The sequence below is a fragment of the Danio aesculapii genome, chromosome 7 (assembly GCF_903798145.1).
Source record: "Danio aesculapii chromosome 7, fDanAes4.1, whole genome shotgun sequence".
NCBI lineage: Eukaryota > Metazoa > Chordata > Actinopteri > Cypriniformes > Danionidae > Danio > Danio aesculapii.
In genome coordinates, this window is record NC_079441.1 from 56,562,170 (window position 1) to 56,697,643 (window position 135,474).

General features: G+C 37.5%; 3 protein-coding genes and 1 long non-coding RNA gene across 5 annotated transcripts; 3 read left to right on the forward strand and 1 right to left on the reverse strand.

The window, feature by feature from the left end:
• The first annotated feature begins 19,688 nt into the window (after positions 1-19,688).
• On the forward strand, positions 19,689-28,011 carry rpl34 (ribosomal protein L34). 2 transcript variants are annotated; one of them, XM_056462240.1, is made up of 5 exons: positions 19,689-19,717; positions 20,048-20,118; positions 20,210-20,309; positions 22,456-22,559; positions 27,881-28,011. In XM_056462240.1, exons 2-5 carry the CDS (start codon positions 20,054-20,056, stop codon positions 27,963-27,965), a joined length of 354 nt encoding a protein of 117 aa, XP_056318215.1. In that variant the 5' UTR covers positions 19,689-19,717; positions 20,048-20,053; the 3' UTR covers positions 27,966-28,011. The 2 variants fall into 2 exon arrangements, with proteins under 2 accessions (XP_056318215.1, XP_056318214.1); XM_056462239.1 differs by lacking the exon at positions 19,689-19,717 and having other exon boundaries at positions 20,010-20,118.
• Positions 28,012-39,467: 11,456 nt separating this feature from the next.
• Positions 39,468-40,269, reverse strand: LOC130232567 (uncharacterized). Its single transcript, XR_008838126.1, has 3 exons — positions 40,212-40,269; positions 39,935-40,111; positions 39,468-39,518 (listed from the first exon to the last, which is right to left on the reverse strand). It is a non-coding gene; the product is annotated as an uncharacterized LOC130232567 (long non-coding RNA).
• A 1,396-nt stretch (positions 40,270-41,665) lies between these two features.
• On the forward strand, positions 41,666-109,755 carry trmt44 (tRNA methyltransferase 44 homolog). The gene is made up of 11 exons (XM_056462241.1): positions 41,666-42,077; positions 42,156-42,261; positions 63,177-63,396; positions 63,829-63,897; positions 64,031-64,138; positions 64,825-64,896; positions 82,658-82,764; positions 97,437-97,620; positions 99,504-99,855; positions 103,247-103,363; positions 107,518-109,755. Exons 1-11 carry the CDS (start codon positions 41,756-41,758, stop codon positions 107,736-107,738), a joined length of 1,878 nt encoding a protein of 625 aa, XP_056318216.1. The 5' UTR covers positions 41,666-41,755; the 3' UTR covers positions 107,739-109,755.
• Positions 109,756-112,559: 2,804 nt separating this feature from the next.
• On the forward strand, positions 112,560-116,441 carry gpr78b (G protein-coupled receptor 78b). The gene is made up of 3 exons (XM_056462963.1): positions 112,560-113,471; positions 113,566-113,679; positions 115,700-116,441. The coding sequence occupies exons 1-3, from the start codon at positions 112,804-112,806 to the stop codon at positions 115,935-115,937; spliced, it is 1,020 nt and encodes a 339-aa protein (XP_056318938.1). The 5' UTR covers positions 112,560-112,803; the 3' UTR covers positions 115,938-116,441.
• The last annotated feature ends 19,033 nt before the right edge of the window (positions 116,442-135,474 follow it).

Below are 135,474 nucleotides of genomic sequence, written 5' to 3' on the forward strand. Positions count from 1 at the left end.
CTTTACACAGTCAGCTGCCTTTTGGACTTATTTCTTACAATTATCAGATGATATGGGATGCTGTGTGCATTTAATTGTGCTCACAAACCGTTCACGTGGCCTCCGTTTCCCATGTGAGTAAAGTTATATACTTGTATACCATCTCTATAAATGTATTTGTTTTATTTAAGATCATTTATCATTAATATTTTTCTTTAGACCCGTAAAGCACTCCCGAATGTGACAGATTGATTAGCTGTAGGCTCTAGAACAGTCATCTAAAACGTTGTCATACAGTGTTGTGCTGGATTTTATCAATAGTCTTGCATTTACTAACACACACACACATTTGAAGTGTTTGGAAGTAATTCGCGTTTACCTCCTGTAGAAAAACGTCATAAGAGCAATGTTTAGTGGCTCAATTTATTACAACAGTGTTTTTGAAAGTCTAATCACTTTATTGATATAGTGTACTGCCAAGCACATGTGGTCAGAACACAAACGAGTCGCAGGTAATAAAGTATCAAGCGTTTCTCCCAAAGTAAAGTCTGTCTGCCAGGTCTAAGCAAAGTGCCAGCAGGTGTCTGTAGCTCCGCCCACTCTCCGCCTCTTTGCCCTTGTTTGGTATCCCACCGTGGGTGCGATGACGCGCAAACAAAATGGCGACGGTTGGCCGCGCCTACTAGTGGCTTCTTTTGCGCTCTTCAGAAACCTATGGGTGACGTCACGGATGCTACGTCCATATATTTTACAGTCTATGGGATCCACGTGCAGGTTTATTCAAAGTCAGGGAAGCAATGGTCAACAGGTGCAAACAGATGTATAAAGGCAGTCCAGAATCGTAGTCAAACACAGGCGAGAGGTCGGTAGACAGGCGGCAGACAAGGAGAAACGGAAACCAGGCAAAGATCAAAAACACGGAGGAACAAGACTAAGGAAAACGCGTTGTAATGTCACTTTACAGATAACAAGACTCGGCAAAGGAAGTGAGTGTGTGCTGTTTAAATAGTGTGTGTAATCAGTCTTTGACAATCCTCAGCTGGTGCAAATGTAATCAGTCAAAATGAGGAAGCATGTGTGTTTGTGAACGGAGTGCATGTATGAAAATGTAGTCCATGAATGGCGGATTTGTAGTCCATAGGTTATTGTGAAGGTGAGTGCTTACCAGCGACCTCTGGTGGTTAGAGATCGCTGGTAATCATGACAGAGCCCCCCTTCTAAGGAGTGGCTTCCAGACACTCCTAATACTGATCAGGCGGGAGGTGGAGCAGAGGCAGAGCAGGGGGAGGGATGGAGGGCCAGGACCATGCAGCGGAGGCGTACCTGAAGCATGGGGCTGAGGAGGGCCTGGGGCGTGGAGCTGCGGAGGGCCTGGGGCGTGGAGCTGTGGAGAGCCTGGAGCCTTACTTTCAGCAGACTTCGGCGGGTCAGATGAACCTGGTGGATCACATGGCTTTGGCAGCTCTGTGAAGTCCTGCGGCCTTGGCAGCCATTCGTGGAACTCAGACTGCGGTTCTGGCCATTCGGAAAGCTCAGGCGGCAGCCATTCAGAAAGCTCAGGCGGCGTCGGCAGCCATTCAGGAAACTCAGGCGTCAGCGGCCATTCAGGGAGCTCAGGCGGCGGCGGCAGCCATTCAGGAAGCTCAGGCGGCGGCAGCAGCAGCTCTGGCGGCTGTGGCTCTGGCAGCTCTGGCAGTACTGGCGGCATTGGCTCTGGCAGTGGTTCTAGCAGCTCTGGCAGTACTGGAGGCAGTGGCTCTGGCAACTCTGGTGCCGGCAGTGGCTCTGGCAGCGGCTCTGGCAGCTCTGGCGGTGACTGAGGATCTGGCAGCTCTGGAGGATTTGGCAGCTCTGCCAGATTTGGCATCTCTGGCAGTGACTGAGGATCTGGCAGCTCTGGAGGATTTGGCAGCTCTGGCAGTGACTGAGGATCTAGCAGCTATGGAGGATTTGGCAGCTCTGGCAGTGACTGAGGATCTGGCAGCTCTGGAGGATTTGGCAGCTCTGGCAGTGACTGAGGATCTGGCAGCTTTGGAGGATCTGGCAACTCTGGAAATGACTGAGGATCTGGCAGCTCTGGAGGATCTGGCAGCTCTGGCAGTACTGGCGGCAGTGGCTCTGGCAGCGGTTCTGGCAGCTCTGGCGGCAGTGGCTCAGGCAGTGGCACTGGCAGTAGTGGCTCTGGCGATGGTCTTTCAGGAACTTGAACTGGAACCATGGCAGGAACAGACTCGGAACAGGAAGCCATCTTGTGAGCTGGAGAACTGGAAGCGGCCATCTTGTGAGCTGGAGGACTGGAGGCGGCCATCTTGTGAGCTGGAGGACTGGAGGCGGCCATCTTGTGAGCTGGAGGACTGGAGGCGGCCATCTTGTGAGCTAGAGGACTGGAGGTGGCCATCTTGTGAGCTAGAGGACTGGAAGCAGCCATCTTGTGAGCTGGAGGATGTACCGTAGACTGCAGATACGGTGATGCCAGCATTAATGTTTCAGTGGAGTGTACAGCAAGCCCTGTTGTCATCCGTTCATGCTGTACACTGCCCCTCCCCAAAAAACATTTAGGAGTTTCCTCCACTTCGCCTATGGTGATGGGGGACCCACTCATTTGTAGTGCCAGGTCAATATAGTTCTTTATAGTGCAGTAAGGATCATTTAGTGACATCATAGAGTATAGTGGCTCAGATAACCCACCATGAAAAAATATCATGAGACATACCTCGTTCAATGTAGTTTAATGAGCCAGATTAATAAAGTCTTCCACATATTCTTCGATTGACCGGGCTCCCTGACGCAGGCACATGATTTTAATCCCCGCTGGATCCATGTTTGGCCGAGTCTTCTGTAACACGGGGAGTGACAGAGACAACTGAGGTTTAGGATCCACGTGCAGGTTTATTCAAAGTCAGGGAAGCAATGGTCAACACAGGTGCAAACAGATGTATAAAGGCAGTCCAGAATCGTAGTCAAACACAGGCGAGAGGTCGGTAGACAGGCGGCAGACAAGGAGAAAGGGAAACCAGGCAAAGATCAAAAACACGGAGGAACAAGACTAAGGAAACCGCGTTGTAATGTCACTTTACAGAAAACAAGACTCGGCAAAGGAAGTGAGTGTGTGTGCTGTTTAAATAGTGTGTGTAATCAGTCTTTGACAATCCTCAGCTGGTGCAAGTGTAATCAGTCAAAATGAGGAAGCATGTGTGTTTGTGAACGGAGTGCATGTATGAAAATGTAGTCCATGAATGGCGGATTTGTAGTCCATAGGTTATTGTGAAGGTGAGTGCTTACCAGCGACCTCTGGTGGTTAGAGATCTCTGGTAATCATGACAATCACAGAGAGGTTGACGTTTGACCTGGAAAACGATGATTATTGGATAAATGTCAAAGTGGATTTAGGTAGGGAAGGTCTACAATTGATTCAGTGATTAGACTAGAAACAGAAATTAGGAAGGCTCAAGTTAATAAAGAGAATGTAATAGCGGTATTTTTTTATATAGAAAAAGCCTATGATTTGATGTGGAAGGAGGGGTTATTGATTAAACTAAATGAGATGGGAATTGGAGGGAAGTTATTTAACTGGGTAAAAGATTTCCTTTCTAGAAGGAAGATTCATGTAAGAGTAGGGACAGATATGTCAAATAAATTTGAAGCAGAAAATGGCATGCCTCAAGGGAGTGTGATAAGTCCACTACTGTTTATTATAACAATCAATGATGTGTTTGCAAAAGTTCCAGAAGATATGGGTAGGTCACTATTTGCGGATGATGGGGCATTGTGGAAAAGAGGAAAGAATATGGAACATATAATTAAGAAGTTACAGGAAGCAACTAATAAAGTGGTAGAGTGGGGATATGATTGAGGGTTTAAATTTTCCATTGAAAAAACTCAGTTGGTTTTCTTCACCAGGAGAAGACTTGCAGAGGAGCTTAAGATACAGATGTCCGGAAAAGATGTAGAGAGGGTTGGACATTTTAAATTTCTAGGAATTAAATTAGACTCACGTTTAACATTTGTAGATCACATTCAAAAAATGGAGGAAAAATGCAAAAAGGTAATTAATGTAATGAGATGTTTGAGAACAGTATTACAAGAGTGTTGGGAAAATGGGAAAAGTCAAAGGGAGAATTTTGGTCGGTGTGGAAACATGGTGGCAAAAGAATTAAGAGTGTTTAATTTGAGAATAAGTTCTACATTCATATATCCAAAAATTGCTCCATGGATGCTAGAATGGCCAGAGGTAGACTGGTTTGTGTTATAGGAAAAGAATGAGGCAAGGGATAGCATCAATCTGGAAAGAATATTTAACCAAAGGGTTGAAGAAAAATACAAAGAGTACAAACAGATTTTTACAGATGGAGCAAAGAACCCAGAAACTGGAGTGTCTGGATTGGGGGTAGTTATACCAGAAAAAAATATAGGAATACATAGAAGGACATCTGATTATGTGGGAGTGTACACAGTAGAGATGCTAGCTATGCTAGTAGCATTAAGATGGGTAGAAATGACAGGGCAGGACAAAATCTTGGTTTGTTCAGACTCTGCATCAGCTCTTGCAAGTCTAAGGTCATTTTCTTCAAATAGACAAAATATTTTGTTTGGAGTACTCCGGTGTATAACAAAAATAACAAATCAGGGAAAGGATGTGAAGTTTATATGGGGTCCGGGCCATGAAGGGATAAAGGGAAATGAAATGGATTGCAGATTAGCAAAAAAGGCGTTAACAAAAGAAAATGTAGAAATGCAAATAAGGGTTAGTAAAGCAGAAGTGAAAAGTCTAATATGGGTAAGAATAAATCAAAAGTGGCAAGAGAAGTGGGATAGAGACACTATCTAAAAGAAAACTATCTAAAAGAAAAGAAAATTAAGATCTTCGAGGATCTTTCATAGCAAGATAAGGATGCAAGATCTCTCCTGTGGCCGATGGTAGAGAAAGCGAGACAAGAGGGGAAGAGAGCTGGCTTTCACTGTCCTTTTGCTGTGATTGAGGGTAAAAGACTGACCGCTAAAGATAGCAGCTAACATTTAAAGCATGGTCAACAGGCAACCTTTTCTGTTAGCAATTAGCCTCAAATGTAAAGAGTGAATCTGAATTTATTATTATTATTATTCTAATTATTATTTCTTTTCTATTTTTTGTTTATTAAGAAGTGTTAAGCTTATTGCACACTTGTCATTCAACTGAATCTAAACTATTAGATGACTATAATTGTTTTTTATTTATTTTTTATTATTATTGTTTTATTTTTTTATTCATTTTTTATGTTTTGTTAATATTTTTATTATTATTTATAATAATATTTGGCTCTTTTAAGACTTCTAAGTGGAAATTTAACCACAATAACATTATTAGTTATTCACTGAACTTGTAGATTAGTTTTTTTTACTTTTAGATTATTCCCGGGTGGGTATTTGTCGTTCATTGCCTGTCTTTGATATAAGTAATATTAAAAAGCAGATTTTCTTTTCTTCACAGGTTCTTTTTTTGTTTTATTTAGTTTTTCTTGTTGTTGTTCGTGTTTAATGTCATTGTCATAATATCCTTTAACGCCAGGGGCCTCAGGGATAGTGTCAAAAGGAAAGCACTCATTTTGTTCGCTAAAAAACAAAATTCAGATTTTTGTTTGATTCAAGAATGTTATTCTACTAATGATGATTACAGATGGTGGAAATCTCAGTGGGGTAATGATATTTGGTGTTCACATGGCACAGAACACTCGGCTGGTGTAAGCATCTTCAGAAATAAATACGGAGGGGAGATATTAGGGTCAGATTCAGATAGCTTGGGTCACCTTCTCGTATTAGTGATTTCACTTAACCAACAAACTGTAATTCTTGGGAATATATATGGAAACAATACTTCAACAGATAATAAAATTCTTTTTGATAAATTAGATGAAAAGCTTACATATTGGTTAAACAAATTCCCTAAGGCATTAATCATTTTAGGTGGAGATTTTAATGTATCTATTAACAATATATTAGACAGATATCCTCCAAAAAGCGCAACTTGTTCAAGTCCAACACTATTAGACCTACGAGACAAATTTGATTTGGTAGATATTTGGTGAGAGAGATTTCCTAATAATGTGGTGTATACCTGGTCCAACAAAAGTGGCTCAAGTCAATCCTGAATTGATTTTTTGCTAATCTCAAAGGAAATGGCTAATTTTGATCTACATACTAGCATTCAATGTACACCTTTGACTGATCACAAAACTATCTTACTCAATAAACCATTAAGGGCAGATTACAAAACAGTTCATAAGAGAGCTTCTTTGTGGAAATTAAACAGCTTGTTATTAGAATCAGATGATGTAAAGGATAAAATTAAAGAGTTAATTGCTAAATATTGGAAAACAGCCACAACTCAAAATTCATTTTGTTCAAATTGGGAGCTTCTTAAGTTTTAAATTGGTGTTTATTTAAGAAAAGTTGGAGCCGATTTAGCTAAAAAAAGAAAGATTCTTGAAGACAGCCTGATCAGTAGTTTATCTAAAACTTGTAATTTTGATGGCATGTCGTTAGAAAAAAAATCTGAAATGGTAGCTTTACAAACTAAGTTAGATGATTTATACTTATCAAAGGCTAGGGGTGCTTAGGAAAAAATGTCTTGAAGAGGGAGAACTTAATTCTGCATATTTTTTCAAACTGGAAAAGTGAAATTATTCCCTTTCAACAATTGAACAACTATGTATTAACGGAAATATTGTTAAAGATGCTAAGGAAATAGCTGAATTTAGTGCTAGCTTTTATAAAAATCTTTATAAGTCAAGATGCTCAGAGGATCCTCTTCATTTATGGATTCAATTAATTATATAAAGCTTATATCTGACTCTGACAGATTTTTTTGTGATGGCAATATAACATTGGAAGAAATACAAAGTGCAATTAAGAGTTTGAAAAATAATAAAGCTCCTGGGTGTGATGGATTTACAACAGAGCTGTATAAATTATTTGCTGATGATTTTACTCCATTTTTAACTAATGTTTTTAAAGAAAGTATTGAAAAAGAAACTTTACCTCCAACGTTGACACAAGGTGTCATCACGCTAATTCCTAAACCTAAGAAAGACCTTAATAATCTGGACAATTGGCGACCCATCACACTCCTTAACAATGATTATAAGATTTTTGCCACAATATTTGCCAAAAGAATTAAAGATTGTTTAGATAGTTTTAGATTTATTGGATTATAATGAATTGGTGGAACATAATAATTTTATTCTTTTCCTAGATTTTTATAAAGCTTTTGATTCAATTGAACACAGTTTTATTTTTAAATCAGCAGAAAAATGTGGTTTTGCAATTTTTTTTTTTTTGTAAGGCAATAAGATCACTTTATTACAATTGTAGTAGGACAATTAAATTAAAATATGGCACTTCTCCCAGATTTTATTTATCACGAGGTAAAAGACAAGGGTGTCCATTGTCTCCTTATTTATTTTTATTAGTTTCCCAAATATTCGCTTCCTTTATTTCTAATAGTGGTCTTAATGGTATTTGTATAGCTGACAAACAAATACTCATCAGTCAATTGGCTGATGATACCACGCTTTTTCTGTAAGATATTAATCAAATTGCTGTAGCCCTTAAATATATCCAGATATTCTCTAAAGCATCAGGCCTATCCTTGAACCTTTCAAAATGCGAGTTAATGTCCATCAAAGAATGTAATCTATCTGAAATCTGTAATATTAAAGTCAGAAATCATATATCCTATTTAGGTATTATAATAACAAAAAAAATAATTAAAAAGAGGCTCTTTAAATTTTAATCCAATAATTAAAACAATGAAGAAAAAACTTAATATGTGGCTCCAATGTGATTTGTCTTTAAAGGGTAGAATTTTACTAGCTAAAGCTAAAGGTTTATCAAGGTTAACATACGCTGCTCTCTCTTTAAATGTTGATTCAACCACTCTTAAAAAAATTTATACTATGCTCCTTAACTTTGTTTGGAAGAATAAAACTCATTTTATTAGGAAATCTGTACTCATGAATACTGTAGAGAAAGGAGGCTTAAACTTTCTTGATTTCACAACTTTAAACAATACCTTTAAAATAAATTGTCTCAATAACCCATTGTCTATATGGAATCTGATCCCTAATGTAATCTTTTCCAAATTAGGTGGATTAAAATTTTTATTAATCTGTAATTATAATATTATGAAAATCCCCATAAAATTGTCCCATTTTCATAGGCAAATGTTATTAGCTTGGTCCCTCATATTTAAACACAATTTTACACCTCATTCATATATAATTTGGAATAATAAGAACATCTTGTATAAAAACAAATCTCTTTTCTTCAATAACTGGTTTAAATATGATATCATTCATGTGTCTCAACTTTTCAATGATAGTGGTTTACTTTGTAACTACTTGGAATTTTTAGTTAAGCACGGAATTCCTGTGAGCCCAAAAGACTTTGCTATTGTTGCTGATGCTATTCCACAAGGTGTTTCTATGCTTTTTAAAGAACTTTCATTTCCAATTACTTGTCATTCATTGGACCTTTGGAAAACATTTATTGGTAGAAACTGCCTTTCTTTATCTACATCAAAATGCAATAAGAAGGGGGAAGAAATGGCGTCGTAGAGTGAGCACACGTTTTGAGGGAGCTCCTGTGGCATTAGCTCAAATATTCGATAAATATATACTTTCACTCAGTGAAATCAGTCTGCCTGGCTAGAAAGAGACTGTGTCATGTCTTTAGATCAATATTTTTTAAAAGGATCTGACAAAATGCCCAAAACGAAGAAAACGCCAAAAGGTTCTACCACTAGCGGCGTCGAGCAGCAAGCTGATGACGCGGGTGCGAGCCGTGATGAGGAAAGTTCCAGCTCCAACTTTTTTGAAGCCTTGGACAAACTAACTGAAAATATTACGAAGGTAATAGATGAAAAGGTGGATACAGTCCTAGCCGCGATTAGCGTACAAACAGTTCAGTTTCAAGCCTTGACTGAACGAGTGGGCCAGGCGGAGGAAAGGATCGCCGGTGTGGAAAACTCAACGGAATCTCTGCAGACTACGGTTGCTGATCTTCAGAAAAAAGTGAGCGAAATGTCAGCGCATATAGATGATCTGGAGAATCGCGGGCGCAGGTGTAATTTGCGCTTAATCGGGCTACCGGAGGGAACGGAGGGCAGTGATTCTGTTCATTTCTTTGAAAAATGGCTCCCCGATTACTTGAAGATCGCCACAAAAGCCGGTCGGATCAAGCTTGATCGTGCTCATCGGTCTTTGGCACCGGTACCAGGTCCTGCTCAACGACCCAGACCTGTCATCATAAAGTTCCATAACTTTGCAGACAAGCAGCGAGTGCTGAATGCAGCACGTAAATGTGGCACGGATCCGGAGAGGAGCGCAGACGCAGGTCAGAGGATTTCATTTTTCAACGATTATTCTGCAACGGTGATAAAGAAGCGCAAAGCTTTCGACGATGTCAAAAAACGGTTGCAAAAGTTAAAGATTGAATATGCCCTGCTGTACCCGGCAACACTGAGGTTGAACATCAACGGGACTGTGAAGCGCTTCACCTCACCTGATGATGTAACTTCGTTCATCGACAATAAGGGCTGGCGCGAAAAGTGGTCAGATAGCTGAGGGACATGGTCACAATAACTCACTGAGTGGAGTTTTATAATGTTGCTGAGAGCATGGTGAGGTTTGTGTTTACCCTATGTTTAAGGATAAGGGTGGTGTTTTGAGAGGTAGGCAATTGCTTACAAAATAAGAGAATAGTTCTTCCTGCATGTTTAGCAGGATTGTTCCCTTGTATATTGTTATATGTTTTGTTTTGTGTCATGTTGTTTTGTTTTTTTATTTATTTATTTATTTTTGTTTAAAGCTCAGATTACTGAAGGGTTTATTTGTTGTGTATTATGTTTGTCTGTATTTTATCTGCATTGATTGTTTGTGCATTATATAATGTCTAGAAAGCTTAGGGTTTGTACTTGGAATATTTGTGGTATACATAATCCTATAAAACGAAGAAAGATACTGGCTTTTTTGAAAAAAGGAAAAATTGAAATTGCCCTATTACAAGAGACCCATTTGAGTGACACAGAACATTTAAAATTACAACAGGGTGGGTTTGGGCAAATATACTTTTCATCTTTTACATCTAGAAGTAGAGGTGTTGCTATTCTTATTAAACATAATTTACCACTCAAAGTTACAAATTGTATTAAAGACAGAGATGGTCGCTATGTTATTATTGAAGGCTTATTTCAAAATAAAACAATTCTTATACTAAATATGTATTATCCACCAGCTCACCCATCTGACTTTGTTACTAGAGTATATTTGGACTTGATTTCCAGATCAGCAGACCTAACAATTGTAGGGGGAGATTTTAATTGTGTATTGAACCCCATTGTAGATAGACACCCACATAGCTCTGCATCCCTAACTACTCAGGCAAAATCTCTTCATAACATCTGTAAAGATCTTGGCTTTATAGATGTTTGGAGAACTCTTCACCCTGATGATAAAGAATATACATTTTTTTCTACCTCTTATAATTGTCAGTCAAGATTGGATTACTTTTTCATGCCAAAAACAGATCTGCACTTAGTATTATCTTGTAACATAGAAAGTATTTTATTGTCAGATCATGCTAGTGTCACTATGGAGCTTCAATTTAGTAATACAATGGATTATTCTATACGATGGAGACTTAGCATTACAACCCTTAGAGATTCAGCATTTTCTGTTTATTTTTCAACTGAATTTAAATATTTTCTTTCTATTAATTCTTCATCAACAGATAACCAATCCTTATTATGGGAAACCTGTAAAGCTTACGCAAGAGGTTTAATAATTTCATATACTTCTACTAAAAAGTGTCAAAGAATGGCAAATCAAAGGGATTTGGAGGCTCAGTTATTGGTTAAGGAAAGGATGTATAATAGGTCTCCTTCAGAAGATTTACTAAAAGAATTACAAGCAATTAGATCAGCTTTGGATTGTCTTCTTACCGGGGAGGCAGAGAAGAAAATAAGATATTCAAAACAAAGATTTTATGAGCATGGGGACAAGCCTGGGAAATTTCTAGCATACATTGCTAAACAACGTGTAGCTTCCCAATATATTACCACTATTGTTGATTCAGAAGATAATAGTTTCCATGATAATATAAATATAAATAAATTATTTAGGAATTTTTATATTAATTTATACTCTTCTGAGAAAACAAGTGACCACCTTAAACAAATGTTAAACTTCTTTTCTGGGATTAATCTTCCAAACATTTCAGGTGCTCAAAAAGAATCTCTTAATAGTCCAATTTCTAGAATAGAGGTTATCAATGCCATTAATGCTCTGAAGAATGGGAAATCACCAGGCCCAGATGGTTTTTGTGGAGAGTTTTTTAAGGAATTTCAAGAGTTGCTAGTTGACCCACTGCTTAATATGCTTAATTATTCGTTTACAGTTAAAGAGTTACCAAAGTCACTTGGAGAAGCCTATATTTCGCTTATATTAAAGAAAGGAAAAAATCCAGAAATATGTTCTTCTTATAGACCAATTGCACTACTGAATGTAGATCGAAAGTTGCTATCTAAAATTTTAGCAAATCGCCTTGAAAAAAATCTGCCTTCAATAATTGGACTTGATCAAACAGGATTTATACAGAATAGGAATTCATCTGACAATATTAGACGTCTTTTAAATATTATTTACACCTTTAAAGCAAAATCCATAGAGGCAATGGTGCTGTCTTTGGATGCAGAGAAGGCGTATTGATCGTATTGAATGGTTCTATCTTTTTTTTGTCTTGGAGAAATTTGACCTAGGTGAAAATTTTGTGCAGTGGATCAAAGTTCTGTATACAAACCCATGCTTTGCAGTATTGACGAATGGCCTCAGATCTGATTACTTTCCTATGCATAGGGGCACCAGGCAGGGTTGCCCCCTGTCTCTGCTTTTATTTGCGATGGCTATAGAGCCTCTAGCTGAGACAATCAGAACAGAAACATCAATTTCAGGTTTGCAGATAGGAGATAAACATCATAAGATTGCATTATATGCAGATGATGTATTACTTTTTTTATCTAGACCTGAGAAGTCAGTTCCCATTCTTATTGAGTTAATTAATCAGTTCGGTACCTTCTCTGGTTATAAAATAAATTTAACTAAATCTGAAGCTATGCCATTAGGTACTCTTACTTCCAAACCTAATATTGTGCCCTGTTTTCCTTTTAAGTGGTCACCTCTTGGTTTTATTTATTTAGGAATTTCTATAGCAACATCTTTAAAGCAGATGTACAAGTCTAATTTTGTTCCGTTGTTTGATAAAATACAGCAGGATTTAGAACGTTGGAATTCCTTGCCAGTGTCTTGGTTAGGTCGAATAGCACTAGTAAAAATGATTGTGTTACCCAAATTACTATATCCTATTCGTATGGTTCCTATATTGTTTTCTAATAGAGCATTGAAGGGTCTAAATAGCTGGCTGACTTCCTTTATATGGAGTAAACGCAAACCTAGGTTAAAAATGTCTGTACTTTATCTGCCAAGTTCTGTGGGAGGGTTGGACTTCCCAAACATTAAAATGTATCAGCTGAGTTCACACTTGAGATACATTGCAGAATGGGTTAGGAATGATTCTTCCTCTACTTGGTTAGATATTGAATCCACTTTTTCAAGATTTCCTTTAAAAGCTCTTCTTTTTGTTAAGAGCTTTCAAAAAATAAAGGAGATATATGAAAACCCAATTATAGTCAATACCCTGAAAGCTTGGAGATCGGTTTGCAGGCTTGAAGGAAGATCTAAATTGACTTCTTTCTTTACCCCAATTCTAGATAATCCCGATTTCACCCCAGGAATTCTAGATGATGGTTTTAAACGCTGGTGTAATTCGGGAATTGTAGGGCTTGGGGACATGTTCTCAGACAACAAACTAATGTCGTTCACAGAATTAGCTCAGAAATACCAGTTAGTCAAAAACAATTTTTTTCGTTTTCTTCAATTGAGACATTATATCACTAACAGCACAACACTTGTTAACAATTGTGAGATATCTTCTATTGAGAGGTTATTATTTTTATCATCTGTAAAGATTTCTGTGGGTCGATTTTATGCGTCTGTATGCTCAATCCCATCCCCTGACATACAGAGAATTAAAACAAAATGGGAGAAGGAGTTGGTTACTAATATTGATGAGGAAACATGGGATAATATTTGGTCTAATGCTAAGAAAATATCTGTTTGTACACGTACAAAGGAAATACAATATAAAATAATACACAGACTTCATATCTCCCCTAACCGCAGACATCTATTTAACCCTTCTAATTCACCTGTGTGTTTAAAATGTAAAATTGATGTAGGTACTTTAACGCATTGTATGTGGTCATGTAACAAGCTACAAAGATTCTGGTCCTTGGTGCTGGGGGAAATGGAAAAGATCTTTAACATGCCATTGGATTTAGACCCAGTTTCGTTGATTTTGGGTATACCTAACGGACGCATTCTTACATCAGCTAATAAGAAATTGTATAATATACTGACTTTTGCTGCCAGAAAAAATATTTTACTTAATTGGATTAGTGATAAATCTCCATCACTTAAAGGTTGGCACAAGATAATTTTTGAGTTGATTCCTCTGGAACATCTTACCCATGTTTTACACAAAAAAACAGAAAATTTTTTCAAAGTTTGGACTCCATACTTGGACTATTTGGAACCTAGTCTTTGCCCTATCATGCTGAAAGGAATATTGTAACTATTGTTTTCTGAAAAACATACAATGTTACTATTATCCCTTTTTTCTGATCTGTTTAATGCAGGGTAGTATTGTTTTATAGGTAATCTGAGCCCTTTTTTTTTTTTTCCTTTTACATTGTTCTGTGTTGTTAATATTTTTGTTGTTGTTGTGTGAGTATCTTTTGAAGAAGTGTTGTTATGTCTGTATTATAGTGAAAATCCAATAAATATAATTATTAAAAAAAAAAAATGCAATAAGAAAATAAGAGCCCTGTTTCAGGAAGATTGTGTTACTGTGCCTTATGTAATGTCATATTGGAATGGTTTTGTGAATAATATTTCCTGAAAGAATGTTTGGTCATTACCCCACAAATTTTTTTTATAACAAACAAAATAAGAGAGGTTACCTTTAAACTGATTCATAGATGTTATCCAGACAAGTGTAATCTTAAAAAACTTAAGAATGATATTAACACCAACTGTTCCTTTTGCTTAGTGAATCCTGAAACTTCTGTTCATTTATTTTGGAATTGCCCTCATTCAATGACATTTTGGTGTGATGTTCTTGATTTTATAAAAGTTTATGTGAAGGCAGATTTTGGATTTACATATAAGAATGTTATCTTTGGTTTCCATGAATGTGAAAAGGAATATAATACTTATTTCATGAACCTTGTTTTTTTGTTGGCCAAATTTCATATTCATAAGAGCAAGTTTTGTAAGTGTAAACCTTTTTTCCTAAATTTAAAATTGAAATGAAAATGTATTTTGAGTGTATTGAGTGATCAACCAACTTAAAAGCAATACGAACAAGGACTTTGATGAAGGACTTAGCATTTATTCTGGACTAAATTAATAAAAACCCCTTGATTGTTGTTGTTGTTGTTGTTTTTGATTAATGACATTTATTGTTTAATTGTTTTTCAAAAAAAAGAAAAAAGAAGAGGGACGAAGAGAGGCAGCGGAAGTTACGTCACGGATTGAGACAACAACAAGTTGGAGTTCGCAGTATCTATATAATTTCTTAAAAATAATAACTTTAAGTGAATAAACAGTCATCGATTGATCTGATCTGTGCTTGTTGTGCAATCATGGATGATGACTCTAAGGCTATAGATAAGCTAATCGGAACAGTTAGCTTGGCAAGATGTCTGGGACAAGGAAGAGTGCTAATAATAGTTAAGGACATTGCAAAAAGAAATAAATTGCTTGGGATTAGAGATGAACGGAGAAAAAGTAAGTTCTGGAGAAATAAGAGTAGCCAAAAATGAGCAGGGGGTAATTGCAGGTGTTCCAACACATATTTCCAACGAAGAGATTGAGGAAAATATAATAGGAGGTAAAGTAATCAATGTGAGAAGATTGCTTAAAAACTGTAAATGGAGATAGGCAAGAAAGCATGAGCATTTTGCTGACATTTGAAGGTAAAATGCCTGAAAAGGTGAAAAAGGGATACATCAGTTACACAGTTAGAGAATACATGTTACAAGGGTCAGCTAATTGGTCATGTAGCAGCAGTATGTAGAGGAAAAATGAGATGTGTGAAGTGTGGGGAAGATCATGAATATGACAAATGTACAAATGATCTAAAATGTTGCAATTGTGGGGGTCCAAACAGTGCGGCATATGGAGGATGTGAATTTCAGATAAAAGCAAAAGAGGTACAGAAATTCAAGATGGAACACAAAGTTTCATATGCAGAAGCAGTCAAGAGCTGCCAGAAAAGGGAGATAAGAATAGAGGAAGTAATGACAAATGAAAAACAACTGGAAAGGAATACTGAGACTGGGAACAGAAGGGAAAATAATTGTAATCACAAATGTATAAAGGAAAATGACTTAATAATGACGAAAGAGAACTTTCTGGTATTCATTGTCAAAGTGATTAATGTAATAGCTGTAATGACAAGCAGGTCAGCTAAAATTAAAACAATTCTAGATGCTGCAGCAGAGTTTTTGGAATTACTGGAATTTCTGCCCATATGATTCATGAAATTCTCACTCGATCAACAATAAATGATGCTTCTCAGGTTTCTGATTAGCTTAATGGTTTTAAGTATTCTACAATGGAATGCAAGAAGTTTGATTGCGAATGGGCAAGAGTTTAAAAAAAAATGTTTTAGAGTTAGAATATAAACCAAATGTAATATGTGTGCAGGAAACATGGCTTAAACCAAATATTCAGTTTGTTTTACAAAGTTATAAATTGATACGGAAACACAGGGAAGGGAGTCAAGGAGGAGGGGTAGCTACATTTATAAGTGATGAAATGACGTACAGAGTCCTGGGAGAGGTGGAAGGAATAGAGTGTGTGATGGTTGAGGTTTTTTATTGTGAAAATTCACTGGTAATATATAACTTTTATAATCCATGTAAAAACATTTCAATCAATTCACTTGAAAAGGTTGAAAGATGAAAGAAAGAACTTTGGTGTGGGGATTTTAATGCTCACAATTGGTTATGGGGGAGTAAAAAAATAGATGATAATGGGGAAATAATAGAACAATTTATGGAAGAAAGATCTTTAGTTTGCCTGAACACTGGAGAAGGCACTAGGTATAATATAATTGACAATACAGTATCATGTTTAGACCTAACATTTATTTCAAATGAAATAGCTAATATCTGTGAATGGAAAGTATTAAGTGAGAGCACAATTGAAAGTGATCATTTTCCAATAATATGTCAGTTAAAAGTAAGGAATTTTAATTGTCAATATCTACAGAATTGCTGGAAATATGAGAAAGCAGATTGGGTCACATTTGGGAAATACTGTGAAGAAAATTTAGTAAAGGTAAAAGAGGAACATATCATGATGGACAGAAGAGTGTAGCAAGGCAATTAAAGAAAGGAATAAGGCATTCAAACAGCTTAGGAAAAACATGAACTTTGATAATATGCTGATTTACAAGAGAGCAAGAGCTAACGTAAGGAGACTGATTAAAACTGCTAAGAGGGAGGGATGGAGAAAATTTTGCTCAACGATGGGGAAAGATACCACCATAGATCAAGTATGGAGAATGCTACAAAATATGAGTGGAAATGGTAAAAAGAGAAAACAAATACCAGTGTTGATTGAGAAGGATGTAACTGCTATATCAGAAATTGAAAAGGCTAATATGCTAGGAAATGTTCTACAAAGATTATATAGTATAGAATTGGGGGACAAGTATGAAGAAAGTAGTAGGGAGTTTATTGAAATGAATCCAAATATTATGCATAATAAAATAAATGAAATAGTTGTTTGGATGAAGATTTTACAGCTTCAGAGTTGAAAAGAGCACTGGGGAAATGTGCCAATACTGCCCCAGGTGGAGACGGGGTAAGCTATATAATGATTAAACATCTATCAGAAAAAGTTATTTTATTGATTCTTAAACTATACAACAGAATATGGAAAGAAGGAGTTATCTTAAAAATGTGGAAACAAGCAATTGTAATTCCTATTCAAAAACTAATGAAAGATCCTACAAAACCGGAAAATTACAGCCCGATAGCATTGACATCAAATTTAGGTAAATTAATGGAAAAAATGATAATTAATAGAATTAATTATGATTTGGAGAAAAAGGAAAAATATAGCAAATATCAGTGTGGTTTTAGAAGAGGACGATTAACTATAGATGCATTAAGTAAAGTCACTAATGAAATAGAAAAGGCATTTAACATGAAATAGTTTATGGTAGTCGTGTACTTTGATATTGAAAAAGCATATGATAAAGTTTGGCTAAAAGGATTGTTAGCTAAAGTTGATAAAATGAACATAGAAAGAAAATTATATAACTCGATAAAACAATTTCTGAATGATAGAACATTTATGGTTCAAGTGGGAAATACTCATTCTTCATCTTTTAATGCAGAAACGGTATTCCTCAAGGCAGTACTATTAGTCCATTGCTTTTTAACATAATGATTAATGATATTTTCAAAGACTTAGGACCTGGGATAGGAAGTGCTCTTTACGCTGACGATGGAGCTATATGGAAGCGAGGAAGAAACCTAAAGCAAGTACTTAAAAATATACAAGCTGCGATAGATAAGGTAGAAAGGTGGGAGTAATTTTTGGAGAGTCAAAATATCAATCAGTAAGTCGTGTTATGTGATCTTTAGTAGGAAAAATTAGATATCAGCTGACATTAAATTATCAATATATGGGAAATCATTAGAAGAGGTTAAAGAATTTAAATATCTAGGGATTTGGTTGGATAGCAGGTACACATGGAAAAAGCATGTTGAGGAAGTGGAAAAGAAGTGTAGGAAAACTTTAAATGCAATGAGGGCAATAGCGGGCAAAGATTGGGGAGCAGAGAGATCATTAATGCTCACAGTGTATCAGGCTTTTGATTATGGGTGTATGATATATGCGGCAGCATCAAAGACTATTTTAAAAAGACTTGATAGAATTCAATATAGAGCACTTCGAATGTGTATAGGAGCTGTAAAATCAACACCGGTTAATGCTTTAATTGTTGAAACAAATGCATTACCATTATATCTGCGTAGGGAGAAATTGGCGCTGGCGTTTTGGACATCTATTAAAAGCTATGCTGGAGAGAACACTGTAAAAGAAACTTTAATGGATTGTTGGGAGTATACAAGTAATAGAGGAAGAGGATTTGGATGGAATATACATAATAAAGCAAAAAAACACCAAGTATTTGATATAGTGGGTAATAAAAGCCTAGTATGGAGTGAAGTCCCCCTATGGATAATACCTGAAGTTGAAATCAATCTTGAGGTCTTGGATAAAAGAAATGAATGGAAGGAATCAGGAACACTTAAACAAAATGTATATAAGCATATAGTTGGACAATTTTATGGGAGTAGTACACAAATGTATACTGATGGATCTAAAGACCCAGATAAGGGTGTGACAGGAATAGGAGTGTGTGTTCCTGATTTGGAAGTATTTATAAAAAAAGAACAACATCGGAACTGTCAATATATTCTGTTGAAATGGTTGCTATCATTGTGGGACTTATGTGGGTAGAGGAAGTGACACCAGACAGAGTTGTGATTTGCTTAGATTCTGCTTCAGTATTAAAATCATTAGCCAGTCATCCGTCATCTAGAGAAGATTTAATGAATGAAGTATTTACATTAATATGGAGAATCCAAAGGAAAGGAATTGTAGTTGGGTTTTGTTGGATTCCAGCACATACAGGGGTGGTGGGAAATGAAAGTGAATTAGCCAAAAATGCGACTAAAAGAAATAGATATTAATGTTCCATTAAGTAAAGGAGAAATTAAAAGTATTATTAAGAAAAATGTGACAATACATTGGCAAGGAGTATGCAATACAGATTTGAAGGGAATAAATCTATATAAAATCAAAAGAATGTAGACACTAAAGTTATTCATGGAAGGAATAGGAAGGAAGAGGGGATAATTACCAGACTGAGACTGGGGCATACCGGACTAAATGATTCATTGTTTTTAATTGTTATACATGAGAATGGATTATGTGAATCTTGTGATGTTAAAGAAACAATCGAGCATGTAATATATGAATGTTTAAAATATAGAGAAGAAAGAAAGGAACTAATTGAATATCTTAAGGAGAAAGGAAAGGAAGATAAAGATATAGGATACCTATTGGGGTATGAGTTTAATTATGATCGTATAGGATACAGGACTCTAATAATTTTTTATATAATGCAGGATTAGATAAAAGGATATAATAAAATAATATATAACTAATAATAATATAACTAAAATATAAGTCATGTAAGTAAATAAAATAAGTGCTCTGTTACAAGTCTACAGATTAAGGAGTTCAGTGTGCAGGGGGGAGGAGCTGAACACGCAGCGTCAACCGGCGCCTGGACTCTGAGGTCTGTGGGATTGGGGCAGAAAAACCACAGAATCTGGTTGCAGAACTACCACAGTAGGTGGCGATATGCACAAAGAATGCAATTCGTCAAAAAAAAAAACTTAGAAGAAGAAGAAGAAGAAGAAGAATTACTTCCGTTGCAGTCAGATCTTGAACCTTCACCCCGTCTTTCGTACTTCCTTTTCCGTGTGGTGTGTTAAAAGGTATGGCGTATAGCGTTTTGCGCTTAAAACTAGACTCTGTCTATCTGTCGTCATCTGTTGGTGTTAAAGAATAAATGTATGATTAACAGAGTTATGTAAAAAGTTTACAGTCGACCAGAAGATACCGTAGTAATATTAAGTAATTATGTAGCCTAAAACGTAAGTTTGGGGCCGTTTTGAGTTGACGCGGTGGCGCTGAAGTTAAAGGAACGCAGCAGGCTCTGGTTGTACTAGTATTAGTTTAGCAACGCGCGAACGTGTAAAACAATTAATCAAGTAAAGTTAAACGCTGCTAAGCATGAACATGAGTTCTAAGTTGTTTTTTTACAGGTCAAGATGGTGCAGCGCCTGACATATCGCCGTAGACTTTCCTACAACACTGCGTCAAATAAGACCAGACTGTGAGTGCGATTTGATGTACAAGATTTTCATGTAATGTTCCCTAATGATCAAATCTCAAGAATTGCACTTAACGGCTGCTTTCGGTCGTAGGTCCCGTACTCCGGGTAACCGCATTGTGTACCTGTACACGAAGAAGACTGGCAAGTCACCCAAATCAGCTTGCGGAATTTGCCCCGGCAGACTGCGTGGAGTAAGTGATTCATATAATTTAACAGTATTTCAGCACTGCACCGTCTTGCACGATCTCTACAATATATATTTGCGTATGTGTGTGTAAAACGCATGCTAGTGCTGAATTCTCCGTCTGAGCTCATCATTAGTTCTGACTGATTATTAGAGCCCACTTAGTTACTCCACCTTAACCATGTATTGTTTTAGATGGGTAGGGTTTACAATAAATGTATTGCAATATAATTTTTCAATGATATTTTGATGCAAATTAGTTTGACAATCAATGCATTCCTAAATAGCCCTATACATTTCTTTGCCAAATAGACTGAAATTAGAAAAAAGGTGGTCTCCATTTTTACTAGATGCAGTTATAAGAATTGAATTGATGATCACAAAATTGCTAGCTCGGTGTCCTGGGGCATTCCTTTTTCCAGTCGGGCTACAAAAGTCTATCCATCTGCCCAATGTGCAATCTAAGTGGGAGGAAAAATATATTTAAATAGCTTTAAATTCACTCACTAATTGGGTAACTATGTGCTGTGCAGCTGAAATGTCATAAGAAATCCACTTTTTTACTTGAGAAAAGCCACAAAAGGCAATTACCTCCCTAATAGTGAAGTGTTTCAATGCATGGCACTAAAGTGCACACACGCTAGCCAATCACTCAGACATCACACTGACATGAAGGTTCAGATAAAGAAATAGCCTGAGCTATTATATATACTTTTAATATACTTTATATTTAAAATATCTTTAACAGCAGCCTAATCTCATTCTAATCCGTTCAGTTAGCAATCACATGCCACATTTAATTTTATCAGGACCAAATAATAACTTAAAGTATCTATGCTTTTTCTAAAACATGAGATTTACTTAGGGATGATTAAAAATTATTTATATCTTGTTAATTAATTAATTTATATCTTGCCTCAGAACTGTAGCTTGCAGTTTAATAGGATTTTTAATAGGTCTTTTGGTTAGTAAATAAGCAGTTTCACATCATGTTCACATCATGAGGCATAAGCTGTGCGAAATTTAAAATAGCATATCTTTATGCAATTACTTAATATTAAGATTAACATGCATTAGTAGGTCAGACTGCAAATAACTGTTCGTTTTTAAATTATGTAAGTGCGCGTCTGTGGAAAGTGCATGATTGTGAAAGATATAATACACTTAATGACTGTCAAAGCTAATAATTTGTCTACCTTTTACTATTATTCAACAACTGCAAATTTGATAAACAACTGTCAGGCAGCTTTTTTTTTTTTTTTAAGTTACAAATGAATAAAGGGGCAGCTACCCAAAAAATGAGAATGCGCCCAATATTTACTCATTTAAACTTTTTTTTTTTTTTTAAATCTGTTGCACGGAAAAAAATATTTTGAAGCATTTTATGCTTTTTTTTTTTTTAAACCTTGTGACCAAATATGAGAATCAGAAACAGGTTTGAATAGTGAAGGGTGAGTAAAGAATGACACGTTTTGGGTGAACTATCTATTTGTATTTTGTGATGCAGCTTGGAATTAAAATCATTCAGATTTTACGGGTAGTTGCAAGTTATATTAAATAGCCAAAAATAACCATGAGGGAACATTTTAAATATTAGTTTATTACTATAAATTTTTTTCTTGAAAGACTACCCTGTAACATTCTGGAACTTTTTTTTCATAGTTTTTAAAAAATATTAATTAAATGTTTTTTTTTTTGGTAAATGAACATATAGCCTATAACAAATGTATTTTCTATTTAAAGGGCTACGAGGTATTTTGGAATTTGAGCTATGCAACTTGAGTTCTCTTTTTTTTTTTTTTTTTTTTTTTTTTTTTTTTTGAAGCAAATAATTTGTGTATCTTCAATACCATGAAATTAAAGTTACTAATTTTTATTTTCTCAACCCCCAGTAAATAAATAAATAGAATATTATATCTCTGTGTAATGACATTAAGAGCACAAAGTTGTATATGACAGTGAGTCAGTAAGTGAATCAAGATTTGATGTGTTAAACCCAATACCTATTTGTCCTCTTGGAATCCTCATATCTAGTAGTTATATCAAATTGTATTGCCAGATTTTACTTGTGTATTTTACTGGTGTAAAGCTTTAATACAAAGTCTAATTAGTTTGTTTACATCTGATTGAAATTTGCTTTTATTGCTTAATAGATTCGTGCTGTGAGACCCCAGGTTCTTATGAGGCTTTCAAAAACCAAGAAGCATGTCAGCCGAGCCTATGGTGGTTCCATGTGTGCCAAATGTGTACGAGACAGGTAACTTATGTACACCATTGCATTATTTGTAAATAGTAAATTGAATGGTAAAAAGAATGGATTAGCTTTTTAGATCAACTGGTTCCCAAACTATGCTTTTTACAAATGCTTTTATTTATTTATTTATATATATATATATATATATATATATATATATATATATATATATATATATATATATATATATATATATATATATATATATATATAAAGAGAGAGAGAGAACTGTAGTAAACTATGGCAATTACTATTCATGATAGTTATTAATGATACTACATTTTGTAGTGTATTTCATTAAAGAAGAGTTGTAAATATATATACAATATAATGCTTATTGCAAAGTATTTCCCTTTACAATAAATTACTATAGTATTTTAAATGTGTAACACCTGGTCTTATTGGATTTTTTGTTTTAGCTGTTATATACTATAATGTGTTTTAGTACAGCATATTATTTACAGTAAATAACTGAACTATTCTGCCTCAAATGTTTCATAGACCGTTTTATTGATCACGAAGATATGATTTAAGTTGCTTTGATTTAAAAATGAAAATTGCAAAAATATCTTAGATGTAGCTATGCATGCTACCTTTGCCAAGTAGCTTTTAGCTTAGCTTGCTACATTTCCAAGAGGGTAGCTTTTAGTGTAGTTAAGCTATATATTAAGTAGAGAAGCTATAGCTTTGCTCACTACATTTTTCAAGTAGCTTGCCCAACACTGCCACCACAGCCAAGAAACATCTTACTGTGGCTCAACGCCAACTCTGCAGGCAGATGTGATGTGGGTCCTTGAAACGATCTCTGAGCACCACTCTTACACATTGAATGAGAACATTTACAGAGGTTTTCAAAACCATGTTTCTTGACTCAGGTTGCAGTTACATTCTTGTGCAGAAAGCAACAAAACTGCATATTACTAAATTTGGATTGGCTCCTTTTATAAAGGAATGACTGACCAGGTCAATAAGCCCAACAGGTTTGTGGTCATGTTTGACCTTCAGTTGGTCGTTCATATTCGCTACTGGGTGGACGACCACACTGTTGCACATGTATTCAATATAACTAAAAATTGAATTAAAATGTTTTATTTAATTCAAGTAGCCCACTTAAGTAGCACACCATAATTATTTCCTAGGGTTCAAACTTTATACAGATTTGACATTTTTCCCCTCATGCTTCTGTTAGAAAGAATGGGTATGAAGTTGGCATTGAATTTCATTTGAAATGGTATTAAAAAGGTCTTTAAAAGCCTTGAATTTCATTTGGAGGATCCTGGGGGTACCCTGATATTACATGAAGACAAATGACATGTTTGGGTGAATTATACCTTATAAATGCATTATGTGACTTTCAACACCATTCAGAGGAGTCCATGTTGGTAAGCAACGAATGTAAAACAATGTGAAGACTTGTGCGGCCACCTTTGCTTCTCTCCTGAACTTGAAAATATGATTGGCAGAATCGTAGTAATGCTGGATTAAGATCGTCTTGGGGGTTGAATCGAGGTCGCTATCTTTTTTCGATTAATCATGCAGCTCTAGTCCAGACCACAAAAAACCCACAGCAAAGAGCAGGTGGCCTCCCCCCGCTTAAAGCGCTAATCCATGGGGAAAGCAGTCATTCGTGGCAGTGGCTGCAAAGTCTAGATCCACTTCCCCGCCACCAAAAAAGGGGGAATCCTAGGACACTATGCTTTTAGAGGAGAGATGGGCAGCACCTAAGATTTTCTGCCATGTGTTCTCCACAGTCTGCTGCGTCTGTTTTCTTACCCGCTAAAAAGGATGTGAAATTTGGGCTGAGAAAGTGTTGTGTTAAGGCCAGTTCATCTTCCCCTCAACACAATGTTCACTGGATTGTCGATGGCAATTCCACAAGTTGCGGTCTGCTGAGTTCAAGCACACGTTCACAAGTGCGTTGTCACAAAGCACTTCATTTCCTGTTTATAGCTAATAAAAAAAATCCTCTGTCGCATCCAGGCAATAAGTCCTCTTGAATTGGTTCTGTTGGCATCACTATATTCCATTCTTCAATCAGTTATGAGTTCTTCTGCTTCTATAGCTCTGGCTTGTACTTTTTGAAAATGGTTTCCATTTCTGATTCATTTCCTCAATTCGTTCAACTCGTGCATATCTTCCAGCAACAGAAAATTGAAATTCATCCATATACTTCAAGATTTGCTCTGAATGCTCAAGTTTCCTCTCAAATAGTGCAAAAACTTGACTTGGCAATTCCCTTATTAGCCTTTGCCGCATTTGCTTAATGTATCTTTTAGGGGATTTAGAATCAGCTGATTGAGAGGTTCTTTCACACAGCAATAAGCTTCAACACGACACCAGAAGACTGTCCTCTTTTGGCTCGTTTCCACTGACCGGTACGGTACGGTTTGGTTCGGTTTGGTACGGGTCACCTTTATCAGGCTTGCGTTTCCACTAACAAGGGTACCCTTTTGGTGGGCGTGGTGTATGACAGACAGTTTCAGTCGACGTCATTCTCGCTCGAGGAAATGTCTACAATAAAGCTGTACAGGTCACTTACATATCATATGAAAAGCACTTCTCACAAAACAGATGCTTCATACACATAAATGCTTGTGTATAAATGTTTATTAGTAATTTTTCAATGAACATGAGTTGATTATAACTGCAGATCAATGATAGTGCGAAACAGCCTACTGTAACGTCTGTAATTATATTAAATAACTAAATAAATGATCATGTATAGACGCATACAGCCCCTTGCAGTCTCCGAAATGTTACCAACTACAGAAGAAATACACACAGCAGACATTTTCGTCCGTATTTAGGTTCAAAACAATACAAATTATAGCCTAGTCAGTGAAAACCTCTCATCTGTGTCTGTAATCTTCCGCAGCACACGTAGCCTCTGTTAGACAGTAATTCCGTCAGTCTGAGTTCATAATAGTCCAAAATGTGAAGATAATAAGTTAGTTATACATGGCATTTTGTTCATGTTTGCTGAAGAAATGATGTGCTCCTTTTTTTCCGGCTTCTCCTTTGTTTCTTCGCGCTTCACTCTCGCATTTGTCAGTGTCTGACAGGATCGGGTTTTAAAAGCACATCAATAATCAAGCGCAGGTAATTATCATCAGCTCAAGAAGTTTGTTATTTCAGATATAATGTTAGAGACGCGCGCGAACGCTAGCAAGAAAGCGAAACCGCTCGCGCCTCAGACTGCCTCGTAAAAAAACTACGGGGCACAGGGTAAATCTGCTCTTCTTCTTGGATTTGTGGCTGTCCATCAAGAAGACGACAAGGTTTGTTTGAGCCCAGATCGACCATGGCTCGTTATATGTATTTATAATTCCGCTAAAATCTCTCGCTGTGTTTTTCAAACATGGCGGGTTTTATGTTTTCATTCTGGCTTGTTGCGTAAGCGACTGACGTATCTCTGTAAACCAATAGCGTTCAGCTGCGCGTCTAGCTCCGCCTTTTGGTACCCTTTCTCGTCTTTGGTACCCTTTCGAAAGGGTGCTGAAAAAGTGGTACGGTACGGTTCGGTACGCTTTTTGACAGTGGAAACGGCTATAAAAGCGTACCAAACCGAACCGTACCGTACCACTCAGTGGATACGGGCCATTTGTGTGACAGGCTTATTAACCGATTGAGTAAGCACAGCTTTATCCCCCTCACCACCCCCCAAACCAGTTGTGAGTCATGCCCTTAAACAAGAGCACGGTTGAGAGAGGTTATAGCATCTCCCAGTAAGGGGTGCATGATTAATCGAAAAAAGATCTCGATTCGACCCTACACACGATCTTAATTCAGCTTTTTCTACGATTCAGCCAATTATATTTTCAAGGTCAGGAGAGAAGCTTAAAGGTGCTCGAACAAGTGTTCACAGCAACATTTGACACCTTCAAATGTCGTTAAAAGTGTCACACTGTATTTATAAGTTATAATTTACCCAGAAATGTCATTTCTGTCTTCATGTATTGATGTATTCGTGGCCGCAAAATCACACGTGAGCTGACCGCGAGACTGTTTGTTTACTGCCGAGAACGCGTGCACGCAGCATGCCAATAACGGCAACTTTAGTGAACAGAACCTGCATAGGCTGTGAATAAGTAGTTAAGTTGTAAATAAAGTTCAGTTTGTTGCACAGAGCGATCGTTTGAGAGCCGCGCTGAAAGAATGATTTACGTGTGTGTGACTGCAGCCATGAGCTGCACTAGGAAGTGAAAATGAAACTGGCCGCACATCTAAATGATTATAATGCGTTTTACGGTTATAATTATGACAAGCATTTGATATGTTTTTTTCTTTCATAGGGAACACCGAGTGTTGTGCATGAAAATAAATGTTTTACAGTGTCAGTATAGCTACTCTAGCTTATATAATGAAAGAAGAAATCTGATAATGACAAATGTCTGATTTTACCAGTGAAAACAGAGTCTAATAATGCTGTCAATGACGGATGACAAGCACATCTTTAACGTAATAATTCAACTTTTATAATTATGAATAGTTGTATTCTGATGTCATCATTTTACTGTGAATTAACAAACAGAACATATTGAAAGTCTGTTCAAGTCCACCATAATGACTATACAAAATTGAGCATTTTAAGCAACAGTAGACCTACACATAGGCCTAATATTATTATTGTTGTTTTACCATATCGTCACCTTAGAATTATAAGGTTCTATCTGACATTTTTGTCAAAATTGAGTTATTGACATTTGTATTAAATGACAACTTATTGTTTACTTTTTAAGACTTAAAAAAACAAACAAACAAAAAAAAAACAAATGTTGCACACATACTGTTTGCTATATGGATTGCAAAAACTTTAAAAGCTCAATATCTCAAAATCATTCAGAACGCAGATGGAACCTTATAATTCCACGTGATGGTATGATCCATGTAACAATATAAATAGCCTACTCATATTAACCTTTATTTTACATCTAAAGAATCGTGATCTTCATTTTAAGTAAAAAAATAAATAAATCATGATTCACATTTTAACCAGAATCGTGCAGCCCTACTCCCAGTCAGGGATTAGATTTTATTTGCAGATGACTGAGATTTGAGACTATAATAAATTTGTTTTAGATTAGATTTGATGCAGATACATTAAAAAGGTGGACCGCTACGATATCTTTTAAACTTTTGTTAGTGTCTAATGTAGCTGCGTGAATATGAACAACATCTCTGAATGTAATACGCTCTAAGTTCAATGCAAAGGGAGACTGCATACATTCCTAAATCCTTTGCTAGGTTTAGAATGGTAAAATATTGTTAGTTTGAAATGCTTTTGTATGAGTGCTTGACCCAAATCTATGTGCATTACTTTACAGGATCAAGCGGGCTTTCCTCATTGAAGAGCAGAAGATCGTTGTCAAAGTCTTGAAGGCACAAGCACAGACCCAGAAGTCAAAGTAGTAGTACAGAAGTCATTTTGTATTAAATAAAAGATTTGGAAACCTTTGGTATTGTTTGTTTATATTTGCTCTTGTTTTCCATCATGGTCCATGCTGAATTGTACAGAATTTACCATAGTGTTGTTCTGGACAGTAATGTCACCATGTATTCATCAGACAAAGTAGTGAAAGACAATTATTAAAAATATAATGCCATTGCTATAGGCCTCTTATTTTAATGCCATCCCAATGTTAATACATAGTTATTACATTCTGTTGGTCCACCTTTAGCAACTATAACTATTCCAATGGGAAGGCTTTCTGAGATTTAGGATTGTACATTTGGGATTGTAGCCTTGCAGTTGCGTGTTCCATCAAAGGGTGCAAATTAGAATTCTGTGTAATACTGGAGTATTGCATAAAATATTTGTGAATAAATAAAAGTTTCTATTAGTCATAGGGAACAAAATTGTCACTTACTGATAAAATGATCTCTTATAAAGGAAAAAAATGGAATTTGATGCGGTAGGGGTAAGCCAATATGTTCAGGGGCTCACAGGTACAGCTCAGAAGAATGCTGTAAGCTTTTACCTTTAGTAACCCTTGGATAAGCAAAGCGAGGCATTTTCGTTTATTCATTGTTTTATCTGAATGTTAAATGTTTTGTTAAGGTTTAAGTTTTTGTTTAGTTTCTTTGTAGTTTTACTATGGTGCAAATGTTCAAAGAAGTATGTGGCATCAGAGTTTGATGCTTAAAGAGCTGTGACAACGAAGACTTTGGCTACGAAGTTGTTTATTGCATGCAAGTATACAATTCAAACGCACCCGTCAAAAACTGCCTCCTTTATTGAAGCTGAAGGGGCGCTACACTGCAGTAAAACTCGCTGCTACATTCGATTATTCCATTGTGAAAACGAAAAATTGTATTTCGTGATTCTGTTTCTGTAGGCACAAAAAAACGAGCTCATCTGTTTTCCTGTATTTAACTAAAGATGGAGAATTAAAACGAACATAAACGGAGTAATGAGTCCAAAGTAAACGGAATTTATTTTTTGAAAATTTGACCCTTTTCACAATGGCGTTGCTTCACTTTACCCTTTTAGCAATGAGCTTATAATCATGATTATGGTGATTAAGCTCTTTGATGTCGGCAATGCAGTGTATTTTTAGTTCCGGTTTACCTTTGAATAAATGGGATACTTTGCAAAATTTCCATATGAAAATATCAACATTGCACGTTGTTATTTAAGACCATTACAGTATTGGGCATGTGTCCAAATGTTCATATTTCAATACTGAGCTACTTTTTTAGTTTAAAAATAAATTATTAAGAATAGGAGTAAGCTATTTATCAAGGAAGTATGCAATCTTTTCACTTATCAAGTTAATTCCCTCAGTAATAGATTTATTTTTACTTTGATGTTGTTATGAAAATACATTTATATTGTCTGTTATATGTCAATTCTAGCATGAGAAAAATTATCAAATCTTGTCATAAAACCTGGTAAGTATGTCGCCTATAAATGCAATCAGTTTCATCATTTATTATTTACTGATCCATTAAAGAGCCCATATTATGGGTTTTTGAAATTGACCTTCCATGTAGTGTGTAACATAGCTCTAAGTGAAGTGAAATATCCAGCTAAGGCTTAAATCTGAAAGTGTACAGTGTTTAAAACTATTGATTCATCTATAAAAGAGTCGACTCAGTGCTTCAAACGAGTCGTCTTGATAACGAGTCATTAGGTGTTTCGTGATGACGCGGCTACGAAACACAAGTAGTTGCGCGAGCAAACCCGGGACATTTGAAACCTGCGGCCCCGCCCACTAACAGAGAAAAAAAGCCCCCCCACACACACACAGACGCACACAAACACCGGTCGAATGAAGTCACGCTGTGCAGATGGATATCATTGACAGTCTAATTAAAGATGAAACCTCAGCAATATAGCCCAGCCTTGAGCAGTTCGAGTGCTTCTGGAAATTACATGCTTAAAAAGAAGACTTCATCGGTTTGTAAAAGGAAGGATCAGTAAAGACTGTCAGAATATGGATCAGTGGATCATGAATCAGTTTCTTCCCCCATTTCACAAGTGTAAGTACGTGCGATTAAAACTGTTGCCGTCGGCGCAATAGCCTAGTGGGTTAGCGCCAGAGGCGTCGCTAGACCCAATTCACTGGGGCACGTGCCCCAGTAAAAATCTCCAGTGCCCCAGTAAATGCATTGGGATATGATTTACTTCATATGCAAGTGTATTTATTAAGAGTGGTAATTCCGAAATAAAGACGTTATTCTCTATGTGCAACCGAACCAACGCTGGTGAAAGCAATGTAATCAAAAAGCAAACTGACGCATCTCCGCGCGTGTGCGCACAGAACACGCGCACCTCTCGCACACCCGCCTCTCGCACGCGCAGCTCTTCTTCTGAGAGTCTCGGTAGTAAACATGCGCGCCAAAAAAGCAGGCTACCTGCTTGTTACGCGCCGCTCATGTGTTGTAAAACCGGCATAACAGCCTTTTTTGTTTTGCAAGTGGACAAAATTAAAGTTTAAACAATATGACAGTGATCTTACTAAGCGTGCCTCCTGATAGATTTTTTTGTATGAAGCAAAAAGGAGGGATGAGGAGTCAGGGAGATAAGACTTAACAAACCCAATTCTCTGCCATGTGTCAAGTCTACAACAAATAATCCTATTAAACATCTTTCTTTTGTATTTTGTATTTTGTTGAATTGTCTATAGAATTTAATTCAAAATGAAATTAATATTCATGCAAAAGTAATTTCTTAAATGATCTTAGCATCACTCCAGTTGTCTTACCATTGTTTTCCAGTTACATTTAAGATTATTTTGAAGAATTATATATATATATATATATATATATATATATATATATATATATATATATATATATATATATATATATATATATACTACATATACTATATATACTATATATAAATAAATACACTATATATAAATACACTATATATATATATATATATATATATATATATAATTTATTTATTTTTTGAGGGGGGGGGGGCGATGAGGGAAGGGGGTACGTGACCCAGTAGAGCTTTATGTCTAGCAACGCCCCTGGTTAGCGCGTCGACATATGGTGCAGTAGCACGTCAGGGCGTCCTGAGTTCGAATCCCGGCTCAAGGACATTTCCCTATCCTACCCCCCCTCTCTCTTTCTCCAACTTCGCTTCCTGTCTAAATACTGTCCTATCTAATAAAGGCAAAAAGGCCAAAAAAAAAAAATCTTTAAAACTGTTGCCTTTACTCTAGCTTGCACATTATGTATTTAGTTGTGTTTTGTTACTTGTAACCACGTGTACTGTATCATGTTAACTCTTTATATTCTCATATCGCGTGTAAAGCCACGTTGAAAACGCGATGCGTGCCGCTTTGTTTACGGATCACCAGCTGTTCCTACACACATGCAACGGTCAAGATTCAAAATAGTTCAGCTGATTCAAAGGAGCTATCTAAATTGCACCCAGCAAGCTGAACTGGCGCTTTAGTCTAGGCGAACGGTGAGTGTGTGTGTGTGTGTTGCGCAGGGCCGGTTCAGCAAGCTGAACTGCCGCTCTAGGTTAAGGACGATCACGCCGCCCTCAACCCGAAAGTGAAAACGAAAGTGACCCGTTAGCAACGTGAGGACCGGGGGGTGTCGCAGATATAACCGAGGACGCGGGTGGTGAGGGAGGTGTCGCAGACGTCTCCCTCTCTATTGGTGTTGTGTTATGGCGAGTCCATATTGTGTCTTCTAAGGAGGAGGAGGAGGTGTTTGTGTGTGTCTGTGTGAAAAGAGCAGGTGAAGGGCTCCTCACCAGTTCTTGGAGTTTTTGCTCAATAAAATAGTTAGTCGTCTGTTTTTTTAAGTCTATCGTCTGTTTTAACATTCACCCACTGGCAGCCAAAATCCACACCTTACACCAAATAGCGTGTATGCACTGTGACTACTTTTATATTGTTGATTAGCTGCTGGGCATTTCACTCTGTCTAGCACTGAAGGCTGTCAGTTTCGACCAATCACAACAGGCTGTCATCGGTCCAATCAGCGCAGATTAGCTTCGCGCTGAGGACGGGTTTGGGTACAAATGAATCGCTGAACGAATCATATGGGAGTCGCTGGGATAATTAGGTAAAAATAAATGCAGATTATAAGACCATGAAAGTGTTTTTTGACCTTGCATGCATATTAGACTGTTGTTGGAGACCATTAAAACCTAAATATGACCCTATTTCATGTATAATATGGGCTCTTTAAAGTTTTGTTTCTCCATTTGAATGAATTAGGACGATGTCCTGCCGCCACCTACTGGGTATACTTGTCAGCATTTGCCAAACAGTTTTCGGATGTTTACATGGGTGCTGAACATGTTTTTTTTTTTTTCATGTTTATTTTTTTTAAATATTTTTTTGTCTTGAAAAATAAGTAATAAATAAACCTGGGTGTTTTACTGTGATTGTTTACAGTGGACAGCTGGTTCATGAACACATTTATATTCACATTCTGCTCAGTGGACTTTTTTATATATAGGTATTTTATTAATGAACATAAAACATATCTATTTAATATTCAAATGAACTATGTTGTATTTGACTCTTAATAATCAAACTAAATCATAAAAATGCACAATTGCAAAAATAACACCAAGACTGCATTTGAATCAAGTATTATTAGATTAGGAAATTATTTGTAACATTTATTTATTTTCTTTTCAGCTTCGTCCCTTTATTAATCAGGGGTCGCCACAGCGGAATGAAACGCCAACTTATCCAGCACATGTTTTACGCAGCTGATGCCCTTCCAGCCTGCAACCCAACACTAGGAAACACCCATACACACTATTTTCACACACATAAACTACGGCCAATTTAGCTTAGGCTATTAAATTCTCCAATATTCCAAATATTCTTTGGACTGTGGGGGAAACCGGAGGTATGGCGGCAAATCAATGCCAATATTAATCGAGCGCAGCGGTGATGTTTATGCGCGAGGAGAAGTGAACCGCGAGCAGATTACAGGCCTACACGCGAGGAAACTACAGCTCGTCATCATCTGTGCGCACGACGTACGAAACCTCTAAGCGGGGCGGGACTTGGTTTACTCGTTATCTCTAACGCTATTGGTTACTCCACCTTTCTGGAAGTTAGCCGGGATTGGACACAGGTTATGATGATCCACAGTTGATCTGTATGGTGTGGAAAGCTAGTTTCCCCATTAAATAAAAATATATAGGATATATATCTTATCATAATGTCACAACGTGAAATTAATAGACTTGCTCAGTAATAATAGATGACGACTTACTTTCAAGATATGAGATAATGAGATATTTCTTGTAATAATTAATAATGACTATTCTGACTGTTATGACTAGGTCATATAATGACATATTAAAATAATGAGATATATTCTTGTAACAAACTTTATTACAGTAAAACTGGGGAGAGAAAGAGAGTTATGCCATGTGTTAAAAGATCTCTCCATTAAACAGAAATTGGGGAAAAATAAATAATCCGGACTTTAATTGTGTGTGTGTGTGTGTGTGTGTGTGTGTGTGTGCGTGTGTGTGCGTGTGTGTGTGTGTGTGTTCCCCTAAGGAAATCCTAGAACCACCATTTTCTACTGATCTATATTATAAACAATGTTAATAATTATAATAATATACAAAGCTGCACTTCACATATAATATGCATTATATGGAAACATCTAAAAAGCAAATAAACTCGACTGAAGACAATATTTCCTTGAAAGATCATCCCTAAGTGTCATAATGAGCACTGCCGTTGTGGTTAATCAGCATAGAAGTAAAATTCCACAAACCAGAAGTGCTATACGGGACAAATCAAATGGGTCCACAAAGTCATTTTTACAAGAGTGATAGTCATTATTTTAGAAGATTACTCATTATTATTTGACAGTTTCTCGAGATTAAATCCTCATGAAGCATCTCAGAAAGTTTCTTATGATTATGACTTGCAAATTATATATATTTTTATATTTAATGGCGTGATCTTTTAACCTGCGTCTTCGGAAAGGTAGAGTAACCAGTAGCGTTAGAGATAACTATATAGGAGATAACAAGTAAACCAAGTCCCGCCCCAGGACTCCAATAATATCCAGCTGCAGGCCCGCAGAACCACACACGTTCTAGACACACACAATCTGGCACACACAATCTAGGCAAACCATATGTGGTTACGACGGATGTTAATGTTATTAACGTCTTCTTGGACATAGTCATCGATATAATTTGATATGTGGTTAATAAATATTGTACACAATAAACAATAGTGTTTACTTTATTTCACAAATATTGCGATCGAGACTGTTTCCGATCGCCATTCAATATAATAGACTGAACAGATTTCTATCAGTCATCACGAATGATCAGTCATTATTATCTGACACAGTCAATATAGCAGTTACTCGTTTGCTGCATGGCCTTGCTGAAAGATCTAAATTGGACAGGTTTAATTTATATAATGGATTCATTTATAATGAAGGAAATAATAGCAAGTTAATATAGGCAATAATACATTTTACATGTAATAAATGTTTAACATTATATTAATATTTTACTCAAGCGATTTAATAGTGTGTATTTGCTTAATTTTCTAAGAACTTTTTAATTAATGATTTCCCACATTAAATACTGTAGTAAATATGGAAGCCCGTTCCCGCCACTGAATCAAAAAAATAATAAAAAAAAAACACTTAAAAAAAAAATTAAGTCAGAATTCTGAGTTATAAAGTCAGAATTGCGAGTTATTAAGTCAGAATTCTGAGTTATAAATTCAGAATTCTGAGTTATAAAGTCACAATTCCGAGTTATAAAGTCAGAATTCTGAGTTATAAAGTCAGAATTTCGAGTTATAAAGTCAGAATTCTGAGTTATAAAGTCAGAATTGCGAGTTACAAAGTCAGAATTGCGAGTTATTAAGTCAGAATTCCGAGTTACAAATGAGTTTCCTGTTATGCCGGCTGGCCATAAATGGAGTTTTAAAGACGCATGCACATTAGCTCCTAATCACAACATAAAGCCTATATCTGACTTTTTAATGTTTATCACGCTTTCTAAAAGGAAATATATAGTTGAACTAGGCTGTCTATTTATTCGTATGGATTTGTTCTTTTTTTAATTATTACCATTTGGTCTAAATAGCAATTATAAAGCATTAAACAGAGCGCCTGAAACTAGCTATAGGTTGTGTGGTTCCTCCAAATGTCTAAAATTAGGATTTCATTACTATTTATCTATTATATGTGTAACAATTATATGATTTATCGCAGCTGTTATTTGTTTCATGTTGCAAGAGTGCCCTCGTATGGTGTATACTTGGGAGCTGCAGACATATCGTACATAGACATTATAAAGGGCTAAATCTAAAAGGGTTATATTAGTTTATATTTCAGTTCAGTAAAAGTGTCAACCAAATACTGTGTATTCCTGGCCTTTATTGGTAAACTGGGCTGCGAATCCAGACCACATCACAAGCAGAGAACATAAAGTTAGAGTCTTTAACACTTCATTTATGGCCAATCGCCATAACAGGAAACTCCTTTAAAACTCGGAATTCTGACTTTATAACTCGGAATTCTGACTTAATAACTCGGAATTCTGGCTTTTGTAACTCGGAATTCTGACTTTATAACTCGGAATTCTGACTTTATAACTCGGAATTCTGACTTTATAACTCAGAATTCTGACTTAATTTTTTTTTTTAAGTGTTTTTTTTTTTTTTTTTTTTTTTTTCAATTATTTTTTTTGATTCAGTGGCGGGAACGGGCTTCCATACAAATTAACTATTAATAATTAACCATAATAATAATAATAATAATAATAATAATAATAAGTAAATATATATATATATATATATATATATATATATATATATATATATATATATATATATATATATATATATAACTAACAGCTGTGACCGTTTAGTAAAATATAGTAGTTTATAATCAGATAATCAGTTAAGATAATCAGTTTATAACTATATTATATATTGTTTAAATGATTAACTATAGTAATTCATTTTAATGAGACACATTATTGTTTGCTTTTTATATTTTACAACAAAGCGATTTTAACCAAGAATGATAATATTAAGATCCAGAATTAGTTTATTACACTTAATCCTACAATTAGACGGTTTGACGGTTTTCTTTGTGTATGTGGACACGTGAATAAAGTCATAAGTGACTTTAACCAATTATTTTTATTTACATAATTTGGGTTCAGAAACTGCAGAGATGTTAAAATGATCGTTACGATATAATAATAATGACTGAAATGGGAAACCATATTTGTGAAATTCAATAGGTGCCGATAATGCTAGTAAGTTACCATATATGGTTTGCCTAAATCGTGTGTGCTAGATTGTGTGTGCCTGAAACGTGTGTGGTTCTGCGGTTCTGGACTGACAAAAAATCCCAAACGTTTCGCACGAGCAGAGAGAAGAACTAGCGAGCGAGCGGAGAGAACGGATCGCGCGCGCGCTGCAGGCATGACCTCGCTCGCGAGAGCGCACATCGTGCGCACAGATGATGATGTGAAGATCCCCAGCTGTGCGCGCGCGAGCTGTAGTTTCCTCGCGTGTAGGCCTGTAATCTGCTCGCGGTTCACTTCTTCTCGCGCGTAAACATAACCGCTGCGCTCGATTAATATTGACATTGATTTGCCGCCATATTGGAGCACCCGGAGGAAACCCACGTGAACACGGGGAGGACATGCAAACTCCACACAGACAAATAAATCAGCTGGGACTCGAACTTCTTGCAAGCTCGAACAGCAACCTTCTTGCTGTAAGGCGACAGTGCTTCTGTGTCGCCCATTATTTATCAAATAAAAAAAAAATATTTATGATCTTATGAAACGGAAGTAATCCGATTAATACAGAAATTACACGTTGAATAATAAAAATAGATTATGCTAAATATATTAAAAAATAATGCTACTCACTTAAAACAGTTGGGTTAATATTAACCAACGGGTAACCCATAGATGGGTCAATTTGGCACCGACCTTCTGTTGGGTTATTTTAACCCAATCCATTGGGTTTATAAGGTTAACCCAAAAATTTGGGTTATAAAAATAACTAATTTGTTGGGTTATTTTGCCAAAAAGTGGCTTAACCACTATATTATAATAAATTATTATAGTAGTAATCTTTATATGTAAATAAAAAATACGCCGCTTATTACATTGGCAAAGCTTTATTTAAATCCATGAATTTAGCGCCACTTCATTCACAATAACAAACGAATGAGAGCAGTTTAGTTCATCCCCAAGCAGTACACTGAAAAAAAATATTCAAAGATGATTCCTTGGATTTACTCAATTTTTTTACATTAAGTGGTTGTAAACAATTTATTTTGGCTGAATATAAACAAACAAATTAAGTTGAACATTGCTCAATTTAATTTGTTTGTTTAAATTCAACACAAATAAATTGTTTGCAACAGTTTTGCATGCAACACTTTTTTCAGTGTAGAACAAGAGGGTTCTGTCTCTGTTGCTCCTCCTCAAGTACTGAACGAAATACAAGTATACACACATAACTTAATGTCCAAAGTTTGTTGTCATAAATGCCCCTAGAGGTCGCAAATAAACAAATTCTTGTTTTGCCTCCTGGTATGAGGGCCGAACCATCTTGCTGCACAATCTGTATGGCAGTGGAGAAAGGATAGCTGGCTGACTTGTTAAAGCACCATCTCCAAAGCGGGATCTCCAAGGCTGTCTTTATATCAAACAGAAAATACACAATAATTAATCTCAAAACAAGCCCCTTATACATCAAAGGTGAAATGCTACAAATTGGGATTAAAACAGAGCTGTTATGCAGGATTGTCTCACCAGAAGAAATGTCTGCTTGGACTGGTAGATCAAAGGCGCTCTTCTTTTTTTTTTTTTTTTTTGCAATACGAGAGAATCCGCAGTGATGCATCTCCCCAAACTTCAAAAAGTTTCTTTGGTGTGTAGGTATAAAATACCTGTCCTGAGCAATCTAAAAACAAAAACAGCACTTAAATCCATGCCATGCAAACAGTACACTGGATTTATTAAAGGGATATTTTACACAAAAATAGAAATTCTGTCATCATTAATTGACCCTCCCCTTGTTCTAAATCTCTCCTATAGGCAAGACAATATAGGAAACTAAACCATTCTTGTTCCACAGTGAAATTCCATAGCATTTTTTTTCTGTTGAAATCAGTGGGGACAATTGAGTTTGATTTTCTTTGTCTTTTAAAGTTATCATTTGTGGTCAGCAGAAGAAAAAACAAAAAACAAACAAACAAACAAACAACTTGAGGGTGAGTAAATGATGAATACACCCAAAAATCAGTAAACACCCATACACTAGGCCAATTTAGTTTATTAAATGTATCTATACTGCATGCGTTTGGACAGTGAGGGACATGCAAACTTCACACAGCAATGCCAACTGACCCAGCTCCAGGACATGATGGATTCGCCTCTGCTGCTGAATGAGGGCGTTTCACCGATTTTTGGGTGTATTCATCATTTACTCACCCTCAAGCTGTTGATTTATTATTTTTTTTGCTGACCACAAATGATAACTTAAAAAGACAAAGCAAATCAAAAACTTGATCGTCCCCACTGACTGAAAAAATGCTATGGAATTTCACACCAAGAATGGTTTAGTTACCTACAATTCCATATACCAAATGATGTTCGCTCCAACGTTAAAACAGAAATTTTAAATTTGCACATGTATGCCGGACCAAATAACAACAAAAATCATGTATTTACCCAGTTTAGCAATGGAGAAAAGATAACTGGAAGTGGTCATCTCCATGGGTACCTTAAACAGATAGATAAAGAGAGAAAAAAAAAAAAAAACTATGAAAATGCACACTTTTAGCTGCAGGATTAGTCTTTTATGCGAGTTGGTAAGGTGCATCATATTTGCAAATTTGGTGGGCAAATAATGTCCATTTTACATAGTCAATTGTGCACTGATGTTCATCAGTGTGCTTAATTCTCATGCTCAGAAACTTGCAAAAGAGTCAATCGCTTGATCACAGATTTCTGCTGAAATAACTGGAACCTGTTAGTAAATAGTCATAACGCAATAATTAATATAAATAGGTTGATGTCTGTAATCTCAATTTATTTGGTCAAATGTTCCAGGAGTGGAGTTCTGAAATTTCTGAACTGTGATTAGACTCTATATCAGTCATCTGTACTTACCTGTGGCCTCATGCCTGATACAGAGTCTAATACCAAATTCACACTCAAATAAGGCACAGAAACACTTTTGAAAGAGACATTTGTGTCTTTACACACTACCAGTGCTGTTCAGAGAAGTATAAATGCATTTACAGAATTATTACAAATGTAGAATTTGATTTTAAGACATATGGTGATGTAAAGACACCTTTACAGTATATGATACTGCTTAAGTGTGTGTATCGGTGCATTTATACATCATGTAAATATTACAAAATACAGAGCTGTTGTTTTCTCACCTCTCAACAAGATTATCAAGGAGGTCCAAAGCTCGCTCTTTCCAGAGCAACCTACAATGAACAAACAAAAAATAAAATAAACCATAAATTAACATGAGCTTACAGGCAACATTCATCAGTTGAGTGGTCACAGCATCACTTGAATTGAAAACTGGGCAAGGACAATGTATGTTTAAGGGTTTTGCAATATTGTTTATTAGCATATATTACTACTATTATTTTACAAAGCTAGCAGATGTTACAATTCTTATATATAGATTTTTTTAAGCTTATATTTAATTGCTGTATGACATTTATAACCGATTAAACATTTATATTAGCATCTAACATTATCAAGGTTGTGGTTTCATCCCTGTAGGTTAGTATAAGATGCAGGGAAAATGCAATTTTCAGGGCCTTCAATATAGTACACACAAACAGTAATAATAACAACAACATTTAACTTTCAATAGATAATAATCAAGTACCTTGAAATGGATAATGAATCCTCTTCTGGTAAAAGATGATGTAGCAAGCTTCTGCTCTGCTCTTGTCCAGGGTAACTCTCTCACGTTGCGATCCATTCAGCGCTCTCTAGAGGCGAATAATAACCAATAGTAATATAATGCTCGGATTCCGTACTTCTTGGGAAAACTAGCAACTTCCTGAACAAAATGTAGCACATATGTGTCTATATTAGTATTTAGTTGTTACAATATAGGTTCCTAGCGAAAGGACAGTGTTTTTTAAGACAACATAACATACCTTCAACAAGACTGGACGCGACTCCGGTTTAATGTCTCTGCTGGGTCCTAAAGACGATATTAACGGCGGAATATCTCAAATACGTGTATCATTTCTTCCAAAACAACTGTAGAGATGAACACGGAGGTAGAGAAAGCGTTTTTATCCGCTTAGATCGGCTATGAAGCGCGCACGCTTGTATCATCAATAATTAAGAGTCCAGGTGAAACAGATATAAAACACGACACGGAGAGGCAATTTGATTGAAAAAAATAACAACATTACTGCATTAGAGCTTGCATAAACTTTATAACGCAAGAACAACATCACGTACGCATATTAATACAGCGGTTCTGTGTCAGTTCAATCAGTTGACTGTTGAAATTCAAAAATTGTAACCCAACTGGTTGAGTTATTTAATAAATAACCCAATAAAAGGTTCAAAATAACCCAACAAAGCACCAAATATTTTAACCCAACCATTGGGTTAAATAAATAACCCAACGTTTTTTAGAGTGTAAGGAATGCTCCAACAAATTAAACGGTTTATTATGCAATTCAATTAGTGGAAAGCAATGGGTTTGATAAATGAATATGAGGTTGCATAAGTAGTTATTTAGAATAAAATATATTTATTTAATATCAGTTTTTATATGCTTGTTTTTTTTAAGATGTCGCTATACGTCACGAGTTACGACCAGGCAATCAGTAGGCTAATGCACCAAAATGCTGGATGCCAGCCGCCGTAAAATATAGTTAATAAACGGAAAGTAAGCAGTGTCTAGAGGATTTGGTTCGTGAGGGTTAGCTTAACAAACGCGATGAAAAGAAACTTTTTATCAGCGTTTTTTATGCTGATCATTTAACAATCAAAATGATACTAAAATATTGCAATTATGACATCCACATCATAAAAAATGTAAAATAATAATAATAATGCTAAACAAAAAGGGACTACACTACATTACTATTAGCAATAGAAAAAAAGGAGTTTAGTTGCTTGAGTAGTTCTGGTTGCTTTTCGTCCTTTAGGGTTTCTAAGTCAGCCTTGAAGTTGTAGATATTAGATATCTGTTGTAGATATCTATCCATTTATATTTGTGTATGTAGTTGCCTAAATAAATTAAACAGTTTAACATAAAAATCTTTCTTATGAATTCAATATAGTCTATTTATGAAAACACTGCTTAATCTTTGGAGACTTAAATTGGCACAAGGTTTGGAGAATGCTTGACAACTTCTTTGTTAATAATAAAGTAAAAAAAAATACTATAAAAATATTGCATAGAATTTATCCAGCGAAACACGTATTGGAACGTGTTAAAGTGGTTTTTTTTAATTCTATTTCCTTTCTCTGATAGTCTTTTCTTCTTTCTTATTTGGTCCACACTCCAGCCCTGTAGGTGGCTGCAATGCACCTATCGGTTACTGGCCAACCGGCAAATCCAAAAGACGATAAAGACTACGAAGAAGAAGATCAAGCGAGTGAAGTGTTTGGCTGGGCTGGGTGTTTTATTATTCTTGACTGTTGAGGTTAAAAGCGTAAACAGTGTTCTGAAATTAACATGACAGATCTGCGCAGCACAGAGAACTTTTGGTCCGCTGCTGACGTCTGGATCAATAAACCACAGGTTATAAACAAGAGGCTGTCTGGCGTAACAGAGACGAAGTACAGGGACGTAGACACTTCGGGGTTAAATCATGTATTGTCTACTCTTCTGGGGAGCAGTTTTGAGATCAGCCACATTTTTCAGTTTCTTCGCGTCGATAATGCGATTAAGGAGCTTGATACTGCAGGACGTTGGTGTGTTGGAGTCAGAACCATTATTCCCAAAGTGACCAAAATGGCAGAGTGTAACGTTATGTTCAAAGAGGTTATTATTAAAGGTGAGAAACAACCTGAAACCGTGAGATTATAATAGCTTTTTCGTTTACCATATAACTATTTTCTTTTTTTTTTTAAAGATATTGTTGGACATGCCGTGACATTTATCCCATTTGAAGAGATTGCTGGACATGTTACTCTCAAGAGCAGTAATATTTATCAAATCGACATGAAGCCTGATGAAGGGTGAGTCATTGTATGAGTAGCAATTTACAACAAAATAAACGACGGGCCACATTCACATATTTTGGAGCATTTTATGAGTGAAATCAATTTATATTTATCTGTCTGCCTATCTGTGGATGGATTATGCTCAAAAAACCATTAAAACAACAGAACACCCTTAAATGTAAAACTTTAGTAATTTAAGTTATATTTGCTAAATATATCACTGCCTTTACTCTTATGTCTTTATATTCTCTTTTAAGTACAATGTGTAACTTCAAGATGAAAATAGTTTATTTTACTGCATTTTCTAATGAGATCATCAATACAGCAATGTATCTGACTGTGTGAGTTTGTGTTATGTTGTAATTTAGACATTAATATGAGAAATAAAGACAAAAACAAATTAATTGTTCTAATAGATTTGCCTATTTCAGTTGTCAGGCCAAACAATAGTGCATGGGTGCAGATTTTCTCTATGATACACGGTTTTTAAACAAACTCAAGCTGTGTCCAAAACCTACTTTTGCAAACTAGTCCTAGGTTAAAGTGGTTTATATCAAAATGTTCAAAGTAAGTATGGAGTTAGATTTGTTTCTTTATTATTCAATCAAGAATATGTAGTTTTAAAGAGAAAATAAGGACACATAGTATTTAAAATAAAAGATTTCAAATAAAAAAACACGTTTAATTAAAAAACTTATGTCAATGATAATAAAATATTTTGGATTGCAAAAAAATAAACTATTGCCCTGTTATGCAGTTACCACAATTTTCATTGCACACTCATTCATTTTGCTCTCTGTTCTGCTGTCATTATTTGCACATCTAGAATCTTTGTTTGCGGGTTGAAATGTTTTGCTTGTAAGTTGAAAAGTTTTGAACCCATGTATGCTGAGGTTAATTTTGTGTCTTTATTATTCAAACTAACATATTAAGTTTTTGACCAAAATGAGGTTAAATGCAATTAAAAAATAGAAGATTTCAAATAATAATAAAAACATCATTAAAAAATGCACACTGCAAAAAATAAACTATTGCAATTTTATGCAATTACCACCGGATTAATTCATTGTGTGCTCATTGATTTTGCTTTCGGTTTTGTTTCATTTTTTGCGGATCTAAAATCTTTGCTTGTGAGTTGAAAGTTTTGCGAGTTATAAACTCTGCAGTTCAGTGAGCGGGATCTTCTGAAACACCTTATTCTATTGGTAAATCTTGATTGAGGTCACAGGTTGGCCACGCCCATTACATTTTTGCACGGTTGGACTGGACTCCCTCAGTGACAAGAGTGAGCTATGGCGAGCAACAGATCTTCTTCAAGGTAAGTTAAGTTAACTGAAACTGTATAATAACTTGTGTTTTACCATCCACATTTCCCATCTGATAATGTAACGACTGCTAGTATTAAACTCTGTGTAGTCTGTGATATTGATGCATACTCTTGACTAACATTAGCTGTCGGCCATCAGTAGTGTACAGCTGCAAAGGGCAACGCAAGGCAAGTGTATTTTGGAAAATATACATTGATGTACCATTAAAGTCAGGCTTTTTGTCTGTTGATGATGGCCAGGTGTACAGTAGGTCTGCTAAATGATTGTGATTATTATCGGCAGCCTGTTGATCTTCAGTTAGTTTCCACTCGAGCTACTGTCTCTTTGAACTGGAGCATCGTATTCATTCTCCACTGTTAGAAAATGTTTGAACTGGAGCATCGTATTCATTCTCCACTGTTAGAAAATGTTTGAACTGGAGAATCGTATTCATTCTCCACTGTTAGAAAAGGTTTGAACTGAAGCATCGTATTCATTTTGCACTGTTAGAAAATGTAGTAACTTAGATAAGATAACAACTAAATAAACATTTATTCAGTAATACAAAATTTTTGTTAACGTAAACTTATGCAAATAGTAATGTGTTACTTAATGCAGTTACAAGCAAATACTGAATGACTCACATTCTTCAACAGGCATGTTATTCATGTTTGTGGACTTTTTTACTAACATGATTTATCACCAGCAAAGCATTAGTTAAGGGAATTAGGAACATTGTTGTAAAGTGTACACTACTTCAACATGTTACATTTGTAAACTGTAAACTGATTTACCACTAACCCAACATTATAACTGATGTGTTACTAACATCTTTGGGTTTGTGACAAAGCAGGGATTGATGATTTTACTGGACCTGAAAATCAGTGTCATACTACAATGCATAACAGTGAGAACATATAAAGAACAAGAACTTTGTGAAAATTATGTTAGTAAAGAGTTAACCTTGAAGAGGTTCACACTTCACAGTAAGGTTTCTGATTCCCTTAAATAACGCTTAGTTACTAAGTGATAAACCATGTTAGTAAAGAGTTTACAAATGTTAGTAACACATTATATTATGTTAAAATCGTTGTTTTGAAAAGTAACAGAGCAGTTTGCAGGTGACCTGCACTATATAATTTGTTTAGGCGTTACTGCAAATATTTATATATATTGGTCTTTAAAGGAACTGTCATAAATCAGTTGTTAAGTAAATAAATGAACGTGAGAGATATGTGGAATACAAATATTACATGAATCGGAACAATTTTTCATCTGTTTCTTCAATTTATCCTTACAGGTTGATAACCTTGTTTTAGCAGGTGAAAAACATCTGTGTTGATGTCCACTTCTGCGCTTACTCCACAGACGTTTACATCTGCACTGTCTCGAATCAACGAATCGACACATCTGCATTGTCTCCTTAGACATCAACTTCTGCACTGACTTACCACAGACATTTATTCACTAAACTCATCAATCACCACCACCTGATAATGAATTATTTTCTGGTGTTGTGTCGGATTTGGAAAGATATTAGCATTTAAGGTGACAATAGTAGATTTTGACTTTTTATAAATTATTATAAATATAATTCTTTATTTGAGTTTTGTATGTATTTGTTGTTTCCCTTTCTGCAATAAAGGAATATAAACAGGGCCCTGGTAATCATTTAATAAGTCATACAGATTTATATGTCTGTTTATTTTGCTTTGAAGAAATATAAATGGTTGTTTTTTTTTAATTGTATTAATTCAGCTAAAATATTTCCCAGCTGTAGCGTTTAACAACAAAAATACTGCAACATAAACAGTATAATACACTTTACTACAGTGTAGTAAAGCACTATAGCATGTGTCTATATAAATTATATTTTTGTGTGGAAGGAATGCGTAGATATGTGTTATTTAGTAGTGCATTTGCCAATATGTACACATTTTACGTAGGTGTGTTAAGTAATAATACAAACACCAGAAAAAAAAAGTCTAAACGTTGGTAAAGCAAGTGTAAAATTCATTTATCAGGTGATGTATCAAAAAACAAAAAGATGACTAAAGCATACAGTAAATGCATCACAAATCAGTGAATTTTAGTTCAATTTGGGTTTATTATCAGTAATGAAGTAATCAATAAACACACACACACACACACACACACACACACACACACACACACACACACACACACACACACACACACACACACACACATACACACACATACACACATGTTGCCTAATCAGTTGCCAGTAGCACTACTTGAAAATAAATTTAGCTCTCTTTCAGGCTTGCAAATTTCTTAATGACCTATTGGTTAAAGTCAGTCATCTCAGTCACCAGTCTCTTCTCTATTGACAGCATGGCCAATGCATTTCGCCTCTCTTGGGTCATGCTGTTTCTCAGAAAAGTTTTGATTCTTTTTAAGGTTGAGAAGCATCTCTCAGCTTCTGCTGTGGTCATAGGCGTAGTGACAAGAATCTTTAGGAGAGTTACAGTCTCTGAAAAGACTTCCTCAAGATTGTTCTCCATAAACAGCTGGAGTAGGTCCAAAGCACCTCAACAGGCTCTGAACTAATCCTTGGAGTAGATGAGACTAAGCTCTGTCTTTAGCTTACTTTCATCAAGCACTGGATAGGCTTTCAGAGTCCTGCTAAGTGCATCTTCTGGAAATGCTACTGCATACTGCTCAATCCTGTCTGCCTGCAAAATGTGGCACTAACGAGGTGGTCTGTGAAGGAGAACCTCTCCAGTGTGTCTGTGTCAGTATGGTATCACAGACCTAAAGGATAAAGACAAAAATGATGTAATTATGACAGTGTACAGCTGCTACATTTAAAATGACCAGGCTGAGTTATAAAGGCAGACCAGTTGTAGTGTTTAAATTCATACTTTCTCAAAACTTTATAAACACGTTCATTCTTAGTAAACATGTCAAGCCCCACAATAGGGAACAGAAGAATAACAAATCCTTTTAGATAATAGGTTAAAGACTGTATATGTTTAAGAAGATCACCTAGTCATAAAAATGCAATTACATTTATCATAGTTTTATACTGCCCAATATTCCCAGCTTATAAATCGACAACACTTAGCTTCAAAATTCCTATCAACTATTTTTAAACAATGCTTCTATAATGAGAAACTTAAAGACTACTATTTGAAAAGAGACCTAGTCATTGTATCATCATCTAAACAAGCTAGTGTGCTTGCAACAAACTAAACTGTATTGTTTTATTTACCATCTGTGGGTAAATGTTTTTGGTGACTACAATATTATTACTCAAATTATTATTGAGCAGTTCCAGCATTATGGATGTGACATTTGCAGTAAATACTCAAAACATAAATTCACATAAAAAGTTTATATTAACATTATATTGAAATATCTGTTTATATTTTCCAAAACTACTGACTTCATAGTTTTAAGATCAGAAAAATATCAATCTGTTAACATGTTTTGTATTTTAAATGAGGAAAATAAACATGAGTTATGGATGTGACCAAAAAAGTCTGTGAGTTTGCAGTATACAACATGCTTAGTAGAAAATCTGTCAAGTAAACTGCACTCCCCCCCACCCCCCACCCCCCCCCGCAAAAAAATGCTAATCAACAGGATAAGAGTTGGCTCTCTAAAAAACAAACATGCTTGATTTTATTTTATTTTATATTTTTGTATTTATGAGGAAAAAGCTACATTATGGATGCGACCGATGTGAAATTGCCATTTGTGACTTTGGTAAATAAAATTGTTTAAAAACATTGACAGGGACATTTTTGAATATGTCTAAAGTACTGTAAAATACTTGCTCACTCGAAAAACATAGAAACACTTTCTCACAGAAGTTAACCCCCGCTTTAGGGCATCCCTCTTCCGACCTCTTCATGCAGCCCAAAGGTCCGAGCCATCCCGGGAGACACCTGCAAATACCCAGAGTTGGACTATGGGCCATATGGCCAATCAACGCCGGCGCAGACCTGGACAGTCTCGTCCAGCCTGGCACCTCTTTGTGTTTAAAAAGGGATCATTTGTCCCGATGGGCTTTTAACCAAGGCTGAACCTGGACGCGGGCGTCCCACGCGACACTTTTACCACAGGAGACAGGGATCATTTGTCCCAATTGGGACTTAGCAAAGGCTGAACCTGGACGTGGCCGTCCCACGCGACACTTGTAACAGCGGAGATAGGGATCATTTGTCCCATTCGAAGCTATTTTTTATCACACAGATAGAGGAATAATAAAGACACTGAACACCATATGACCATTATTGTTAAATTTTTATTTAGGAAGATTCAGAGTCTTCTGTTGCTTCGAGGGGGCGTTTCCCCTTCGAAGGCGGCCATGGCAGCGTCCTCCTGCTAGTTCCCTCCTGAAAAAGAGAAAAGGCCAGTTACCTTACACCACACGTCCCTCTGTTGAGGTCCATGCCAAAAAGGAACTGATTTACCAGGGGTGACCCGGGACTCTCTGCCCTCTGGCGCCCCTTCCTTGAGTGGTGTTCTCTGCCCGCTGCCTCCTCCTCCTCCTCCTCCTCCTCCACCAAGGCCCTCTCGAAGAGTCTGCGGCGCTCACGTGCTTGGAGAGGGCCGAGGTGAAGCGCGTAGAACTTATCTGAGGTTGAGGTGTCGTGGCACATGAATTGGGCCACCTTCCTGCGATCCTCGGAAGAATGTGAATTCTTTGCCTGCGTCAGAGACAGACAGACAGAGACTTTTTGGGGTCAAAGCCGCTGGCAGTCATGGGGGTCAGCGGGGGGGCACTGGCATAGATACTCACGTGGGTCGTGATGGCAGTTCGGACGTCAGTGAAGGCGGGCTTGCCGGGAAGCCCCATGCTGGTCCACGCAGATTGAAAATATTTGTTCAGGGTTCGACAGGGACTGGGTCTGGAAGTAAAAAAAAAATAGGAGGCCTGGCTCCGCCCAGGGAGGCTAGCCCGCAGCTGCAAGAACCTCCGGAACCAGCTGTATTCTTCCTTGTTGAAAGACAGCTGAGCCGCGCCGAAGGCTCGGTTTGTCTTATGCGTGGTGATCTGGGAAAAACAGAGAGAAGATGAGTGAGCCCTACCACTGGTGGCCCCCACATGCAAAGTTCCACTCACGTTAATGACATAGGCGGACTCGTCCGGGCTTCTGGAAGCCTCTTCGACCTCCTGGATGGTCAGGTTCTGGAAGACCCCACAGCGATGGCCCGCGATGCAGGTCAGGTAGCCATAGAAGCGCCACTGCTGCCTGGTGTCTGGGCTGGACTCGAGGTCGTCTGACGGAGGGAAGTTAGGGGTTAGACTTTTCCAACAAACCTTGTTACACCACCAACAGTTTAAACTTAGCGATAGCCGCTGGTGCCCCAAGGCAAAAAGATAATGTCTGCTCGGGGGCGCCAGCGGCTCTCAATCAAACCGAGCCACGTCAGCGTACCCACCCCTTAACCCCCATTGGAGAGATAATCAGGAACTGCGTCATGTTCTTCAGGTAGTGCTGCCTCGTGGGCTCAGCCATGCCCGTTTGGCCTAGCAGGGCAGACCAGGCGCAGATGCGCGCCGGTTGGTTGAGGAAGGACAGATTTCTGGGTCCGCGTGGCCTTTCGTCATGAAGCCTAGGAAGGCCTTGACCCTCGCCAGTTTGGAGGCGAGGTTATTCCGCAGACGGGCGGTGGGCTCGCTCCTCAATTGGAAACCCTCGAACTCTTCCAAAAGCAAGTCTGCAGAAGGGGGGCGAAAGTCAAAAGTCAGCCTAGACGACATACACCCACCACCAGCCCAACAGAGAAGTGCCATAACCATACTCAACTCAAGGCGCGGGCGTGGTCCGGGTACTTTGTTGGATCGTAGGCTTCCACAGGCCCGGAGGCCGCCCGGAGAACCTGGGCCGCCGCTCCTCACCCAGGGGCGGGGTCGGGGGATGGTGCTGGTCTTGCCCGCCTGCACTTCCTCCCCTCTTCCCCCCTCCTCAACTCTCGATAGCGGCGGGTGAATTCGAGCTGGGTGGATCTCAGCTTGTCCACCTGCTTGCGGAGCTCTGAGAGCTGGGCCTGTATGCGCGCCGTTGCGAGCCTGCAGCGGGGGTCGGCGCAGGGATGCTCGGCTTCCGGGCCGTCTGGTTCCCGTTCCTCTTCGGAGGACGACGCCAGCTGAGACACCACGGGTACCGTCAGTTGAGTGGACCGCAACCACCGCAACTCTCGAGTCACTTTCCGACGCCTCGCTCGGCCCATGGACTACTTCGACGCTGGTTCCCCCTCCCCCTCTTAAAGGGGAAGAACCGATACCTATGATCCAACTTATAGTTTGGAAGTAGTTGTTACGACTTTTGGTGGATTTTTGCCCCGGGAACAACGCACCATTTCAGGCAGCCTTACAGTGCCAGCAGCGGGGACTTTTTTTTGCGCCACTTTTTGATTATTCCCCTTTCCCCACACAAAGGGATGGGCATGAGCCCCGCCGAACACGCACCGTTTTGGGCAGCTTTTACTGCGGCAGCTCGCAGGGGGCTTTTTGCATAAAGCTTTTTACAGTTCCCTTTTCTGCCTCTACAAAGGGATGGCATGAGCCCCGCCGAACACGCACCGTTTTGGACAGCTTGGACTGCACCAGCCGCGGGGGCTTTATACATGGCTTTTTCCCACTTTCAAAGCAGTGTCGTAGAACCCCATCGAACACACACCTTTTCCGGGGCGCACCGCATCATGAATCGCAAACATCAAAAAGGAGGGGCCAGATCATAAGCCCGGACACCACTGACCCCGGCTTGTTTCACCTCGCCAGACTACTAGCGGACACCCTCCGCCTCCACCAGCCACCCCCACACACCTCCGGGGGAGAGGGGTAGGGGGCAGGTGGGGCAGGGGAGACTGCCGAGGGCCGACAAGGATAAATCCGAAGGGGTGGGTGAGCTTGCGGACGGGCAGGAGACCCAGCACTGGTCACGCACACACACAGGGGCTGGAGCCAGCACCAGCCCGTACCCCACACGGCCCCTGGGCTCGACTCACCACGCTGGAGACTCTACCGAGCCCACCTACCACCCCCAGCCCAGGGCGAGGGGGGCGCGGACTGAGAATCAGCAGGGGGGGGACAAAGCACAGGGGGTCAGGCAGGCGGGCTGGCAGGCAGAGCGCCGGACACGCTCTCGGTCAAAACCAGACGGGCCATTTGAGTTTTTTCTCCTACAGATAGAGGCGGGAAAGGGGGGGTTGTGTGTGGAGGGACACCCCCCCACGCCTCCCTCACAGCACGCCCGAGGCAGGGAGGAACCAACCACACCCATAGAGGCCGACCCACCAATGTTGGGGCGGGTGCCAGGCGGGGGCCTAACCCATGGGGCGTCAAAACAAGCTCCTATCGATCAGCGTATTTGATCCAGGCACGAAATGGTCAAAACCTAAGTCCACTTGTTAAAAGCCGCCAAAACGTCAGAACCTAAGTCCACATTTCTTTGCCTTCCCCGAATTCTTGATGGGAGGTCAGAGACAATCAGCGCCGGACACGCACCTCCAGGCGCGGGACGTCCCGAAAAAAGGGTCTCCCGTCGGGCATGGCTTGGCGGGCTGGGGCCTGGGTCTCACCAAGTACCCCGGTGAGCGTCGCCGCCCTCGCCACCGGCCGTTCCAGAGACCATCCATCTTCCCCATGGCCCCAAATGGACTTTGGTTCCAAAAGCTCACTGGAAAGACCCAACCATTATCCCAAATGCTGATGCTGACACCCAGGGCCACTGCTCCCACCGCCACCCGGCGCAGTGCTCAATTTGTTGAGGCGGCTGGGGTGCACCAGCGGCACGTAGTTCCAGGAGCGTTCAATATGTGGGTTTTGTGTTTGCCTTCATCCAGTGCCGGAGGTTCACCCCCACCCCCACCAAGGCCAACGGTGCTGGCCTGGATTGGGGCACTGTCTTTGGGCAAGACTTCGATGACTGAACCGCTTGGTTGGGGCGGGACCCAGCACCCCCCCAAGGCCAACGGCGCTGGCCTGGATCGGGGCACTGTCTTTGGGCAAGCCTTTGACTGAACCGCTTGGTTGAGGCTGCACTCCCAGGCCCCCAATGCCAACGGTGCTGGTCTGGATTGGGGCACTGTCTGTGGGCAAGACATCAATGTCTGAACCGCTTGGTTGAGGCGGGACCCCCAGGCCCCCAACGCCAATGGCACTGGCCGGGATCGGGACACTTTTGCGGGCAGCCAGCCTCGCTATTGACCCCCTGGTTTCTTCGGACGCAAAGCCGCCAAAACCTAAGTCCACATTTCTTCGCCTTTCCCGAAATCCTGATGGCAGGTCAGAGACAATCAGCACCGGACAGGCACCTCCAGGCGCGGGACATCCCAGAAAAGGGGTCTCCCGTCAGGCATGGCTTGGCGGGCTGGGGTCTGGGTCTCACCAAGTACACCGGTGAGCGTCAAACACCAGCCACGCTAATTCTCACTCACCCAACTGTGCCACTGGTGGCCCTGGGACCCCCAGGCCCCCAATGCCAGCGGTGCTGGTGGGGATCGGGGCACTTTTGCGGGCAAGCATTTGATGACTGAACTGCTTGGTTGAGGCTGCACCCCCAGGCCCCCAATGCCAACGGTGCTGGCCTGGATTGGGGCACTGTCTTTGGGCAAGACTTCAATAACTGAATTGCTTGGTTGGGGCGGGACCCCCACCACCCAAGGCCAACCGCGCTGGCCAAGATCAGGGCACTGTCTGTGGGCAAGACTTCAATGTCTGAACCGCTTGGTTGGGGCGGGACCCCCACCCCCCAAGGCCAACGGCGCTGCCAAGATCAGGGCACTGTCTGTGGGCAAGACTTCAAGGTCTGAACCGCTTGGTTGGGGCGGGACCCCCACCCCCCAAGGCCAACGGCGCTGGCCTGGATCGGGGCATTGTCTTTGGGCAAATCTTTGATGACTGAACCGCTTGGTTGAGGTTGCACCCCCAAGCCCCCAATGCCAACGGGGCTGGCCTGGATCGGGGCACTGTCTTTGGGCAAGACTTCAATGTCTGAACCGCTTGGTTGGGGCGGGACGCCCACCCCCCAAGGCCAACGGCGCTGGCCAAGATCAGGGCACTGTCTGTGTGCAAGACTTCAATGTCTGAACCGCTTGGTTGGGGCGGGACCCCCACCCCCAATGCCAGCGGCGCTGGCCGGGATCGGGGCACTATCTCGGGGCAAGCCTTTAATGACTGAAGCGCTTGGTTGAGGCGGGACCCCCACTCCCCAAGGCCAACGGCGCTGGCCGGGATCGGGACACTTTTGCGGGCAGCCAGCCTCGCTATTGACCCCCTGATTCGTTCAAACGCAAAGCCGCCAAAACCTAAGTCCACATTTCTTCGCCTTTCCCGAATTCCTGATGGCAGGTCAGAGGCAATCAGCGCCGGACAGGCACCTCCAGGCGCGGGACATCCCGGAAAAGGGGTCTCCCGTCGGGCATGGCTTGGCGGGCTGGGGCCTGGGTCTCACCAAGTACCCCGGTGAGCGTCGACGCAGCCACGCTAACTCTCACTCACCCAACTGTGCCACTGGATCCCCAAATGGACTTGATCGTCTTTTCAAAAGCTGGCTGGAAAGACCAACCATCATCCAAATGAGGCTTGGTTGTTCCAATCAACTTTTTTACGTCCTCATGGCAGGGTTGAGAATGGAGAGAATTTCTGTAAAGGAAGAAGAAAGTATATGAATAATAATAATTAATTAGATTAATAAAAATAATAAATCCAAAACAAGAAATACAGCAACTACCTGATCTTCTGTATGTCCTGCTGGAATTGCTGGATGCTCCCCCTGATGTGGACTGAATCAATATCCTTCTTCTGGAGTTTGGCATAGAGGATGTCCACATGTGGCATGATGTTATGGAAAAGTTGATGGAAAAAATTTAAATCCTGATTCTCCAGCAGCATGGCAAAGGCTCCTGCCTCTCTGACAGCAACAGGGTCAAAGTCACCTGAGTCAACAGCGGATGAGGATGAGGTCCTCTCTGTGCTCAAACACTGTATTGATGGCATGGCTGTGGAAATTCCACCTAACATTGCTTGATGTTGGTAGCTGGCAAATCCTCCAAGGTCAGAAAAAAAAATTCTCACTTTGCATATGTTAGAAGTGGTCTGTTGCATTATTAGATTGAGTTGATGTGCATAGCAGTGGATGTAATGGGCATTTGGGTACACATCTTGGATTGTTTTTTTGTTTTTTTTGAACACCTGCAGTGGCACCCCTCATCACGCTGGCTCCATCATACGCTTGGGAGATGAGTTTATTCTTTTGATCCTCAGGAAGGCTGACAGAAAGACATTCTTTAAGTACTGTGGAGATGGAATCAGCTGTACTTGAACGCAGAGGAATTTTTGCGTCAATGTACCGCAGCACAAGCACAAGTTGCAAATATTAGTGTTCTCGTCAGCCTGAATTGAGAGAAATTCGCTGCTCTGTGCTTCTTGAATTATGTGTTCCAGTCCAACAGCTTGTTCTGAACGATCTTTGAAGTTCCCTTAAACAAAGTGGCATTGTCGAGGTGCTCTTTTAAAACTCCATCAAGGGAAGCAACAAATTCGACCAGGCCACGGAAGATCCCGGGGTTATCCTCACTCTCATCATGGTCACGCAAAGCCAGCTCAAACGCACCACAAAATTTCACACAGTCTATTATTCTAGACAGGATGTGTCTGTTTTTCGTAACCTCTTTATTGTGCCTTCTAATGCCAATCCTGTACCCCTCATCTAGCTGTTGGGCAATGCTAAGCTCCCAAAAAAACTGGGGCCTCATAGCGTTGTCAAGATGGCTTCAGCTACTTTCATGACGCTTGCACTTTTCAGAAAGATGTTTTAAATCGCGAACCCCTGTTGTTGTCCACAACGTTTTGGTGCCAGGACTTTGAAACAGCAAACAAGGAAAACAGTAAAAGGCATGACTTGCATCACAAACTGCCAGCCAACTCCGTTTGTCATGATAAGTGCTGGAAAAACCCAGAGTGTACGTGCGCCCGCGATCACGTGACTGCTGGAGAATTTGCAAGGACGGTCGATCTGGTCCAAGCTCCTTGATTCTTTTTTCTTCATAAAAATGCCTCGTGAACGGATATCTTTGCAAAGATACAACGGAATTTTCCTTCTTCTCGAGAAATTGGACTTGTTTCCACTATGATTAATAGTCGTCAGTTAACTGAGGAGCTGCTGCTAAGTGAAAGGTCCAAGTGAGAATGGTCTAATCACATAAGGCCAATCATATAAAAACAAATATGATTCGTTCCAACTACAAAAATGGGTGGGTTCATGGACAATTTAAAGCAGGCAAATTAGAGCTTATTGTCATATCACATGCATTACAAAAGTTTGTGTACCTAAATAGACACTCATCAGTCCAGCGCCCCGCACGCATATAAAAAAATATTGTTCATACATTTTTTTATTTTCAATAAAAATTCTACGGTACGACTAACCGTAGAATGTTATCATTAAATCAATTTATTTTGTTAATATTTGTGATAATAAATATTGACATATTAAAGGGGCTAACCCCAGTGCCCTCTATTAACCAGCCGCCACTGAAATCGCCACCTTTTAAAAAAGAGTTTACAGTCCATCTCATGCGCGATTGGACTGGACTCCCTTCAGTGACCGGAACGAGCAACAGGTCTTCTTCAGTGTAAGTTAAGTTAACTGAAACTGTATAATAACTTGTGTTTTACCATCCACATTTCCTATCTGATAATGTAAGGACTGCTAGTATTAAACTCTGTCTAGTCAGTGATATAGATGAATACTCTCGATCGACTAACATCAGATGAAATACATGCAAGATAGCTATATATTTTTCATGTACACCATCATGTACTTATATATATATATATATATATATATATATATATATATATATATATATATATATATATATATATATTTTACAGAATTATTATATGTACATGTAAAATATATATATATGTATTATATATGTATTTTATATAATATTTTGTATTTATGTATTCAGCTAATGTTAGTCAATCAAGTGTATGCAGCAAAAAATTGAACAAAACCGAAAGCAAAATGAATGAGCAAACAATGAATTAATCTGGTGGTAACTGCATGAAATTGCAATAGTTTATTTTTGCAGAGTGCATTTTTTAAATTCATTTTTAATTCATGTTTATTCATTATTTGAAATCTTTTATTTTTTAATTGCAATGTACCTCATTTTGGTCAAAAACTTAATATGTTTGTTTGAATAATAAAGACACAAAATTAACCTCAGCATACATGGGTTCAAAACTTTTCAACTCACAAGCAAAACATTTCAACCCGCAAGCAAAGATTCTAGATGTGCAAATAATGACAGTAGAACAGAGCAAAAATGAATGAGTGTGTAATGAAAATTGTGGTAACTGCATAACAGGGCAATAGTTTATTTTTTGCAATCCAAAATATTTTATTATCATTGACATAAGTTTTTTACTACGTTCTTAATTTTTCTTTAAAACTAAATATTTTTGATTAAATAATAAAGAAACAAATCTAACTCCATAAGTAGGCAGAACCACATTTACGAATGTAACTCATGAAAGGACTGACATATTTTCATCAAACTTGGTAGATATATGGAAGAGGTCAACATGAGGTCAAGCACAAAAGATGTAGATTTTGGCCACATGGTGGTACTAAAACCTGCGAAAAACTGTAACCAAGCAACCACTAGTCTGATCAATTGTTGATCAATTAGAAATTTGGCATGCAGTGTCAGTAGCTATGTTTCTATCCAAAAATGCAAATGAACTTTATGCGCAAAACTGGATTATCGCATAAAAGACGTTTCCAAAAGCGTTTCCATCCAACGAGTCAAAGAGAACAAAATCGCCAGTTCTTGAGTAACTGGCGCCAAATATCAACAGTAAAAATGGAATTTGCTGCAGTAGAAGCTGTGTCAATCTTTTCTTTATTTACTAAATGACTTCCACCTCAGAAGGCAATCCTGACATGCAGTGAATGCGCGGTGGCGTTTGAAGATGTCAGACGTTGAGCACAGATTCTCTTGATTCTAAAGGTCATTATTAACACAATAACAATAATACTTAAACGGTAAGGCATTTTAGAATGTCCAAAACAACATTTCAGATGGTTTACAGTGTGCTCAGCCTGTTGGTTTGTCCATGTACATACTTTTTATCATCACATGATCCCTTATAACAAAATCACATGACCTTTTTTAATGCGCAAACTGGAATTTGTTTGGTAAAAGTGTTTCCATCGTAGCTTATGTGCATCTTTTCTTATCGAATAAAAAGTTTATCCTACTCAGTTATGCGCATATGTTTTTTATGCCCATTTCCAAAATTTATGCACATCTTGGCGTTTCCATCAAACTTTTTTTATCCGCACATCCAAAATGCGCATAAAAATAGGTGGATAGAAATCTAGTGTCCAAGGTGGAATGAAGAACTGACGATATTTGCATATCTCAAAAAACATGGCCACCATCAGCCAATTAACACAGAGCAAAGTTAAATGATGGCCAATCAAAACAAAACTCAGTAGGCATGTTCAACTCATGATCCTAAAGGTATGTACGAATTTGGAAAGAAATCTGCCACAAGGGACAATTTTAAGTTTTTTGATTGTGTAATTATTAGTGTGTTACTCAAAGTTTTGCACAGGCACACAAAACCCATGTCCTATGATAGGCCTGCTCATACTGAACACTTTGACACAAAACCAATGCTACAAATGCTATGGATTTGGCCAGGAGGACCCAATTAAGCCAGGTCAAGCTGCGCTTTTTCTGTTATCCTGGCTTTCTTGATTCCACTTTTGTGCAATACCCCTCTGGTCTAAAGTCAATGGCGGAGGATTTTTATTATTTAAAGGGAATGCTAGTGTTATGGGCCTATGCGGGTCCAAAACAAGCATACACCTTGCCTAATACACGCAAGGATGTACAACAATACACAAAAATATTTACATATGAAATAAAAATTAAAGGAATAAAATGTGAAAAAATTATTCTTTTCTGCATAAATAAAAAACACTAGCTCGTCCCATTTCTTCTTCACCTCAGGGGGACTTTGGAGCAGAAAAAGCGCAGCTTGACCTAGCTCTGTTGGAGTCAGTTTATTTATGACAATTTGCATTTCAATTCAATTCACCTTTATTTGCATAGCGCTTTTACAATGTAGATTGTATCAAAGCAGCTTCACATAGAAGATTATATTAAATTGAAACAGTGTCAGTCAAGTTTTCAGTGTTGAAATTCAGTTTAGTTTAGCTCAGTTCAGTATGGTTTAATAATCACTACTGAGAGTCCAAACACTGGTGAGCAAATTCATCGATGTGCAATTCTACAGATCCTGAACCATGCAAGCCAGTGGTGACAGCGGCGAGGAAAAAACTTAACCAATTGGCGAAAGTGAATATTAAAAAACTCCGAGAGAAACCAGGCTCAGTTGGGCACGACCATTTCTCCTATGGCCAAACGTCTTGTGCAGAGCTGCAGTCTAGGCTCCGGAAGCTAGAGAATGCTGGACGTCAGAGAAGACTCGTCTTTCCATGGAGCGTCAAAGGAATCAGTCTCTTGCTCTTCACTCCTCCATGACCACCACAGCAGCTGCTCAGGATACGGCCTGGTCCAGGAGAATGGAAACCTTGGGATCATTTCGATGCTGGTCATGGATCGAATCAGTGGCGCTGCATAGTCTGGGGGCCTCGGAATGGGTATCCCCAGGTGGAAATAGAGAATAATTAGTGTAGTTGCTGTTCATAGTGTATATAAACGAGATGCAAAAACCTGCGTGGGGCATGTATCATACCGCTAAGTGATACACTGAGTGTATGCTTTGCTAAAAAGATAGGTCTTTGATCTAGTTTTGAACTGCGAGAGTGTGTCTAAGCCTCTGACATTATCAGGAAGGCTATTCCAGAGTTTAGAAGCCATAAATGAGAAGGCTCGACCTCCTTTACTCGACTTTGCTATTCTAGGTACTACCAGAAACCCTGAGTTTTGAGATCTTAAAGAGCGGGTTTGATTGTAGCGAGACAGAAGGTTGGTTAGAAAAACAGGAGCTAGATTATTTAAAGCTTTATATGTAAGAAGCAATATTTTAAAATCAATATGAAACTTAACAGGCAGCCAGTGTAGGGAGGATAAAATTGTGGTGATATGATCATATTTTCTAGACCTGGTAAGAACTCTGGCAGCTGCATTTTGTACTAGCTGAAGTTTGTTAATAGAAGATGCTGGGCAGCCACCGAACAGAGCATTACAATAATCCAGCCTACAAGTCATTAAAGCATGAACTAGCTTTTCTGCATCTGATATGGATAGCATATTCCGTATCTTAGCAATATTTCTCAGATGAAAGAAGGCAGTTTTTGTGACATGGGATATATGATTTTCAAAAGTTAAATTGCTGTCTAATATGACACACACAACTTTTATAGTAGAGCTAACGCTAACTTTGTATCCCTCTAATTGCAGGTTGAGTTGTGAGATCTGCTGTGTACAGGATTTAGGCCCAATAAGTAATAATTCTGTTTGTCTGAGTTTAAGAGAAAAAAAATTGTTGGCCATCCAGTCTTTAACATCTTTAATACACTTAGTTAGCTTAGAAAGTTCAGACGTCTCATCAGGTTTAGTTGAAATGTATAATTCAGCATCATCTGCATAGCAGTGAAAGCTGATTCCATGTCTTCTAATAATGTCTCCCAGGGGTAGCATGTAAATTGTAAACAGCAAAGGGCCTAAAACTGATCCTTAAGGCAGCCCATACTTTACTGGGCTGACTTGTGAAAGCTGTCCATTAATATTCACAAACTGGTAATGGTCAGCCAAGTATGACTTAAACCATTGTAGAGCCTGTCCCTGGACACCTGTAGAATTTAAGCAATTTATGAGGATATTGTGGTCTGGTGTCAAATGCGGCACTAAGATCGAGTAAAACTAATTGCGAGATGCACCCTTGGTCAGCAGCTAAGAGTAAATCGTTGGTAATCTTCACTAATGCAGTTTCTGTACTATGGTGAGGCCTGAAACCTGACTGGAACACTTCCAAAACATGTACGTCTGCAGAAAGGAGCATAATTGGGCAGAAACAACTTTTTTTTAGTATTTTGAAAGTTTTTTTTTGTATTTTTTTAGTAAAATTTGAAATAGGCCTATAATTAGCCAAGGTGCTTGGGTCCAGTTGTGGTTTCTTAATAATAGACTCAATAACAGCTAGCTTGTAAGGATTTGGAACATGGCCTAAAGATAAAGAAGAGTTGATAAAGTTAAGAAGAGGTTCTTCTATAACAGGTAGCAATTCTTTCAGTAATTTTTTTCTTTCAGTAATCAGAAATTGGGTCCAACATATATCTAGCTCTTCCTGTTCTATGATTTTGAAGCACTGTAGGATATTTTAATTCAGTGGAATGTTTATTGGTTCTGAAGTATAAGGCGGTGCAGAAAGTTTACATCTTCTATTTTCTGTCTAAAGCCTTCTATTTTATCAGTCAATACTACTAATTTGCGGAGGGACATTTTGTTCCAAAGATGACTGATTATTTGTTAATTTAGCAATGGTGCTAAATAAAAATCTAGGATTGTTATGAATATTTTGTATCAGTTTGAGTCAAGTGCTCATCACTGGAAGATTTTAGAGCCCTCCTTTAGCTGGACATACTGTCTTTTTACACAATTTCTAAAGAGCTCTAAATTAGTTTTTTCCATTTACAGTACGTTTCAGGGCACTAGTTGCTGTTTTAAGAGCGCGAGTATGACTGTTATACCATAGTGTAGTTTTATTCTCTCTAGCCTTTTTTAATTGGATGGGTGCCACAGTATTTAGTGTACTAGTAAAGATGGCATCCATACTGCTGCTTACTACCTCAAGGTCATTTACGTTTGCGGGTTCATTTCGAAATAGAGAAAGATCAGGGAAGTTATTTGTGAATTCATCTTTGGTGGACGGAACGATAGTTCTACTAGGGCGATATATCGGAGCGTATCTGCTAATTTCAGGTAAACACAGCTTGTATACTAGGTAGTGGTCTGTAATATTATCACTTTGTGGTATAATGTCTACATCAATGACCTCATTTCCATAAGACAGAATTAGATCTAACGTATGCTTTAAGCGATGGATTGGACCAACAACGTTTTGCTTTATCCCAAGTGAATGTAGTAAAGCTATAAACGTGAGCCCTAATGTATCGTTAGCCTCATCTATGTGGATGTTAAAGTCTCCTGCAATTAGTATTTTATCAGTTTTAACTAGTAAGTCATAAATAAAATCAGAAAGTTCTTTTAGAAAATTGACATAGGGTCCTGGGGGTCCATATCTGGTGATTAAAGCGAGAGATAACATATCCGGAAGCATAACATTAATTGATTTATCATTCTTTGATTAACATTAAGAATGTCACTAAAGATTGATAAAATTCCCCTACCATGACCAGTTTGACAAGCTTGTGAATTTTCACTTACTAGTCAGACAGAGCTAAGCATCCTGGAGATGTTGTCTGACAGGAGTTCAGCTCCAGCTCGACTGGGGTGCAGCCCGTCAGCACGGAAAAGCCTAGGACGCTCCTAGAAAAGATTCCAGTTATTAGCAAAGAGCAATTTCTGTTCTTTACACCATGTTAATAGCCATTCATTCAGAGCAAAAAGTCTACTGAGCCTTTCATTTCCTCGGCGGTAGGTAGGAAGCGGTCCAGAAACTATAATCAGCGTGGCGGCGAGGTGCGTCGAACCGTCTCGATCAGGCTCTGAAGTCCCCCTTCAGGATCTCCGTCTGACCAGCCCGGTGTCATTCGTCCACCCGTGGAGGACAACAGCTCCGATGCTTTCGCCAACGCTCATTTGTTTAATATTATTATTATTATTATTTTATTATATGCATATTTATATTTGTTTTAAAAAATGTTTAGATTTGTCTACCTGACACCAAATGAGGCATAGGAATAGGAAGGGTGTTTGAATATAAGTTTTTTTGACCCCACTTTTTTACTTTTCATTTATTTGTTTGCTGGAAATTAGAACTAAACCGACATGAGTCAGGAGGCGTGGTCATCTTATAAAGAAAAAGAGCACAACTAAGGAAACTTCACGCACACATGAAAAACATAAGAATGTAAGACAAAATGTTATCCCTAAGAGAAACGTAAAAAAAATATTTTCTAACATGGCACTATTGCATCTTATGTCCAGTGTGTGTACGTCGGAGCTGGTTGATTACTATTGATCAGAAATGAACACCGTGCAGCTGAACGCTATCGTGGACAAAATCACGTGTAACACCCATTTTCTCGGAACTCTGGCTTTTGATCAATTACCTGAAAGACCATTAGCTTAAACTTGCCAGTGATGGTAATTTCACACATCCTTCCAGATTACTGGGGTGCACTGGTTAGCTGCTTATTTATCACAAGATCGTATGGGAATTTTTTGACAGTTTCTCCAGTATGTCCAGCAAGTGTATTAAGTTGAAGCTGGGTTTGTTTACGGTGCCCTTAACACAAATGGCTATAGAGAAAAATATGTATGTAGAAGTTCTACCACTATAAGCTAAGGATTCATAGGATTCATTCGTTTTTTATCGCTAGATCTGGAGAGGAATACGTCAATCTAAATAACACCCTGCTGTATCTAAGACTTAAAATCACAAAACCTGATGGCAACATCATAGCAGATCCTGCAATTGTTGGTTTAACCAATTACTTCGCTGCAACAATTTTCTCAAGTCGACGTGAGTCTCGGAGACCAATTATTTTCCCAAAGCTCAAGCACCCATCCCTACAGATGTATCATCAAAAGTCACATCATCTACAGCAAAGACATGCTGGAATCAACTTTTTCCACAGGTCTTTTTTTATGAAAGACACAGTGGAGCACATGGACGACAGAGAAAAATTAAAGCTGAATGGTGTCGACATAAAAATACGTATTATCAAAGGCAAAGACAAGTTCTATCTGATAAGGAACGATGGCGGAGCCTAAAAGTTAAATATTGTACCTGCATCCCTACTTGTCAAGAAAGTGTCAGTGGCACCAAATGTCAGGTTGGCACATGCTCAGGCCTTGCTTTCAATGCACAGTAACCTATAGATAGGGTCTGCCTGAAAATCTTTTCCATATCGCAAGGAACCCTGCGATTCAATTCCGGAAAATCTGTTTTTGGGTACTTTACTAAAATCACATTTTTTGGGGATGACAGATAACGATGTGTTTACCGGATCTTATAAAGATAAAAACCTTTAAATACAGAATAAATACCTATTTGCATTCCAACATTATGATTTGCAGTTTCTGGCCATCTACATCAACGGAAAGCAATTTTCCTGATTCACCTCTACAGCCAAATTACACAAGACTGTTCTGTGGTATGAGAATATTATCAACTCGTAACAGTTACCGGCGGGCATCTTTAAAACCATGCTCTCTCTATCAACATGTCTGAATTTACTAAGGATTATTCCCTTTATGCATTCAACCTACAACCTAAGACTGCGGCCAACATGTGTCACTTGTCAAGTCTGAAAATATAAGACTCAAAGTCTGCTTCAGACAACCGTTATATATGTATTATATATATATATATATATATATATATATATATATATATATATATATATATATATATATATATATATAATTATTTTTGTTGCTTTCTTTTGTTGTTCTTTTTTCCAGGATGTTTTTCCTTCATGTTCTGAGACCCGAGCAGTGGTACAGTGATGGAATAGCTTACCCTAAACTGTCTTGGCTTCGTACTGAACTCCTACCTAAACTGTCACGGTGGTCTTTGGAGAGCAAAACCTGTTTGTTTAAGAGCACCCTGTCTCTCATACCGGTGGAGAAATACAGTATGCTCTACCAGCAGCTGAAACAGAAATATAAAGATTTAGTAAAGGTATCATATGCATTCATTCATACATCAATTCATTAATTGAATCATCATTTGTTAATTGAGTGTGTGTATATATATATATATATATATATATATATATATATATATATATATATATATATATATATATATATATATATATATATATATATATAATTAATTCTTGGCTATGTCCACTTTTCTGAGAACCAGAACTTTTCTAAGTTTTATCTGCAAAACTATCTATAAAATAAGAATTAAGGAAGAAAATATTCAAATATTGTCAGTGTTGAACAAAGCTTTAAATACAGTAAGGAAAATGCAGAACTACTGTTTTTGAGCAGTCCTTTGGTTTAATCTCATAAACTATGTCTAATATGTATTTTTGAGTTTGTGTAGAGGTAAAGTATTCCATATCTGTATTTATAAAATTAAGAGAGATGTTAATTTTTCAAGGTCTGGCCAGAAGTTACCGATCCACAGAAGTTTGTGTTTGAAGATGTTGCTATTGCTACGTATCTGTTGGTAGGTTGGACTATAGATTATATTACATATTTCTGTGATTACAGTTTAAATTGCATAAATATTGTTAAAGCTGTGAAAAAATGTTCAATGTGCATGTTAAATCGTCTCACTAACATCACTGTCACTGGTACAGGTCTTGTGGACAGAAGAGCGTGCTGGAAAGGGAACAACTACCAAACAGTCATTTGTGGATCTTGGCTGTGGAAATGGTCTCCTGGTTCACATATTAAACAATGAAGGGGTAGGTTAACTTTCACATTTTGTGTAGAATTAAATTATTACACTTTCTCAATTATTATAGTAGAATACAGTAGAATATGCCAAACCTGTAGATCACGAGCTGTGGATTTCTTTTAAAGTCGGCATGAAATTTACTATACTTATTTTTATATGAATATATTAGCGCTTGTTATAAATTAAGTATATGTGCACTTCATTATTTTGTAAAAAAAAATGTTTGCCCTTATAATCTTTAACCAAAAACCAACCGCCCCTCCAACTTTTCTTCACTTCTGATCACATGGAATGCTTTTAGGGTGGGGCTATCGGTGCATGTCCCCTTTTTGCCCTGCCTTTGTCCATTTATCAATCTTTCTCCAATTGTTTTATGAACGCCCATCTTCCAAATATCCACCCATTTCCCAAAGGTAGAAATCATGTACTGCCCTACTTTCTTTCTGATTTCAGAAGCAGTTTCAAATGAATGTACATCATGATAGCAGAAAAAAAAGGACAACCTTAATTTCCATTTCATGCCGACTTTAATGTTTATCCAGTATTAAAATCAATGACACACCATTTACTGTTTTGTGGCATTTTATACAAGATTATACATATGACTTTGGAATTTTACACAGTTTTTGTGATGTGTATTTTTTCTGTTTTGATTAATCTGATTCCTAAGTTAGTCATGCACTCTGGTTTTAGCATCCTGGAAAGGGCATTGATATTCGCAAAAGGAAGATCTGGGCTTTGTATGGGCCTAGTACACATCTAGAGGTAAGATTTTTCTGAGACACTGGACAGTGTCATTGATAGAAGATACAGTATCTTCCTTTTTCATAAGGAGTGTAATGCTTTTTTTAAAAATAGCAGTTTACAATCAGTGGTCAGTATGCAAAGTCTAAGTATATGTATTTTAGTGGCTTTTAATTTTTGAAGATTACATTTTTTAACTAATAATTTATTAAACATAGAGAATAATAAACAAAACGCAGACTCAGACATCGTAGAAGTTGCTTAATTAACGAAGGGCTTTCAGGACTCTATATAAACAAAACAAAAATAACAAAGTGATGAGGGTAAAAACAAAGGTGACAGGGAGTGACAAATTAAAATACTAAACTGAAGTACACAGAAACACAAGGGGCGCCTTTCAGATGCTAACTAAAAAAGTGTGTAAAATGTTTTATAGTCAAGGAGAGATGTGGAATAAGGGGGAGGGACAGATGGCAAGGTCTAGGGCTGCATAGTTTATTTTAGTAATTCATTAATCTAACACTAAAATCAGTCGATTAATCTGAAAAGCTTTTCCCGTTTTCTTTGAAGATATTGTTACCGAAATTGCGTATTAGTCATTCCTACTGATGTTTGTGTCCAGACCACTCCAGAACAGGTCTTTCGCCACTCTCTCACTCTGGAATGAGGTAGCTGTACTCTATAAACTTCACGTACCTCTTCAAGGTGGATGTGGCAGAGCTTACTTAATGTGTTTACTTTGGCTGCTGAATCCATTTTATAGTCAGTTGTTCTGTTACGACTGTTGTTGCTAGTAATAAGACGAGTGACGAAACAACTGACAATGTTAGGCTAACAGGATGGGGTATGTATACACAAAAAAACAATAACTAAACAAGCTGACGAGGGGATAGAGACAATAATTCAATCATTTTCATTCTAAAATGCCATTTTAAAACTAAGACGTATTAGTGTAAACAGGGCCTAAGTGTCGGGGGCGGGGACAGAGGATCGCGATGCTGGCTAAGCATTGTGACGTCTATCGGCCATCAGCGATGGACAATGGCATCGTCTATCGACCCAACCCTATTGCTTTAGATAAAAGTGTCTGCTAAAGTGTAAATGTGTTTTAAACATTTGTATGCAAAAAGTACTATAGCAGGGATTCTCAACCAATAGACCACAGCCCACTAGTGGGCCTTAGCGATCCTGCAGGTGAGCTGCGAGATAACTTAAAATTAACAAAAATTTTATAATGTCTGTAATGAAGTTAGAATGGCCCCTTGGACATCAAGAACAAGGAGGCGGAGAACAAACAAACTTTTAAACAATTTATTAAGTTTGACGGAGACTGCTGTCAAACTGAAAACAAAAGTAAAACATCAATTGTGTAGGCCTGGTCCTTTCTCATCTTTCACTGCGGTCTCTCTTGATTATCATTCAGAGCTCCTCCGTGAGACTTGTGGCAAAGTCCCTTTAAGGCAAGTCATTTCACTCGGCGGCCATCTTTAAAACACCTCTCGGGCAGTATACAACTGTCTGATAAGTTTTATTTCTAAACATCCAAATCACACAAAAATCTGCAGAAACTCACGTCTGGTCCCAGCCCCTCCCCCGGAGGATCGTCAGTCTGTAGCAATCGATGATTGGCTCCTGTACTAGAAGGCGGAATTTATTCGCTATATAGCGATCAATGATTGGCTCCTGCACTAGTAGGCAGGGCTTTATTCACCATATTGACCGTTACATTTTTCCCCATTCAAAAAGATACAAGTGACATGTCTTGTGTATTCTAGAGTCTTTGCTTGTGGTGGGTCCAGGTGTCAGCAGTTAGCACTCATGCCACCATGCCTCGCACACTCATGGCTCTCGGCACCGCCCGACTCGTTATGATGTCATATTAAAATGATCAAAGTAATGACATTTCTAGTTTTCTGTGATTGATTACTATGGAAGCAAAACTTAACTTAATCTGTACTATGGAATACAGACTTAACTGTGTCTTAAACTTTCAACAATTGCATGCCAACTAGGAATACGTTCTCAGTTGTATAAAGCAAACTGTCACTCAAATGTAAAGGTATTACGATGATTACAGTTATAATAACCGGCCTCCACCTGCCTCAGGTTTGTGGCTCTTAAGGCCCAATCCCATTTCTATTTTTGCACCCCTACCCCTTCCCCTTGGCTTTTACAACCAAGGGTGAAGGGGAAGGGCTTCAAAATTTACCCCTAAGAATTGGAACAGCACTACAGCACCTGCACACATCATCATATGTCATCGCGATCTCTTGCTTCATATGAGATAAGACTATTGCGACTGCTGTAGTTATTCCAGTTGTGCTATTTTTTAGTATTTATCTTCAGGAAATACCACTGAAGGCATATATTATGTTATCATAACGATCTAATGTGGCAATAAGATCGTAACTAAACTGTGCATTTACACAGTGGCCATATTCATCAATGTGAACACACCAAAAACAACATTAACATTATAGCAGACACTGTAAAAAGCCCATTCCCAGCCACTAGACATTACTGACAGGGTATTTGAGTGTCATCGAGTGTTGTGGTACTGCTATACAGGAGTTATGATTATGGATTATAGGTCGTGAAATTTAGCGTTTTTTTTGCAAAGCATGATGGTAAAACACAAACGCGGTTTTGAATATATTAAAACGTGCTTGTTTGTTGTAAAAAAAAAGGAATAATGACAAAAAATACTAATTTGTGGATCTCCTTACTTCCGGGTTCAGTGATTCTGCCGTTCTGGCTGGTGTATTCTGGGACATTTTCTTACCCCTTGGTTTCGAGTATGGTTCTGAAAAATCTTCATTCAAAGGGTTATTTACCTCTTCCCCTTAACCCTACACCTTCAAGCCAAAAAGAATTTGGACACCCCTACCTTTTGATGTGAACGCGCAAAACGAGGGGTAGAGGTAAGATGAAGAGCTATGGGGTAGAATGGGTATTGGGCCTTACTGTATTATCGTCGCACAAGTGCGTTAATTCACAAACTATGCGCGCTCTCGTTATGTGAACACTTTAATATATCTGCATAGATCGTTGTCCAAATCAATTTCCTGCTAGTGCTTTACACGTACAGGATCTAGCGAGACTCAGTAGTGTTTTAGTGAACAGCTGTTCACTGTTCTTGTCAGTGAACTCCAAAGATAATAATGCATTTTATTTAAAGGTGCCTTTCTTTACACTCAAGGTCATCGTACAAGACAGCAAGAACAGACCGTTCAAATAAAAACACCATATTAAAGTCAATAGAATACAATACAATTCTAAAAAGAGTTAAAAAGAGTAGGCCATTCTAAGCAGATGTGGTTTAAGTTTAGATTTAAATTGTAAATGAGAGTAACAGAAAAGAGTTCTGCCAAAAATGAGATAATGACACTGAGTGAATGCTTTAGGCACATAGTACATGTTCAACAAATAGATTTGCTTCAAATCATCTAAATCCCAGCATCACCGCATTCAGAAATAACGGTTTGTTGGCAAAAGGTGCGAATCTAATCATATGTTTTCAATGTAGCAGCACGCTGATATGCCGGCTTTTATAAGGAGACTGTTTTATTCCGCTTTCCATTTTGGTTTTAAAAGATGGAGTTTGATGAACTGGATGAGCCTGTCTGACTGTCAGTGAATGGCAAATGAAAATATCCCTTGCCTCAAAACTTTGCATTATAAGAAAAAGAAAACACAATGTACAGTCGGATATGTAACATGCAATCATAACGCTTTTTTGCGCAGCGACGCTTGAATGAGTGCGATTTACTATACATTAAATGGCAACTGTGTTTCATAAAAGACAGAGTTAAGGTGCCATTTTTTTATTGCACATGGATGCTATGAGGATAAACAAGGGACCAAGACCTTAAGTATGGTGAGAATGAATGAGAGACATCCCCTTTTTGTCCAGTTGGCCTACCTTGTGTTTTATTTGCTAATGTAAGCTTTTTTTAAAAGATAAATATTATATGGAAAACTATTCATTATTAGTATTACTTCATGCTACCTATACTTCTGATAAGCTTTTTATATTAATGGACAATGCACAGAAAGTGATGTTTCATAATGTTTTACACTACATTATTCGATTCTAAGAGGCTTAGTTTACAATGTTTACAATGTTTACATTGCTCTACTTACATTAAATCTAAATCCCAAATATCAGAAATGACAACAGCTTGTTAAGATTTAATTAATGTCAATTTTTATGTTATTGATACTTGACAGATTTCATTCATTCATTTTCCTTCTGCTTTTTTCCTGGTTTATCACAGTGGAATAAACCACCACTTACTTGGCAGATGTGTGTATTTTAGGTGGTTTGTGTATGTGTTTTATGTTTGGTAAAATAATTGCTAATTGCATCTATTTTTCAACTAATTACACAGTCTTGTCCCAATAGGTGGATTTAGAGGTTTTGCAAAAAAAAAAAGCAGACGTAGATTTATCTGGTTTTGATGCAAAAGAAAATCTACCTTGTTAAAAATCAAAGAATTGTCTAAAGTGACATTTTTGAAAAAAAAATATTTACTAGCTAATAACCTTATCATTACATATAAAATGAAACTTCTGAACCTAATCAGAGGAGCCTGATATAAAATACTCATTTACAAGAAAAGAGGTCAGATAGATTTAGAGGGTTTTGCATCTGAACTCTTCATATGTGTGTGTATGTATGTATATATGAATGTATATGTAGAATATTAAGACATCTGTATGTCTAAAATGTGAATAAAATATATATTTTTAGAACTAAACAGTAAAAGTGACTTAAAACGGTATTGATGTTACTAAAAAACAATTATAAGAAAGGTGAACTTTCAGGGATTAGAAGTGCATAGGTTATAGTCTTTAAGAATTTTAAGAAAATCATAACCAAAAAAAAATTAATTCTTACGAAGCTCAGAGAGAGCAAGGTAAATGCATACAAGGCAAGAATGAACACTGGAGGAACAAAATGAGAGCGCGCGTTTAAATGTGACGGGCTACAGGTTAATCCTCACTACTCTATAAATATCTGTTATGTTAATGTACAAAATAAACCTGATTTAACGTCCACAAACCGGGATTGAATCGTCTTCCTTTATAATTGTTCTGACACACGGCTGTGCTGATGAAGTAAAGCTATGCTAAATTGCTGTAATTCATTACACACGTGCACTGTTTTAAAAACATTTGAAACATGTGAAACTTACTCTTGATCACATTTGATGATGATTGATGATCCTAGCGAACTGAACAGACCTTTTATTCCCGGTTGCTTTGCGCACGTCTGGTCTTGTTGATATGATTATACACGTGACCGGGACATGTTAATACGCGCAGCTGTCCATCAATTCGGTGGGCGGGGGAACCGCACTCCTACGTAAAGTTGCGGTCGGTCTGAAAACCGCTCCAATTGGTCCATCGTTTTTATGTTGCTAAATTAAAAAAAAAAGGACTGGGTGTGTTTATATCACCCTAATATGACGGTCTATACAACATACACGCACATATGTCTGTCCAAACAGCTTGAAAAGTAGATTTTTCACCACAGGTGCCCTTTAATGTAATTCAATAATGTATTTTAATAATGTCGCTTTTCAAACACCTCATAAGACATTCATTTTAAAAGCTTTATGTATTAAAGCTAATTTATACCTTTACTATTTAAATGTAAATGGACATACTAAGTAATCAGTAATACAACTTGACAACTAGGAAGTATTTGGATATATGATATAAAGTATAAATAATTATAATTAATATAATATGAACAAATTATTACCAAGAAAAAACTAAACTCAAAGGCTTTTAGAGTAAAAAATAATTTGAAGTAAACAAAACACATGTATCAGATATATCGTTTTACTCACAGTAGATTGGTCTAGATTAGGTTCGGTTAGCAGGTTGGCTATGTAATGGAAGTTACTACGGTGATGAAACCCAATCAACACCAACCAACCTTCTTGAGCCAAAAAAAAATTATAAATTAGGTGGTGTGTCTTTATTGATTCAACACTCAATTTTAGCACTAGTTTGGGTTCTTTTGTCTGAGTTTCGACTTTACTGCATCTGTTATGAATAGCTTGATACTGCTGCCATCTTGTGGACACTAAGGAACATCAGCTGATTCCCTTTTTTCTTTAAGAAAGCTTAATTTATAATGCACATACAACTGAGGCAATATAACAGACATGAACATAATTATCATTTATTTTTCTAAACAACACAAAAAGAAACAACACGTTTGTTCAGTACACTTTAAATGTAAGCAAGCAGGGTGAGATTTCTTCTTTCTCATTAAGAGTTCTTTCTTTCTTGAGATTTCTTCTTTTTCACCTGTTTGGTGTTAGAGACACGTTCAACATTTTTGTTTGTGTCATAGAATATCTTTTGCCGATTTTGAAGAGCTCATTGTTTCTGCCTTAGGGCTGGGACACACCAAGTCAACGGTTGAGCGTTGGGCTTCATCAGTCTGTCAGTGAGGCTAGTTGGCTTAGTGTTTTCCAGATCCAGATTTCTGTCAGATCACTTTTGGCCAATTCAGCATGTTGAATTGGCATTGGGCCTGTAGCTCAAGAGAGTGCTCTGACTGGTTATGTCAATGATACTGAAGTAGGTCTGTTTTGATCAAAGGTCCTGTTGTTTGTGTTATGTTTTAGGCATACTTCACCAGTACTGACCATATCTTCAATGTCAGAATTTATCCCAGGCCAATCAATTGAATCCCTGGACCATGTATACTAGTTTATTTTTGCAGAGCCTGATGAACTTCCTGTATACTAATTTTGATACAACGGTTTTGTCTTAGAAGAATACCATCTGAACCCAGTTCTGACATTGTAGAATTGCATAAAAAACTTTTGACCCAGTCAGATTTTCAGGTTACAGCTTGAGAACAGAATTTTTTTTTCCATTTCTTCTGCTATTTGCTTGAGCTTCTTCTCAGATTTCTTATCAGATAGTATTTAAACATTCAAATTACATAAATGATGGAAAGTGTATATTTAACAGATTAACATTGGGTTGTTTTAGTTCATCAGTAATTATATAGAATGGTTTATATTATTTTAAATATCCACACCAGATGTCACATGTAGATTAGAGAACTGTTAGAGAATAGAGAATATCTAGCCTGTTATAGACTAGAGAATATTTCAGCCTCAGACGGCAGTTTGATTGGAATGCAATTGCATTTTATAATAATAAACTGTATTAAAGGGTTGTAAAAATATTGTTAAAATAGTTTAAAAAGATAATGTGAAGCATAAATTCTTTTTTGGTTTTAGGTGTTTGGTTTAACACCTATCAGAAATGCATTTTTTTATTATTTCATTATTATATATTAGTCACATTAGACATTTTGTTGCTATGTAGCCAAATTATTAATGATACTATAAAAAGGAGACTACTTAACTAATGAGAAATAAGCAATGTAAGCATAAAAGCAGATAGTAGGGCAGTGACTTCACTTTATTTTCATTTACATATACTAGTGTACACAGAATGAAATTTCGTAGCATTGGCACTGCAGTTCCAATAAGAATAGCCCTAAACAATTAGCATAAATTATATAATAAACCAGTAATCATATACACAGCAGCTGACTGGTGTTTATTATCATCAGGTGGATCTATAGTGCAAATCATAATAGTTCATACAATTTTTCAAGTGAAATAAAAAATTGTGACCATTTAAGAGTTTCGCAGTCTGATGGCCAGTGGGAGAAAGTTTCTGGAGGACCCAGTGTTTTGCATTTAATGCTGCGGAACCTCTTGCCAGAGGCTAGTGGGAAGTCTATTGTGGGGGTGAGTAACGTATTTGATAATGGTTCTGGCTTGGGACAAACATTGCTTTGGTGCAATAGCCTGAATGAAGGGAAAGGTAGTCCCGATAATCCTCTACACTCACAATGCATCTGGATTACATTTGGAGGAGTGGTAATTTGGGTGACATTATGCTGCAATTAGCAGTAATCAATTGTTTTTATTAAATGGCAAACTGCTGCTTGCATCTGTAATTTATTGTAGGGCTTGATCACAGCGAACACATTATTTGAGATGAGAGGCTCCATTTTAAAGTTTTTTTTATTAGCAGTGAGAGTTTTGCACGCGGCTTATACAGTGCTCAGCATAATTGAGTACACCCCATTTTGAAATTGATCATTTTTATCCATATCTCAGCGAATATAGTCAATGTATTTTGGCTATAAAACAGATTTAATAACAGATATATTTATTAAAATAATATTTTAGTCACCAAACATATTTAGAAATTGAAAGATAATACAACTACATTTTTCCTTTTTTTTTTTTTTTTTTTTTTTTTTTGCTTTTCTTGATTTTTCCTCTTTTTATAATTTGAATTTATTATTTTTCAATAACATATAAATTTGGGTGTACTAGTTTTTGGGCCATTATTGTAAGTTATTCTGTTAGATAAGCTCCAGATTTGGCTTCAGTACTGATAATGTATATGCACAAATGTAATATTCTTTAGCTTCCTATTAAAAATATGAATTTAAAAGATGGATTTGTGAGGGGTGTATTATATATGCTGAGCACTGTATGTCCTGGGTGCCCTGTGTTTTTGTGGTTTATTAAAAAAAAAGTTTACATGTTTTCAACTCACTTCACTGTATTGGTGCCAGGAAAATGTGACTGTGGTGCACGTAGCTCCGTATTAGTGCATGCAAGTCTCCATTACAAATGATGAACTTGACAAACTCTTGACTCATAAGTAGCAAATCACAGCAAAGGAGATTATTAGTATAATATTAATAGAGAGTATTTATAATTTATTATTTTTTTATTTAATTATGAATATTTAGATTAACTTCACTGTTAACTGTACACTGTTAGCATATTTATTGTATTTTTACATTATGGTACCTTCAGCACAGTTGCCAGTAAATTACTGAAAAAAATGGGTTAGAGTACAATTACTACAATTCATTCAGTACATGGACATTTTTCTGTAATAATGCATTTGATAATTTTATGAATATTTGCTCACTGTTTGGAAAACTGTGAATGTATCTATCATACAAATGTCTTTTGAGACTGAAACTATGTGTGAGTGTTTGTATGTGGCTCACTGAGAATAAGAGTTTGTGTGAGTGAGTGTACCTGCACAAACATCTGTGATCATTGTTTGTGAATGTGTATAGTATGTTTGATGATAGTTGTATATGGAGTGTGTAAGTACATGAGAGTAAATATGAGCGTGTATGTAAGTGACTGTAAGAATGTGTGTTTTCATGTTTGTGTTTGTATGTCTGAGAGTATATTTGAGTGTTTGTAAGTGCAGCTTACAGTAAGTGCAGTGCGTGCATGTGGTAGTGAGTGAAAATGAGTTTGCAAGCAAGTTTGTGTTAGTGAAAGGGTGTAGTGGAAATGTGTGAGAGTATGAATATACATAAATAATGTAGAGCATAATGAGCTTGGGTACATGCTGTGCCTCAATGATTGCCTGGATTGCTATCACCTTAAACAAATACAATTTGCTATCATAAACATTTTCCACGTGCAAAGCAGATATTAGCCACATTTTTATGTACATTCACAACATGTATAGTTGATTTACCAGTGTGCATGGCAATGTATTTAGGATCTAGGTAAAAGCTGTAGCGTTTACATGTTTTAATTACATTTAATAAAATAACAATTATTATTTTTAATCATCATCATTAATAATAAGTGAACTACAAACAATTTGACCGTTTTAGCTTTTCACAGCATCACCCAACCAACATTTTCGGACTGCAGCATCGCACACCATGCATCATTAGTGTAAATTGAAAATTATACTAGCCTACTGTCACGCTGGTAAACAGGGAAGACAAGGATGGTTATGTTTTATCAGTTTTATTCAAAACAAGTCACTTAAAGTGAGGAAGTGGGAGAGTGGTGTTAGAGCTGTTAGCGCTCATAACATAAGGAATATCCATGGAAGACGTTATTTCCCTTTCTTGCCAGCATTCTCTCTCTCTCTCTTAGCAGCAGCATAGCAACATCTAATAGCAAACTAATTTGCAACTTTGTCGCATTAAAATAATAGGCTGAATAACAAAACACGATTTAATTAACAAACAGGTTAAATAGATTTTTAAAACTTAAACGACAGAAAATGAAAATGAAAGAACTAAGAAAGTTAAAGGTGCAGTAGGTGATTGTCTTCAGAAACATGCTTTGTTGTGCTGGTTGAAAGTCTCTTCACATTCCAATAGTAATGATTAAAGTAAATGATCTAAATGTATTTATATGTACTTTTATATTCTGTGTAAGGCATAAGACTAAAAAAAGTTCTTCCAATTAAAAGTTGTCGGACCAACAAATAACTCAATTATGACAGGTAACTCAAACTGTCCGTCAACAAATTTAAATTTGAATTTCTGCGCAGCCTCTTTAAGCAGACCTACAACTGACAAAGTGACATCAGGCAAACTCTACATTAACCTGAACTTCTTTCTGAAAGACCAATGTGGCCTTGTGTCCATGAAAAGAAAGATTGTTTCCGAAAGGCCTTCTGCCAAAAATGCTGAATCAAAAATTTTCTAAATCCTGAAGCAATATCGGAATTATTTTTGCTCGCTGGAAGTAAATGACATTATGCAGTTCAAAACCACGATCTGAAGGATGACACCATGGCTGAAGTATTGCGTTTAGTCAGGTATGTTTTAAAACTATTTTAGCCACGCGAAGCTTATGTAGATTGTGTTCATATGAATGGGTTTATATGCACAGAAGTGTTGTTCAATCACTGAAAACGTAAAGTGAAAGATTGCCTATTTTCAAGTTCACGGAGTACCTTTTACAGCATCGATAATATAGTCAGTTAAATAGACCTAAGCATTCATTTAGTTGTTCAGATGAAAACAAGCGATGTACGAGGATCAGCAAGCACAATTGAAAATGAAAAGTCACTTGTTGTCTTGGTAACATAAACGTGAGTGTAATATAAAAAAGATGACAGGATATTTCTGTTTTTAGCACTACTTTTTTCTGATCTGATTTTTATTTAGTTGAATAACAAAACATACAGTAAGTAAATAGTGCTCTTCAGTCTAACCAGCTTTACTGACGTGAAGTTTGATTTATATTCACACATTTGTTCATTTTTGAACAGTGACAGCCTGGGACACGCTCCCACTCTTACACTACTTTAAATATTGGGTCTGAAATGGCGTGTAGGAATGTCTTCATAACAACATTACCACTGTTTCGTTGACTGTGAACAATGTTGTATTTTGTTGTCATTGGCTTATTATATGATTTCACTATTTTGAATTTGCAAACAATACTTTTCCGAAATTATATTATTGAGGAGAAAATCTGAATGTGTGGATATAAAACCAACTTTGCCCTAATGCCAGGTTTGGGGAAATATAATTCCTGCAGCCGCTGGCCTGTCAGCAGCTCATTCATTCATTCATTAATTTTCTTTTCAGCTTAGTCCCTTTATTAATCTGGGGTCGCCACAATGGAATGAACCGCCAACTTATCCAGCATATGGTTTACGCAGCGGATACATCCATGCGCACTCATTTACACACATTTACACTATGGACAATTTAGCTTACCCAATTCACCTATACCACATGTTTTTGGACTTGAGGGGGAAACTGGAGCACCTGTAGGAAACCCACACAAACATGGGGAGAACATGCAAACTCCACACAGAAATGCCAAATTGACCCAGCTGGGGCTTGAACCAGCGATCTTGCTATGAGGCGATTGTGTTACCCACTGCGCCACCATGCTGCCCCATGTCAACAACTACGCTGGACAAAGTGCATGTCTCCATAGAGTTTTCTAACTGGTGAATGACATGATCTAGTGTTATAGCTATTCGGTGCGCGTTCATGACTTAAGGAGGTGTGGCTTTGGACGCCAGGGGAGGGATGAAAATGTTTTAAACTATTACGCAAATGCTAGCATTCTGATAGATAGATCACCTACTGCCCCTTTAACATAAAAGACATAAAGAACTACAGATTCCATGTGATCTATCATTTTTTGTCTTTATTCTTTTTTTGTAAAACTGAAACACAAATAAATGTCTTTTTCACTCAGATAAATCTTTTACAGTGTGTTTTATAGTCACACAATAATCATCTCAATTAATTCAGCTGAAGCTAACGACCAACCATTATGCCACGTTTCTCCTGAACTAATTAAGAATGAAACCAAAACTGAAAGCAATACTCTTCCGCTACCAACATCAAATTGAATACCACAGAAACTCACCCATATTTATTAGGTAAAACATGTTTGACATCTCCTCAAATACTCCTAAATGCAATGTCTTCTAAGGCCATGACACTCCTTCTCTCTATCTAAAAAGTACCACGTCTACAAACAATCTTATCTAAATATTTTGATAAAAGTGGTAGAATAAGCTCGGACACAGGTCTAGTGTATACTTTAGCTGTACCTTGTTTGACTGCTCTCATTTCTACAGTTTTTACAACACTGTCTTTGCGGGGACATACTTCTGTAACCATTGCCATAGGCCAGTGATTTCTTTTCACAGTACAATTTCTCATTAGAACAATGTCCCCTTCTCTGAAGTTGGGTTTTTCCTGACTAAGGCCCTGACTAAGGTTCCTGACTAAGGCCCTTCTCCCCCAATCACTCAGCTTAGATGGCCAGCCAGCTCCTGGTGGTTCTAAATATCTTCCACTTACGGATGATGGAGGCCACTGTGCTCATTGGATCTTTCAGAGCAGCAGACATTTTCCTGTATCCTTCCTCAGCCTTGTGTCTCGAGTCAATCCTGTCTTGGAGGTCTACAAACAATTCCTTTGTCTTCATGCTTGGTTTGTGCTTTGACATGCACTGTCAACCTTGGGACCTTATATAGACAGGTGTAAGCCTCATGACCAATCAGAATTTACCAGAGGTGAACTCCAATTAGGCTGCTGAAACATCTCAAGAATGATCAGTGGAAACATAATATACCTCAATTTAGAGCTTCACGGCAAAGGCTGTGAATACTTATGTACATGTGAATTTTCAGGTTTTTTATTTTTAATAATTTTGCGGAATTATAAGAGGATTTGTTCTGTTTATATCCAAACCCAATTGTGAGATACGTCCATCAACTCGGAGCAATTCTTCATCAACTACTAGACGAAACTTCTTGATGCGGCTTTGTTTTGGTATGTCTTTATCTCTGAATGTTGTTGAATTCACTAGTGTATGTTTCTTGTTGAATGTTCCTAATCGGCATTTTTTTTTTTTTTTACCTTTTCCATGTTTTCTGTTGTCTTTATTTTTTGCACATATCTCATTCTCTTAAGTCACTGTCATGATTTGTCTGAGTGAAACACTGAGCAATGTGTATCAATTGTGTGATTACTTTTACAACTGGGGTCCACTTTGAAAAGCCTTCGAATCGTTTAACCCCAAACTTGCACTTGATTCCTTGAGTGATCAGCACAGAAACTTCTGGCCTAATTACTGGATGCGATGTAGGGTCAATGAGGTCAAACTGATGTTGATGGTCAATTGGGTCCTTACTATACAGAAAGTTAGGTCCACTAAGCCAGGTGGTATCTTTCAGCGAAGCGGCAGGTACAGATCTTGAGCCATAAACTGCAGGGTTAAGCTCTGAAAGCACATATTTCCACTGATGTTGTGCAGTTGCTTGTCTAATGCGTTGGACCCTGTTGCTGATATACACATAGACCCTTCTCTGCTCATTGCTGATATAGCCTAGCGTGACTTTGCTGTCTGAAAAGAAAGAGACCGAGCTCATGTGCAGGTCTATACTACCTATGACAAACAGAACAGCTGCGCATAATTCAAGCCTAGGGATTGTGGTCTCCTTAACTGGAGCCAGTTTTGCTTTCCTAAGGACAAATCCTACTTCGGTGTGTCCATCCATGTCAGTCACTTTCGAATAGTCTACTTCAGCAATGGCTTTATCTGACATGTCTCCAAACATGCATAACCTCTCTAATGCCTGCAGCAGATGGAGAAAGATAAGTGTAGCAGGAGGGAATTAGAAAGTCCTTAATTCATTGGAGTGAATTTTTCTAGTTTCTCCACTCTGCTCTATGGTTTTCAGGTAATGGTTTATTGCAATCTCTGTTATCCATGGGCAGTTCTCTGAGCAATGATTTACCTCCTATTGTAACAGGTCAGAGAAAGCAGAAAGGATCCAAAATGTTGTTCACAGTGGAGAGTACTCCTCTGCGTGTAAAAGGCTTATCATCAAGCTGCACTTGTAAGGTAAATACATCAGTGAGTATGTTCCAACTTAGGCCTAGGCTACGCTGTAAAGGAACATCATCTTTGGTGAAATCAAAATCTTTGATGCTGGTCTTCAGTAGGAAACTCTTTCATGACAGCTGTGTTATTTCATGTGACCTTATGCAGTCTAGCATGAGAACAAGACAGCATTTTCTGGGCTCTCTTGGTGACACTAACGGCCTCATACTCTGTTGCAAAAGACTTTAGTGCATCATCGACGTAAAAGTCTCTTTCGATGAATGCTCTTACATCTGAGCCAAATTCAGCTTCACCATCTCTTGCTGCTCTTCTGAGGCATTATAATGCCACGGCAGGAGAGTATTCCCAAACACATGGACACGCATTCTATAGTCCACATTCTCAAAGTTCGAGGCATCGTGGAACCAAACAAACCTTAAGTAGTCTCTTTGCTCTTCTTTGACAATGAAGCAGTAGTACATGTGATGAATGTCTGCAGTCACAGCAATCCTATCTTTTCTGAACTTATTAAAACACCAATCAAGTTGTTGTTTAGGACTGAGCCTTTGAGGGGGATATTGTTGAGTGACATCTCCTCATATTGCACTCTTTATTCGAATACTATGCAAATCTGGTATGGCTTTTTAGGAAAGTAGATGCCAAATGATGGTAAATACTAGCATTCTTTATCTTCCTGGAGCACAGTTAGACTGCATGAACTGTATGCAATGTTCTTTCATTTCTGGATTCATTTCTAATGTATGACAAACTGACTTTAGTCTCTTCATTCAGTCTTTGTTATTTGACAATTGTTTCTAGGGGATTGGATAGGAAGGGGAGCAACCCAGTTTTGCGAGTCATCTTTAAGAACTTCATTAATCAGAATCATCTGAATCAGAATCAGAAAGAGCTTTATTGCCATGTAAGTTCACACATGAGAAATTTGTTTTCGTGACAGCTTCTACAGTGCAAAACAGAATTACTGAGACAGGACAAAAAACAGATAATAAATATATATAAAAAATAGTAGTGAATGCAAATATACAAATTGACAAGTATATGTACAGGTATATTACTATATACAACATTATATGTGCCTCTGTTATGTACAAATTGGCATGTAAAGTATGTTGGTAAAGGTAAAAGTTCAAAGAGGCAGTGTGCTGGGTGTGAGGGGTCCAGAGTGATTGTGGTAGCCCATCTGCTCACTCTGGATATGTGCAGTTCTTGGAGAGTAGGGAGGGTTGTATAAACTTGAGGTCCTCAATAGATGGGGCAGACGCATGATCCTTGTCTGTACAGGCAAACACTGACAGATTTGTTTTGTTTACACAAGTAGAAGGAGCTGTGCTGGGTACTGTAGCAGAGGAAGGTGCAGACGGGGAAAACTTTGTGAGGTATCTTTCACTTGCAGGTGGCTATAGCATGGTGTGAGGTAACTAGGATGACCATTTTAATATGGAGGTTTTAAAGGTATTGACTGACGAAGGCCTGTGTGCCGTGCCAAAGCATACATATCCTATCACCACCCAGCCGAGATTTAATTTCTGTGCAAATGGGCTTTTGTTTGGTCTGTTTATCTGTTTGAATATATTGTGAATTTTCAAAATGCCTCTGCACAGCAATGGTAGTATTTCTGCTTTGGGATCTATGGGTGGATTCTCACGAGCTATGTTCTTTAAGTGATGTAAAGCTGGATTGGGAGTTGGAATTTCTGATCTGGTTTTTGCAATCTCATTGCATTCAATTAGCTCAATAAAAGGGATATGTTTCTTTTCATCATGAGATTCAATAATATAGCCCTATGCTCTCCTTCCAGATGTCTCCATGCTACCTGCACAGGTCTTCAATATGTACGGTGATGGGGGGCTTTTGTCATTTGAAGGTCTCAAAAAAGTCTGATCATGCGAAAGACATTATTTTGACATCGATGATTGCATAAACCTTTAACGACATGGTTACCATGATAACCACATGGACCCAAAGTCAACATCAAATCTCATCCTGTACCATACTGTTGCATTGAGTTTTATGTTTGAAATAATTTAGCTCTCAGAGCCTGTCTAGCTGAAGAGTGCGATGATTTGCATTAATTTTAATTATGTACTCAAGATCAAATGTAATGCAAATGAAGAATCAGTTGATAGTTATTTAAATACAATTAGAAATGATTAAATAAATGAGCAAATAAGTAAACATAATACTATTGTGCCCCCATGTGACAGAACCAGTGACCTTCTTGCTGTGAGGCGACAGTGCTAACCACTGAGACAGACAAAGGCACATACATTAAAACCTCCTATTAGCAACAGGACCAAGAAAGATGTACACACAGTATAAAAAGTATGGTGACCAGATTTCTCTAAGTGTAATATGGGACAGACAGCATAATCTTAAATCTATTCAGTTCACATCCAGAAAAAAATTGTAGCAGTAACAACCATATTTTTTTGTTTAAAATATTGTATTAAAAGGTATAGGTTTACAGAAAGTGTGATTCATCACAGTGTACAGAGAAATTGATTACATTTAAAGCTGTAACACATCAGAGTAAATTTTATTCAGTTATGTGTTGTTTGTTGAAGAGGTAAAGATTAATACACTGTATTTAATACACTTTAATATCGCTTCTAGGTTTGTTCAAATAGTAATATAAAGAATTGGGTATAACTTCTGTATGCAATTGAGAGCAATACTAAACTAGAATTATTAGCACATCTCTATTAGCCAGATCTCATGTTTGTAACCTTTTTTCCTTTTTTAACATGTTTTTGTGTTTAAAAGACTAAGGCCCAATCCAAATTCTATTTTTTATCCCTACCTTTTCGCCTTCCTCCTGAAAAAGGTAACCTTACACCTTCAAGCTAAAAAGAATTTGGACAGGAAAGGGCCATGGGGTAGAATCGGGATGGGACCTATTTCAAGTAATGACTATGGTCACTGAAGCGGTCAACCACTAAACAGGCTTCGAGTACATTGACTGTACATACAAGAACATGTTTTAACTACTGACATGCTGGAAAGTTGTTGTGAAAAAGTAAGTGTGAAAGTTTAGTTCCAGCAAACACCATTCCTCCATAAAGATTGTAGTACTATCAATCTGAGTTGTTCCCCTCAGACAATCACAAGACATTAAAACTTGACAGAAAATTACCTCACAAAATTATTTGTTTAACAGTTTCAACTGGTTCTCTTGCTGTTTTCAACCTAAAATGACTGGATGATTTGCTGTTCAAATTTCACTCCAAAACTGTACCAATTATGTAGGCCAATTTATCTAGGGGTATCAACACATTAACACTCTTTATTAAGGGCAAAGACAGATAATCAAACATGGGTGCAAATAGTTATTACGGGGGAAACAATTTGTGAGAGAGGTAAAGAGGTAGTCAAGAAAAATGTACAGATTGCAATTCAGCATCAGTAGGACAAACAAATTTTCTAAATAAGCTGAAAATTGCCTTGGGGCATGGCTTCTAATAGCATTGTTTCTTTGACTGTGGATTATGCACTTTGTACAGGTTTTTTAATTCACTTTCAGCCATAGATAATCAAATATTACTTGCTTTTCTCTCTTTTAGGAAAATGCCATCACACCCAGCAATGGCTTTCTTTTTCCCACCACAGACTGGCTGATTGGAAATCACTCAGATGAGCTCACACCATGGATACCTGTTATAGCAGCAAGGCAAGTCAAGTATTTATAAAAGTTAACATTAAATTAGTCAATGCAGTGTTTCTCAACCAGTGGACTGCAGCCCACTACCCAGTATTTCTGCAATTTAATACATTTGTATAGCTTTCGGAAGGAATGTGATTATACTGTTTTAAAATCTATTCTTTCCAAAGCATGTGAGAATTGTGTTTATGTGTGTATATAGGCATCAGATGCAAGCCGGACACACCTCTCAGAAAAACAAAACTCAAATTACAAGGCTGAGCAAAAGAACACAATAATTAGTACAATTTTAAAGCTTAGAAATGACCATGTCCATTTAAACCACATTTTTAAACCAAAGTGTACCCCTTCACTGCCTTGACCAATACAAAATAGGTGTCATTTTAAAACTTAGTCTGGTCTTTAAAATGCAGTCATTTTCTGTACCTTGTTCTGACACATGAGAAAAAACATACTATAGCTCTAATAATCATACAATGCTCAACATTTGAGTGAGTTTTTTATATAAAGTTCCCCTTGACCCATATGCAAAATTACTTATTGGTGACGCATTATTCTTATCAGACTGTTTAAAATCATAATCTTGCAATTTTAAAAGAACCCAAAAAATTAGTAAAACAGGTCTAAAAAAAGATCAAATGTAAAATATACTCCCAGATGCACTTGGTATTAGCATAACTTCCATGCTCTGATTATATAAATTGCATACAGCAATGCTCAGTTAATCTGATCTCAATCACTGGTGCAGCATTATTTTCAGCAGAATCACTGTTTATAACATTTTTGTCTTGTAAATTTGTATGCTCTAATATTAATAAATGGCACAATTACTCTAAATAGCCCAACCTCACCATAATTCATTGTTCAGATTTAAAGATGTTGGTTGTGGAGTCAGACACGCATAAACACACATTTATCCAACAAATGCAGATCCTGCATTCATGTGGCGTTTTTACACGTGACTTCAAATGATCAAATTATGGAAAATGGTACAGCATTATATACAATCGATTCACAAAATAAAAAGAGCCTTAAGTTATAATAATCTCTCAAACACATTTGAATATATTTATCATGGAGATAACACATAAAACTACATGAAAGAAGAAAATGTTAACTAGCTTTTTTTTATTGTAACTTTTTGAAACATGGTTCATGTAAAATCCCACTGATTACTTACAGCAGATTCTACTATAATCAGATATTCCTTGTAGTCAAAACATGTCAAATTAGAAAGATATGGAAAATATCCCTTTTTTATACTTCTGCTATTTCTTAGCATGAGAAGATCCTACTGTAATGCAAACCTAAAAATATAGAAAGTTTTCTATAAAACAATACCTAAGTTTTCTCCTTACTACTGTTTTGGAGCTATGAATAATTACTTAGATGTCACAATTTTAAAAAAATCTGCCAGTAACCAAGCAAAAAACATAGTCCTGATCTGTCTCCGATTGAAAATGCATGGTCCATATTGAAAAGTATTGTAAAATTAAAAAATAGATATTGCTTAAAATTGTTTAAACAATTAAAAATTGCAAGTTAAAGGAAAGGTTGACGTGACATTGTTAAACATTCATCTGTGCCAAGAAAAATATCAGAGTAAATTTTCTTTAGATCAATCTCATCTTAAAAATCATTAGTTGTAATGTTGACAAAAGGAAATAGAATTTAAATATCCTACATTTAGAAACATTTAATGGTAATTCCCTACACAGCACTGTTTTTGCTCCTTTTGTTTTGTTTTGTTTTTCCTTTATGAAAGACTCTGGCTGTGTTCGAAGTGCCATACTATCATACTACTCTTACTATTTGTGTAGGATCCAGTATGTACTGTAAGCTGTGCATACTATGAAAATGTTATGTATGCAGGGAAATACAACTCAAATTAGTTACTATGAATAGTATACACATTTCTGTATACATAAAATTTTCTGTATACGCTATTCTTGCTGAAATCTGATGTATGCATCTGAGGACTCTGAGAAGTGTAGGATACTGTTTCCCAGAGCAAAATGCGCTACACATTTCATCTTTAAAAATACATGCACTGCAAAAATACATAAGTGGACCGGAGGCAGAGAACATTTATAAATGTAACACATTAATAATTAGGCTAAATGAGTTAATTCTTTATTAAAAATAAATTTTTATGTTGCTGTTTTTTTTTTTAATACTTTATTTATAAGGATTTTTTTATACATTTGCACAAAACAGAAAAAACAAACAGTCAACAACAAAACAAAATATACAAACAAATATCCCCAACACTACTTTCCCTTTTGTGGCTTTAACAGAAGATATACATAGCTAACAGTCAACAAACATGCAAACATAAAGTCCTCAAGCATCATAAATAAATAAAAGATAATAAATAAATTAATAAATAAAAATAAATAAATTAAACAAAAAAAAAGGGGTCAAGGGGGTGTACTTTTGGGATTATATGAGATTTTATATATCCTCCTGCTCTAAAAATTGTAAATTGTCAACGTATGTATAAAAGGGAGACCATATTTTAAAAAAAGTTATTTTTTGAATTTTATTTTTTTAAGCTCAAAAAAATGCACCACGTCTTTGATCCATCTACTCTGTATTGGGGCCTCAGTTTTTTTCCAATACAGAAGAATTAAACGCCTTGCCAATGGCGTGGTAAAAGCAATTACTCTACATATTTCTTTTTTAAGCACAATATTTTCTGGACTGGCTCCAAAAATTGCCAACAAGGGTTCAGGTTCAATAATTGAAAAAATCTTTCCAAAACCTCCCTAGATTTGGGCAGAACCAAAACATGTGGGCAGTTGTGGCAGGTGAATTTGAGCATCTACTGCATGTAGGAACAGTAGGATAGATCTTAGACAATTTTAAATTTGTAAAATGTAACCTGTGAAGTATTTTAAATTGAATAAGGGCATGTCTGGTACAGTGTGATGATGAGTGTACTTTATTTAAAATACCATCCCATTCTGAATCTGTGAAGTCTCTGCTCAAGTCAAGCTGCCAATAGGTTTTATTATGTTCTAGACTTTGAGGATCTATTGTACAAATTAAAGAGTATATATGAGAAATTAGCCCTTTACTTTCGGGTTTTAAGTCTAATAATGCATCAATTACTGAGGCAGCAGGTAATTCAGGAAAAGATTTTAATTTTGACTTAACGAAGCTTCGTATTTGCAGAAATCTGAAAAAAAAAACAATTGTTTTTGGGCAGAGAAAAATTATGGGCAAGCTCTTAAAAGGAGCAGAAAATATAAATAAATAAATCTTTCAGGCATTTAATCCCCTTCTCCTCCCACACCTGGAATGCAGACTCTATACAAGATGGGGCAAATAAACAGTCAGAGGAAATGGGACCTGCAATTGAGAGAGCCTGAAAGCCAAAATGCTTTCTAAACTGTGACCAAATTTTAGTGTGTGTACAACTATTGGATTAAAGGAAGTCATATAATTCTTTTCTGAAATTGGAAGTGATGCACATATAAATTTAAGAGAAACTCTGGAACAAGCTCTTTCACCCTGTATCCAAAGCGGAATTGATTCTGGGTCCCAAAAAGAAACCCAGTACTCAATTTTTGAATGTTGCTTGCCCAGTAAAACAAAAAAATTGGCAGTGCCATGCCTCCTTGGGATTTATTCCTCTGAAGGAATGATTTTCTAATACGAGGTGATTTACCTCCCCATATAAAATGGCTTGTCAATTTATCTGTTACAGAAAAACTGTTTTCTTATGAATATGGGTTTATTTGAAAAAAGATATAAAAACCGTGGGAGAACTGTCATTTTAATTCGATTAATTCGTCCAGCCAGTGAAAAAGGTAGTCTGGAACATTTCTTGAAATGTTGTTTACAACGTTTTAATAGTGGATAAAGTTGGCTTTGAACAAGCCATTAAAGGAGCGAGTAACTAAAATGCCTAAATATTTAAACTTATCCTGAACCACTTTAAATGGTATTGTGTAGGAAGATCTAACTTGAGGGGTATCAATCTCAAAATACTCTGTCTCGTGCAAATTTATTTTATAGCCTGAAATTTTTCCAAAGTCTTCTAAGACTGAGAGTATGTGAGGTATTAAATGAGATTTTATGTTCTTTGCCATTCCGAGTGATACCTGTAAAAATAGTAGATTGACGAAGTAAAATGGCCAAGAGCTCAATCGAAATGGCAAGCAGCAAAGGCGAAAGGGCGCAACCCTGCCTTGTACCTCTATACAAAGAGAAATTTTCTGAATAGACATTATTTGTCCAGACTGGGGCTATTGGGGCAGGATATAAAAACCTGATCCAGGAGATCAAATTTTCAGAGAAGCCAAATTTTTTTAAAGTAAAGACAAGATATTCCCAATCAACTCGATCAAATGCTTTTTCAGCAGCAAGGGAAACGAGGACTACATTGATATCAGAGTGTGAGTTTGTGTACATTACATTAAACATTATTAAACAAATTACACCCACAGACAAAGCCTGTTTGATCGCCATGTATTACTGCTGGACAAATTGGTCGAAGGCGCAACAGAAGAGCCTTGGCCAGTATCGTAAGGTCCACATTTAGCAGTGAAATTGGCCTATATGATTCACAGAAAATAGGGTCCTTATTTTCTTTTAACAAGCGTAAGATAGATGCCTATGTGAGAGTCAGCGGGAGAGAGCCCCTCTTGAAAGATTCATTATATACTGCTACAAGAAGTGGACTCAGTAAAGCTGAGAACTTCTTGTAGAACTCTATAGGAAAGCCATCTGGCCTTTACCACTCTGCATAGCCACGATGGCTTCCATGATCTCTTGCTGTCTGATACAGTTTTCCAGTTCAGAATCAATGTTAACAGGAGAGAGATTTAACTTCTCAAAAAATGATTCAAAAACAGAAGGGTTTTTAGTACATTCTGTTGAATATAAAGAGGAGTAATATTGAAAAAGTCTATTATTTATATCATAGGGAGTGTGTAATACAGAACCAGAAATGGGTTGGATTTGACTGATCATTTTGGAAACATCGCATTGGCGGGCGTGGTAGGCCAATAATTTACTGGCTTTATCACCAAACTCGTAATATTTGTGGTGGGTCTTCAATAGCCTTTTCTCTTCTTGAGAAGTTGTCAAGAGATTAAACTCTGTCTGAAGGCACAGTCTTTCCTTGTATGTTTTACAGCATATTGCTCATCTAACTTGCGTATCTCATCTGAAATTTCTCTAAGCTTGGCAATCTCTTGTTTTTTGGTGTAGGAGGAGAAGGAAATAATCTTTCCACGTATAACAGCTTTAAGAGCCTCCCATAATATGGCTCTTGAGATTTCTGGTGTATCATTTGTCTCCAAAAAAAAGATTATTTGTTTTGATGAAAATGTAACAAATTTTTCATCTGACAATAATAGAGAGTTTAACTTCCAGGGTGATAATTAGGGAATTAATAATTAGGGAATTAGGGACACCTGAATGATAATTAGGGAAGTTAAGTTTAAATGAGAAAGGAGCATGGTCCGATATTACAATGTTATGATATTTGATTGATGAAATAGGAGATATTAGGGTTTTATTGATCAAAAAGAAATCAATACGGCTGTAGGTATGATGTACTGGAGAAAAGAATGAGAATGCTTTAGAGGAGGGGAAATAAAATCTCCATGGGTCAACTAGCCCATATTGTTTACAAAAATCTTGTATAGTACAGCGGATTTAGCAGGCGGTACGACTCTGCTTGAGGATCTGTCTAATGACGTATCCAAAAAACAATTATAGTCACCTCCTATAATCAAAGCATGATTGTCAACTGATGGAACTGTGCTAAAAACTTTGCTGAAGAAAGAACAATAATCAAAGTTTGGGGCGTAAATGTTGATCAGTATTACTTGTTTATCAAACAGGCCTGTCACAATGATATATCTACCATTAATGTCACTAATGACATTATCAGTGACAAATGGAACATCCTTTCTAATAAGTATAGCAGAACCTCTGCTTTTAACATTAAAGGAGGAATGATAAACCTGCCCACCCCAAGATCATTTAAGTTTCACCACATCTGCATTCAACATGTGTGTTTCTTGCAGTAAAGCTATTCCTGTCTTTAGGAGATGCAAATGTCACATAACCTTATTCCTCTTAATCACATTATTAATGCCTTTCACATTCCAAGTCACTAAATTGACCAAACTTACTTGATGCTTGGACATTTTCTACAGGAAAACAATTAGTAAGTGAATCAAAATAGGGCAAGAGAGACTATACATGACTATAAGCATTAACAACATATAACTTTTATAGCTTTTGCTGACTTTTATAGCATTTGCTGACATGGGATTCTAACTGAGAGCTAATTAACAAAAAAAGCCACACAAAAAACCCACCCACCCCCAAAACTAAACCCAACATAACTATGTGAAACCAAACACATCCACTGGTTTACAGTGTACCATCACTTACCAGTTATCATTTCTACTCTGTAATGTAAAAAAAATAAGTAAAATAAAAATAGTAATAATAAAATTATTGACCTCTCGTCACAAAATGAAACGTTAACGTTACCAAGAGCACTGTTTTATCTTAATATGAACACTTTCAAACAACGATTATGAACTAGATTAACAGGTGAATCAGTTTTTGAATTGTCCGTTTAATCACTGAAGTGATTATGTAATTAAGAATACGTTTAGAAACATAAGCAGTAACGAAGCAGTCTACTATGAGACATTTACAGCTGCTTGCTTATCTCGGGTGGCAAAACCTCCTGAACGAATTCAATAGCTTGCTGAGGAGAATCAAAGAAATGTTTCTGACCATTATGGGTGACTCGTAAACTTGCAGGGAAGAGAAGACTGAATTCTATACCGGCTTCTCTCAGGCATGCTTTGATCGGGTTGAACGATGCTCTCTTCTTAGCCACCTCCGCGCTCACGTCTGGATAAAAGTGAATCCGAAAGCCGTTGTAAAGAAGCTGTCCCTTTTCCCGTGCGAGTCTAAGAATCAGTTCCCTCGACTGGAAGTGGTGAATTCGAACAATAAAGGGTCTCGGGGGTTAGTTTAACTTTGGTACGGGAGCCAGGGAGCGATGCACTCTATCCACCACCTGGGGCTTGGGAAAACTCTCTTTCCCGAATTGTTTAAGTAGAAGTTCTTCAATAACTGCGGTTGGAGTTTCATTTTCATTCGTTCGTTGTCTTTGGTCAAAGCTGTGCATGCAGTTTCTAAAGAAGGCCATCTACGTCAGTTAATGATTCCTCGACATCTTAAAATTTTTCCCCCTGGGTTTGCAGCGATGCTTTCACAGCTGAAATGGAGGTTTTTAGCTCGGAAAGACTTTTAGCTGCGACCTCTGATCTGATGCCCCCGAGAAGCTCGCGGATGTCTTCTCCCTGTGTTGAAGCCGCCATACCCACCGCTTGCACATTATCCTCCTGTTATTTCAGTGTTTTTTTTTTTTGTATTACCTCTCAGCATATTAGGTTATAAGCGCTGTCACGATGTCTTATTAATCTTGTGTAAAATATCAGATGCACTTACAGAGTGTAGAGAACTCAGATTAATCAAAGTGATTGAAAGTAATATTCAGAGCAGAAACGTGCGACTTCTTACTCCGCCATCATACCGGAAGTCCTATGTAGCTGTTTTCTAAAGCGCTATTTCGTTAATAGCATGATATCATAATTTGTATAGCTCTACATCCCTCTTCGATGAGAGTTGAAGGAGGGGGTTCTTCGGACTGGCCAGGCTCTGTGGAGACGGGTGCATAATATGGTTTTAATAAAGGAGATGTGAAACATGGGGCGTGGTATGTGTAGGCGATACGTTACTGGGTTGACTTGAAGCTGTGATGCCGAAGGAACCAGCGAAACGTGAACTCTGCTTTTGGCAGGGCTGTCGAAGGCACAGGTCTCTGGTGGATAACCTTACCTGCTGCCTGCCATTTTGGAATAGGGGAGATATTCGGCAGTTTTGTGTCTCTGGACAGCATGGAGATAACCTCTGTAGATGATGGTGAGCTGAGTCCCAGACCTCTTCGGAACTGACTCTCTTGGAATCAGTGGTCATCAGCCGGAACATCCGATTGTCCCCTGACCAGGGGAATAACGGAGGCTGGAAACTAAGTATGCATTGGAAGGGCACGTGTCCAATGGCAGGTTGGCGCAGTGAGTTTTGTGCATACTCGGCCCAGCCCAAAAACTGGTTCCAGGAGTTCTAGTGACTATGACAATCTAGGAGATTAGGTGGTTCCTACGAACCTTCTATCACAGTCACCAGAATTCCTGGAACCAGTCCAGGTCACACCTAGGAGTTTAAAGAACGCCTTCTAGACCCAAGAAATCAACTGGGTACCTCGATCTGAAACAATATTTTCAGGGAAACCATAATTGTGAAATAGACAATTAAACATTAACTCAGTGGTGGTCATGGCAATGGGTAACCCAGGTAGTGGGATCAATTTACAAAACTTGGAAAAATTACAGCGGGGGGCCTGTGTAAACGTTTTCTTGAGAGTGTGAAAAGCTTGTATCTTTTCTTTGGACCATAGGGACTTGAGTTTTCCTTTTAGAAGTCATAAGAGCTGACAAGACATTTGGCTATAATTTTCAATAAACTTTCTATAAAAGTTAGAAAACCCCAGGAAGCATTGTACCTTTTAAATGGAAGAGGATTGTGGCCAAGATGTGATGGCGTCCACCTTCCCCTTGCCCATCTTCACTCTGTTCTCATTGATGACATATCCTAAGAAGTGAATGGTGGTCTGGTGAAAAGAGCATTTCTCTGCCTTGAGGAACAGATAGTGTCAGCGGAGCCGAGTTAGGACTTCTGCAATGTTTTCCACTCATTTCCTCTCTTGATACGAATTCAGTTCAATTCAATTCACCTTTATTTGTATAGCGCTTCACATAAAAGGTCACAGTAAATAGGAACAGTGTAGTTCAGTTTGTAGTGTTTAAGTTAAGTTCAGTTTAGCTCAGTTCAGTGTGGTTTAATAATCACTACTGAGAGTCCAAATATTGAAGGGCAAATCTAACGATGCGCAGCTCTATAGATCCCGAACCATGCAAGCCAGTGGCGACAGCGGAGAGGGAAAAAAACTTCACTAATGGTGGAAGTAAAGAAAAAAAACCTTGAGAGAAACCAGGCTCAGTTGGGCATGATCATTTTAATTTCTCCACTGGCCAAACGTCTTGTGCAGAGCTGCAGTCTCAGTGGCGGAGGCTGGAAGCTGGCCTCAGCGAAGACTTGTCTGTCTCTGGAGCGTCACAGGAATCAGGCTCATGTTCTCCACTCTTCCATGACCATCACAGTAGCTGCTCAGGATTCGGCCTGGTCCAGGATATGGAAACCTTGGGATCATCTCGTCGTTGGTCTTGGATCGAATCAGTGACTCTGCATAGTCTGAGGGCCTAGGGAAGAGTATCCCCAGGTGGAAATGGAGAAAATAATTAGCGTAGCTGATGTTCACAGTGTATATCAACAAGATGCAGAACCTGTGTGGAAGCCCCCTAAGTGGTGCACTAAGTGTATGCTTTACTGAACAGATAGATCTTTAATCTAGTTTTGAATTGGGAGAGTGTGTCTGAGCCTCGGACGTTATGAAGAAGGCTATTCTAGAGTTTAGGAGCTATAAATGAGAAGGCTCGACCTCCTTTACTCGACTTTGCTATTCTAGGTACTACCAGAAGCCCTAAGTTTTGAGATCTTAAAGAGCGAGTTGGATTGTAGCGAGACAGAAGATTGGTTAGGTAAACAGGAGCTAGATTATTTAAAGCTTTATATGTAAGAAGCAATATTTTAAATTCAATACGAAACTTAACAGGCAGCCAGTGTAAGGAGAATAAAATTGGAGTGATGTGATCAAATTTTCTAGACCTGGTAAGAACTCTGGCAGCTGCATTTTGTACTAATTGAAGTTTGTTAATAGAGAATGCTGGGCAGCCAGCAAACAGTGCATTACAGTAGTCCAGCCTAGAAGTCATAAAAGCATGGACTAGCTTTTCTGCATCTGAGATGGATAGCATACTTCGTAACTTAGCAATATTTCTTAGATGAAAGAAAGCAGTTTTTGTGACGTGGGATATATGATTTTTAAAAGTTAAATTGCTGTCTAATATGACACCCAGATCTTTTATAGTAGAGCTAACGCTAACTTTGTATCCCTCTAATTGTAGGTCGAGTTGTGAGATCTGCTGTGTACAAGATTTAGGCCCAATAAGTAATAATTCTGTTTTGTCTGAGTTTAAGAGAAGATAATTGTTGGTCATCCAGTCTTTAACATCTTTAATACACTCAGTTAGCTTGGACAGTTTAGACGTTTCGTCAGGTTTTGTTGAAATATATAACTGAGTATCATCTGCATAGCAGTGAAAGCTGATCCCATGTCTTCTAATAATGTCTCCCATGAGGGAAAATGAGGTTGTAAGTGTTGCGGAGGTCCAGTTTGGTAAAAACTCGGGCTCAGTGTAGATGTTCCAGAGCCGCTAGAACGAGGGGAAGAGGGTAAGGATAATTTACTTTGATCTTATTTAGGGCATTATTTTGTTATTTAAAATGTAACCATTTAAAATAACTGTACACTATAAATCATTTATTAACCATTAGCAAATAGTTAAAATTTTAATGCTTAAATAATTGTTAAGTATTAACTCTACATAAAGTGTTACCAATACTACTATAAAATGTCATATTCAACAACTTTCTTTTTCATTTTGAACCACTTTAGAGATACATCTCAGCTGCTTATTCTTTCTGCAGCTACAGTGTCATGGTAATGCCATTCTTAGTGGTAAGGCTGGACACAAGCATTGAATCCATGATAAGCCTATGATGTTTCACTACTCAGTAACACTGTAATAACATTTGGTTGTCATTCATAAGTGATTAGTTAATGATGAACTAATCATTTACAAACAATTATATATGATTAATGTTAACAATTTAAAATACCAATTCTCCATATTAGTTAATAGCTTACTATTACCTGTATAATATTAACATATTGGCTGTTTATTTGTTATGAAGTGCATTTTCTGCATCTTATTTTACATCCCTAATCCTACCCAGTACTTAAACCCAACTACTACCTAACAATCTATTTAAAATCAGCAAACTATGAATTTAAGCTAAATGTCATAGTTAAATCTTTGATCACAGATAGAGGTTTAATGCTACAAATTTTAAATGGAATGAACCAGCCCAGCCTCACATTACGAACACAGCTGAAAGACTAATATAATAATATTCTTACTCGGAGGGTCGAATTCGATCGGTTTAGAATTAGGCAAAAGTTTGTTGAAGCTGGAGAAAAAAACAGGTAAGGGTCAGGGCGGGAAGAAAACAATGAAAAACATGATAAACAGTACAGGGATCAAAACACAGAGAAGCAAACACAAGGAAATGCTTCAAATTGCACACTCTGAAACAGATGTGTGTGTGTGAATGGTGTATTTATGGTCCATATCGTTGGGGAACTAACAGTTTTAACCCAAATATGACCAGTCTGTCATATGAAGAAGAGCCGGAGTCAGAAATTCAATTCAAGAAATTTTGCTGAAGATAGTTTGCAGAGGATCACCAGCAGAAGCCAGCTTCAACACTCGCAAAGAGTTCATATGGCGCTCTGCTTGCAATCTCAAGTCAAAAACTATTATACTTAGTATAACATAATATACTTAATATAACATGGTATACTTACTAATTATAACACGATGTCACTAACTGCATCATACATATAGGTGTTTTAACCTGATAGGTTAAAACGCATATGGACTTTCAGAGATAGAACACTTCCACATGTGCGTAGAATTTCGAACAATATCTCTAATGATTATTTAGGCGTCAAACATACAAACATCAGTAGGCTATTCAGAGCTGACCCCATGACCTTTAAGAAAGATTAACAAATTAGTAGAACACACACACACACACACACACACACACACACACACACACACACACACACAGTACAATCTGTTTCATACTCAAGGCTGTTTCAAAACTGGTACAATCAACATTCAACTGGCAGCTTGATTATATACAGATAGTTTAGCTTGCATACAAAGGAATTTACTAACAAGACATAAAATGGCAAATAACTCATTAAACAGTTGTTTCCAATCCATCAGATGTCCAGTTTCACATGAGGTCTTTATGACCTCTTGAGTGGGCCTGCAGATCCTGGGGAAACAAATAACTTGGCAACAGAAAAAGCAATGGCACACATATCATTAAAGTTTTATTGTGAAGAAGGATGACACTAAGGTCATGATATAATAGGCCCTTAAACATTCAACTTTATTAATAAACATAATGACATAAGAAATGTTATGTGTTACTCCATCCTGGGACAGACATCCATCAGAAAATCCACACCTTCAATGTAATTAATGATAAAGTACTTCACATCTGTTTATAATTAGGGTGAACTTGAAACTTGGTGTGTGAACACAATGTATGATGGGATTTGTAGTTGAGAAGGATACACAGGGAGTGCTCACCAGTGACCTGCAAGGGCAGCACCACTGTTGATCACAACAGATGACCTCAGTAATTCGATTTCAGAATTTTTTTAAATAACCCAAGTGACTATGCCAGTTACTGACTGATATCATTGATCGTTGAATACTATCTAACGTTCTTGCTAACCATTTTCAAAAAGTAATCTCAACTATAATACATTCTAACCAGGTTGGATTCATACAAAAATCTCTGACAATACCAGATGCCTCATCAATGTTATGTGGGCAGTCAGGAATGACAGTTTACCGATTGCAACAGTGTCAATAGACACTGAAAAGGCCTTTGATTGTGCTGAATGGACTTTTCCTTGTTTTTAATATTAAAGGGTTTTGGAATTGGACAGACATTTGCATCTGCACTAGAACATGCAGCCAATGAGAATATTTATGAACCACATGTTCACATGAAACAAAACACTAAACATGCAGCCACATTGTAAACACGAAGCCACGTGCTTTATATAACAGCAACACAGACTGAACGCAAGACACGAGTTCACAATAAATAGAACACTCACACATGTGGCATGCATGTTTACATTCTAGCGCCAACCAAAAAAGAATTTAACTTGACTGAAGCACTGAGACCAAATCCAAATCAAACAACATACCAAATCAAAACAAACAACAAACATAAGGACGAAAGCGTGCATCCTGAGCCCGCCTGGACCTCGCGCACCCTCGCCCCGAGCACAGCAGAAACCGTGCTCATTACAAAGACGAAGACAACGACAGGAGTAATGAGTGCACGGCCAGAGTAAACTTGCCACACCCATCATTCGTGACAAGACAGAACTAGTGTCCAGACTCCACCATCAAAAAATAAATAAACTGAGTGAAATGGAGTCCTGACATCACAGGACAGGAACCACTTAAACACCCACAAACCTGCAATTGTTTGATTTCAGTGTTCAAACACAAAATTTAAGAGACAGTTGTTAAATTTCATTGGTGATTCCAAATCTGAATCTTGGCAAGATTGGCAAACAGTTTTGTAGAATTTGATGTTTTCTCATTCAAAGAGATACTTCTGTACTTGAATGCCAGAGAGGCATTTCAAAGACAGCCCTTAAGGGAAATGACTCCACTTAAATGGGATACTCTCATAGCAAACAGAGGTTCCCCCACCAAGTTTTCTTACTGAGCCCCCCCACCACTATTCACCACCACAGAACACCGATACAGGATAGAAAGCAAATTTTTATTCACAGAAATGAAATAAAAATCTGTGTATTGATCATGTAAGCTGGGCTTGATAAAGGATATAGAATGATCCAGATAACCCAATCAGACAGCAAATGTACACTGACATGCCCTTGTTTTTAGACGTCTGCATTTTGAAACACAACCACAAGGTTTTTCAAACTAAAACTGTTCTGCTTTCAGGTGTCATCAAAAGCTTCATAGTAATAAGGATGCCATGCAGAAAAAAGTTTTATGTTGTAAAATTAACAGCAGTGTAATCACAAATTGCAAATCTGACACACTACTCCACATGGCGAGACAAAATATGAAAAGTGCAGTGACGTTAGTGGTTGAGCATCTCTTCAGCCATAGTAACTCAGTTATTCTGCTTAGCCATAAATATAGTTGGGATGCACAATATTGTGTTTTTGAAGATATTAATAAATTATTTTTATTTAAAAATATTTGTATTCTTTTTAGAATATCTTAGATATTATAAACTTATATTATAAACTTATTTTGACTGAGGTGATGCCAATATATTTTCTGTTTGTATTTTTAACAAGTGTTTATTTACATGTTAGTTTTTCTGGGTCTGATAAAAATAAGCATCTGTGTAATTGAATATACAAAACATGTTGTCTATCTGTTGCATTCTGGTGTAATATAACCTCATTTAATAGCTATGACATTCTGCTCTTTTGCCTATTTTCTTTGTCATTTCATTGCAATTAAAACTTCATATGGTATATCACTCATTCATGTTTTTATGGGTCACCCTGAACAGGTTTGCGTTTCCACTACCAACAGTATTCTTACATTAAAGTCTCATAATATAAAGTTTGAAAGTAATCAATATCATTCTCACTCAAAGAAGAAAGTTGTTCGGGCTGTTCACATGTAGCATCTGTTGCAAACTCAGGTTCATCATTTGAAATGTAGATGATGAGGCAAGTGAGTGCAATATGGACAAATAATTATGGACAATTAATTAATAATAATCTTATTTTATTTTTTTAGGTCATCTTACTCTTGCCGTTTCTTTGTGCTTCCTTGCTGCTTTTTTGACTTTTGTGGAAAGTACCAACGAAGACAGTGTACAAAGTCTCAGTATAAGGAGTACATTGACTTCATAACTGATGTGAGCACAGTGTGTGGTTTCCACGCAGAGGAGGACTGTCTGAGGATACCGTCCACTAAACGGGTATGTTGGTCCAGTATCTGTAGTGTTGGGATTATAGACTGGACTGTAAATTACAGATAAATTTCCATTACCTGCTTCTCACATTATCGTATCTCATAGAATCATATCCTTGTCCCTGTTAACAGAACATTTGTGTTTATCCTTTAGCCCAACTAGAATGCAAGAATTAAGGGACTGAAAAATGCTCTTTCATGTTCTGCTAAATTTGGCTAGATGTACACAATTGCACCTGTGATCCTCGAAAATGCAATTGTGTGCATGTGTACTTCTGCTCTTATACTTCCAGTCCTGCTAAGGTTAATTTTTGTTAAAAGAATAAGCTTTCATGTGAAACTTGAATGTGGGACTTAAGACCCATATGCTTAAAAAAGTTAATGTTTGTTTTTTGTGTGTAGAATTTTTTTTAAAAGCCTGAGTGACAGTATATTGTTTTAAAACATTCCAACATCCCCACACTGTTGTAGGATGGTGTACTTTTATTTGTAATATTTGTCAAACCACTCGTGCTTCTACCCTAAACACAAGAACCATTGTGGCTGTAAGAGAAGAATAGTTTTGTGAACTTTTGGTAGTAGTATTGATCTATTCAATGGAAAAGAAAAAAATATGAGCTGTCAATGTAGGTGTTGTATATAATAATGTGTAAATAATAATGATGAGTTATCCCATTTTATTTAGCAAACATAGAAGTTTTTTGAAATGGAACCTAAATTGTTCATACATGTAGTTTCATACTCTTTGACAAACTTCTTGAAATTCATATGTTAAGTATGCCCAAGTTCACCCCAAAGTGAAACCTTTCTGTTATTTACTTACCCACAGGTCATCCAAGATGTAGGTGCCTTTCTTTTTCAGTATATTTTAGCTGAATCCATGGTCCTTGGTGATTTTTATAATTGTAGTCAAAGGCGATAGTCTTTTGAGATAAAAAAAAGTAAACACATACAAACAAGTCCTGATGGCTCGTAATGACAGACTGAGGTCTGAGCAAAACAATCGTTCTTTGTAAGAAATTAAACATTATTTGCAATATTATTAGCTTTAATCCACAGCCTGGTCAAACAGATCTAAGCACATCTGCGAATGTAGTCCGATTGTAGTCCCAGGGCCGCTGCTGGCCAAAAAGGTGCCCTAAGCGAAATTTTACTGTGGTGCCCCCACAGAGGAACAAAAACACGCATGGACAGGCACAAACATATGTATTTAAACATGTATTTATTTTTTATATATATATATATATAAATATGCATATAAACACTCAAAATTATACTGAAACATTCAAATATTTACATTATAAAATAATAGTTTACATCAAAATATACACTTTATGTCTTCTGCAGAAGCATTCCTAATTTTAAACATTTACAAAAGGTAAGGAATAAAACCCTGTCTGTACCTGACCCCCACAGTTTGAGATCCACTGCCCTACGCAACCTGAGTATTCTGCAGATACGGAGTGGCAGTACTGTGTAGTCCTGTCGCTTTAAGGACGAATGGACAAGGACTTTGACAGGAGGTCGGGTAACATAGTTTGTTGGTAGATATTTTACCAGGACTTGGATTAATGCTAATAATATTGTAAATAATAGTCAATGTCTTTGTCAGTGTCAATAACAAAAGTCAATGTCAAAACAAAAGCTACTGTTATTGAATCACCAAGGGCCCTGGATTTAGCTAAATATCTCCTTTAAGAGACCTACACATTTGATGACCTGTGAGAGTAAATTAACAGGGAATTTTCATTTTTGGCCAAACTATCTCTTTACATAACTTAAAAATGAGCTTTGCTTTTGTTTGTGTGGCATTTTAAACCAAGAGTTTTCACAGATTGTAGTCACACAGAATAATTTTGTGAATGTTTATATGTTTGTTCCCTTTTGCAGGTATGCATAATAGGCAAAGTTAGGAGGTACAGACAGGCTGAAGAAGCTCTGGTAGAGGAGAGCCGAAGTAACTATATTAAGGAACGTGAAGCCATGTCGATGAGCTTAAGGGTCTCTTTGAATCTCAATCAGTGTGGCCATGATGATCTTGATCATGATGACACTGAACTGAATATTTCAGCTCCTGCCAATGACTGGGTGAGTGGCTTCCAATTGAGGGAAAAGACAGAGGCTGTTAAAAACTGTGCTGCCCTTCCGAGGAATTTTGTGGATGCCGTAGTTCTGAAGGTGGCAAAGGCATTGCTGACTCTAACTGAGACTAGCAACTGTGGTGACACATGGAACAAAGGAGGTAAGAATATAGTTCTATGTTTGCTTCACTGAAAGGTGTTATCAGACCATGTGTTTAAATGCCCAGAGAGTAACTTTCAGCAACTAAACAATAAAAATAATGTGCTTACAATTTACACTCCAACCCAGAAGTCTTAGATGGTACGACCAAACCTTACTGGTTGTCCCCCACTGTATGTTTAATGTTCATATGGGCTTTCACAGTGGCAGGTCCAGGATTGTGGAATACCTTTCCTTTAGAGATTAGAACAGCACAATCTGTTCTTAAGCACAGCGCAGTCTGTTTTTAAGTGCCTGCTCAAAACCTACTTATTGTTCTTAGCTTACTAATATTGCAGTGTTTATTGTTTTTAAATTTTGCACCGAATTTTCTTTATTTATTTTAAACCTTGCCTACTGTAAAGCATTTTGGTCAGCCTGATGGCTGTTGTAAATGTGCTGTATAAAAAAGTGAACTGAACTAAACTGATTTTAGTGTGTACAAATTGTGCTGGTCAAGTGACAAAAAAAACTAATCACATTGTAATTATTATAAACCGCTTACTAATGTCTGTTTCTGCACCAATTAGTTTCATAGTGGTGTCATCTTCATATTTAATAATGTGATTTGTACTGAATTTTGTACAACAGTCATAGGCCATCAGAGTGTACAGTAGTGGATCTAGTGTACAGTAGTGAGGAGAACCAGTGTTTAACAGTAGCTGGTGATGAGATTTTATTCTCCACCTGCACAAACTGTAGCCAAGAATCCATTTCCAAATCGATGTGTTCAAGCCCAATGGGGCCAATTTATTGACCAGGTGCTGAAGAATAATGGTATTGAATGCTTAGGTATAATCAACAAACAGTATCTATATCCATGTATTCATATGCCCCCATATGCATATGCATATATGATGCCCCCACTCCACATGTTCCAGACTTAAATGCAGTGGAGTGGATATAACATTGTCAGTGGATCTATTTTATCAGTAGACGAGCTGAAGTGGGTTAAGTGAATGGGGCAAGGTGGAGGTGATTTTTTTTTTAATTCTTGACCAGCATTTCATCATTAAAGAGATTATTACTACAAGATGGTTACTGAAGATGTCTGTGGCACTAGGATGATGGCACAGCAGCTTTTTGCAAAGAGGTGGCAAATATATTTGTGAGTACATGTGCAATTTCTTCTGTACACCCTTTTAGTACTCAGACAGATATTTAGTCAGGACTGGCAGCTTTACAAATGTTTACTTTCGTGAGTCTTCAGGATTTCAGTGGCGTCATAGCTCAGCTTCTGCTCATCGTATTGCATGGTGGCTTTCATGGCTGGTGTGTTATTGACTGCATCAAACCTATTAAAATGCCTTCCGAGATGATTTAAAAAGTCTATATTATTGTTAAAATCGTTTTTTTTAAGCGATTTCAAACTGAATACCCTGCCACAGTCTCCTTGTTTCTTTATAGTCCTGAAAGTGTTTTTGAATTTGTATCCCATATGCTTGATCAGATTTAATCATGCAGTTATTCTGATTGTAGTCTCCATCATCAATGAATTCTCCCTCTGGGTGCGTGGTATCTAGTTTATGGGTTTAATGTAGTTTAGGTTTGTTTTTATGCAATGATATACTGTAGAACATAAAGGGATATTTTTGTATTTGCATTAAGGACAATATAAACACCAATAATGAAGAGAACAGAGAATTCCCGTGGAAGATAGAAAGGGTGGCATTTTACTGTCAGAACCATTGCAGAACTGTGTGAATGTTTTTCCATATTTGTTTAGGTTACAGGCTTATTCCAAAATGGATTAAATTAATTTATTTCCTCAAAGTTCTACACACAATACCCCTTAATGACAATGTGAAATTTTTTTTTGAAATTGTTGCAAATTTATTAAAAATAAAAAACCTGAGAAATCACATGTACAATAGGAATTCGCAGCCTTTGCTCAATACTTTGTTGATGCACCTTTGACAGCAATTACAGCCTATGGTTTTTTTGAATATGATGCCCCAAGTTTGGCACACCTGTCTTTGGGAATTTTTGCCCATTACTCTTTGCAGTACCTCTTAAGCTCTATCAGGTTGGATGGGAAGCAACAGTGTACAGCCATTTTCAGCTCCCTCTAGAGATGTTCAGTAGGATTTAGCTCTGGCTGTGCCATTCAGGGACGTTCACCAAGTTGTGAAGCTACTCCATTAAGATTTTGGCTGCGTGCTTTGGGTCATTGTCCTGCTGGAAGATGAACCGTCACCCCAGTCTAAGGTCAAGAGCACTCTGAAGCAGGTTTTCATTCAGGATGTCTCTGTACATTGCTGCATTCATCTTTCCATCTGACTAGTCTTTCAGTTCGTGCTGCGAAGAAACATTCCCACAGCATGATGCTGCCACGACCACGCTTCACTGTAGGGATGGTATTAGCAAGGTGATGAGCAGTGCCTGGTTTTCTCCAAACGTAACGCCTGGCATTCACTCCAAAGAGTCCAATTTTAGTCTCATCAGACCAGAGAGTTTCTTGTGGTCTGAGAGTCCTTCTTATGCGTTTTGGCAAATTCCAGGCAGAAAGTGGCTTCCGTCTCGCCACTTTACCATACAGGCCTGATTAGTAGATTGCTGCACAGATGGTGGTCCTTCTGTAAGGTTCTCCTTTCTCCACAGAAGAATGCTAAAGCTCAGGCAGAGTGACCCATTGGGTTATTGATCACCTCCCTGACTAATGCCTTTATCTCACTCAGCTTAGATGGCCGGCTAGCTTTAGAAAGAGTCCTGAGGGTTCGAAACATCTTCCACTTACGGATGATGGAGGCCACTGTGCTCATTGGAACTTTCAGAGCAGCAGAAAATTTTCTGTAACCTTCCCTAGCCTTGTGCCTCGAGGCAATCCTGTCTCGGAGGTCTACAGACAATTCCTTTGTCTTCATGCTTGGTTTGTGCTTTGACATGCACTGTCAACCTTGAAGCCTTATATAGACAGGCGTATGCCTGTTTAAATAATGTCCAATCAACTGAATTTACCACAGGTGACCTCCAATTAAAGGCTGTATGTACATATAATTTTTCAGGTTTTTTATTTTTAAGAAATTTGCAACAATTTCAAAAAATATTTTTCACATTGTCATTACAGTGTATTGTGTGTAGAATTTTGAGGAAAACAATTATTTAATCCATTTTGGAATAAGGGTGTAACATAAATAATGTAGAAAAAGTGAAGCGCTATGAACACTTTCCGGATGCACTGTATATGATTTGATTCTGATTCCCTTTTCAATTACCCCATAAATCAAATGGGCATTGTATGTGTTTATTGTTGTTGTTTTGCTGGCTTCTGCCTTTTCTATAGCATTTTCCTGCATCTGCTATTTTTACAGCTTCTTTATTTTTCTAATCTCTCTGACTTCATTTTTTTTCAGGTAGTTTGTCTGTTAGTGAAGTAGTCGACCTCCTGGATCAGTCTACTCTGCAAACCCTTAAGAAAGAATGTGGTGGTCTCCAGACTCTACTAAAAAACAACCACCAGGTGTTTAGAGGTATTAAGCCTTGTTCCAACACTGTGTATGTCAGCTATTGTTCAAAGTTTGAAAGATGTTGAGTGTAAAATGTTAATCTTTAAAGTTTTTGCATACTGTCATTCCAATTAGCACATCTTTAGTAATATTTGAGTGCTGTTAATATGAATCATTGACATTGTAAGCATGTGATATTTAAGAGTGAATGTGCATGGTAAAAGGATCAAACATGGTTTAACTTAAATCTTTTATCTGTTCGACCCTCAGTGCATAAGAAGAGCATTTGTACATACATAAATATATGCCCATATTTATCAACATCTGCAATCCATTTCTTCAATATCTTATTGTGTGAAACTCCTGGTACTGAACTCATGCACACTATTCCACACACGACCAGGCTTTTTCCATTCGTTTAATTGTTAGTATTGCATTGTTATAATTATCACTATTGCTATTACTGTTGTTGTACTATCATTGTCATTATTGTAATAACTTTTACTGTTATCATTATTGCATGTATGGGAAAAGTGTATGTGATAGGATGTACAACCCCAAATCAGAAAAAGTTAGGACAGTATGAAAAACGCCAAAAAAAAAAAAAAATTTGATTTCAAAATTTACTTTGACTTGTATTTCATTACAGACAATACAACAACACAATATTTAATGTGTTCCTCATAATTTATATTGTTTTTTTTTATTAATTAAATTTTTTTTGGGAAATAAACACATATTCCTAAAAAAAAACAACAACGTTGTGACAGGAACAATATAGGGCTAGTAGTCAGGTAAACTGGTTAAATTATGTGATTTGAAACAGGTGTTGAAACAGGTGTCAACAGGTGATTGTAATTATGATTTGGTACATAATTAAAACATTCAAGGAGTCTGAACAAACTTGACAAGGGCGGAACCCTAAGCTGAACAACCGTGGTCTCAGAACCCTCAGGCGGCTCTGCATGAAGAATCGTCATTCATCTATAAGTGATATCACCACATAGGCTTAGTACTACTTTGGGAAACCTTTGTCAAGTACTACATTACATAGTTACATCCACAAATGCCAGGTAAAACTGTAATATGTCAAAAGGAAGCAACATTGTTAACAGTGTCCAGAAGTGCTGTCAACTTCTCTGGGCTCGGAGGCATCTGGGATGGACCATTACACAGTGGAAACATGTACTGTGGTCAGATGAATCTGTATTTTTGGGGGGAGAAATGATCACTGTGTGCTCCGGACCAAAGAAGAAAGGGATCATTCAGACTGTTACCAGCAAAAGACAGGGCCTGTTCTTGGTTTGGGGTTTTTTCAGTGCCCTTGGCAAAGGTAACTTGCAGTTCTGTGATGGCACCATTAATGCTGAAAAGTACTTAAAGATTTTGGAGCACACTATGCTGCCTTCTTTTCCAGGGACACTCAAGCATATTTCAACAAGACAATGCAAAACACCATTCTGCATACATTACTAAGTCCTGGCTGCAGAGGAAGAGGATGCAGATGCTACCTCTCTCCAATAGAGAATGTGGGGCACATGTTGAAGCACAAAATGTGACAACAAAGACCCTGTACTGTTGCCCACCTTAAAGTTCCCATGAACTACGTTTGCAACCTTTTTTCACATTGTGATGCAGTTCCTAAAGAAACGGAACATTAAAAAACAGTGGGCGTGGCTTGTTTTTTTTACTGTGAGTTGAATGGCTGTAGTAAAGTAGGCATTTCAATCAGAAAGATCAGGAAAAGTGTTTGGGGAGAGTTATTACAACTTAGGACACCTCCTCCTCACCATTTCTGTTTTTTGTAAAAATTGTTGGAGCAGCATGGTTAAATATGTTAGCCACACCCAATTCCTAAGATATACTTAATCTGACAATTTTACAAACAAAAAAAAACAAAAAACAGGAAGTGCATTTTTAGATTTCAGTTAAAGATTAGAAGGGCAAACATTTTTTTTCTTAATGACATGCACAGATGAATTGTTCACCAAAAAACTAGCAATTCAGTTCATCTTTATGTCTGTAGCGTTTTTACAATGTAGATTGTGTCAAAGCAGCTTCTCATAGAAGTTCCAGTAAGTTTAAATTGAAACTGTCAGTCCAGTTTTCAGAGTTGAAGTTCAGTTTTGTTCAGTTCAGTGTGGTTTAATTTTCACTGCTGAATGTCCAAACACTTAAGAGCAAATCCAGCGATGCGCAGCTAAACAAGTCCCAAACCATGCAAGCCAGTGGCGACAGTGGCAAGGAACAAAACTTTATCAACTGATGAAAGTGAAGAAAACAAATTTGAGAGAAACCAGGCTCAGTTGGGCACAAAAATTTCTCCTCTGGCCAAACTTCCTGTGCAGAGCTGCAGTCTAGGCGCTGGAAGCGAGAACACTGGACGTCCATCGTGGAGAAATGGAGTGCATGTGTGTAAGTAGGTCACCGGTGGGTGTAAAGGCTGGCCTTTCGGCATCAATGCAGAGACTCATGTTATCATGTCTCATGCTCTCCACTCCTCCATGACCACCACAGCATCTGCTACGGATACGAACTTGTCTAGGATTATGAAGACCTCAGGATAATGAAAAACAGACTAACATAAGCATAGATGTCGTTCTTTTTAGGAAGTGTTACGGGCTCCGGTTTCCCTAATTGTTGCCTAACAATCTCGTAGAGGATTTGGATTTTAAAAGCATTTAGGTTTTATGTGTATGCTAATGCAAAGAAGTGTGTCTTTTAACCTACTTTTAAACTGACAGAGTGTGTCTGCTTCCCAAACTCTGCTAGAAAGGCTGTTACAGAGTTTAGGTGCCAAATATGAGAAAGATCTACCACCTACAGTTGATTTTGATATTCTGGGAATAATCATTTGTCCAGAATTAATTGAGTGTAGTGAATGTGAATGGCTGTAATACACCAGGAGCTCCCACAAAACACTGGGGAGCTAAGCCATTCAGGGCTTTGTAGGTAGTCAATAAAATGTTTACATTTATACGATATTTAATAGGGAGACAATGCAATAATGAAAGAACTGGAGTTATATGATCATTTTTCATTAAATGTGAGCTAACATTATATGGTTAGTTTTGATTTCGTGGGGATTTGGTGTCTTTAGTCTCTAAACGTCTTTTAAGTGTTGTGAAAAGGAATGGCTACATTACAAAGTGGTAAATGCTTTTCCATACTGTCCCAACTTTTGTGATTTGGGGTTGTAGTATTAGGGGTATAGCATTTATTTAAATTTTTTTTTTTTTTTTTTTTTTTTTTTTACAATTCTTTTTCATTTTCTCTCCCTTTTACTTCTTCTTCTTCTTCTTCTTCTTCTTCTTCTTCTTCTTCTTCTTCACTTCTCTCTATTTCTGTCCTGTACAATTTTTTTTTATTATTTTTTTATTTTATTTTTTTTTTTGCCCTTTTCCATTTAATTAGGGGTTTGTTTATCTGGTCATTTACATCCTTTTATTTAGCTTATTATTTATGTTTTTTATTATTATTTATTTGTTATGTTATATATTTGTTACTTATTTAATTCATCATTTTTTTTCTTTCATTCTTTTCATCTTTCATCTGTTCAACTATTACATATATATGCATATTTTCTTTCTACATTTCTTTTTATTATTAATGTATTTTTATATTATTTTTTCTTTTTCTGCAATTTGTCCTCTTTAATTATTCCATTTATTTTATTTAATATATCAACCATATGAATTGTCTTCTACCAACTTACATTTGTTCCCATGATATAATTGTTATTTCTTATACTTTTATTCCTTCTCTTCTTAATCCATCCCATCCAAACTCGAAACATATTGTATACACATTTTAGAGATGGACTGTGCATTTTTTTTTTATTAATTTATTTATTTTAGTTTTTGTTTCGTTTAGTTTTTTCCACACACAGGCAAAATTTGTAATGCTGAGATTGTTATGCTGACATTTCAGCTGTATTGTGATGATTCTTGCTTTGCAGCTTTAATTCAGTGAAGCAGACTTATTGCCAAAATGATCCAATTTCTTTTGCTCAGCCCCTGCTATGGTGTGCCTCAGTTTGAATGATCTAATATGTTATCTGAATGCTCCCTCCAAAAAAAAAAAACTCGTTCTGCTTGTTATCTAGTGTGAAACATGAATTACAGATTTTGTGCAATGAACTCTGACATTTATTTCTGTGTTTGTTTCTTTTTTCATAGTTGAGGGTGGAAGAGTCTTTATTCGGGACTGGAGGATGCATACACCAGCACAAAGCTCCAAAGTAACGCTAAAGCGCAAACCCGCTCCACCAGGTGCCCTAAAGACCAGACTCTGCTGGTTCTTCACCCACCATCCCCACGGATGCCCTTTACCCTGCGAGGACTGTGCTTTTGCTCATGGAGAGACTGACTTGAAACCTTCCTTAAAACCCCCAAAATAATTATTACCTGAACAGATGTTATTTTTAGCTTTTTAATAGCTTTTAACTTGAAATTTGGAAATTTAGAAAAACATTCTTTAAAATATTTTCCGAAAAATGATTTAATCTATGCAATGAGCAGATGTTTTTTTTTTTTTTTTTTTTTTTTTTTTGCATATGATTTTTTTTTATGGTTTGGTAACTGAATTTATTTCGGTTGTATGTGAAACATCAGTATATTGAAACAAAAAGATCTAAATTTGTTTTAAAACAATGTTGAAAAAATAATTGGCAGGAAATCCCCCCCCTGGAACATTAAAAGGCTTGTGTTGAGAGAGGCCAGGTGTTGTGTAAATGTTAGAAGCATAAATAATTTGTAGGACCGTGTGGGGGGTTGGACCATCTGTGGGTCATTGCCGCTCTGCTCAAATGTCAGTACAGGATATTCCTTTTAGATATGGGGGTCACTCAGGGGCAGAGTGTCTGATTGAAATATGTATCATTGAACAAATATTAAATGAATTTCAAAATTAAGGGAAAAAAAATAGTCAAGAGTGAAACTGATTGGTTGTTTTGTTAAATTATAAAATAAGTGAATGTCTGTTTATTTATTGTCAGTAGACTTGTGAAGGTTCAAGGTGACGTGCTTTATCTAGATTTCGAAGGGCTTACTACCTTTCATGATGAGCAAATCATCTTTGAGTGTGTGCCCACACACCCACATGTTCTATAACATTAGCCCAAGTCATTTTGTCATTGTGAGAAAGTTTCCATCTAAAAGAAAAATGCTCTACAATGTAAATTCTCAAGCTTAACATGCAACCCGAATTTCAGTTGGGACATTCTTAAAATGCAATCAATCAGGAATATGTGATTTGCTGATTATCTTTACATTTTATTTATTTGATTAAAGTACAACGAAAAACATTTAGTGAGCATTGAGGAAATCCAGAGAAATCTTAACCCGAAGAGCTGAATTTGCTCCACCTTTGACCCACAGAGGTGAAAAACTTCAGAGAGACCATCTAGATTTGTATGAATGACCGTCGTAAAAGTAAACATCTGTCATGGTTTGGGGAACAGCAGAGTAAACAACATGGTTAAATACTGTATTAAAATGAAAGTTGATGTGAAATCATGTTGAACATGCCACTGTCCCAACCTTTTTGGTGTGTGTTGCAGGCATCAAAATCTAAATTGCTTTATATTTCCAGAATACAGTTCATTTGCTCGCTAAAAACATGGAAACTATTTTTAAGTTAAAGATGGTCAGCAAATCTCATATGTTTTTTTTTTTTATATTGCATTTAAACTTCTGATATTCCGATTGTAAATTTCTGTCTAGTACGTAAGGAAATCCTTCTTTATTATTTTTTCTGGATCAGGCATATCTCATTGTGGTAAAGCCTATATAAGACTAGTCAAGATATAAGAGACATCTTTTAATCCCTCCTGGTGGAGTGTGTAATGATAATTGATTGGTCTTACATGGAACTCCTAAACTGCAATAATTTTGGTATTAAATATATTGATATTTTGATATCCCTTAGCTTAATGTAAGCAGGAGTGTCAGATTATTTTTTTGGTTCTTTTAAAATGAGGCACCAACTATGGAATTTCACAACAGCAAATAATCAAAACTTGTTGAAGAAATAAGGATTAGACAGTTTTTTTTTTGTTGTTGTTATCTGAATAATCTGAACAATTCATTAGATATATTATTATCACAAATGTAGCCCACTGGTCATACAACACCCACTCACAACTGGGATCTAACTAGTGATTCTTTGCATAGGAGTTGATTGCTCTAACGAGGAGGCTAAAGCCCAAGGCTTCTAACGCCTCTCGCTAAAGAACCTTATGAGGTCAGGGGAGTGAGGTTTGGAAACAATGAGCAACTGTAGTGGAGTAGGTGCAGGTCAAGTAGGTCACCAGGTGAGTATTCAAAGTAACCGGTGGGATTGATGAGGAGACTCATCTGTCACTGGGGTGTTTGAAGACCTCGGGGGGAAAAGAGAAACACAGACTATCAAGTGTTAATGCCATTTAAATTACAGTGTTTTTTTTTTTTTTGGGTGGGTGGGGGGGGATAGTGTTCTTGGCTCTGGATAACCTGATTAATGTTGCCAGTAATAATCATAACTGCTATGTTGAGAGAAACAGCCTTTTTTTTGTTTAGGTTTTCTTTTTTTCTTTTTCTTTTTTTTCCATTTTTACGGTAAGCTACTGTAATTCATACATTTTTAGAGGTTATGAATTACCAACATCTATACAACTTTTGTTAACAGTTAGACATGTTAACACAGTCATATGCATGTAGTGATGAGTAAGTTACATATGAACCAATGCTCATCACAAGTAACTTTTCTCACAAGCAGAAAAGTGTATCAGAGTAGAGAAGGTGCTCAGTGTCATTCACACAGCTACTATACACCAGTATGGTAACACGCATAAAATTAAAGTAATGAAATAAACATTGTTTATTAACATTAGATGTAACATAAATATCTAATGTACATCACTGATAGGGAAACAACTAAATAGATCCATAGTAATGTCAACAAAAAGCATAAAAAGTGATGTGCCATACAGGGAATTCTGGGAAAGTCAATTTATGGTTATTCACCGTATATATTAAGGAAACGTACCGTTAACCAGGTTACGGATTTGTACTGTAGCATTTTTAAAGTTTTTTACTATTGAAATCACGGCCATTTTTTACAGTGTATAGTAATGTGCTCTTTTACTATAAGAGAAAATTTCATTGATTTGCCGTTCAGTTTCTAGAGAAAGCAAGGTAATGTCATGTTTTTCCAGACAGAAATCCATTGTGTAGCAGTATTGAGATGTGTGAAATTACATTGAAACTGCAAAAGTTTGGGCACTCTCTCTTTTGTGTGATTTTCGAAGCCTCTAAGTGATTTAATGCTGATTGATTAAAACACAAAATTGATTTAAATGACTCAGTGAACCTTAATATTCCTAAAACAGGTAAAACCAACTATGAAAAGGGATATTTAAGATATAGATTGCTAGTTGTGCTTCTTATTGTAAACCATTAAGTAGCAACATGGGAACCTCAAAATAACTTTCTAATGAACTATAAACTAGGATAATTCATCAACATGAATTACGAGAAGGATGCAAAAAGCTATCACAAAGGTTTAAAGTCTCCACAGTCAGAAATATAGTAAGAAAATTGAAGGCCACAGAAACATGTTCTTGTGAAGGAAAGATGTGGTAGGCCATGAAAAATATCTGAAAGGCAAAGAATAGTTATAATAGTCACAGACAAACTACAGACCACCTCTAAAGAGCTCCAAGTTATTTGGCCACAATAACAGATGGAAAAAGAGCACAGTATTCCAGGAGAAAAACCTGCTCCCTACGGTAAAATATGGTGGAGGGTCTATCATGCTGTGTAGATGTGTGGCAAGCACAGGTACTGGAAACATTGTTAGAGTTGAAAGTTACATAGATTCCACCCAGTATCAGCGGATTCTGAAGAACAATGTTCAGGAATCAGTCAAGGCTGAAGTTACACCAAAATGTTTGGCCAATGACCCAAATCAGTTCCAGATCTATCAAGGAATTCATGCTCAGTCATGATACAATGTTCTAGAGTGGCCATCCCAGTTTCCAGACTTGAACATCATTGAAAATCTATGGATTGATTTTAAAAGGCCCTTTCCTGCTTGACCACCATCAAACCTGACTGAACTGGAGAAATTTTGTGAGGAAGAATGGCCCAAAATGCCTTCAGCATGAATTCAGTAACTTATCCTTAGCTATAAGAAGTGTCTACAGGCTGTTATTTCAGCAAAAGGTGGCTCTACAAAAGATTGATGTCATTATTCTGTGCCAAAATTTTTACATCTGTCTGTTTTAGTTATGATTTAAATTGTATATATTATATATAAATTATATATAATTATAATTACATATTATATGTAAATTATATACATATTATATGTAAATATATATATATATATATTTATTATTATATTTTTTCCATATAAATATCCTCCTGTTCTATTGTGTTGATATGTACAGTGGTGGGAAAAAATTCCACTGGTTAGTAGTTTACTGGTTGTTACGTCATGTCTCCATAAACTAGTTATGCAGACTGTCCTAATCTGATAACAGAAAAAATTAACTAATCAGTCTTAAGGCTTTGATTGTCGAGTCATCAAAGGACATCACCACAAACATATTTCAAAGACTTTTAAAGTTTTTGGGAAAGGTATAAAATTATATATTTCCCAGCCTTACTTTGTATACCTGGTGCATCCATCAAAAGCCCCTAATGAGCACATTTACACTATTTTTCATGTTAATCGCTAATGTTACTCTAATGTTACTGCTAATTAATTATTATTTGATGGATGATTGTATATAATTTATAGTCAATCAACTGACTGATCAATTCAGTGAACGCCCATTTAGTGCATTACAAATACAGTCTTCATAGAAAGTGCTGCCTTTTTCATTTAAGATACATTTGCTTCATGGCCTTAAAGTTCTGTGTAAAAGCCTCCAGTAACATTGGTATACATATATGGAAGATCTATTTGGTAGAGGATTAGAATGCTTTTTGACTTTTTATTAACACACTACATAAAAAAAAAACATTTATAACTTTAAACATTGGTTAACAGTTTCACGCATTTTCTGAATGCCTCTTGAAAGTTGTTATCAGCTTTCCTGCACCTCTAACACATTTCTCTGAAAGAGCCTCCCACAGTCGCTGTACGTTTGCGCATGAGCCATCCTCTGAGCAAAAAAAGAGCAACAAGACGCGCGAGACTGAGCGACTCTATCGTGGCTTGATGACAGGGAATGACTACTATTCCTCCCTAAAAGTGCAATATATGGAGATTAGAATGTGTTTGCTAGAAAACTGAAGGGAGACATTTACATGCGCGATTTTGGTTCAGCACTCTGGACAGCGCACGCGAGTTGTGCCTGTCGCGATTATTGATAGTTTATTTTGTCTCTTCGTTTTTAAAAGTAAAATTATCATGCAGCAGATGACATGTTCAGAACATGGGGCAAGTATATCGCAAGGTGACTTCTGAAAAAAGAAATGGACTTTGTAGAAATTTTGTCTGCTGTGTTCACCGTTGTGGTTGCGATTGTTTCCTTGTTGTCGAATTTACTGGTGTTGCTATGTTTCATTCACAGCAGCGAAATACGCCGTCAGGTACCCGGGGTGTTCACCATGAACTTGTCGTTTTGCAACATATTAATTTCTACCCTCAACATGCCGTCCACTTTATTTGGGATTGTAAAACACCAGGAGCCTTATGGGGTCTGCCTTTGTCGCACCTTAAGCTTTCTGGAGACCTTCTTAACCGCAAACAGCATGCTGAGCATGGCAGCCCTCAGTATAGACCGCTGGATCGCCGTAGTTTTTCCGTTTAGTTACTCCAGCAAGATGCGTTATCGGGACGCGCTAGTCATGGTTTGTTATTCGTGGCTTTACTCGTTCACATTCTCTCTCATCCCGTTGCTTTTCTCTTGGTTTGACTATAGTCCCATTTACGCATCTTGCACGTTGCATTTGAGCGAGGAGAGCGCACGGATTAAGTTTACTGTGTTTACCGTCGTCTACCATGCTACCAGCTTTATACTTTCGCTCATGATTTTGTGCGTTACATACTTAAAGGTGTTAAAAGTTGCACAATTTCACTGCAAGAGGATTGACATTATAACCATGCAGACCCTCTTCTTGCTGGTAGATATTCATCCAAGGTATTTATGACAATTTACTTTCTGTTTGTAGCATGGAGATGTTTTCTTATGTTAACATGTCATTAATTGTAATATTTTAAAAACTCTTTTGTAGTGTTAAGCACCGATGTCTTTCAGAACAAAAAAAGAGAAAACAGCGCGCAACTAAGAAAATAAGCATCTTCATTGGCTCTTTCATCGTTTGTTTTGCACCTTATGTTATTACAAGGTATGTAAAGCTGAACATTTTGGAAACCACAAAAATACTAAATAATCTGGTAGGAATTGTGATTGATACAGAGATTAATAGCTAAAAACAACAAAAACTTTATGATACTGCAATAAAGCTCTTAAGATTTCTCTTTTATTTACTTCTAGATGCACCCAGCAGATTCATTAAGTCGTACCATTAGCCTCTGTTAAGCAGATATCAAAAAATGTAAAATTTCAGATATAGGTCATTCAAGTGAATTCTAGTTATTTTATAAACAATTTTATAAATTTTAAATCTTATAATAATTTTATAATTATTAAATAAATAATTATTTTTTAAAATTCTATTTTATTACATCATACTATTTTTATTGTTGAGGGATATTTCTTTTGGAACTGTGGAGCCAATGCTACGAAATTTCATTCTGTGTATATGTACATGTGAATGACAAACTACTTGACTTGAATTACAATAAAAATATTACATCACAACAAAAAAGTTTTATATTTTATTTGTAAATAGTCTGTGTCATTTCCGGTCAAACAACAACAACAACAAAAAAAAAAAAACTGGCTGTAAATAAAAGTAACTTTAAGTCAAAATATATATACCCATTGTTTATATACTACTTTTACTACTTTAAAGACAGACCATCCAGTATGGATAGATAGAAAGAAATGGTTTAACTCTCCATTTACAGATGTATCTTTATTTCTTTTCCACTAAAACAAAAATAAAAAAAAATAAAAATAAAAAAGCAAAACATGTTATCAGAAATACCATTTCTGTTTGGTATGAAGCTCATAATTCTTAGATGAAACAATTACTCTCCCAGGATTAACACCAATCTTGGGTAATAAAAAATGTGTACCTGGGAGGAACCATTGGATTGGATTTCTAACCATTGGATAAAAAAATAGATGCTGAAAGGTATATGTCAAATAAAATACTTATATGAGGAAGCAGTAATGCTATCTTTCCAATAATTGAAAAGAAAATTTGATATTTCCCAGAAACATTTTTTAAATAGGTACAAAGACAAGATGTTTTATATATTCAGAAATGAAAACCCATTATAAAATCTCATTGTTTATCGTATAAGATCACTCTTTAAAACACTTAAATGTTAAGGTAATTTATAAATGTTTTATAATTTTTTGAGGGATCAAAGGATAACTGATTTTCCTAATTATCAGCATGAACAAATAATCTTTAAGAAGACATATCTAAAAAGAATGCATTTAATCTTGTTTATTTGCCCAAAATAACAGTATTAACAACTGCAAAACAAACTTATGCAATAGGTTAAAAACTTACACTATGCCAGTGAAACTGCATAGATTTAATCAAGAAAGTATATATAAAATATATGTTTTTTTCATATATAAATACTCTGTAAATCTGGAGGTGAACACAAGTAAGCTCAAACTAATAGATTTTAGTGTACTCCAAGCCAAACATGTTATTGCTTTAAAAAGGAAAGGCCAGCATGTAGCCAGTGGTTTAAAGAAATGAAAAGCAATTTTGAAGAAACTGACATTTATTTTTAAAGAAATTACCAGGTGTACCATGCAGCATTTTGGTTGCTTGAGCTCTCAAACCCTTTTTGGTGTCTATTGTAATGCTCAGATGGCTTATGTTCCAGCAGAATACTTAACAAACTTGCCATTAAAAGACAAAACAACACATTGCAAAAACGTGTATTGGCCATTGTTATTATTTACTTATTTTTAAATTACACATTGTTGTTATTTATTTATTTATTTTTTATCTTTTTAATCATTTGTTTGATTCCTCACGTTTCATTGTTTGAGAATAAGTTTTTTTCTGTTTTGTTTGGACTTTTGGACAAAATAGTGCTGTTTATTAACAATTGATAAAGTATTATAACAAAATATAATAAAGTAATTAAATAATCAGTTTTGCATGCTTTAGCACACAAAATATTTTCAAATGCTGAAAACTGAATGCCAGTAAATTAATACAGAGATGCATTATAATTATATGATTTAATTATTTTGTCTCTGTATCCAAGGTTGACTGAGCTACTTCCATGTGTGGAAATTAGCCGGCACTGGGGAATTGTCAGCAGGTGTTTAACATACAGCAAGGCAGCCTCAGATCCCTTCATCTACTCCCTCCTGCGGCAGCAGTACAAAAAAGTCTTGGTAGCAGTAGCCAATCACCTGCTGAAGCGTGATTTATACCCTTCCTCTGGACACAGCAGCTCTGTGGATACAGAGAATGACTACAGTCTTCAGAGAATCAACTAACTACAACTACAACTTAATCTGGGGAAAAACTAAAGTACCACCTTGATGAGTGTGTGTGTGTGTGTGTGTGTGTGTGTGTGTGTGTGTGTGTGTGTGTGTGTGTGTGCGTGCGTGCGTGCGTGTGTGTGTGAAATAAAAATTAAGAATTTGGTCACAGATGGTGATGTTAACAATGACCCGTGCTACTATATACAAGAACAACATAAAGGTGCAGGACATATGTTATACAGTACATACTTACTGCATATATTTAGAGTAACATCACTTCATATGACTATACAGTGCAATTTATGCCATAACATATACTTTTGTTCTAGTTCCTCTGGCTAAAAATAGTGAAGTCCTTTTTTTATTTTGTAGTTCTTTATATAATGCAAGTTGCATCAAAGTAGTATTACAAAGAAAGCAGAGAATGATATAACGTATGAAGTTGCATCAGTGTAAAACAAGTTCAGTACAATTCTACTTCTTTTTGAGCATTTATTAATTTTAACACAATTTAATGTATATGAGTTCAAAAACAGCTGTTCGTGATATTAGTTCACTGTTCTATAATGTGATGTTGTGTTATTTTTAGAAGGAGGCTTTGCTATGATACTGTACACATTAAAATGCTTAGTTATTTTCAGTTAAGCGGTTCTGGGATTTATAAAGTATTAGAATTCAAACAAATGGAATGTTTTTTTTTACATGTGTATTAGTGCCATATTTGTTAAAATTTATTTACTCAAATATTTTGTGAAATTTGTTATAAAATAATAAAAAAACATCTATGAAAATGCTGCTTCGCATTCCTGGGAGGTACATGTCCATGTGACATGTCTTCAGTCATGATATAATCCTGATTACTTCGAAGACAACACTGCTTTCCCTACAGGCCATTTGTTAAGACCACCCAGCTTCAGTTATACAATGCAAAGAGAAACCTTTTCTCAGTTAATCACACCAGTTTAGAAGCCTAGTTACCTGAGCTTGAATTTTAGGATGAGCTCCAAGCAATGCACAGAGAACATACACAGCTGCAGTCGCAACAAGCCTTTCGTTCTGACATGATGGATTTCAATGCAGTTTAACAACTTCATATAACTTGATAAAGTTGCCCAAATCCTTAGAGCGAATAATCATATGACCAGTGGTGGAAAGAGTACTATAGAATCATACTCAAGTAAAAGTACCATTGTTTACCCAAAAATGTAGTGCAAGTAGAGTAAAAGTATCTGTTGTAAATATTACTCAAAGTTTGAGCAAAAAGTAGCCCTTTTAAAAGTACTCAAGTGTAGTGAGTATTACACTGTGAAAAGCTGATACATTTACATGCAATTTGCACATGTGTCTGTGTAAACGTAGCAACGTCTGTAATGCAATTAGTTATACAGTAGTTTAAGACTATTTGACGATTTCAGTAAACATCCATCCATCCTCTCATCACTGACATGCTGTCTAAACAGTCATTGTGTGTAAAGATTTTGGGCATCTTCTTGGACACTTTCCAAACATGTCTTGAAATTGGTTATTATGCTGCAAAATTATTATTATTTGATTGGACTAGAATCACAGGACTGTTTTTTTCTACTTTTAACAAATTCCCATAGACAAGAAAAAGAAATAAAGTAGTGACTGCAGGTTGAAGGAAAATAGTGAAGTAAAAGTACCAATACAGCACTAAAAACTACTGTACTCAAGAGAAAGTAAAAGTATGCATTTTTAAAGCTACTTCTTAAATTACAATTCCTAAGAAAAACTACTCAATTATAGTAATTTGAGTATTTGTAATTTATTACTTCACACTACTGCATATGACTAAAAGGCCTGACAGTGCTGCCATGCAACCAGAAACCCAATTTTCATCTAGAATTGACTGTTACATAGATCAGACCTAGGTGGTTATATCTGCTGATGACAAAGAATGACCTGATTTCTCCCCTTGGACTGAACCAGAGCCAGAGAAACCAAAGTATTTTAAGGTGTCTCAGACTCCCTGTGCACAAGGATATTGGTCTTGAGTATTATTCTTAAAGCCCATATGAAACCTAGGAAGTGGTTCACTCAGAGTCCGCTTCGTAGGAACGAGACCGGACAATGAGTGAAGTGAGGTGTGTGCTTATATAGTGAATGGGAGTGATTGGGTGCAGCTGTGCTTGGTTAATACTCAGGTGAAGGTGCTCGATGCGTGATGTTGGTGGAAGAGCCTGGCCAATCCGTGACACATATGTGCTACCCATCTCCTGAACATCTCAAAGTATTATCCTTAGCTACACAGCTCTCTTGTGAAAGTCTTTATGGGTCCAAAGTCCAGTTTTGTCTTCCTGGCCCGCAGCTATGCCAGGTCAGTCAAGCTACCCAGCACATCAAGTTAAGGTACAGTCAAACATGCCACCTTTATCGCACACCTCCCAAGGTATCTCAGAGTGTGACTACCAAAAGTCTATCAATACACTGAATAAAAGTGAACCACTCTCAACACCCATTTCCCACCCCACACTTCCCTCTCCCCAGACACTTCCTCCAGCTCCTCCAGGGATTCAGAGGTGAAGCAGACAGGCATAGTCCTGCCAGCATGTCTTGGATCCTCTTTCCTTCTCTCGATGGAACAAGCCTGAACCACCTCGTAGGAATCTAGGATGCATCCAAAACAGATGCCTGAGTCACTTCCACTGGCTGCTCTTGATGTGGAGAAGCAGCGGCTCTACACTGAGTTCATCTCGGGTGACAGAGCTCCTCACATTAATTCAATATAACACAAGTAAACACATTGTGCAGTTTTTAAATGAATGTTTTTATTATTAAGGGGAAACAAAATACAAAACTATATAACCCTGTGTGAAAAAGCATTTGCCCCACCATTAAAACAAAACCTAACTCTGGTTTATCATGCCAGACACATTTGCAATTAAAATAATTACTTTAATAGGACATGCCAAAGTGAAGTAGACCAAAATATCCTCAAACGCTTGTGCTGTGATCTAAAGAAATTCAAAAACAAATGAGAAAAATAATAATAATTGAGATCTACCAGTCTGGTCATTTCTAAAGCTTGGGACTGCAGTGAAACACAGTGAGAGCCACTGTCTACAAATGGCATAAACATGGAACAGTGGAAAACCTTCCCAGGAATGGCAAAAAGTACCTCATGAGCACAGCGGCAAGTCATCCAAGAGGTCACAATAGACCCCACAACAACATCTAAAGAACTGCAGCCCTCATCTGGTTGAGTTAAGGTGAGTGTTGATGATTCCAATATACAAAAGAAACCAGCGCAAAAATAGTTTGCGTGGCAGGGTTCCAAGACAAAAACCACTACTGAGCAAAATGAACATAAAGGCTCATCTCAGTTTTGCCAAAAACACCTGGAAGACTTGGGAAAATACTCTTTGGAATGACAAGACAAAATTTGAACTTTTTGGAGACTGTGTGTCCCATTACGTGTGGCATAAAAGTAACACTACATTTGAAAAAAAAAAAAAACAATCAGTAAAATGTGGTGAACAATAAATTCTACCAAAATATCCTGAAGGCGAATGCTGGTCATCTGGTTCTGCAGCAGGACAATGGCCCAAAGCACACTAGCAAGCCCATTTCTGATTTTTCAGAAGAACGGCAGTCAGTTTAACTGTTCAGAAGAAACAAGAAACTCATGAACAACCATCACAGAGCAGAAAAAGCATTCATACTGTAGATCATCAGAAAACCACACACATTGAAAACTTTTCAATTTTTGCAGGGGGTTATTTTAATAATTTTAGCTAGATTTTTGTCTAGTGAACTGTATGGAAATATATTTCATGTAAAATATCTTAGAACTGTACTAAATAAAGAAATAATCTCTCTGATATTGTTAAAATTATTTAAAACATTTCAAATTCTTCAAGGGGTGTGTAAAATTTTGAGCACAACTGTATATAAGAAAAATGTTACTCGTCTGTCATTAGGTTGTTGATCTAGAGGATTGAAAAATCCTCAAACACTTGGATGCATGGCATCACGGTGGCACAGTGGGTAGCACAATCGCCTCACAGCAATAAGTTCACTGGTTAAAGCCTCGGCTGGGTCAGTTGGCATTTCTGTGTGGAGTTTTCATGTTCTCTTCCATCATGTTTGATATAATTTGAAATGTCTCAGTGCGACTAGTATGATGGTAGCATTTCCTCACAAATAGACGAAATCAAAATAATAGATTAATAACTCCAGGCATCTATTGACCCACCGGTAAGAGTGTGCCCTATTTAGGGGGCCTCTGTTCAAATTACCATTTGTTCTTTATAGACAGTAACTCCTCAGATCTAACATGCCACTAAATGCACATGCCTATTGTTCTTTCACACACACCTTCTTGAGGAAGATTCTTTCTCGGTCTGTCTATTTAAGTAAAAGTTTCAAGGAGTTCGGGCGATTCTATAACCAGGTTAGCCCGTAGTATGGAGCTCTCACGTGCCATGCTACTGTATGTTTAACATTGAGTCAGGTGTGCATCTTTTGATCTTAGATTTATCTTTGAGAATTTGACGTTTTGTATTGATTGTTGATTTGAACTGACTGACTAATTGGCATAATACACATTTACCTGACCAATAAATTGTTATGTTTCAGATTGTTCTAAATTATCTTGTATTATTAACTCTAGTAGATTACATTAATCCATAACACCACAAGCCCCTTTACAGGTTTGTAATTAACTAATACACGATAGATGGAGCAGTGTGGCACACTACGCAGTGTTCTTAGAGCTCCGACTAACACATTGGCATTAATTCAAGTATACTTAGATTGTACAGGCTAAACATGAGTTTTTCAATTTAAAACAACAACTACTTATTGGGCCTCAATCCTGTACACAGCAGATCTTACAACTCAACCTGCAATTAGGGGGATACAAAGTTAGCTCTACTATAAAAGATCTGGGTGTCATATTAGACAATTTAACTTTTAAAAATCAGATATCTAATTTCACAAAAACTGCCTTCTTTCATCTGAGAAATATTGCTAAGGTACGAAGTATGCTATCCATCTCAGATGCAGAAAAGCTAGTCCATGCTTTTATGACCTCTATAGGCTGGGTTACTGTAATGCTCTGTTTGCTGGCTGCCCAATATCCTCTATTAACAAACTTCAGCTAGTACAAAATGCAGCTGGCAGAGTTCTTACCAGGTCTAGAAAAATATTAACATATCACCACAATTTTATCCTCCTTACACTGGCTGCCTGTTAAGTTTCGTATAGATTTTAAAATATTGCTTCTTACCTATAAAGCTTTAAATAATCTAGCTCCTGTTTATCTAACCAACCTTCTGTCTCGCTACAATCCAACCCGCTCTATAAGATCTCAAAACTCAGGGCTTCTGGTAGTACCTAGAATAGCAAAGTCGAGTAAAGGAGGTCGAGCCTTCTCATTTATGGCTCCTAAACTCTGCAATAGCCTTCCTGATAATATCCGAGGCTCAGACACACTCTTGCAGTTCAAACTAGATTAAAGACCTATCTTTTTATTAAAGCATACACTCAGTGCATCACTTAGCGGTATGATACATGAATGTGCCCCACGCAGGTTTTTGTATCTTGTTTATATACACTATGAACAGCAGCTACGCTAATTATTCTCTTTATTCTCTATTTCCACCTGGGGATACTCATCCCGAGGCCCTCAGACTATGCAGCGCCACTGATTCGATCCAAGACCAGTGACGAGACGATCCCAAGGTTTCCATAATCCTGGACCAGCTCGTATCCTGAGCAGCTGCTGTGGTGGTCATGGAGGAGTGGAGAGCATGAGGCTGATTCCTGTGATGCTCCAGGGACAGACGAGTCTTCACTGAGGTCCAGCATTCTACAGCCTCCGGCGCCTAGACTGCAGCTCTGCACAGGACGTTTGGCCATAGGAGAAATGGTCGTGCCCAACTGAGCCTGGTTTCTCTCGAGGTTTTTTTTAAATTCTTAACTTTGGTAAAGTTTTTTCCTCGCTGCTGTCGCCACTGGCTTGCATAGTTTGGGATCTGTAGAGCTGCGCATCGATGGATTGCTCTTCAGTGTTTGGACTCTCAGTAATGATTATTATACACACAGAACTGAGCTAAACTGAACTGAACTTAAACACTGAAAACTGAAATTTTCAATTTACTATGATCTTCTATGTAAAGCTGCTTTGACACAATCTACATTGTAAAAGCATTATACAAATAAAGGTGAATTGAATTGAATTGAACAACAGAGTATTGTTTTGACCAATCTAAATGTTGGTGGGCTTTTATCTCTAAACTTAAATCATATAGTAATTACTCAAAGTTACTAATAGTTTAAGTAAATTAGTCTGCTTGATTCTGTAGTATTAATAGTCATGGTATGATTTGTTTCGATTTAGATGATGGCAGATCTATGAGGACCACACACAAAAAAAGAAATCTAAAATGAGTAAGTAGGGTTTTGCCTTTAGAATAGTGGTTAATGACTTCTGTTTAGTGACCAAGACTGACATGCTTGTGTTTAAAGAGCCCATATTATGGGTTTTTGAAAATGCCCTTCCATGTAGTGTGTAACACAGCTCTAAGTGAAGTGAAATATCCAGCTAAGGCTTAAATCTGTAAGTGTACAGTGTTTAAAACTATTGATTCATCTATAAAAGAGTCGACTCATAATGCTTCAAACGAGTCGTCTTGATAACGAGTCATTAGGTGTTTCGCGATGACGCAGCTACGAAACACAGGTAGTTGGGCGCGCAAACCCGGGAGATTTGAAACCTGCGGCCCCGCCCACTAACAGAAAAAAAAGTCTCACACACACAGAGACACACACAGACACCGGTCGAATGAAGTCACGCTGTGCAGATGGATATTATGGACAGTCTAATCAAAGATGAAACATCAGCATTATAGCCTAGCCTTGAGCAGTTCTGAGTGCTTCTGAAAACTATATGCTTTCAAAGAAGACTTCTTCAGTTTGTTAAAGGAAGGATCAGTAAAGACTGATGGATCAGTGCATCATGAATCAGTTTCTACCCCCATTTCACAAGTGTAAGTACGTGCGATTAAAATTATTGTCTCGTTTACTCTAGCTTGCAAATTATGTATTTAGTTGTGTTTTGTTACTTGTAACCGCGTGTACTGTATCAGGTTAACTCTTTATATTCTCATATCGCGTGTAAAGCCACGTTGAAAACGCGCCGCGTGCCGCTTTGATTACGGATCGTCAGCTGTTTACACACATGCAACGGACAAGTTTAAAAATATTTCAGCTCAATATTATTGTCTCCTCGTGTGTGTAACGCACGGGTATTCGCGGATATAACTGAGCGCCGCTCCTCTATGGACGCGCCGGCCCTGTGTGTGTGTGTCTGTGTCTCCTCGTGTGTGTAACGCACAAGTATTCGCGGATATAACTGAGCGCCGCTCCTCTATGGACGCGCCGGCCCTGTGTGTGTGTGTGTGTCTCCTCGTGTGTGTAACGCACGGGTATTCGCGGATATAGCTGAGCGCCGCGCCGCGCCCTCTCTTTTCAGCCGCTCCTCTATGGACCCGCCGGCCCTCTGTGTGTGTGTGTCTGTGTCTCCTCGTGTGTGTAACGCACGGGTATTCGCGGATATAACTGAGCGCCGCGCCCTCTCTATTCAGCCGCTTCTCTATGGACGCGCAGGCCCTGTGTGTGTGTGTGTGTGTGTGTGTGTGTGTGTGTGTGTGTGTGTGTGTGTGTGAAAAGAGCAAGAAGACTGTGACCTCCTCGCCAGTTCTTGGACTTTTTGCTCAATAAAATAGTTAGTCGTCAGTATTTTCTAGTCCATTGTCTGTGTTTACATTCACCCACTGGCAGCCAAAATCCACTATGAAGCGTGTGTGCACTGTGACTACTTTTATATTGTAGATTAGCAGCTGGGCATTTCACTCTCGCGCTGAAGCCTTGTCCGTGTCGACCAATCGCAGCAGGCTGTCATCGGTCCAATCAGCGCAGATTAGCTTCGCGCTGAGGAGGGGGTTGGGAACAAATGAATCGCTGAACGATTCATATGGGAGTCGCTGGGATAATTAGGTAAAAATAAATGCAGATTATAAGACCATCAAAGTGTTTTTTGACCTTGCATGCATATTAGACTGTTGTTGGAGACCCTTACAACCTACATATGACCCTATTTCATGTATAATATGGGCTCTTTAAGAGGTTGTATACACAGCCGATTCAAGACTCTGGATGTAATGGGAATCCAAATTAACTTGTGTAATGTATGGAAACAAGATTAAATAAAATAATGAAACATTAATCTAAATTAAATATTACAATAAGCTTAATAATGTTTTATGATTGAAACGAAGATAAAAATACTGATATTCTAAACCACCTCATATTAAAATTAAATGACATTGTGCACTGTAGCATCCACTGGCATCCACCAGTAGACACCTTCATTGGGCCAACTTGGTGGACCTTTCAAGTCATTGGAAGAATTTTTGTCATTGAAACTTAAAGTTGCACTTAAAATGGCTGACGTTGTAATCAGTGCACTGACCACTGAACAAGGGTACAGACTGAGATGTAGACTTAGTAAGATGGTGTTTGACACCTGTGCTACAGACACAGACATTTGTTTAAAAAAAAGTATTAATATTTGCTGATTTGTTTCATTTTGTGATACATTTTCTGTTGTATTTTTGTTTTCCAAAACAATAAAATGCATTTATCTGAAGAATTTGTATGCTTTCTATCCGGAGATATGGAATAATTTTTGACATTATTTCTTCAAGTCCACTTAGGTTTGACATCATTTTTTCAATGGAGCTGCGCAATTTTCTAGAGCTCTCAGGATGGGCATCCTGAGGTAGAAATAGAGAGCAAAACAAAAGAATTAGCTAGCATAGCACCTGTTCATAGTATTTTAAACAAAATATGTTTATATAATAATGCGAAAGAATTTGATGAAATGCATTGAACTGGATCTTACAGTTATGCAATGTATTGTATATGATTTATTTTAAAAAGAAGTCTTTAATCACACTTTCGCTGTCACCGGACGGTAGCTTCGCTGCATGTGTTTGGAGTTTAGATTCGCAATTTACATTTTATCATAAAATACCTCCTCATTCACTTAATATTTATCTCTCCTACTTAGGGTGAACAATCCCTTAACACACTCATACAAACAAATCTACTTTTAAACGTTCTGTCTCTCGAGCATCCGCCTGGTGTTTGTAGCTTTAGCCTGCTAGCACCGCTGGTCAGCTAAAGCTACCGACCTCTTTCATTCACTTATTTTCTCACTTACTGGCTTTGCTCTTCACCTTGTACAATGTCGCTTGCGTGTCTGTCCTTGAGTGCAGGAGAAGCATCGATTGAGGCGCTGGAGCTGGAGCTGGAAGCAGTGGAGTCCCAGATTCGCACCCTCGAGACGAAGCGAGCAGGGCTCAGGGCTAAGCTCTTAACCCGTACTCGCTCGTCTGAGGTAAGTGTTCGATACAACAACAATTCTCCTTCCTCCTCAACCCCGCCTGCTTCTCTGTCCAGGCCCAGCGCACCGAGGACGCGGTTCGTCCAGGCGTCGCTCATGCCGACACCCGGCTACCATGGCCCCTGGGTGCAGCCGCGTAAGGTGCTTACCGGGTTCCGGGGCAGAACGTCTCCTCCTCCGGTGTTCGAGATCCCCACGGAGAACCGCTTCGCCCCTCTCCGCGAGACGGGTCGCGATGTGGCCATCATTGGCGACTCAATCGTGCGCCACGTCTGCTCCGCTTCCTCCAAAGGTAACAAAGTACGCACTTTCTGCTTCCCTGTTGCCCGAGTTAGGAATATTTCTGCACAGATACCTACTATTCTGAGTGCTGCCGAGAGCCTCGGTGCCGTCGTCCTCCACGTGGGGACGAACGACACCTGTCTCCGGCAGACGGAGATCCTGAAGAAGGACTTCAGGAGCCTGATCGAGACGGTTCGACGCACCTCGCCCGCCACGCAGATCATCGTTTTTGGACCGCTTCCTACCTACCGCCGAGGAAATGAAAGGTTCAGTAGACTTTTTGCTCTGAATGAATGGCTATTAACATGGTGTGAAGAACAGAAATTGCTTTTTGCCAATAACTGGAATCTTTTCTGGGAGCGTCCTAGGCTTTTCTGCACTGACGGGCTGCACCCCAGTCGAGCTGGAGCTGAACTCCTGTCGGACAACATCTCCAGAATACTTCGCTCTATCTGACTTGTAAGTAAAAATTCACAAAATTCACAATTTAGCCATACAGAGTCCTATTCGACCCACATAAATAACAGTAATGCATACCTAGCTAACCCCATAGAGACTGTGTCTGTTCCTCACATTATTAGATCAAGAAACAAACGTTTCTGTGTGCTCCAGAAATAATCTATTAAGAATTAAACCAGAAAAACCACTAAAAAGTGAAAATACAAATTTTATAAAGCTTGGTCTCCTAAACATCAGGTCACTAGCACCTAAAGCACTTATCATAAATGAAATAATAACTGATAACAATCTTAATGCACTCTGTCTCACTGAAACCTGGCTGAAACAAAATGACTATATTAGTTTAAATGAAGCAACTCCTCCAGGATTCCTATATAAACATGAGGCTCGTCAAACTGGTCGTGGTGGTGGAGTCGCGTCAATCTTTAGTGATATTCTTAATGTTAATCAGAGAAACGGACTTATGTTTAGCTCCTTTGAAGTATTAGCGCTTAATGTTATCCTTCCAAACACTATGCAAAAACCTATGTTATCTCTCGCTCTAATCACCATATATAGACCCCCAGGACCCTATGTCAATTTTCTAAAAGAGTTTTCTGATTTTATCTCTGACTAACTAGTTAAAACTGATAAAATACTAATTGTAGGAGACTTTAACATCCACATAGATGACGCTAACGACACATTAGGGCTCACGTTTACGGACTTACTACATTCACTAGGGATAAAGCAAAATGTTATTGGTCCAACCCATCGCCAAAAGCATACACTAGATCTAATTCTGTCTTATGGAATTGAGGTCATTGATGTAGACATTATACCACAAAGTGATGATATTACAGACCACTACCTCTTACTATATAAGCTGTGTTTACCTGAAATTAGCAGATCCGCTCCGATATATCGCCCTAGTAGAACTATTGTTCCATCCACCACGGATGAATTTATAAATAATTTACCTGATCTTTCTCTACTTCGAAATGCACCCGCAAACGCAAATGACCTTGATGTAGTAACCAGCAGTATGGATGCCATCTTTACTAGCACTCTAAATACTGTGGCACCCATCAAACTAAAAAAGGCTAGAGAGAATAAAACTACACCATGGTACAATAGTCATACCCGCGCTCTCAAAACAGCAACCCGTGCCCTGGATTGTAAATGGAAAAAACTAATTTAGAAGTCTTTAGAATTGCGTACAAAAACAGTATGTCCAGCTATAGTAGGGCTTTAAAATCAGCCAGGGCTGAGCACCTCCGCAAACTGATAGAAAATAATCATAACAATCCTAGATTCTTATTTAACACCATCGCTAAATTAACAAATAATCGGTCATCTTTGGAACAAAATTTTCCACCGCAAATTAGTAGTGATGACTTCATGAATTTTTTCAGTGATAAAATAGAAGGCTTTAGACAGAAAATAGGAGATATTAAACTTTTTGCACCGCCTTATACTTCAGATCCAGTAAACATTCCACTGAATCAAAATAACCTACAGTGCTTTAAAATCATAGAACAGGAAGAGCTAGACAAAATTATAAATAGCTCTAAACTAACTACGTGTATGTTGGACCCAATTCTAACAAAGTTACTGAAAGAATTGCTACCTGTTATAGGAGAACCTCTTCTTAACGTTATCAACTCTTCTTTATCTTTAGGTCATGTTCCAAATCCTTTCAAGTTAGCTGTTATTAAACCTATTATTAAGAAACCACAATTGGACCCCAGCAACTTAGCTAATTATAGGCCTATTTCAAATCTTCCATTTATGTCTAAAATACTAGAAAAAGTTGTTTCTGCTCAATTATGCTCCTTTCTGCAGACGAACAATGTTTTTGAAGTGTTCCAGTCAGGTTTCAGAGCTCATCACAGTACAGAAACTGCATTAGTGAAAATAACCAACGATTTACTCTTAGCTGCTGACCAACGGTGCATCTCGCTATTAGTTCTACTCGATCTTAGTGCGGCATTTGACACCATTGACCACGGTATCCTCATTAATCGCTTAAAGTCTACAGGTGTCCAGGGACAGGCTCTACAATGGTTTAAGTCATACTTATGTAACAAAGTTATTTTGGTTATATTATTTTCACTCAAAATCCTTTTTCTATTGAGTATTACTGTAGTTTACTTCATTTGATATTATTATATATATTATTTTATCGTTTTGAGTTCATACATCTATATGACTTTCAACATCTGTTTATGTGTACTGTCACTTTAAGAGTGTATATTGTTCTTGCCTGCGCCTAGCTCTCTCAGTTCACTTCCTTCTGAGCTGAGAGAAGGTTGTCTCGTGGTTAACGGAGACATTAAACGGTAATATTTTTGATGTTTGATGGTATATTTCGAATTTAATATGTTTGTTGCTTTGCTAAACATACTCTGTGATGGGGAATTATGAAACTGTGGTTCTAAATGATTGTGAGTGAGATTAGCACATATTGTTTATACTCAACTATCACTCTGTATATCAATGAATCTCAGACACGCAGGTTTTCACTGTGCTTCCTTTACTTCACATGCATGCGCATAACAATGACGTCATACACTACAAACCATACATGGTCTGTCACATCCTCCCATCCTGCTGTCTATATACATAACATATTGTAACATCTTTCCTTTTTTTTTTTTTTTTTTTTTTTAACATTTTATATACAGTATTATGTGCACTGTATGCAAGAAACAACATAACATTACAATGTGTGCACAACAGCATAACACTGTATGCTCTTAATTTCACTTCAGTGTCATAAGAACAATGACAGATGTTTAAACAAAATCTCTCAAGTGTGTTGGTCTTTTAACTATTCTGCCACTTCTAGTTATCACAACACTGTTGCTGGTGTCTGTATGGTGTGTGCGTGTAATGCGTGTCTCTGGAACTGCCTTTGTATGTCCCTCATCTGGATGATTTGTCTGAGCAAGCTTGACAGTATTCCCTGTGTCTGCTCTCTGTGGTCCTCCAGGCACAGTCCTCAGATGTTTCCGATTTCTCCGTACAACAGTTCCATTTTCCAGCTTGACAGTTTATGATCGGTTGGTCCTTCTTTCCACCTTTGCCGGTGTCCAGTGTGCTTTACGTTTTGTGTCCAACTGGACTCTTACTTGTTCTCCCTCCTGCAGAGGTCTAAGATCTTTCGCCCCTCTGTTGTAGTAGTAGGCTTGTTTGCGTTGGTTGATTTCTACAGCGTGCTCTGTGTTTACAACGCCTGGCTGCAGGAGGCTGTCCCGTGTTGGCAGTAATGTTTTAGTTCTTCTGCTCATGAGTCTTTGGGCAGGACTGGCATTAAATCCTTGAGATGGAGTGTTCCTGTGCTCTAGTATAGCCAGGTATGGATCAGCTTTTGCTCTCTTAGCTTTTTCCATGAGATGTTTTGCCGTTTTAACTGCTGACTCGGCTTTGCCGTTGCTTTGCGGATATGCTGGAGATGACGTCACATGCCTAAATTCCCAAGCTATGCTGAATTTTTTAAATTCCTGAGAGCTGTACTGTGGCCCGTTATCAGAGATAACCGTGTCTGGGATCCCGTGTCGTGCAAAATGGGCCTTTAGTTTGTGTATCACTGTGCTTGAGCTGGTATCAGTGAGATAATCAATTTCCCAGAAGTTAGAAAAATAGTCAACTGTGATAAGATACGCTCTGTTGTTGAATGAAAATAAATCTGTGCCTACTTTTGCCCAAGGTCTTATCGGAATGTCATGTGCGCACATTGTCTCTTTCTGCTGTCGCACATCTACAGTTCTGCAAACAGCACATTTCCCTATGTATTCTCTCATAGCGGCACTCATTCCAGGCCAGTATACACAGTCTCTTGCTCTTCGTAAACAGCTTTCTATGCCTAGATGTGAAGCATGAATTCTCTCCATGATCTCTGTTCTCAGCTTTGCTGGTATTAGTGCTCTCTCTCCTCTAAAAATCACTCCACCTTGCTCACTAAGCTCTTCTCTTATAGAAAAGAATTGTCTCACCTCTTCTTTCAGCTGAGTTTTCTCCTCTGGCCATCCCTGAGCTATCACTTGCTGCAACATCTGAAATTTCTCATCCTTAGCTGTTTCTGTCTGTATCTTTTGTAGAATCCCTTCTGATATGGGCAGGTACTGTAACATGTTGATTGTCTCAATTTCTGTCTCTACTGATCCTTCTGCAGCACATTCTGGTAGGTATGCTCTGCTGAGAGTATCTGCTAAGTGCATCAGTCGACCTGGCACATAGACAACGTTAATGTCATATCGTTGCAGTCTCAAAAGCATTCTCTGTAATCTTTTGGGCGCATTAAGCAATGGCTTTTTTACAATGGTTTCTAGGGGTTTGTGGTCTGAGTGTACTTCTACTTTCCTGCCATATGTGTACTGGTGAAATTTCTCCATTCCTAAAAAGAATTGCTAGGCATTCTTTTTCTATTTGTGCATACCCTTTTTCTGTGGCTGTGAGGGCTCTGCTGCTATAAGCGACTGGTTGTCCTGCCTGCAAAAGTGCTGCGCCCAGTCCTGTCTCAGAGGAGTCACATTGCAGGACTAGGTCGTCCTCTGGATTGTAGTACTTCAAAACAGGTGCTGAGGCAATCATTTGTTTCAGTTTGTTGAATGCATCTTCCTGTACATCAGTCCACTCCCAAATCACATCTTTGTGTGTCAGTTGTCTCAATGTGTCACAGTTGTCTGATAAGTGTGCACAAAATTTAGACAAATAGTTCACCATACCTAATAATCTCTGGAGTCCCTTCACATCAGATGGCCTGGGCATCTCCAATATAGCTCTCACCTTCTCTGGGTCAATCTTTAGTCCTTCAGATGTCAGTCTGTGTCCAATATATGGCACCTCTTTCTGTCTTAGCTTGAGTTTGTTAAAATTTAGTTTAATGTTTCTGTCTCTACAACGATCCAGGAGTTGTCTTAGCTTTGTGTCATGATCTTTCTCAGCTGCCTCATCATTGTCACCTTCACCACAGATAAGGATGTCGTCCGCTATTATCCGTATTCCTGGAAGCCCCTCTAATGCCTGAGTCAACCTGTGCTGGAACACTTCTGGAGCCGGGCTGATTCCCATAGGCATTCTAATCCATCTATACCTGCCACATGGCGTTGCAAAGGTAGTGAGGTAGCTTGACTCTTCTGAAAGCCTTATGTGCCAGAACCCATCTTTCACGTCACACACTGTAAAGACTCTCGCTTTGGTCAGATCGGGGAGAACATCATCTATGGTGGGTAAGGGAAAATGTTGACGTCTCAATGCTTTGTTTAATGGTCTTGGGTCAATACAAATTCTGAGTTTTCCAGACAGTTTTTTCACCACCACCATGCTGCTAATCCACTCTGTGCTCTTTTCCACCTGAGCTATAATGCCTCTCTCTACCAGGCTTCCCAGCTCATCTTTTAGGTGTTTCATTAGTGCCACAGGAACTCTTCGCTTTGGAAGCCTTACTGATTTCACTGCAGGATCCACTTCTAGGTTATATTCTCCTTCCAGGCATCCATCTCCTTCAAATACGTCAGCATACTCCCTATGTATGTCACTTTTGTCCCATGGTTCTTTTCCTCTGCATCTTTCTGTGGTAACAATATCATCAATTGCCATAATATTTTCATGCTGTATTCTTACCAGATCCATTGCCTGTACTGCCTTGTTTCCCAGCAGGGGCACTGAAGAGGTGTCCTCCACAACAATAAACTCCAGCCAGTACAGTTTTCTATTTCTCGGGTTTCTTATTTTTATTTTGCATTTTCCTACTGGTTTCAGGGTGCTCTTATTATACATGACCAGGATTTGTTCAGTCTTTTCCATCACGGTGTCAGGGTTTAACTGCTGAATGGGGATTACGTTACAACTGGCTCCACAGTCTAATTGAAATTTTACTGGTCTTTCTCCTATCAACATGGTTGCAAACAGTTGTTTTTCCTGTGTGTCCGCCCTCATTTGCGAACTAAGGCTTAGGATTTCCTGAAATGGTTCCTCTTCCATTTCTGCCACACTGTGTATTCCTTTTCTCTTAGTTTCTTTTGTTTTGCACGTGGCAGCAAAATGGTTTAATTTGCCACATTTTCTGCATTGCTTTCCATAAGCTGGGCAACTCAGTTTTTTCCACTCATGCTGTTTTCCACAAAATTTACACTTTGTAGGAGTTTGTTTTGCACCCTGATTTTGTTTAATTCTCTGTACTGTGTGCACTTCTTCAGCTTTCTGTCCTTCTATGGTCATTACATTCTCTTTTGACAGTTCTGATGCTCTACAAATCCTTACGCATTTCTCAAGCGTCAGTTCAGGCTCTCTTAATAGACGTTCTCTCACATGTGAGTTCAGTATGCCGCAGACAATTCGGTCTCTAATCAGAGAATCTTTAGCTGATCCAAAGTTGCATGTGTCCGCTAGCACTTTCAAATCAGTAATATACTTATCAATCATTTCGCCTGAGTTTTGATTTCTGGAGAAAAATTTGTATCTTTCTACGGTTTCGTTTGGTGCTGGATTGCAGTGGTTTCTGAACGCGGTTATCAGCCATTCGAGCGTCAGTTCACCGTCAGCCGGGAGGGCGGCGCCTAGCGTCTTACTCAGTTCTCTCCCGGTTTCTCCGATTAAATACTGGAAAACTTTTACCTTCGTCTTGTCATCCGCATCTGTAAGCGATAAATCAATGTACAGGGAAAACTCTTCTTCCCATGCTTTCCAAGCTTTTGGTATATTCGACGCATTCCAGTCAAAATTCGCTGGCGGCTTCAATCCGAAAGCACCCTCCATGATCGGCGCACGTCTCTCTTAATTACTTTCTCCGTAGCGATTTACCTCGGTCTTTCACTTTTCTTCTTGGTAATTTACCGCTGCCACCATGTTTATGCTTAGTTCACTCTAATACTCAACTATCACTCTGTATATTAATGAATCTCAGACACGCAGGTTTTCACTGTGCTTCCTTTACTTCACATGCATGCGCATAACAATGACGTCATACACTACAAACCATACATGGTCTGTCACATCCTCCCATCCTGCTGTCTATATACATAACATATTGTAACACATATTAGCATGCGGTAATTACTCCTCGTTTGCCAACAGGTTGTTTAATGAAGATAAAGCAATCACAGAATGCATGTTTTCAACATATTTTTCATTTATGCAGGTATGTTTTTGTTTTGTGTGTAATCTTTGTGATTTCATGTCATTATTATTCATTTTGTCTCATGTTAAGCGGATTAGTTTAATGTATGTACTTTTAAGAAATCGCTTGCTCACGCAGTTCACTTCCTTCTGAGCTGAGAGAAGGTTGTCTTGTGGTTAACGGAGACATTAAACGGTTGTTTAATGAAGACAAAGCAATCACAGAATGCATGTTTTCAACATATTTTCCATTTATGCAGAAAATAAAGACAGTGCCAAGCGGTAAGAGGTTTGGAGTTCTTTATTGAGACACAACACAACGCAGAGCGGATTCCACTTGTGTGGGACCCGTTACACTTAGCTGACCATTACCAGTTTGTGAATATTAATGGACAGCCTTCACAAATCAGCCCAGTAAAATACGGGGTGCCTCAAGGATCAGTTTTAGGCCCTTTGCTGTTTACAATATACATGCTACCCCTGGGAGACATTATTAGAAGACATAGGATCAGCTTTCACTGCTATGCAGACGAGGCTGAATCCAGCTTCTTATTCGCAGCTTCTTATTGACGCTATGCGGTCCACCTTAAAAACCGCGACGCTTCCGTTTTTCAGCTTCTTATTCGCGCTCAACTTAGGGACCGTGTTTATTTGTGTTCCTTTTTGAAAAACGAAAAAGGCTAAATGAAACTGATATAAGACAGAAAACGGGCTGCAAGCATGAAAAAGTACATCATTGATTATTATTGACAGTGCCATCGTTAGAGTACAATATATTTCTGTTTTTTTTTTCAGAAATATTGTCCTTTATGAAGACTTTACCTGACCCACCTATGTATAGACAGTGCCTGCCTCTGCAAGGATTTTAGATACAAAATAATTCTTTTAATTTATTCAAGTTGTAAAAGTTACTGCATGTTTTATCTGCAATACTAAAATTTGTATTAGACACCCACACCTGTAAATACAATACTAGTTTTGTTAAACCTATTGTTTCAAAGAACAGACAATGCACTTTTTATACACATTTTTATATACCTTATACAAATGAATGTGAATTGAACTGAATGAGCTATTGCATAATTAATTACTGTACCGTGTTGTCTTTAATTCTACACAACAGGCTAATAGTATATATGTCATGCGTCTGCATATGTATAAATATTCTATACCATTGAAAAGACAGACCTTAAAAAAAAAAATTGTAAAAATACAGACATTTCAATAAATGCCCAGTTGGAGGTGCTATATGCCAAGTTTTTTTTTGCATATTCATTTATTGTTTTACTTGTAACCTATATGTATTTGTGTGCCTACTACATACTATATATATGTGTGTACTATAAACTGTGTGTGTGTGTGTGTGTGGGTGTGTGTATTTTAACATTAAAAATGTTTAACACTAAAGGTAATAATATTATGTTTATGTTATGAATTTATACAAAATAAAGATGCTAATACATAATGATTTAATAATAATGATTTAATAATTGTTATTATTATTATTTTTATTATTATTATTATTATTAGTAGTAGTAGTAGTAGTGAAATAAAAATATTTTACAATGCTATTATACATATTGTACTGATTTCATTCATTCATTTTCTTGTTGGCTTAGTCACTTTATTAATCCGGGGTCGCCACAGCAACCACCAACTTATCCAGCAAGTTTTTACGTAGCGGATGCCCTTCCAGCCGCAACCCATCTCTGGGAAACATCCACACACACACTCATACACTACGGACAGTTTAGCCTACCCAATTTACCTGTACCGCATGTCTGGACTGTGGGGGAAACCGGAGCACCCGGAGGAAACCCATGCAAACACAGGGAGAACATGCAAACTCCACACAGAAACGCCAACTGAGCCGAGGATCAAACCAGCGACCTTCTTGCTGTGTGGCGAACGTGATACCCACTGTACCACTGTGTCGTTGTACTGACATATAAATGCCAATTAATCTATATACCTTATGAAAATGTATAAATATGTACCTATTTATAAATATGTGTGTAAAATGTCTCTCTCTCTCTCTCTCTCTCTACATATATATATATATATATATGTAGAGAGAGAGAGAGAGAGAGAGACATTTTACACACATATTTATAAATAGGTACATATTTATACATTTTCATAAGGTATATAGATTAATATATGTGTATATACGCTGTGTATCTATATAATATACTATTATATATATTATATTATATATATATATATATATATGTATAGATATATATATATATATATATATATATATATATATAT

Bases quoted from the DNA above. Each gene is read 5' to 3' on its own strand.
- gpr78b (XM_056462963.1), top strand. From the start codon at position 112,804: ATGGACTTTGTAGAAATTTTGTCTGCTGTGTTCACCGTTGTGGTTGCG. The intron at 113,472-113,565 runs GTATTTATGACA...ACTCTTTTGTAG, and splicing joins CTGGTAGATATTCATCCAAG to TGTTAAGCACCGATGTCTTT. The intron at 113,680-115,699 runs GTATGTAAAGCT...TCTGTATCCAAG, and splicing joins GCACCTTATGTTATTACAAG to GTTGACTGAGCTACTTCCAT.
- rpl34 (XM_056462240.1), top strand. From the start codon at position 20,054: ATGGTGCAGCGCCTGACATATCGCCGTAGACTTTCCTACAACACTGCG. The intron at 20,119-20,209 runs GTGAGTGCGATT...TTTCGGTCGTAG, and splicing joins GCGTCAAATAAGACCAGACT to GTCCCGTACTCCGGGTAACC. The intron at 20,310-22,455 runs GTAAGTGATTCA...ATTGCTTAATAG, and splicing joins GCCCCGGCAGACTGCGTGGA to ATTCGTGCTGTGAGACCCCA.
- trmt44 (XM_056462241.1), top strand. From the start codon at position 41,756: ATGACAGATCTGCGCAGCACAGAGAACTTTTGGTCCGCTGCTGACGTC. The intron at 97,621-99,503 runs GTATGTTGGTCC...TCCCTTTTGCAG, and splicing joins GGATACCGTCCACTAAACGG to GTATGCATAATAGGCAAAGT. The intron at 99,856-103,246 runs GTAAGAATATAG...ATTTTTTTTCAG, and splicing joins TGACACATGGAACAAAGGAG to GTAGTTTGTCTGTTAGTGAA.